Source organism: Haliotis cracherodii, unplaced genomic scaffold (genome assembly GCF_022045235.1).
Source record: "Haliotis cracherodii isolate W230 unplaced genomic scaffold, xgHalCrac1.p SCAF_7, whole genome shotgun sequence".
Lineage (NCBI taxonomy): Eukaryota > Metazoa > Mollusca > Gastropoda > Lepetellida > Haliotidae > Haliotis > Haliotis cracherodii.
In genome coordinates, this window is record NW_027266330.1 from 46,704,474 (window position 1) to 46,848,652 (window position 144,179).

The 144,179-nt window shown below is 40.5% G+C and overlaps 6 protein-coding genes and 1 pseudogene across 10 annotated transcripts; 5 read left to right on the forward strand and 2 right to left on the reverse strand.

The window, feature by feature from the left end:
* The first annotated feature begins 16,497 nt into the window (after nucleotides 1-16,497).
* LOC139448927 (putative nuclease HARBI1) lies at nucleotides 16,498-17,145 on the forward strand. The gene has a single exon (XM_071230439.1). It carries the CDS (start codon nucleotides 16,498-16,500, stop codon nucleotides 17,143-17,145), a length of 648 nt encoding a protein of 215 aa, XP_071086540.1.
* An 8,261-nt stretch (nucleotides 17,146-25,406) lies between these two features.
* On the reverse strand, nucleotides 25,407-41,462 carry LOC139448046 (mannose-P-dolichol utilization defect 1 protein-like). Its single transcript, XM_071229549.1, has 5 exons — nucleotides 41,346-41,462; nucleotides 37,884-37,949; nucleotides 34,131-34,263; nucleotides 28,607-28,811; nucleotides 25,407-26,722 (listed from the first exon to the last, which is right to left on the reverse strand). Exons 1-5 carry the CDS (start codon nucleotides 41,449-41,451, stop codon nucleotides 26,495-26,497), a joined length of 738 nt encoding a protein of 245 aa, XP_071085650.1. The 5' UTR covers nucleotides 41,452-41,462; the 3' UTR covers nucleotides 25,407-26,494.
* Nucleotides 41,463-41,506: 44 nt separating this feature from the next.
* On the forward strand, nucleotides 41,507-75,283 carry LOC139448375 (D-beta-hydroxybutyrate dehydrogenase-like). Of its 4 annotated transcripts, none has more exons than XM_071229917.1 (9): nucleotides 41,507-41,542; nucleotides 61,247-61,397; nucleotides 62,959-63,080; nucleotides 64,033-64,155; nucleotides 70,917-71,020; nucleotides 71,900-71,972; nucleotides 72,567-72,628; nucleotides 73,420-73,470; nucleotides 74,836-75,283. In XM_071229917.1, the coding sequence occupies exons 2-9, from the start codon at nucleotides 61,249-61,251 to the stop codon at nucleotides 74,926-74,928; spliced, it is 777 nt and encodes a 258-aa protein (XP_071086018.1). In that variant the 5' UTR covers nucleotides 41,507-41,542; nucleotides 61,247-61,248; the 3' UTR covers nucleotides 74,929-75,283. The 4 variants fall into 4 exon arrangements, with proteins under 4 accessions (XP_071086018.1, XP_071086020.1, XP_071086017.1 ...); XM_071229919.1 differs by lacking the exon at nucleotides 41,507-41,542 and adding an exon at nucleotides 53,451-53,499; XM_071229916.1 differs by lacking the exon at nucleotides 41,507-41,542 and adding an exon at nucleotides 58,427-58,540.
* On the reverse strand, nucleotides 65,166-70,457 carry LOC139447839 (nucleoside hydrolase-like). The gene is made up of 6 exons (XM_071229316.1): nucleotides 70,436-70,457; nucleotides 69,281-69,468; nucleotides 68,505-68,679; nucleotides 68,236-68,352; nucleotides 67,038-67,171; nucleotides 65,166-65,708 (listed from the first exon to the last, which is right to left on the reverse strand). The coding sequence occupies exons 1-6, from the start codon at nucleotides 70,455-70,457 to the stop codon at nucleotides 65,376-65,378; spliced, it is 969 nt and encodes a 322-aa protein (XP_071085417.1). The 3' UTR covers nucleotides 65,166-65,375.
* A 16,638-nt stretch (nucleotides 75,284-91,921) lies between the features above and the next one.
* Nucleotides 91,922-97,239, forward strand: LOC139448374 (uncharacterized). Of its 2 annotated transcripts, none has more exons than XM_071229914.1 (2): nucleotides 91,922-91,951; nucleotides 94,872-97,239. In XM_071229914.1, the coding sequence occupies exon 2, from the start codon at nucleotides 94,881-94,883 to the stop codon at nucleotides 96,390-96,392; it is 1,512 nt and encodes a 503-aa protein (XP_071086015.1). In that variant the 5' UTR covers nucleotides 91,922-91,951; nucleotides 94,872-94,880; the 3' UTR covers nucleotides 96,393-97,239. The 2 variants fall into 2 exon arrangements, with proteins under 2 accessions (XP_071086015.1, XP_071086014.1); XM_071229913.1 differs by lacking the exon at nucleotides 91,922-91,951 and adding an exon at nucleotides 92,040-92,054.
* Nucleotides 97,240-118,312: 21,073 nt separating this feature from the next.
* LOC139447315 (uncharacterized) lies at nucleotides 118,313-119,431 on the forward strand (annotated as a pseudogene).
* Nucleotides 119,432-128,117: 8,686 nt separating this feature from the next.
* On the forward strand, nucleotides 128,118-135,820 carry LOC139447834 (glycosyltransferase family 92 protein F13G3.3-like). Its single transcript, XM_071229312.1, has 2 exons — nucleotides 128,118-129,054; nucleotides 134,273-135,820. The coding sequence occupies exons 1-2, from the start codon at nucleotides 128,660-128,662 to the stop codon at nucleotides 135,186-135,188; spliced, it is 1,311 nt and encodes a 436-aa protein (XP_071085413.1). The 5' UTR covers nucleotides 128,118-128,659; the 3' UTR covers nucleotides 135,189-135,820.
* Nucleotides 135,821-144,179: the final 8,359 nt, after the last annotated feature.

Here is a 144,179-nt window from a genome sequence, read left to right on the forward strand (position 1 = left end):
GGACAGCACCCGCAACTCATTCTTACACTTCACCATGAATGCGGAAGGTTATACTTTCTCCACTACTCGGAACATTCGGACCAGCAAAATACACCCCTATATCTACTGACCACATTCTTCACAGAGAAAGTCCAGCATAGCATGGCTTTCTCAGAATGGAGCCCACATGACCACGGACAGTTGCAATGTGTAACCCATGTCCAGGCACCTTGGTCGTCTAGGTATAACCTACAATTGTAGAAGGACACGCTTACATTCTGTCAGTCACCGTGACTATAGAAACAATACGGAGTTAAAGTAGCACCGAGTTTACACCATAATATTGAAAAAATGATTCTGTCTGGAAAGATAATCTGCTTCGTCTAAGTGATGCGTCTCAACTGGACATAAATCATAAAAATAATAGTTCATACTAGTAAGAAGTGGCGCGTCACAACTGGATCTGAAACATACGAGCACAACTCGTTAAATTAAGTGTTACGTCACAACTGGAGCTGAAACCTCAGAGACCAACTTATTGTATGAAGAGGCGCATCACAACTGAAGCTGAAACATGAGAGACCAACTCATTGTATGAAGAGGCGCGTCACAACAGGAGCTGAAACATGAGAGACCAACTCATCATATGAAGTGGCGCGTTACAAGTGGAGCTGAAACTTGAAAGACCAACTCATTATATGAACAGACGCATCACATCTGGAGCTGAAACATCAGAGACAAACTTATCACATAAACTGGCACGTCACAACTGGAGCTGAAACATTAGAGATCACCTCATTATATCAAGTGGCGCAAATCAACCGGAGCTGAAACATAAGAGACCAACTCATTATCCCATGAAGTGGCTGTTCTCAAATGGTTCTGAAACATTGAAAGACCAACTCATTATACCAGGAAGTGGCTCTTCTCAAATGGGTCTGTAACATTGAAAGACTTAATCATCGTTAATTGAGGTGGTTCATTTCAGTATAGACTATAGTCTTGATTTGGTTTTCGAAATGATCCTTTGGTAGTCATATGCAAATCGTTATGAAAACTCTACAAAAGTTACTTGCCTGAACAGGTATGCACAACAGAGGTCCATAACACTTAATCTTTACATTGACTATTGTGGTAAACGGTTGGTTGGTTTGTTTGTTTGTTGTTTAACGCCGCACTCAGCAATATTCCAGCTACATGACGGCGGTCTGTAAATAATGGAGCCTGGACCACACAATCCAGTGATTAATATCATGAGCATCGATCCACGCAATTGAGTGTGGTAAACGGAGTCAATGGATTTGTTCATTTGAACCTGAAGCTTAGAGCTTTTTAATATCTATCAGTACATGTGCTCTAGACATCAGGCTTCCAGACGACCTCAGCTGACACTACAACTGCCTTTCTACGGTAACTGGGGTATCATTGGGTGTGGACAGCACCCGCAACTCATTCTTACACTTCACCATGAATGCGGAAGGTTATACTTTCTCCACTACTCGGAACATTCGGACCAGCAAAATACACCCCTATATCTACTGACCACATTCTTCACAGAGAAAGTCCAGCATAGCATGGCTTTCTCAGAATGGAGCCCACATGACCACGGACAGTTGCAATGTGTAACCCATGTCCAGGCACCTTGGTCGTCTAGGTATAACCTACAATTGTAGAAGGACACGCTTACATTCTGTCAGTCACCGTGACTATAGAAACAATACGGAGTTAAAGTAGCACCGAGTTTACACCATAATATTGAAAAAATGATTCTGTCTGGAAAGATAATCTGCTTCGTCTAAGTGATGCGTCTCAACTGGACATAAATCATAAAAATAATAGTTCATACTAGTAAGAAGTGGCGCGTCACAACTGGATCTGAAACATACGAGCACAACTCGTTAAATTAAGTGTTACGTCACAACTGGAGCTGAAACCTCAGAGACCAACTTATTGTATGAAGAGGCGCATCACAACTGAAGCTGAAACATGAGAGACCAACTCATTGTATGAAGAGGCGCGTCACAACAGGAGCTGAAACATGAGAGACCAACTCATCATATGAAGTGGTGCGTTACAACTGGAGCTGAAACATGAGACACCAACTCATTGTATGGAGAGGCGCGTCACAACAGGAGCTGAAACATGAGAGACCAACTCATCATATGAAGTGGTGCGTTACAACTGGAGCTGAAACATGAGACACCAACTCATTACATGAAGAGGCGCATCACAACTTGAACTACAACACAAAAGTCCGACTCATCATATGAAGTGGCGCTTTACAACTGGAGCTGAAACATAAGAGACCGACTCATCATATGAAGTGGCGCTTTACAACTGGTGCTGAAACATAAGAGACCAACTCATTATATAAAGTGGCGCATCACACCTGGAGCTGAAAGGTAAGAGACCAACTCATCACACGAAGAGGAGCATCACAACTGGAGCTACAACACAAAAGACCGACTCGTCATATGAAGTGGCGCGTTACAAGTGGAGCTGAAACTTGAAAGACCAACTCATTATATGAACAGACGCATCACATCTGGAGCTGAAACATCAGAGACAAACTTATCACATAAACTGGCACGTCACAACTGGAGCTGAAACATTAGAGATCACCTCATTATATCAAGTGGCGCAAATCAACCGGAGCTGAAACATAAGAGACCAACTCATTATCCCATGAAGTGGCTGTTCTCAAATGGTTCTGAAACATTGAAAGACCAACTCATTATACCAGGAAGTGGCTCTTCTCAAATGGGTCTGTAACATTGAAAGACTTAATCATCGTTAATTGAGGTGGTTCATTTCAGTATAGACTATAGTCTTGATTTGGTTTTCGAAATGATCCTTTGGTAGTCATATGCAAATCGTTATGAAAACTCTACAAAAGTTACTTGCCTGAACAGGTATGCACAACAGAGGTCCATAACACTTAATCTTTACATTGACTATTGTGGTAAACGGTTGGTTGGTTTGTTTGTTTGTTGTTTAACGCCGCACTCAGCAATATTCCAGCTACATGACGGCGGTCTGTAAATAATGGAGCCTGGACCACACAATCCAGTGATTAATATCATGAGCATCGATCCACGCAATTGAGTGTGGTAAACGGAGTCAATGGATTTGTTCATTTGAACCTGAAGCTTAGAGCTTTTTAATATCTATCAGTACATGTGCTCTAGACATCAGGCTTCCAGACGACCTCAGCTGACACTACAACTGCCTTTCTACGGTAACTGGGGTATCATTGGGTGTGGACAGCACCCGCAACTCATTCTTACACTTCACCATGAATGCGGAAGGTTATACTTTCTCCACTACTCGGAACATTCGGACCAGCAAAATACACCCCTATATCTACTGACCACATTCTTCACAGAGAAAGTCCAGCATAGCATGGCTTTCTCAGAATGGAGCCCACATGACCACGGACAGTTGCAATGTGTAACCCATGTCCAGGCACCTTGGTCGTCTAGGTATAACCTACAATTGTAGAAGGACACGCTTACATTCTGTCAGTCACCGTGACTATAGAAACAATACGGAGTTAAAGTAGCACCGAGTTTACACCATAATATTGAAAAAATGATTCTGTCTGGAAAGATAATCTGCTTCGTCTAAGTGATGCGTCTCAACTGGACATAAATCATAAAAATAATAGTTCATACTATTAGAAGTGGCGCGTCACAACTGGATCTGAAACATACGAGCACAACTCGTTAAATTAAGTGTTACGTCACAACTGGAGCTGAAACATCAGAGACCAACTTATTGTATGAAGAGGCGCATCACAACTGAAGCTGAAACATGAGACACCAACTCATTGTATGAAGAGGCGCGTCACAACAGGAGCTGAAACATGAGAGACCAACTCATCATATGAAGTGGTGCGTTACAACTGGAGCTGAAACATGAGACACCAACTCATTGTATGAAGAGGCACGTCACAACAGGAGCTGAAACATGAGAGACCAACTCATCATATGAAGTGGTGCGTTACAACTGGAGCTGAAACATGAGACACCAACTCATTACATGAAGAGGCGCATCACAACTTGAACTACAACACAAAAGTCCGACTCATCATATGAAGTGGCGCTTTACAACTGGAGCTGAAACATAATAGACCGACTCATCATATGAAGTGGCGCTTTACAACTGGTGCTGAAACATAAGAGACCAACTCATTATATAAAGTGGCGCATCACACCTGGAGCTGAAAGGTAAGAGACCAACTCATCACATGAAGAGGAGCATCACAACTGGAGCTACAACACAAAAGACCGACTCGTCATATGAAGTGGCGCGTTACAAGTGGAGCTGAAACTTGAAAGACCAACTCATTATATGAACAGACGCATCACATCTGGAGCTGAAACATCAGAGACAAACTTATCACATAAACTGGCACGTAACAACTGGAGCTGAAACATTAGAGATCACCTCATTATATCAAGTGGCGCAAATCAACCGGAGCTGAAACATAAGAGACCAACTCATTATCCCATGAAGTGGCTGTTCTCAAATGGTTCTGAAACATTGAAAGACCAACTCATTATACCAGGAAGTGGCTCTTCTCAAATGGGTCTGTAACATTGAAAGACTTAATCATCGTTAATTGAGGTGGTTCATTTCAGTATAGACTATAGTCTTGATTTGGTTTTCGAAATGATCCTTTGGTAGTCATATGCAAATCGTTATGAAAACTCTACAAAAGTTACTTGCCTGAACAGGTATGCACAACAGAGGTCCATAACACTTAATCTTTACATTGACTATTGTGGTAAACGGTTGGTTGGTTTGTTTGTTTGTTGTTTAACGCCGCACTCAGCAATATTCCAGCTACATGACGGCGGTCTGTAAATAATGGAGCCTGGACCACACAATCCAGTGATTAATATCATGAGCATCGATCCACGCAATTGAGTGTGGTAAACGGAGTCAATGGATTTGTTCATTTGAACCTGAAGCTTAGAGCTTTTTAATATCTATCAGTACATGTGCTCTAGACATCAGGCTTCCAGACGACCTCAGCTGACACTACAACTGCCTTTCTACGGTAACTGGGGTATCATTGGGTGTGGACAGCACCCGCAACTCATTCTTACACTTCACCATGAATGCGGAAGGTTATACTTTCTCCACTACTCGGAACATTCGGACCAGCAAAATACACCCCTATATCTACTGACCACATTCTTCACAGAGAAAGTCCAGCATAGCATGGCTTTCTCAGAATGGAGCCCACATGACCACGGACAGTTGCAATGTGTAACCCATGTCCAGGCACCTTGGTCGTCTAGGTATAACCTACAATTGTAGAAGGACACGCTTACATTCTGTCAGTCACCGTGACTATAGAAACAATACGGAGTTAAAGTAGCACCGAGTTTACACCATAATATTGAAAAAATGATTCTGTCTGGAAAGATAATCTGCTTCGTCTAAGTGATGCGTCTCAACTGGACATAAATCATAAAAATAATAGTTCATACTAGTAAGAAGTGGCGCGTCACAACTGGATCTGAAACATACGAGCACAACTCGTTAAATTAAGTGTTACGTCACAACTGGAGCTGAAACCTCAGAGACCAACTTATTGTATGAAGAGGCGCATCACAACTGAAGCTGAAACATGAGAGACCAACTCATTGTATGAAGAGGCGCGTCACAACAGGAGCTGAAACATGAGAGACCAACTCATCATATGAAGTGGTGCGTTACAACTGGAGCTGAAACATGAGACACCAACTCATTGTATGGAGAGGCGCGTCACAACAGGAGCTGAAACATGAGAGACCAACTCATCATATGAAGTGGTGCGTTACAACTGGAGCTGAAACATGAGACACCAACTCATTACATGAAGAGGCGCATCACAACTTGAACTACAACACAAAAGTCCGACTCATCATATGAAGTGGCGCTTTACAACTGGAGCTGAAACATAAGAGACCGACTCATCATATGAAGTGGCGCTTTACAACTGGTGCTGAAACATAAGAGACCAACTCATTATATAAAGTGGCACATCACACCTGGAGCTGAAAGGTAAGAGACCAACTCATCACATGAAGAGGAGCATCACAACTGGAGCTACAACACAAAAGACCGACTCGTCATATGAAGTGGCGCGTTACAAGTGGAGCTGAAACTTGAAAGACCAACTCATTATATGAACAGACGCATTACATCTGGAGCTGAAACATCAGAGACAAACTTATCACATAAACTGGCACGTCACAACTGGAGCTGAAACATTAGAGATCACCTCATTATATCAAGTGGCGCAAATCAACCGGAGCTGAAACATAAGAGACCAACTCATTATCCCATGAAGTGGCTGTTCTCAAATGGTTCTGAAACATTGAAAGACCAACTCATTATACCAGGAAGTGGCTCTTCTCAAATGGGTCTGTAACATTGAAAGACTTAATCATCGTTAATTGAGGTGGTTCATTTCAGTATAGACTATAGTCTTGATTTGGTTTTCGAAATGATCCTTTGGTAGTCATATGCAAATCGTTATGAAAACTCTACAAAAGTTACTTGCCTGAACAGGTATGCACAACAGAGGTCCATAACACTTAATCTTTACATTGACTATTGTGGTAAACGGTTGGTTGGTTTGTTTGTTTGTTGTTTAACGCCGCACTCAGCAATATTCCAGCTACATGACGGCGGTCTGTAAATAATGGAGCCTGGACCACACAATCCAGTGATTAATATCATGAGCATCGATCCACGCAATTGAGTGTGGTAAACGGAGTCAATGGATTTGTTCATTTGAACCTGAAGCTTAGAGCTTTTTAATATCTATCAGTACATGTGCTCTAGACATCAGACTTCCAGACGACCTCAGCTGACACTACAACTGCCTTTCTACGGTAACTGGGGTATCATTGGGTGTGGACAGCACCCGCAACTCATTCTTACACTTCACCATGAATGCGGAAGGTTATACTTTCTCCACTACTCGGAACATTCGGACCAGCAAAATACACCCCTATATCTACTGACCACATTCTTCACAGAGAAAGTCCAGCATAGCATGGCTTTCTCAGAATGGAGCCCACATGACCACGGACAGTTGCAATGTGTAACCCATGTCCAGGCACCTTGGTCGTCTAGGTATAACCTACAATTGTAGAAGGACACGCTTACATTCTGTCAGTCACCGTGACTATAGAAACAATACGGAGTTAAAGTAGCACCGAGTTTACACCATAATATTGAAAAAATGATTCTGTCTGGAAAGATAATCTGCTTCGTCTAAGTGATGCGTCTCAACTGGACATAAATCATAAAAATAATAGTTCATACTAGTAAGAAGTGGCGCGTCACAACTGGATCTGAAACATACGAGCACAACTCGTTAAATTAAGTGTTACGTCACAACTGGAGCTGAAACATCAGAGACCAACTTATTGTATGAAGAGGCGCATCACAACTGAAGCTGAAACATGAGACACCAACTCATTGTATGAAGAGGCGCGTCACAACAGGAGCTGAAACATGAGAGACCAACTCATCATATGAAGTGGTGCGTTACAACTGGAGCTGAAACATGAGACACCAACTCATTGTATGAAGAGGCGCGTCACAACAGGAGCTGAAACATGAGAGACCAACTCATCATATGAAGTGGTGCGTTACAACTGGAGCTGAAACATGAGACACCAACTCATTACATGAAGAGGCGCATCACAACTTGAACTACAACACAAAAGTTCGACTCATCATCTGAAGTGGCGCTTTACAACTGGAGCTGAAACATAAGAGACCGACTCATCATATGAAGTGGCGCTTTACAACTGGTGCTGAAACATAAGAGACCAACTCATTATATGAACAGACGCATCACATCTGGAGCTGAAACATCAGAGACAAACTTATCACATAAACTGGCACGTCACAACTGGAGCTGAAACATTAGAGATCACCTCATTATATCAAGTGGCGCAAATCAACCGGAGCTGAAACATAAGAGACCAACTCATTATCCCATGAAGTGGCTGTTCTCAAATGGTTCTGAAACATTGAAAGACCAACTCATTATACCAGGAAGTGGCTCTTCTCAAATGGGTCTGTAACATTGAAAGACTTAATCATCGTTAATTGAGGTGGTTCATTTCAGTATAGACTATAGTCTTGATTTGGTTTTCGAAATGATCCTTTGGTAGTCATATGCAAATCGTTATGAAAACTCTACAAAAGTTACTTGCCTGAACAGGTATGCACAACAGAGGTCCATAACACTTAATCTTTACATTGACTATTGTGGTAAACGGTTGGTTGGTTTGTTTGTTTGTTGTTTAACGCCGCACTCAGCAATATTCCAGCTACATGACGGCGGTCTGTAAATAATCGAGCCTGGACCACACAATCCAGTGATTAATATCATGAGCATCGATCCACGCAATTGAGTGTGGTAAACGGAGTCAATGGATTTGTTCATTTGAACCTGAAGCTTAGAGCTTTTTAATATCTATCAGTACATGTGCTCTAGACATCAGACTTCCAGACGACCTCAGCTGACACTACAACTGCCTTTCTACGGTAACTGGGGTATCATTGGGTGTGGACAGCACCCGCAACTCATTCTTACACTTCACCATGAATGCGGAAGGTTATACTTTCTCCACTACTCGGAACATTCGGACCAGCAAAATACACCCCTATATCTACTGACCACATTCTTCACAGAGAAAGTCCAGCACAGCATGGCTTTCTCAGAATGGAGCCCACATGACCACGGACAGTCGCAATGTGTAACCCATGTCCAGGCACCTTGGTCGTCTAGGTATAACCTACAATTGTAGAAGAACATGCTTACATTCTGTCAGTCACCGTGACTATAGAAACTATATGGAGTTAAAGTAGCACCGAGTTTTCACCGAAATATTGAAAAAATGATTCTGTCTGGAAAGGTAATCTGCTTCGTCTAAGTGATGCGTCTCAACTGGACATAAATCATAAAAATAACAGTTCATACTAGTAGGAAGTGGCGCGTCACAACTGGATCTGAAACATACGAGTACAACTCGTTAAATTAAGTGTTACGTCACAACTGGAGCTGAAACATCAGAGACCAACTCATTATATGAAGTGGCACGTCACAAATGGAGCTGAAACATTAGAGATCACCTCATTTTATGAAGAGGCGCATCACAACAGGAGCTGAAAGGTGAGAGACCAACTAATTATATGAAGTTGCGTGTCACAACTGGAGCTGAAACATTAGAGACCAACTCATATGAAGTGGTGTGTCAAGACTGGAGCTGAACCTGGACTCACTTGCACAAAGCAATCTTTAAAATTTAATCCAGGTTAATCCAGTAGAAATTTTGATTAGAGACCAACTCATTATATAAATTGGTGCATCGCAACTGCAGCTGAAACACTAGAGACAAACTCATTATATTAAGTGGCGCCTCACAACTGGAGCTGAAACATTAGGGATCAACTTATAATATGAAGTGGTGCGTCACAACAGGTGAAGAAACATATGAGTGAGTGAGTGAGTTGGGTTAAACGCAGCTTTTAACTCAGCAATATCCCAGCTATATGACGGCGGTCTGTAAATAATGGAGCCTGGATCCACTCAATTGGGATACGATGACATGCATCAACCAAGTCAGCGAGCCTGACCACCCGATCCGGTCAGTCGCCTCTTACGACAAGCATAGTCACCTTTTACGGCAAGCATGGGTTGCTGAAGACCTATTCTACCCCGGATCTTCATGGGTTCTTAAATTATAACAGCAATACCTTTTTTTTGCATTTGGGTTAACCGCTTATGGAAACGATGTGCTTGAAAAGTTCGATTTCGATTTGTTTTTCCTTTCATTGAAACTGTTATAAGGGCACTATGATTGGTTTGCTAAAAAAGTATTTTCCGCGAGTTATGGTACATGCTCTGATTGTACAAGATAATTGATAATCAATCATTATAAGATAATTGATAATCAATTATGTATGTATATACATCATCAAATACACATTATAAATCACTTCGTATAAATCAGGACGTATTTCCAACATTCGGCCATGGATATTAGATCCAATTAATATTAAATTTACAAATTATTGATGTAGACTGTACTCTCGATTAGCGTATGATAATCTATTGCAAGTCTTCAACTCTTATTTGCCATGGTTTCTGAAAAGTCAGCAGTGAGAAATGCTTTATTTTTTGACGTTACATACTTTAATTCTATTTGTGTAGACTAAATAGACGGTCGGTGATTTCCCACGGCTGTGATTTTGTCGTCTGGATAGGTACGCGTGATTTGATATCTGATCTAATGTGGTGGTTGTATAATGGATACACGTGGTTTCAGTTTCCAAATAATAATATTATCTCTTTGACAGAACTGAAAGTAGACTAGTACATCACGAATGGGAAGGTTACCACGGCGACCGACGAGTGAATGAGACCGTTTATCACAAGACTAACACTGTTAGACTATTTAGGGCCTTTTCTAACTTTGGTGTGTTGAATGTGCTTTTCATATCTGTTCAAAGGTTTGATATTCCAAGAAAATAATGTGGATTTAGTGGAGTAAGGGAATGAAATGTTTAACAGTGATAAAGCTGTCAAAATGGAACCAATATTAAACAACCTTTTTTTCTTTTTTTAGGTAATATATAGGTAAATTCGTCGATTTCTGAATGACAAAATGATTTCAGTGTAGACTAACTGTGATTTCGTTTTGATGTTTTAAATCGGTTTCATTTTGGTTTTTTTCACTGTGCATTATATAAATTATCAAATACTTCGATCAGTGACATACGTATTTAGAAATAATTACTTTGTTTTGCATACTTAGTAAGATATAGAATTTTGCAAAACAAATCTTGTCTAAGAGCACAACAAATACGTTTTTATGGTTCTTTTTTCACAATTTTAAATTGTGTGTTGCCTCCAAGCTGTAGTTTAGCTTGGCCAAAAGAAAAAAGGAAAGACATAATAACTGAAAACTATTAATATTAAAGATTGTCTTAGGTATATTTTTTAAGTTTACCAAGAATATATGTAATAAGTCCATTACTTTCATTCACCAACGATCATTATCTATTTCAAACTTTTCGTTTTGCAGAATGGGATGAAATGAAAACCTCTACTGGATATAAACTATAACGAATGTCTTTGAATGTGCATGTACATACCTTGGTGTAAAATACACTTCTAAAGTCGTATTTATAAAACAATAAGAAAGAAAAAGTTGTATATCAAGACTGGCCATACAAGCATATTTTGAGCAAATGTCTAAGTGGGGCAGCCAAGTTCGAAATACGTGCTGAGACGAGTTTTCTAGAGGTCATTGTGAAACGAATTTACAACACATTATAACACCCGAAGTATAATTAAGCGGTCTGTGATTGCAATATGCTTATATGACATACAGCGCCCAAGTTACGAGTGATCGAAAATAGGTTTGTTGAATAGATTTCAACCCATGAAAACGTTTCAACGATTTTGATTGAATCTACGCGTACTTACTCTTGGGTAGTAGTACGTTATAATCTTTTTGAATTATTCAGAAATAATAATGATATCAGATATTGGGCGATGTCAATTTGAGTATTGTTAGGGCTGCTAAGCTATTTTTCACACTTTGTCCTGTGAAAATGTCCCATGTCAATTACCCCGAAGTTGTTTTTATCACTAATGAAAGAGCGCGGACACGGAAACCTACATGGACGTAATCGGTATTTCTTCATGATATACATTCCAAACAGTCATTCGTATTGTAACATTCTCTTTGACAGTCTGCGTACGAACTAATCACGACCACTTCCTTCAATTTTGTTTTGATGTTAAAAACACTGACAATTTCATCGGGATTTTATATTGGTACTGACCAGTAATCGCCAGCCCCCCGTTATAGCGCACACGTGATCGCATCTCGTTTTACTTTTGCTCGTTTTCATAAGAAGGGAGAAATATTTATCCGTAAATGATGAATAAAATGGTAATTTGTTTGTTGTTTAACGCCGCACTCAGCAATATTCCAGCTATATGACGGCGGTCGGTAAATAATCCAGTCTGGACCAAACAATCCAGTGACTGACATCATAAAAATCGATTCACGCAATTGGGACACGATGCCATGCATCAACCAAGTCAGCGAGCCTGATAACCAGATAAAAAATACCATGAGACTCTACAGTATTGTGGTTCGCGCAGTAGCTGCGCCAAAAATGCATTATGCGCCGAATGCAGTGGGCTTTTAACAAATTGAACAGAAGTGCTGTGAGTAAGCAAGGAACTACGCGCTACGGGAATATGGTGTCGATTGCTACCCGAATGCGAACCGCGAACTGTGATAAAACAGCTAAGGCGCGCTGTACCTCATTATTTGAAGTAGGGTGCGTACCGGTTGATTGAACCGGTGGTAGGTTTGATACAAGTAAGTCTGGATTAATATTTACTGTTGCATCTACACCTGCTCCTAGCGACAACATGCCCGTACTGAGTAGCTCACAGTTGTTACTTGTTGAAGCTACTGCTTTATTTTCCCCCTCTGCCGTTGTGATTTTCTTGGCTGCAGGCTGCTGTCTAACTAACTTGTGAGCTAACGATGCTTTCCTTTTTTGGGTGGCATTACTAGATCTAGTACTGATCTACTACTAACTACTAGGCCTAATTGTTATGAAAGTATAATCACGTACCGTAGCAGTTACAAGATGGTGGGGTGAGTGTTTTTGAGATGAAGTAATATATATGACGTCACTTGAGAAACAAAACAAAGGCGATAACAAGCGATAGAATTTGTTTGACAACAAGGCCACGTGTATCGTTGTGGTTGTTGCGTATCATAAAGTGAAGGGTGTTAAATTATTACAGAGTCACAGAGTGTTAATAATAATATTATTATGATTGTAACTTAGTGTGACTATGTAAAGTTGAATGCGGGTGTGTGTATGAATGGATGAATGTGAACACATGATGTGCATAGGATACTTTGATATGATTGGAATTAAAACTAAGATTATAAGTGAAGGTAGATTTATCAGGCGGGCCAATAATACCATTTAGCTAAATATTGCTGAATAACATTATAGGAAGTGGCGCGTCACAACTGGAGCTAAAACATTTAAAGTAAAAGTCACAGTGACTACTAGTATATCAAATCTATATGGAGTTAAAGAAGCCCCGAGATGAACCATAATACAAAAACATTCGAAACTAACTTCTGAAGCGGCGCATCACAATCGGAGCTGAAACATTAGAGACCATAAATAGTTCTTTTATATGAAGTCATTATATGAAGCGGCGTGTCACAACATGAGCTACAACACTATAGAGACCAACTCATTATATTGAAGAAAATGATTCTGTCTGGAAACATAATCTGCTTCGTCATGCGTCTCAACAGGATATGAATCATTAAAAAAACATTGTCAATGTGTAAAATCTATTCCCGAACGTAGTTCGATGACGCGCTCACCTTGTCTGACAGCATTGTCAGTGGCCCTATCCTTTAAAAGTTTACAGTGATATTATTGTTTTAATGGTCTCGAGCATCTATATTTTGTGAATATATAACGGGTAAATGTACACTTAAATTTTAAAAAGACCAACATCAATTATTATTTTAAAATCGGTCCATTGAATGCAAAATTCAAAGATTATTGTGGTGAAAATTTCTGTTTTATTTTGATCAGTAATTATCATTCAATAAACATTTTCTGCGAAAATATATTGAAAAGTGAATTTTGGACAATGTTCAAAACATGTTCCTTCTTTACGACATTTTAAACCCAAAGAAGCATGGGAACCCACTTTTTACTTGATTTTTCAAATCGCCATTCTCGAAAATACGATACGAAAATATGTGCTTCACTTTTGCTCTCAAAATATTAAAAATTGCTATATTTAATGGAATCTATGTCCTTAATCACCTGTTTTTATAGAATGCAATTATTCAACAGTCAATATTTAATCACTTGTCAAATATTTGTCTTTAGGGAATATAGATAACCAAGGTGTTGTTTTGAAAACGAAACCAAACACAATTACTTTTGCTAGAAAAACATTAAATATACTCTTTATACAAATATACTACACGCATATTTGATCACATATATTTCCTTGTTAAATCAATAAGATTAGCTGCCCCTGAGTTATCAATAAGGTCACGGTCATTACTATAGAGCCTGCCGACACATTCCGTTTTAATCCTTCTCAAATTATCGAAAAGGTATGTTGTTTCACACTTCTTCAGCATGGACTTGGATAGAAATATATTGCAAGCCATCGACGCCATGTGTGGATCGCCGTCGCGATTAAGAACACTTCTAACGAGATATCGTCGATGCGTTCTTCGTGTATTTTCGAAGTGTCAGTTTAAATCACGCAGTTTAACAAAATGAAATGTCAATCTTTGACGTAAAGCAGATAATTTGTTTGAAAAATATCTATGGCAAAGTATGCCGCCATCTTGGATAAAGATAACATAAACTTACGACAGGTATGGGCCTATCCTAGATTTATGACAATCTTAGGATATCTTAGGGCTACGATAGTTTCGAAAATAGGCTACGATATCCTACGATTTCCTTACGATAACTTCACGATAATTTTAGGGCTACGATCGTTTCGCAAAAAAACTATCTCATTATTATTGAAGTAACGCGTCTTAGCTGGAGCTAAAAATATACTCATCTAAATGAAAATATGGGGTGCCTCAACTCATACCGACACATTAAGAGACCCATTGATGTCAATAACCATAAAATTGAAAACGAAAATGTCTGTATCTGCATAGTCTAAGAGATCTAGATGGATCTCAACTGGAGCTAATGGAGCTAAATCATTAAAAGTACAACCCATTTTAATAGGAAGTGGCGCGTCTTAAATGGAACTAATACATTAAAAGTTATTCATTATTGTATAAGTGGGATTACACAACTAAAGCTAAACCATACGAGACGATCTGATCATGAAAGGATTTCACGCATCTGAGCTGGAGCCAAAACATTAAAAGACGCACTCATTATGATTCACTCATTCACATTATTTCATGGTATAATAGTCCGTAGCAAGTACTATCAGCGACAGCAACATTCCGGCATCAACACCAGCACAACGTCCGACTCGCCAACAGCTTTCAACCTCCACCACTAAAGTCTCCATCTAAAGCCTCCGACCCTACCACAATCCAACAAAGTCCTGACCCCATTCTTCTTCAAATAAATAAAAGGGACAATACCCTCACCACATTCAATAGACATCTCTGCTAAAAGCAGAGTCGATTGTACGATCCTTACCATGTCATGAGCATGTGTTTGGTTGATGCATGGCATCGTATCCCAATTGCGTGGATCGATGCTTATGATATCAATCACTGGATTGTCTGGATTGACTCGATTACTTACAGACCGCCGTCATATGGCTGGAATATTGCTGAGTGCGGCGTTAAACAACAAACCAAACATAAAAAAAATTCTTGAGTAATCCCTAAAGGTAGCCCTGAACTGGAACCTCCCTCAACACATTACTTGTATTATCTGACCTCTTATCTACCCTCGCCAACTCTAAAGCTCTTAAACTTAGCAAGAGGATCCAAACATTAATATAAAATAGCATCTAATTTCAAAATTTCAAAATTTATATTCCAAATTGTAAATCTATGACACAATTTTTTTCTAACTCGACCCATTTAGGCAGAATAAGTTCAGAAATTCACAGAGCCATTGCAGATGTTAACTCGACGAAACACCACAGTGATCAATGTACAAACTTCAAAACAACCGATGACCTTGACAACTGATTTTTATATCACGATTAGTAACAAACTTCTGTTAACTCTAGATTTACTTTTCAGGCCACTTTATGCATGGACGGTATTCTCGGTTATTTCGAATTTCATTATAATATACAGCAAATATTTTAGATTAATCTTTGACAAAACAAAATTGCAAACAAACCAATTGCCATATATATTGAATCTAAATTCCTTTTTTTAATCTTTGTGTGTAGATGTCGGTAAATGTGTGCAGGGTTTAAGCAAAGTCTCACCTTGTGAGGATTTGTTGATAAAAATTTCGAAGGAAAAAGTGACCCCAAACCTCACCCCTCCCTGTTTAGACCCTGGTACTAAGTTTGCGGTGGCTTACAGCGAACCAAACAACTACCCTCGACGGAATAAGACTGCTGAATCGACAGAGTTAAACTCGTTTTTATTGTAATTAATACTAAGTTTTATTGGTATTAAACCAACAGTTTGCAGGTTTCACAAAGAAAACCGCATGTATTGATGTTACTGCACCTTTCATAGCGGAGCTGGGGCCGTATTTATGAAACAACCTAAGTCATAAATAAAACTTAAGTCAGTTAAAAAACTTAGTTTTCTTGTTTTTTTACTTAAGTTTAGTGGGAAAAGTTTAGTCATATTTAACAAAAGACTTAGACTTAAGTTTTGTCATTTTCTGACTTAACTATTAAGACTCACCTTCCTAGGCTTAAATTATGTATGTTTGTCTTAAGTCATGTAAAACAAAATGGCTGCTAGACGCAATTCAAGAATATTTAATGAGAGAAGAGATATACTACATTCATTAGATGACAATGAACTGATACAGCGCTACAGATTTGATAGGAACAGTATTGTTTATATTTGTGATATCCTTGAGCAGGAGTTAAGTCCTATAACACAGCGGGGTTGTGCCGTCTCCTGCGTTACGAAAGTGCTTGTCACTTTGCGTTATCTTGCCACTGGCAAATTTCAAATGTGTAATGGTGATGACCATGGTCTGAGCCAACCCACTATCTCTCGGGTGATTTTCCAAACGCTTGACTCCCTCACAAGTCACCGTATCCTTCGTAGATTTGTTACCTTTCCTGTACAACCCCAAGAAATAAGACGCCATCAACAGCGCTTCTATCAGACTGCCAATTTCCCAGGTATTGTTGGGGTAATTGATGGCACCCACATTCAGATTCAGGCCCCATCAGTTAATGAGAAAGAATTTGTCAACAGGCATAATTACCATAGTGTAAATACACAAATAGTGTTTGACAGCGACGATCGTATCATCGACATTGTTTCACGTTGGCCTGGCTCCACATACGACTCGCGCATTTTGACAACAAGTGGGTTATGTGGTGAATACCAACTTAAGTTTTTGACTTGGCTACGTAATTTTTAAGAAACTTAAGTTAGTCAAAACTAAGTTGTTTGATAAATACGGCCCCTGGACAAGATAAAGCTGCAATGAATGGCTAAAACGGTCTTTTCGCTGCAAATACTCTGTATGTATGCATTTGTTGTTGGCCAATGTGTGGGGGCGATGGACACAATTCTCCTTGAAAACAATTATCGAAAACAATAATTCGGTGTGTGTAAGTGTGCACGCACGGGTTCGAATCCCGACATGGGTACAATGTGTGAAGCCCATTTCTGGTGTCCCCCGCCGTGATATTGCTGGAATATTGCTAAAAGCGGCGTAAAAACCATTCATTCATCATCTAAAAAACCCTGATAAATAATATACCACTTGTTCGTACGGACTGAGTTTAGAAATGGTATAATAACACTGCATAATTGTGTTGAGCAAGCCGTTATGACGGCAACGAAACTGTTTTCTCTTATTTACATTACTGTTGTCGTATGGACAAATCATGTTAAAACGTTCGCTCCTGTGACGAAAATCCTGGTCTTGTACCCAAATTGGATAAAATGTGTGAAACCCATCCTTGTACATGCTGTATTCTTACATAAAACATATTCTTCATTCATTGACATTATGCGACAATAACCCCCAGATTGTTTAATTACATATTGCTGCACTTACCATGTCGTTTTGTTCAACGTCCTCTCCAGAGTGAAAACATACGGCAGGGCAGGAAATCAAGCTGAAAAAATGTTTCTTCGTGAAAAGTCTTCTTAATGCACATGACGTTTTAAACGCAGCGTTCAAAGTAGCGCGTGAATAATATAAACATGAGAAATTAATTTTAAACAGCTTGTTGAAATTAATTTAACATGCACCGGTGCATTTCATAAAGTAAGCGTCGTCTGCTTCGATCCATAGAGTTTGGATTACGCGCAGGAAAATCTCGTGCAACGGAAGTGTTTCCCGATTGGCTAAGCTCTTAACCATGACATCACATGACTATTCTGGTGAACACCTGCATGAAATATACAACACTTCCAACCTGATTTGACATTTGTTTATATAAATAATCTTAACCGGCAAAGTCATTGGCGGCGGTGTTTTTCTAGCGAGGTTAAAGTGTTGACTCGTCACACCAATTCCCCACATGGGTACACCACGCAGGGCCGATCGATTTTGACGCCCCTCTCCCTAATATGGCTTGGATTTGGCTCCAATTTTCGCAAATGATTTTGTAATAATAAATGGTAATTTTTAGCGGTATTCATCATACTAGAATGGAGATGTAATAACAGTGTACGGTCGACCATGAGTTGCCAAGCGCCTTTACATTTTAATGCATTTTAAACCATAATGATGATTATAAAAAAAATATCAAAGAATTATGAACAATATGTATAAAGTACCACACGAGCAAAAACGTACTTGTTTGTTTGGGTTTTTTTCATCTGATGGAAATTATTGAAATAATTGTTGTTAATATTTGATTATGATCAGCCTTGTGGTGGTTAAAGCGTTTGGTCGTCACACCGAATGCCCCGGTTCGATTCCCCACATGGATACAACCCCTGAATTGCCGTAAAAGGCGACTATGCTTGTCGGAAGAGGCGACTAACGGGATCAGGTGGTCAGGCTCGTAGACTTGGTTGATGCATGTCATCGTATCCCAATTGGGTGAACCCGTGAAGATCCGGGGTAGAATAGGTCTTCAGCAACAAATGCTTGCCGTAAAAGGCGATTAACGGGATTGGGTGGTCAGGCTCGCTGACTTGGTCGGTGCATGTCATCGAACCCAAATGAGTTGATCAAGGTTCATGATGTCAATCACTGGATTATCTTATCCAGACTATATACTAGTAATTTACAGACCGCCATAATATAGCTGGAATTATGCTGAGTGCGGTGACAAACAATCTCTATCACACACAGGGGCATGGATGGCCCAGTCTCATGCTGTCGGGCGCCGTGATATTGCTGGAATATTGCTAAAAGCGGCATAAAACCGAACTCACTCAGAAGATATGGCGAAAAGGGAAAAGGGGAAACAAGCTGGAGTTAATAATCAGCTTCATAATGATATATGCAAATATACTGCGACATGCACAAAGTTCTGTAGCTCATCTGTTTTTTTCTGGAATATGTTTAAAATAATAAAACTATTCATAAACAGTATTACCACGAAAATGGCAAACCTATTAACAGTTTGAATACAAACAAAAGAACATGCATATTCCAGAGAAACCCATGCATACTAGTATTACATATAAGCAAAAACTCTGAGGTCATGATGATGCATTAAAAATAAGTAATTAAGTAATCTTAATTAAGTAAAAGAATATAATGTCATGTTCTGTATGGTTTACATGGCAACGATGTTTAGAATCGGATCAGAATTCTGGTATCCAAATTTGATGAGACACCAGGGTTTTACCGGGGGCAAAATATTGCGCCCTATAAGCATAACAATTATGAATGGACGCAAATGATATCCATTGGACACACAGGGATATGGATGCTGGGATGATTAAATTGAAACTATAAGTTTGATGTGTATGATATTTCTGTATCAATGTTCGGACATTCCATGTCAGATTTATTTACTCAGTCATTAAATTCCGTTTCAAAGAAGAAAATCCCTTTCCGAAAGAAGGAAAAGGCCTCACATATAACTTGTGTTTTTGCTTTTGCTGTCGGTACAGTGGTCACTAAGCTGGTACACGAATATACTCCCGGGACCCCCAAAGCTCATTACCGGGTCCCCAGGCTAAATCCCTGTGACACCAGTGCTGGGATGATCAATCAAAGTCACTGTCTTCATGCAGTAAACGTTCATCGTGTGAGAGTATTGCTTCATATGGATGTCCGTTCCCGTGTTTTTTTTCAGGTGAACAATTAACTTGCCTTTGCGTGTGTTTGTTACGGGTGCTCCCGGTGGGGCAGGATTCTATCACCTTTCTAAAAAAATGGTATCATTACTATTTGATAGTGATTAATGAACACATGATCATGATATAGTCGGAATCGTACATCTGCTTTTGGCAGAGAAATCTTAGAACATGGAAATGGTTTTGTTGCTGTTATCTATTAGTGATACGTAAAGGCTAAAAGACGTTCACAGATAGATTGTTAGGTATGTTGGCCTTCTATTGAGACTTTATTGATTGCTGACTGATTGTTTGTCGTTTAAGCTGCATGATGGCGGCCTGTACATAATCGAGTCTGGACCAGACAATCCAGTGATCGATGTAGTGATCACGCCGTCGGAGTACGATGACACGCAATTAACCAAGTATTCGACTCTGACCACCCGATCCACTAAGTCGACTGTACTGTGTAAATAATATAGAAACTTTTCTCTTCGTAGACTTAAGTCACGAGACACCATGCCTACCCGTAACCTTCGTAAGTATCCGTCACCCATTCGACACTTTTCGTTCAGTTCTGTAACATCGTAGGCATGATTAGGTAAATTTGCACTTAGTTTCACAGTGTGGACGTAGCTCAGTCGGTTAGCTGTCGGGTTAACAATCCGAAGGTCGCAAATTCGCGTCCGACGGATTTTCACTAAAACTGGTTGCTTGTCTTTGAGATCGTTCTCATGAAAAGTTGTTGTACTGTATTCTTAAGGTGCTCCCTAAATGTAGTGTAAAAACCCTACGCACTCTAAATGCAGTGTAAAACCCTACTCACTCACTCATAAAAAAATGATTGCAGATTTCATAAATCTGAACTTATTGAAGATGCAAAAAACATCTTAATCTGAAACTGTTCGGAGCACCTTTAGAATACAGTACAGATTTATGAAATCTGCAATTAATGTTTTATATGAGTGAAGTGAGTAGGATTTTACGCAGCTTTTAGCAATATTCCAGCAATATAACAGCGGGGGGACACCAGAAATGGGCTTTACACATTGTACCCATGTGGGGAATCGAACTTGGGTCTTCAGTGTGATGATCAAACCCTTTAACCACAAGGCTACCCCACCACCCTATTTTATATGAACACTTGAAATAAAGTTTAGAAAAAATATATGATTTGCTTTCATCAATTTATTTTATTATGCGAAGTATCAATGCTCTGCTGAATTAGATGAGTTCTACTTAATTCGAATTGTCATCAGCAAAACAAGTCATCATTCTTCTCCAAAACTTCATCTAAAGTGACAAAATTCACCTTCATGCCCTTCTCCTCTAAAGACGCCACTATCACAGGTGATAACTCGATAGATAACTCTGCATGAAATCTATCATTTCTTCCCCATACAATCTTCCGCTTCGCCAGTCTGACATCAATATCATGATTAAAGAAGAAATCTGCTCCTAAAATACATTCAGGTTCTATGTCTGCCACCAAAAAAGAATGACCAACACCCCATCCTTACAATCTGACAATATGGCATTTTCATTACAAGGGGTACAACTTGTGATCTACACGAGGTGGCGCCAGGGTCGAGCCAAGGAAAGTGACCTTGTTGTGGCAAGAGTAGTAACTAGGCTTTGATATAGGGTAGAGGACACGATTGAGTGAGTGAGTGAGTATGGTTTTAGCAATATTCCATCAATATCACCTCGGGGGGACACCACAAATGGGTTTCACACATTGTACCCATGTGGGGAGTCGAACCCGGGTCCTCCGCGTGACGTAGTGGACGCAGTCGCCTCGTCAAGATGGGTAGCCTGAGTGGCTGAAAGTGTTCCTCAGGAAAAGACATGAGATTGATTTCTCGCATGGTATGATCATCTCTAATGTCCCTCCCCTCCTTGTTGTTGCTAAAAGCGTTGTAAAAGCCACACCCACTCACTCCTGCCAACAACCATTGTTTACCTAGGCCAGGGTTTGTTTTTTTAAATGTGTTGGTGTTAACATTCACAATTTGCATTTACAAGTCAGTGACTACAGTTCTTTCAAGGACTGACTGTCTCAACGGTCTAGAGGTAGAGTGTCTGCCCGGAGAGCGAAGGTTCTTAAGGTGACTTAAGTCTACGAAGAGAAAAGTTTCTATATTATTTACACAGTACAGTCGACTTAGTGGATCGGGTGGTCAGATCGAATACTTGGTTAATTGCGTGTCATCGTACTCCGACGGCGTGATCACTACATCGATCACTGGATTGTCTGGTCCAGACTCGATTATGTACAGGCCGCCATCATGCAGCTTAAACGACAAACAATCAGTCAGCAATCAATAAAGTCTCAACGGAAGGCCGACATCACCTAACAATCTATCTGTAAACGACTTTTAGCCTTTACGTATCACTAATAGATAAAGCGACAAAACCATTTCCATATTCTAAGAATTCTCTGCTAAAAGCAGATGTACGATTCCGACTATATCATGATCATGTGTTCATGAATCATTATCAAAGGTGGGGGGTTCAATTGCTGGCTCAGTCATACCTGGCCCCACAATCCACACAAACAGCAGTAATTAAGGAATAGTGAAACATTGCAGTAACTATCAAATATACGTACTGAAGATCAGACCCGCTCAGGACCTCCTCCAGTGGATAATAGCGTCTGCCCAGAGAGCATCAAGTCCCCGGCCGTGTCATACCAAAAGACGTTAAAAGATGGTACTTGTTGTTACCCTGTCTGCTCTGCATTAAAGGGCTAAAACAAGGACTTGTTGGCTTGGAGTGGCTATACTGTGTAGGGTATTCATTTTAAACTGCAGCATGGTAGTGGGCGAGCACTTTAAAATCAGCATGAGTCCAGACTAGTACTAGAATACCACGCAACCGCACACACGTACACACGAACACACTAAAAGGACACTATAAGGTATGACACATGATCTTGACCCTTCAGACCTTGACCACGATGATGCTGATCATTTTGATGATGACAAATTGGTTGTCACAATTTCACATTTCTAATGAATCAATAAGGTCAAAGTTTCTAAGATAACACACCACAAAACACCAACAAAATTTGAAGACTTTATTGAAATCAATCAAAACCTGAAAAAACATGTCATTTGTGAGAATCCTCGAGACAAGGAGACAACCCCCCTGGTCCTCTTTTTGAGGAAATTCAGCAAAACTTCCCCCTATTCCGTCTTTATACCTGGGTTAATATATTATCCCGTCATTTGGGGAAGTTTTAGTAATTTCATTATTAAAATCAAATCTTTTAATTTGACAGGACACCTCTCATCTAACAGACCCTTCATTTCTCTTAAAGAGAACTAGAAGAAAACGCTCTCCCACAATCTCACAGCAAGCAAATATGATTATGGCTCATGAGACATAATATTTACTGGTTGTATTCCAGATGGTTTGAGCTTGTATTCAAAGAGCAATATGTATTGCAGCTTCCTAAGACAAGGGAGTTAACTGACAATAAAAGTCCAGTTTCCATCCTTGCTGAACTAGGCAGGAATTATGGAGTTATATTTTGACTGGACTAATGAGTCTATGCATAGTCCAATCAAAAATGGTGTAACGAAATCGACACCCAGTTTGCAAACCGCTGTGCAGATTCAGGTAAACTGCAGGATTTGCAAAGCATGTGTACTGCCAACCGATATTTTCCAAATCTTTTCATCTTTTTAATCAAGGTGCTCACATGATTTGATGCACTTCGCAAAGAAAGACCCTTTTTATCAAAATATAGATTCTGATTATCGATCAGATCGTCTTGACTGGGCATCTCCATATTGTTTGAAGCAAATGCAAGTGATATGAGAGATGGAATCTGATTGGTCAATAGGAGAGACGTGACTCGCCGAACCTGGATTTTTACAGTCAGTTAACTCCTTCGCCTCGGGAAGATGAGAAGACATGTCTATTCAGAACAGTACCCTGATATAATGAAACTTATCTAGCCTGGGACATCTTCAAATTTCTCGCATGATACATTTCTTCTTGGAGCAAACTTCACTGCTCCAAGCAGAAAATAACAACAGAGTGCTACAATCAAACCCAGAAATCCCAGCCTAGATCAGCAAGGGTGTACTGTACTCATACAGTCTGTTAACTCCCTTGCCTGGGGAAGATGTATGTATTGATGAGTATTGTCATCATGAATGTGAATGGCTGCTGCAGTCTGCAATGTTCAAGACTTATCATGACAGCTTGCAAATAATCCAGTGTGGACCAGGCAAACCTCTTTTGGTAAGTTTAGGAATGTTAACATTTGATGTCACACAGCAACCGTAGTGTACACCTTTCTTAAGTACAAGTAGACTGCTTTGCCCGACTTGTTGCAAGTGGTGGCCTCCAACACTGGTGAGCCCAACTCCACCTGGGTGAGTAACCATTTAATATTCTGTCAGTGGGCTTCTCATATTCTAGTTTGCAAGAGGATATTTTTCGGTCAACTCTGCTTCTACAAGTATTTTTCTCTGTATGGAGAGAGTTACATTTCAGGTTTTTATTTTTTTCAACAATGCTTTTTCTTTTTGTAAAATCTGAGGCAAAACATTTTTTTCATAATAGCTTCTGGCCACACCCACAAGAACATTAAACAGTCAGTCAGTCATGGAGCAAGTCTCTCTCAATCAATAAAGAATATAAATACTGATGATTAATTGTCACTACACATCAGAGTACTGTACACACAGATGACAGAGTGAACACATAAGAATACTGATACAAAACAAACAGAACAGGGTTCAGTGGTCCCCTTGGCAGTTGTGAGCACTGCACACATGTACACGCTGATTACTGAACACTCTGAACAGGAAAACTTTGGACTAAATAAATGAATCCAAGGACAGAAATTCTCCTACTTGAGCAGAGGATTTTCGTTGTAAAAGATGAAGCTGATTTTAAGAGCAGAGGTAGAGTTACCCCTTCAAGAAGGAGATGGCTTGTCTCTTGCCATTCCAGCACATATTCCGATGACAAGTGAACATATTTACTCTTGTGATCAGTTCCATAATGAGGTCATCATTATTCTTTGGTGAGCGTAAAAATACATCAATACTTTTTCTGTTTTGGAGACACAGATCTTGTTACTGATTACAGACAATGATGATATATTTCACTAAACCATGGTCCTACAAATTTGGAGATGCTCCGGAATGATTCCTTGATAGCTCAATACCCTGTAAGTTAACCAGTTGCAAGAACTTAAAAGTGTCAAATCCATAATTTGGAAGTGCTGATATTCACAAAATTAAAAGCACAGATTATAAAATAAAGTATTCAAAACCATTACATATTGACCATGTTGACTAAACATCTGTTTCATGTTGATGTTTTTAGCAATGTATTACCCACAGACAATCTGATACCTGTTAAAGCTGATAGTAACACCAACATGGCCAGATTGGTTGGTTGGTTGGTTTGTTGTTTAACACCGCACTCAGCAATATTCCAGCTATATGACGGCGGTCTGTAAATAATCGAGTCTGGACCAGACAATCCTGTGATTGATATCATGAGCATCGATCCACGCATTTGGGATCAATGACATGCATCAACCAAGTCTAACATGGCCAGCACAACTCTCATCACAATGACCCAAGCCTACACTCAAAACAGCCAGCTCTACAGGAGTGTTGTGTCGGACAGCCATGACTACTGTTCAGTCAAATACCTCTATTAAACACCAGTGACATTAAATGTTCAGACAATAAAACATAACCATCATCCATCTTTTCCATGACTATGGTGCTGGCTCCCTGTTGAAAAGTTTCTCATATTAAGACCTGTTTAAGTGAGTGAGTTGGGTTAAACGCCGCTTTTAACATTATTCCAATTATATCGTGGCTGTCAGCTTAATGTGGGAGGAAAGCCCGAAGTGATGCAGGTCTCAGACGTTTACCACTTCGGTGAAACCCACGAGCATGGGTATGATGCTGACAAACCTTGAAACATAATCGGGGCGAACCGGGATTCGAACCCACAATCATCGGTTTCTGGCGTGCCCAAGGAACGCAACTCTGCACAGCGAATCGTGGCGCCTTAAGCAACTGGGCCACCGTGCTCCCGACCTGTTTAAAACTTCTTATAGTATAATAAAAATAGTTCTATAAAAATATGTAGACTGCTACTATAGAAATTAATATCAACATCATAAATTCACTGTGACCTAACAAAACTTAATGTTGGTATTTTGTAAGGCCAGGCCAATTTAGTTCTCGTGTTATAGAAAAAACACAAATCTAAAATAGAAATGACAAAAAAATTAATTAAACATGCTCTGACAAACTAGAAATATGTTTAAAACCACTTATTTTTTACGGCTTTCTTTCAAGTGTTATTCTTAAGGAAATTAACCTCATATCATCCTTGAAAATTTGTATATCTTTGTTATTTCTTCAGCCTTTTGACATCATCGTACTCATGCCCAAATATTACTTTCCTAAACTTAGAAAACAATGTGTTAAATTTCAGACAAAATACAACTCCTTGGATGTCTAGGACGTCCCCTACTGCATCTTCTGTTTGGGTTTAGCATTCCAGTAGTAGAGTATCTGTGCTAAGATGATCCCGTTAAATAGACTGGACACAACATAGGAGAAGATAACCAGGGCATCCCCTGTCTCTTGAATGGAGGTAAAGATGCGAGCCACCGCGCCCAGGAACAGCAAGGTGACTGTTACAAGCGACAACTGCCCCGTACTGCTGTTACGATAGTTCGCTGACGCTTGTATAATCTGCAACAAAGGTACACGTTATAAGTACACTGGATCTTGGACGTATGAGGCCATTGTAAAATGTTTGTTTGTTTGTTTAACGCCACACTCAGCAATATTCCAGTTACATGACGACAGTCTGTAAATAATCGAGTCTGGATCAGACAATACAGTGATTGATGTCATCAATCAAACCACGCAATTGGGATACAATGACATGCATTAAGCAAGTCAGCGAGCCTGGCCACCCGATCCCGTTTGTCGCCTCGTACGACAAACATGGGTTGCTGAAAACCTTTTCTAACCAGTATCTTCACTGGGCTCATTATAGAATGGCTGATTGTTGTGTAATTAGGAGATAAACATACTGTGTTTTCAATGTAGAGCTACGTTTCCTGTAGATTTAACCACGCTAAATTGAATTTGGAACCGAACGCGCAGCGTGAGGTTTTAAATGTTAAATTTAGCGCGGTTAAATCTACAGGTAACCTAGCACTACATTGAAAACACAGTATGTTTATCTCCATTCTACCATGACTAAATAAAACGCGAACTCTTTGGTGTTAGCAAATATACTGAGTGAAGCGGCATGGGTTGAGTCCAGTGTTTTGAGTGGGTTATCGATCTGAATTACGGAATCACCAAACAAAATATGGTGCTGTATATACTCAAGCAGTTTGTTTACACTGTAATACTTCACTCGAACATATGACAGGCATTGAAAGCATATAAGCACGGCAACTTGGTAAGCTAACATGAGGTGGGCATCCCTAAAGAAAACAAAGCAAGCTTTGCAAGGCTTTTGCTCTACATCGCACGTCACCATTATGACGGCATATTGCTCATTGTGACGCAAAAGATATGACGTCACAGTGATATAAAGAAAAGCACCACAATTCCAAGCTCTTTGTTGTCTATAAAACGTAAATACATTCCCTTTGTAGATTTCTGTCGTGTTTTCTGCACGAAATGTATTGCCACACATCCTTTGAATTTTGTAGTAACTGCATCTGTGCATTTTGTAACTTGTAATTGTAGATATAATTATTTAAATATGCCTACCGACAATGACTGAAAAAAGTACTATTCTGTGAATATCAGCTTCCGCGGTGATGCGGTCGTCAAACCAGCTGTTTCAATCAAAGGGGGTTAATTGTGATTTAATAGCCTCTGATTGGCCAATCAGAATCGAGTAAATTCCAAATTCATGGTAGAATGGTGGTTTTCCTGACCCATGTTTGCTTGTTTGCTTGTATGTTGCACAATACCACACTCAGACAATCCAAAATCTCATAAAAATCAGATCTTAATGCTCACTATCACCAATCAGAAATCGCTTATGAGATTACGAAAGTGAAAGTCTGAATGTGTTTTCTGATCATTCGACCTCAAAAAGGTTAAAAACAGGCATCTAAACAGGCAGGCAGGGAAATCTAAACAGGCAAGTAAAGGAATGTAAACAGGCAAGTAAAGAAATGTAAACAGGCAGACAGGGGAATGTAAACAGGCAAATAAAGGAATGTAAAAATGCAGACAGGGGAATATAAACAGGCAAGTAAAGGAATGTAAACAGGCAAGTAAAGGAATGTAAACAGGCAAGTAAAGGAATATAAACAGGCAAGTAAAGGAATGTAAACAGGCAAGTAAATAAATGAAAACAGGCAGGGGAATATAAACAGGCAAGTAAAGGAATGTAAACAGGCAAGTAAAGGAATGCAAACAGGCAAGTAAAGGAATGTAAATAGGCAAGTAAAGGAATGTAAACAGGCAAGTAAAGGAATGTAAACAGGCAGACAGGGGAATGTAAACAAGCAAGTAAAGCAATGGAATCCACATTTCTGTCAGTGATGTGTTTTTATCTTCCCCCAATATTACTATAAATAATGAACTGTTAACTATCATCACCTTGCTAATGGCAATAACAAGGGAGTTGCCAGCTTGCAGCATTGACAGTAACGACATTGGCGCCATGGGAGACAGGAGGAACATCATGCTGAAGGAGTACACCGTGACGTAGATGATCGCCATCGGTGTATTGCCGCTGTAGAATAGTACTAGCATGGCAATAAGCACCGTCTGGAACGCCAGGAACACCGCCTCCCCATAGGCACTGGAACAGATAGAACATCAGCATATGAGAATCAGCATGTCACATGTGATCGGGGGAGAGACACACTTTGTTTGATGTTTACAACTGCAATATTTGATCTAAACAATGCCAGCTTGTATCAAATGATTGATATTATGACCAACGTCCCATGCCATCAGGGTGCAATGGGACTGAATAAACCAGGCCATGCTGAGCATCCAACCCATTTAGTCACCTATTACCACAAGCAATTTGTACTTTTTAAAAAACAATTAAAAAAATCAAAGTTGTTGAGCCATTGAGTATACTTTACACTACCAAGCATGTGGACATTCAATCAGGTTGGTTGGTTGGTTTGATGTTTAAACGCCGCACTCAGCAATATTCCAGCTATATGACGCGGTCTGTAAATAATCGAGTCTGGACCAGACAATCCAGTGATTGATATCATGAGCATCAATCCACACAATTGGGATCAATGACATGTATCAACCAAGTCAGCGAGCCTGACCACCCGATCATGTTAGGCACCTCTTACGGCAAGCATCGTCGCCTTTTACGGCCAGCATGGGTTGCTGAAGACCTATTCTACCCCGGATCTTCACGGGTCACATTCAATCAGGAGTTACATAGAACAAGCATACTGGATCTTGGGCATGTATGGCCATTGTAGAATGGCTGATTGTCGTGTAATGGTGGCTTTCCTCACCCATGTTTGTTTGTTTGTATGTTGTTCAATACCACACTCAGCAATATTCCAGCCACATGGCCTGTAAATAATCCAGTCTGAGCCAGACAATATACAATCTCATTAAACCTACTGTGTTTTGTAATTTGATGTTGTCCCACTGCAGCTTAGACACCTCTTGTTTAAAATTTAATTATTAAATCCATTTTCAAAACACAGGAGGTATATTTCCTTTCTACCATGACGGCAAGTATGGTTTCAAACTGGTACTCTTTTTGAACGAGTATTTACACATGGGGACACTGGTCAGCAATCTTAGAACGTTCCAAATAGGGGTCGCAGGTAGTGATAAATGTAACAACTATTACTCAAGTTGAAGACTATTTACTTTGATTCTTCACTTATTCAAAATAATGGTTACAAAATACATAGTTTTCTAAAAAGAATTGATAACATAACCCTCCATAGAAATATATTTATTTTCATCGAAACCTGTTTGCACTGCTTGGACTCAACCATGTCGTTTCATGGAAATCAACGTGACACAACATTTCTTGGAAATCAACGTGACACAACATTTCTTGGAAATCAACGTGACACATCATTTCTTGGAAATCAAGGCAACAAGTCATCTTGTTGGAAATGAACATGACATGTCTCAGTGTTTAGGTGACAAGTGTAGAAATAGTGACAAAAATGCTGAATGAATATATCTTGTGAAGTTTACACAAATACGCAGCTTCTTTGGAGCTCAGTCAACATCTGACTTTTTGAAAGTGATGGAATGCAGCAACAGAAATTAGCTGCTGTGCTACACAGTCATTGTCTCTCTGTAGTTAAGAAACAAGAGTTTGCCACTAACGTGGCTATATCCCCCGCCCCTGTTGCAGAATTTATGACATACTTAATCTAAACAAAATATTGAACAGTTTTTGAGTTATGCTCCGGAAACAAACTCTACCCTCACAGAACATGTCCATCTTGTTGCCATGGAAACATAAAAAATAAAAATTTCTAAAATTTCTAAATAGCAAAAGGCACCAGTCCAGCATGTACTTGACAGACCTGCAAAGTTTGATGAAAAAACGGTTTCTGAGTTATGCTCCGGAAACGAAACGTGACGGATGGACGGACGGACGGACGGAGCCCGTTTCTATATCCTCCGCCAACTTTGTTGGACGGGGGATAATAAACAACTCAAGTCATGGTTTAACTACAATAAAACACGGCAGGGAGAATAAACCATGAGGGGTGCACCCCCCAGTGGTATATTCTCCCTGAAGTGTTTTATTGTACAATAAACAATGACCACGAGTCATTTATTTCTTATATGATAATCATGATAATGAGATATCAATATTACTCACTCTTTAAGGATGTTAGCAAAGAGAAGACGCTTCATAAAATATAACCTTTATTTAATTAATGATGACCCCCTTGAATAGAAATCACCCGCAGCAATGTCTAATGATGAATGATAAATTTGGTCTTTTTGAGCATATCCTCACAATTTTCACATCAATTATCTGTACCTTTTCTCCCAATACCGATTGTCATATATCTCCCTCTTATGGTAGCGATTGTTCAGCCATTGCTGTTTTCTACGTTACCAAGCTACATCTATGGGGAACAACTCACAAGACACTTCCTTCTAAAAAATAACTACTTCCAAATTATGATATCATCAAGTTGCGAGTTTGAATCTGCAGAATTGACATTGACACAATGATTTATCATAAAATAAACCACGCTTCATTCAAGTCATGTGATAGGTTTCATTTCAATGATTAATCACTTGCATATATCATGATAGATTTGCAACGCTTGCTAGATTTTGTATTTCGATGGCATGGAAACATCGTGAAGGTAGGGGAGATAGTGTTAGAACTGTGTGTTTCACATAATAATAATCTGTTGAGTTCAGCTAACAGTCAACTTCCGGAGGCAAGAGTGTTAACTGACTTTAAAAGTCCAGTTTCCACCCTTGCCGAACTAGGCTGGAATTCCTGGGCTCGATCGTAGCGCCACCAGTGGCTATTACCAGTTATGTCCCTTCTATGCCTCTCCTATGGACCAATCACATTCCACCTCTCGTATCAATTGCATTTGCTTCAAACAAAACTGCGTCGCCCAGTCAAGACGATCTGATCGATAATCAAGAGCTATATATTGTGATAAAACGGGTCTTACATCGTGAAGTGCATCAAATCACGTGAGCACCTTGATAAAAAACATGAAAAGATTTACAAAATATATGTTGACAACAAGTTAGCGTTGCACATGCTTTGCAAATACTGCGATCGATCGAAATCTGCATGACAGTTTACGTACCAGATTTTGATTTCGGAGCGCAAAATGTAACTCCATAATACCAGCCTAGTTCGGCAAGGGTGGAAACTGTACTTTTATAGTCAGTTAACTCTCTTGCCTCGGGAAGATGGCTAACAGTCAATTGACATCAACATGATCAAGAACATAAACATTACATTTTTAGACATGTCAGATATGGGTTTGATCTGTGTCGAGGTTGCATCTGTTTATTAGCAAAGAGCACAAGTATTCCTTGATGGGCTCACTTACTCTAAGAATCGAACCAGAGGCCAGACCACACACTTGAGAAGTTATTGGCTTTTGTGAAAATGTTGGTTGGTTAGTTGGTTGGTTTGTTGTTTAACGCCGCACTCAGCAGTATTCCAGCTATATGACGGCGGTCTGTAAATAATCGAGTCTGGACCAGACGATCCAGTGATTGATGTCATGAGCATCGATCCATGCAATTGGGATCGATGACATGCATCTAACAACGCGTGTGGGTCCGGCGTTGATTAATGAACAATTTGCATACTCATATATGCAAGGGACCGACATATGGTTCTCAGTAGGAAGTGACAACTTGGAGACGATGGCTTGTGGTATATACAGTTCTACATTATACATGTTGATATATACATACAAAACACACTGTGTGCCTGGTCAGCACATAGTGGTAGTGGTTGTTGTCTAGGTGCCCCGGAGCACCCAGCCTAACCCTAGCTAGGCTAAGGGTAAGACCTTTCTTTTTTCTTTTTCTCTGGACCAAGGCTTATATAGCCAAGGTCACCTGACATTTAGTAAATAATAAATATATATATAAACAGTAATTCATCAGTAGGATGGCAGACAGTCGATGTACACAAAGATGGGGATTAACAATTAGGATTAGCATCTTATAAATAACAGCAACTACCGGTAAGTGTTTCAAGGCATATAGATGTCATGGCTCCAGGGTAATGAGCCTTTGCAATTAAATGTTCTTCAGACAATGGGTGTTGTAAATCAGTCGCTATGACACATCAACCAAGTCAGCGAGCCTGAACACCCGATCCCGTTAGTCGCCTTTTACGACAAACATAGTCACCTTTTACAGCAAGCATGGGTTGCTGAAGACCTATTCTACCCCGGACCTTCACGGGTCTTGTGATAATGTAATGAATACTTCAAAAAGTGTTATTTCTGGTATGATTTGATGATTAAAAGTACATAACCTATCCAGAACATTCCTCAAAATGTGTGTTTTCTGGACTGTTCCGCTTTAATGAAAGGTAAACAGGTAACTATTGCTTGACTAACAGAAACCAGACTTGACTAATCCTGGTTGAAGCTGTCTGACAAATGGGATGTCTGACAATTGGGAGGTTACCCAGATATGGGGTGTTATTGAGTGTTCAACCATGACATTGAAGAATGTTTTATTCTGTTTGGTTAAAATGAGGTTTCAAATTTCCACCTCTAACTTAAGCCTTTTCACACATAAACCATGTGTATGAATACATCAACAGCCCACATATCATTCAATAACATAATGGCTGTCAGAATATTATCAGATGTTTTTGCAATGATTTTGACGTTTCGTTAGGAACCAACAGCCCAGACTGGATGTTTCAAAAGTGAAATATTCCATGCAACAAATACTCAATAATAACTGCAAATCTAAAAACAAATAACGCTTATTGACATCGTTGAAAACATTTTGGTGCTTTTCTGACTAAAACACCTGTGCAACATGATTCAATGTCATGTCAATGGAAAACGGAATATGTTTTCATGACAACAAAACTCGCTTCATAAGCAGAAAGCAGAGAAAGACCATCTTCAAAGGTTTTTTACAATAAATATTAATCAAACAAAATATTTTATGGATGTGCTATTCATTTCATCCAAACGCCAAACACCACAGGTTTTCTCAATGACAAAGTTATTTTTTACTAATCGGATTGTGGCACACAATCATTCAGCAGTCACTTGAACTGTCAATGCAATAAACTAATTCATGCAAATTTGGTCACACCGCCGGAACTACTTTTAGTTAGCTCCCTACAGCTCTCTCCATCCATGTGATGCCTACTTCCTACTATAGTGAGTGAGTGAGTATGGTTTTAAGCCACTTTTAGCATTATTCCAGCTATATCATGGTAGGGGACATCAGAAATGGGCTTCACACATTGTACCCACGCGGGAAATCAAAACCCGGGTCTTCGGCATGACAAGCAAACGCTTTAACCACTAGGCCACGCCAGTGGCACCCTACTATGTATAATGACTTATCCAAATGGAAATCAATGATTTACATGACGAGAAACCTATGCATGTATTCACTTGACCTCGTAATTTACCTGAATGGAAATTTCAGTGCATATCCGTATGCCCAGGTTGACGATATGGCGACTATCTCACATGTGATGGCATACAGGTTGATGCCCTCCCCACTCCGGGCGCCCAGAATCTTCACCACCTGAGGCACCTTGACTGAAAAAAATAAGATTTATTTTACACCTAGAATATTATGTTTTCTCTTACTTCTATCTTAAAGGCACCATTATTTCAATTATCTACAAACAAGTGATTCAAATATGACTAAGAATAATGGGTTGAACTGTGAAACATCTTCTTCTAGAGTGAGTGAGTGAGTGAGTGAGTGAGTGAGCCAGCCAGCCAGCCAGTCAGTCAGTCAGTTCTATCACAGCTTGGAATATGAGAAAACCCCAAAGTAGTTGTTGGTTTGTTGTTTAACGCCGCACTCAGCAATATTCCAGCTATATGACAGCGGTCTGTAAATAATTTTAAAGCATTGATCTACGCTTTTGGGATACGATAACATACATCAACCAAGTCAGCGAGACTGACCACCTGATCCCTTTAGTCGAATAGTCGCCTTTTACACACAAGTGTGTATTATACGTGAATAAATAAGTCTTGAGTACATTGATCAATCGGAAGGGATGCTAATTGGGCTTGTTCACTAGCCAATATATTAGCAAATATAGCCATGGGTGGTTATTACGTCAAATACGGTAATTTGGTAATGGTGATTTCATTGGGCGCATATTTAATTAATATTGCAGATGCTCCGCTTATCCAGGGATAAAACACTGTGTTCATTTCCACCATTGGCACAAAGGTTTGGGAAAAAAATATGTCAACCATATGAGTGAGTGAGTATGGTTTTACGCCACTTTTAGCAATATTCCAGTAATATCACGGCGGGGGACACCAGATATGGGTTTCACATATTGTACCCATGTCAGGAATCAAACCCTGGTCTTTGGCATGATGAGCGAACACTTTAACCACAAGGCTACCCGACCGCCCCTTCAACCATATGATTTGAAATAATGTGGTCTTTGAACTGAAACCAATGTGTGAGGGACAATGGAGGGATATTAAATTGGGTTAAAATGGGAATCACACATCAATGAATATTTCTGATGAATCATTCCGAGTCTGATATACAGTCAAACCCCTTTATCTTGAACCTAGTGGGATGGTATTGTTACTTCGAGATATTGGTCGAATCAAGACAAGGCATGAACATCCACACAGATCAAGAAACAGCGAGGCAGTCAGGACCCGAGAATAGGGTCGAGATATCGGTACATTCGAGATAGTGTTCAGCTTCAAAGGGGAACTTTCTCTAACTTTCCTTCAAAACAATTCAAAGTTTAAACACCAGAAAAAAATTAATGTACTCCACCAGTGATACAACTTCAAAGAATTTTGATGCAATGGTCGATGAAATTGTATCTGAAATTATTGTTTTATCAGGAATAATATATTCCAATATCGTGTTACCTTAGTTGCAGCTTTTACTATATATATTTAAAATCATAAGAACCACAAGTGTAGCATTTTGGTACTGGTGATTGCTGTTGCGGGATATTTTTACGTATGGAACAATTTGAGCAGTCACCCTTGGGATTTCCCGTGCTACAGGTATTTCGATTGCGAAAACGTTATGTTGACATATATTAGCCAAATTGCCACAAATATGACTTTTAACGAGTCAAAGTATGGCATATTAAAATACATGTATCCTTTCTCTAGCAACTAAAGTTCGTTTCAATGTGTCAAAAGCGGTAATCTGACCATGGTTGCTGTATCTCTTCACACACGATTTCACATAACTTATTGAAAACAATATTAAATGAAATTCTAAATAAAATTAATAAATCATATTACAAACACAAGACCACATATACAATGAACACGTTTTAATAACAAGATAGTATAATAATGGTATTGAATTGCCTACTTCAGTTCGGATTTGCCGACAGGTATTTTCGGCGTTATGTGCTTGCGGTGATCAGCTGATAATGTTTTTTGAGATGGGGGAAAAACATCTGTCGGTGTAAAACCTGAGCTTATTAAAAATGAGATTTGCGTTCCGTATCATGGCATATTGATAAATGGGCCCATGTTATCGTAAATCGTGTCGTGAGTCAAGTATCGCGATGCATCGGAATATCGTTTCACCCTTAGCATTTAGTCTGAAAATGAACCGACCTGAACCCTGAAAACAAAAATATAATCATGAAACCAATATATGTACAAAGCAGTGAGACAGTAGGACTGGGACGGGTATCTAGGTACTCAGTAGGGCTGGGACAGGTATCTAGGTACTCAGTAGGGCTGGGACGGGTAACTTGGGTACTCAGTAGGGCTGGGACGGGTAACTTGGGTTCTCAGTAGGGCTGGGACTGGTAACTTGGGTACTCAGTAGGGCTGGGACTGGTAACTTGGGTTCTCAGTAGGGCTGGGACTGGTAACTTGGGTACTCAGTAGGGCTGGGACTGGTAACTTGGGTTCTCAGTAGGGCTGGGACTGGTAACTTGGGTACTCAGTAGGGCTGGGACTGGTAACTTGGGTACTCAGTAGGGCTGGGACTGGTAACTTGGGTTCTCAGTAGGGCTGGGACGGGTAACTTGGGTACTCAGTAGGGCTAGGACTGGTAACTTGGGTTCTCAGTAGGGCTGGGACTGGTAACTTGGGTACTCAGTAGGGCTGGGACTGGTAACTTGGGTACTCAGTAGGGCTGGGACTGGTAACTTGGGTTCTCAGTAGGGCTGGGACTGGTAACTTGGGTACTCAGTAGGGCTGGGACTGGTAACTTGGGTACCCAGTAGGGCTGGGACTGGTAACTTGGGTACTCAGTAGGGCTGGGACTGGTAACTTGGGTACTCAGTAGGGCTGGGACTGGTAACTTGGGTACTCAGTAGGGCTGGGACAGGTAACTTGGGTTCTCAGTAGGGCTGGGACTGGTAACTTGGGTTCTCAGTAGGGCTGGGACTGGTACCTTGGGTACTCAGTAGGGCTGGGACGGGTAACTTGGGTACTCAGTAGGGCTGGGACTGGTAACTTGGGTACCCACAGGACTACCAAGACCTATGGTTAGTCACATGATATATTGTGTAGTTACCATAACAGTCAAACTCCATGGTTACACAAGTCACTAAATGTTCGCATTCCTTCTGACTTTTATATGTTTCAATACCGATACAGCTTCTGTCACCTCCATTCTATGCATGATCAGATCATTTTATGAATGTATCTACATAGTTTTTGCCAGGGCAAATCTCATTTGGATAATTTGTATCCAACTTGAGACCTACATTAGGGACACGGGTAGTGTCGGGTGATAGGGTAAATTCAGACTCGTCCCAGCCCTATTGCGTACATCGTTAAGACTATTGCCTAGCAATAAACTGATTGACTTGAGCAGGGAGGAATCGGTACAGCATGTGTGATCCTGAATTCCTGTTTGGCAGTGACAAGAGTGAGTTTATTTTGACGCCGCTTTCAACAGTATGTTTCGATTCAAACAAGGGACTCTCCATCTCCAATACACATTAGGCATCACATGTTTCGATTCAAACAAGGGACTCTCCATCTCCAATACACATTAGGCATCACATGTTTCGATTCAAACAAGGGACTCTCCATCTCCAATACACATTAGGCATCACATACACTCTGTATTATATTTGCTGTTGGTACTGTGGTCCCCCAGGGACCCCAATATTTAGAACAAAGTTTCCTCTGGGCCTAACAGACCAAGACGAATCCCTGTACATCCAAGTAGAATGTCTCACCTATTAATGATCCAACGATGATGGCAAACCCAAGACCTTTACTTATAACAATCTTCAAACAGGTTGCTGGAAAAGAGACAGAAAAGCATATCATGTTAGGAATTGATCAGAACCATTTGTTATATCAGATTTGCTTTGAAAAATTAACTTGGCAACCAATAATAATTTAACATGAATAATAATTACTGATTGAGAGAACATCTTAAATTGACATTCTAAAAGTATTTTTACTTATGTACTCCATATAATCATGGCTTGTCACCTAAATTGCCCTTGCCCCAATTGTTTTCGATCTTTAAGCGCTGTCAGGAAACGACTTTTCAACACAATTATTTTTTCACCGGATTCTTTCTGTTTACACCTTGATGTGCACATGGTCACATGACCAAAGAGATTAACCCTGTCGGCAATCTGAAAAGGCAAGTATGTCATCGGTGGGATGACTCCAGGCCCTGCTACATACTCCCCTGTCAACAGAAGGCACGTCCCAGGCTGCAGGGGGAGGTACTCAGTGATTATGACACAAAAAGCTGTGTATAGGTCAATCGCGTGGACCCCAGAAATGTAATAAGTCAGTGGCAAAGGTCAATAAGTAAAATCAACAAAAGTGGTGGATAAACCATAACAGCAAATCAATGCAATACCATTCGTGATGAATTCACATACGTCGGTGTAGGAACTTTCTGGTATTAGAATATTAATAAATACTGTCTGGTCTTGTCTAGTTTGCCTTGATAATCCACAGATATGGCAGAAACTATGTTTGTGGAGGGTCACACTAGGTATGGGTAGTAAGCACTAGACAGGAAGACATCACAAATGACTGTTGTGTTATGTATTAATCGGTGATAGAAACTAACAGTTTTAGTACACTAATCCTTATAATGATAACATATAGCAAAACCCTTAAAAAGAGCCAATGTCTAGTAGTCCTTTTGATACCTATTCTATTGGGGAGTTTGCCAAGGACTAAAGAAATAGTGCCAATTTCGAACACAGTATATTAATGCACCACAGTGATCATGAGAATAGACAAAATATGCAGCAATTAGATGCAAAAAACAGATTACCCCACTCGTCTCTGTCCGATACCATTTATCTTACAACTTGTTTCAAAACGTATCTATCCAACTTTCACCATCTTCCCGAGACAAGTGACAATAAAAGTCCAGTTTCCACCCTTGCCGAACTAGGCTGGTATTATGGAGTTACATTTTGGCTGTGCTAACGAGTCTATGCATAGTCCAATCAAAATCACCAATTGAAATCGAAATCCGGTTCGTAAACTGTCGTGCTGATTTCGATCGATTGCAGGATTTGCAAAGCATGTGCACCGCCAACTCGTTGTTAACAGATATTTTCCAAATCTTTTCATGATTTTAATCAAGGTGCTCACGTGATTTGATGTACTTTGCGATGTGAGACCCGTTTTACACAACATAGATCTTGATTATCGATCAGATCATCTTGACTGGGTGCTGCCATTCAGTTTGAATCAAATGCAAGTGATACGAGAGGTGGAATCTGATTGGTCAATGGGAGAGGTTTAGAAGGGACATAACTCATAATAACCACTGGTGGTGCTACAATCCAGCCCGGGAATTCCAGCCTAGTTCGGCAAGGGTGGAAACTGGACTTTTAAAGTCTGTTAACTCTCTTGCCTCGGGGAGATGACTTTCACTCGTCAGATACCTTTTGGAACAACTTGTTCTCTACGTATTTTGTATTGTTTGTTGTTTAAAGCCACACCCAGCAATATTCCAGCTATATGACGGCGGTCTGTATATAATCCCGTCAGAACCAGACAATCCAGTGATTGACATCACGAGCATCGATCCACACAATTGGAATACAATGACAGGCATCAACCAAGTCAGCGAGCCTGACAACCCGATCCCGTCAGTCGCCTCTTACGACAAGCACAGTCGCCTTTTACGGCAACCAAGGGTTGCTGAAGACCCATTCTACCCAGGATCTCCTAGGGCGTGTTCTCTATGTATCACACATGGAGGATATTATTATCTAAATCTTATGAACACTAATTCTGCTGAAGACCCATAGAATATCTTTGACACTTATTTTTTTTAATCAAGGAGCCAATGGCTTAGGCAAAGACTTATAGATCTATATGTCTTTGGCTTAGGATAGATTTGTGGGGTAACCTTCCCTAACCCTAGACTAACATCTAGTCTCTCAAATGAACACATTTTACAGGAACAGTTGTTAATATAGAATACTAAACGAGCTCCCGTGTAATACCAATTTTATGAAACGAGTGAATAGTTCTGGTATCTGACGAGCGAAAGCGAGTCAGATACCACAACTATTCACGAGTTTCATAAAATTGGTTTTACACGAGAGCGAGTTTAGTATTTTATTTATTACTTGTCATTTATAATGTTTTTAGAATTATACTGTTGAGTGTAAATAGGCTGACACCTACACGATCCTAATGGCATAATCCAATTGAGTTTAACAGAATAATACTTCAAACACGTCAAAAGTTGAAACGTATGAATTTAATATCATACAATGGTCCACCTTTAGGATTCAGGCGTTCGTCCCACAAACGTATCGTAGCACTAAGGCTATCACAACTCACATAATTTAACTTAGACCAACGACTGTCGTCATGCTACAGCATGATCGCCTTGTGGAACGGGGCCTTGCACCTCAAAGTTTACATTGACGTCACAATACCCGATGACGTAATTTGTGGAATTTTGTTGCACGATCCATCGGCGAAACAATGCCATGTGACGTCAGCCTAGCATCAAGGTTGCTGGGGTCATCGAGTGTGCATAAGCTCCTCCCAGTGATCTATCATCTCCACATATAATGTCGTTGAATACGCCAGGGGATGTTGAGAGCTTTCAATATTTGTTCATGAAACGTGTTCCGAGAGTACATAAGCACGCGTTTTGGTATTACACAATGTGTAATAAAGCTGTATGTTTATTAAACGGGTGATCTCTTCACGGGCAAGTAATAAAATTAGTTATAAAATATAACAAAAAGCAGCCAAGGGACTTTCTTCAACTTCAGATTCTATATTTCACCCATTCTGCCTCTCAGCCCCTTTACTATTTGACGAATCAAATACGATTAGTAATAACACCTGTTCTTTTGTGAGCGTATTGTGTCCTATAATCTGCTTGTATGTCTAGCAGAACAATTAACAAGGCTCAGAATAAGAAATAAGAAATATCCATGGCTTGATCTCAATTTCATTTGCAAAACGTACATCACAAAATGTGGTTTCATACGTGAAAAGTCTGACCGAGATATTTTCAAATTATATTTAAAGTAATAACATGGTTTCTAGTCATGAATAGCGTGCTATTTGCACTTTGAACATTCTGATTCAATGGGTGCTGATTGACACGTTGAAATGTGTTCCGTGGCGATCGACGCATTACACAGGGAAGATGTGACACCATTCGTTTAGGATGAGAAACGTACCATCGAAAAAGTCAAAGTCGATGAAGAATTTGTCGAAGCATGGCTGTGGTACAATAAGTTGAACCCAACTGACAAGAAACGTCGGAATGATGCTAGAGTTCACCATTTTCAAAGCAGACCACTATTCCGGAAATGAGCTGAGAGTTGTCCGCCCCTTCGAAAGAGTTAGCTTTTCTTACTTGACCTACTTTCAGCAGGTAGGTCCATTCAGATTTACATTTACATATTTTGCGATGTTAGGTACATGTGAACAATTCATAAATTTTGCCCATGTACACTGTCAGTATGTATTCACGGGTATTGGACATGGGAAGTAAAAGTGTGCTAAAGCGTGGAGTAGAACATCTGGTGTTTCTTCCACAGGCTAGGGATTATATACGTACGCTTCAAACAACACCATTTCTATTTATTGTTTGATTGGCATTACTTAGAAGTTGACGGATGACAAAGTAGACACAATTTATGGATAAAAACTTCTTCAATACTGTGAAGGCGACATTTCGGTATAGATCCTTATACCGTTGTCAAGCAAAACTGAATGAGGAACATTGTACAGAATATTATTGTAGGTGGAGGATTATCAGTAACAACAATTGCATACATGAGTGTAGACTAAAATCTAGTCTCTGAAATGAACATATCGTACATAAAAAAACAGTTGTTCAGTTATCTTAATAAAAAATATAATAAAAAGGAGCCCAGTGACTCTCTTCATTTTCAGATACTGCAGTGAGCTAGACTTGCCAAACATTATAGACTTGCATGGGCTGTATTTGATATATATTTGTATCAGGGTCTGTAAGACAGACTAACATGAGTGGGATAACATGCATAAGTGTTGACAACCGAAGGATAATACTGTCACCACACGATGGACAGAGAACACATAGGTAGAAGCCAATAGGGACATGAAGCCAAGTAAAGAGGATAAGTTTTGTGTAGGTGTAGTGATTATTGCTTAATGAGTTCATGTGAGACGGATGGGATGAAATAGCCTTTATCTCTGTTGATTGATGGCTTGTGGCGGCGAATGTGGACTGCTTCTGTTAGTTTTCTTTTAGAGAAATCATAAAGGTTCAATTAAAATGGGAACTTTTCAAATCCAGGGCATTTTTTTATATAATGAGACGACATGGTAATGGTAAATGTGCACTGAAAATAAAACAAGTTCTTATTTTACTCCTACATAGTAGTTTTCCATTTTAACCTTTATCTCATTATTTTTACACCCAGGATCTCTTCATTTATCAAGATAGTGCCATATATCCTCTCCCAAAAATACTGGCAGAAGATAACTGGGTCTTTTGGGTCATATGGTTTCTTGTTTTCGGGGGTACATATAATAATTTCTTTTAGCATCATATTCCTTTATGACATGGGACCACATCTTCCCGAGTCAGGGGAGTTAACGGACTTGAAAAGTCCAGGGGAAACTGGACTTTTAAAGTCAGTTAACTCCCTTGTTTCTCTCGGTAAACACCGACATTGTATTTGCAGTTCGAAAATAAAAGCCCGTAATCACGGTTATGTTACGTTATATTAAGTTTATATTACCTGTTTTTTTAATTCGATTGGTACAAGGGCATAATCGAAAAGGAAAATAAATTCACTAAACGTGAATCGTCGAGCACAAATAAATAAACTTAACAAAAAAGTGTTAGGGATCATGAATATTTTGTGGATATGTTTTAACATTGTGAGCTCAGTCTTACGATAAAAAATATCCCCCCAAAATATTCATGGTCCCTAACCTTTTTTGTTCAGTATACTTGATTCAACATGCAGCCATGTTTTCCTAATACGTTAAAAGACGATTAGATTTTCTAGTACCGCGATTTATGCAATCGACCGATATTTCATTTGAACCATCATTTGGAAAAAAACCCACAAAAAACACATTTTGTTTACACACTTCAAATCATAATTTCTTAGAAGCAAGACTTCAAAAAGTATACATTGTGTTCTTATAATGAGGCTCGAGGGGCAGAATTGGATGGAATCAGTAAGAAAATACAATGTCAATTAAGGGTTCGAATCCCAGGAATAGCTAATATTGAACAGTAAATGTTTATGCAGGCATGATAGGTTACTATTTGGGAGAATCACCACAAACTTTGGGAGACTCACCACAAACGTAACAGGTATTAATGGTTGCAAAGACCTATTTTAGGGGATACCTGTTTTTTTATAACGTTCGTAAAGTCATATTTCAGCGGTGGTGTAGACTGATATGAAAGTTTGTAAGACATAACACCAGAAGCCATGTAAACTTCGATGTCATCAAGCCCTTTTGAACCCGGAAATACGGGTCGCGCGGAGAAACATCACAAACTCCCAAAACATTATATGACGTGACAGGAGATTTCCGTATATGGTCATAATTGAAACCAGAAGATAGTTGATAGACTTGGAAGCAAAATTAGTAACTGAGGTGTCGCCGTCAATTTCTCTACAGTTACCTTGAACTTTGACTCACAATTTTTATCCCAAATAAATCTACAAAAAGTATATCTAGCCAATTAGATCTTAAGCATGTTAGCCGTGTTTTTGCGTCCACTTTGAGCTCATCATGGGAGATATCATTAAATTATTGTTTCTCAAGGACTTTTCACAACTTACTGCGGAGAAAGGGGGAATGTTATTTCTTTATTTTCTTTCTTTAGTAGGTAACAAATTCACAAAAAAAGTTAAGTTGATTCTAAAGGTACCTGTGACTCGAGGTACAAAAGTTAGAATCCGGTTTTAAAAAGAATTGAGTTGAAAAGCCGTTTCATGACAGTGCTTAAAGATAAAAAAAATTAGGGACAGGTCCATTTTAGAATGAGACGGGTCCGAGGTAATGACGACCTCGGTATGTAAATGGTATGTGTAAAAACTCGATATCCGGTGCAAAATCGAAATTTGAATAGAAAAGAAATATTTAACATTGTAAAGAAATACAAGGAGTCAAGGCAATTTCAGGCATTCCTGTCTATCGTCGTGAAATGACAAAAAAATGGTCTCATTAACATTCATATTATGTGAGGAATTTCGTTACTCGAAGTGAAAACGAAAAAGATAGATCAGAAAACCATAATCCCTTGCAAACAAAGCCTTACATTTGTAATGGATACGCGTATATCTTCTTGTGGAACATTCGTGACCAACTCGCCCGATTCCGGGCAAAGCCGAATGTGGACTCGCGCCCCTCTCGAAGCATTCGTGACCAACTCGTCCCATTCCGGACTAAGATGAATGTAGGTTACGGCAACATGTGAGTGGTGACGAATGCTTGTGGACGGGAAAGCACCGGCAACGGAAACACTTCGTTCGTTTCCGAGAAAAAGTGCCAATAAATGATGAATTGCAACTATTTCTGGAACGTAATGCTCGCGAGAAATGGCGGACATAGGGAGAAGGCGGCGAGCAGGCAAGATTTTTATTGTGTCAGATAAATAGAATAACTAACATATCTACAAAACTTTGACTGACAAGGATTGTATTACAAATCTTTATTCACGAGAATGTTAACTTTGATGAATGACATAAACGTTCATTTCTGTATTCCTGTACAAGGTGTAGATCTGGTGGCGATTGTAAGCTTTTCATTTCTAAATTCAACATGGGCCCGCGACCGGTGAAGATCCGGGGTAGAATAGGTCTTCAGCGACCCATACTTGCCGTAAAAGGAGACTAACAGGATCGGGCGGTCAGGCTCGTTGACTTGGTTGAAGCATGTCATCGATCCCAATTGCGTGGATCGATGCTCATAATGTCAATCACTGGATTGTTTGGTCCAGACTCGATTATTTACAGAACTCCGTCATATTGCTGGAATATTGCTGAGTGCGGCGTAAAACAACAAACAAACCAACCACGGGCCCGCAGCATGTTTATTGTGGGGATATGGCTTAGTGTAATCTGAAAGAAATCGTAAGACATACATACTACATACAGTGGGTGGGAATTGAAAAGAACAGTGGGATCGCTTGGAGACAAATCCCTTGTCAAACTACCTTCACACGTTTACCTTTATTGAAAACACAAGACCCGGCCGGCCAGAATGCATATTGGCAATAAATACCACAAATCGTTACTTGGACTTGCCTGTCACCAAATGAATCACATTAATAGGACAAATAATTTTAAATAGACATAGAACATTTGAAAATGTGGGCTTAAATTATTGTTGTTCACCGTTTTCTTCTGGATGCAGTTTTTGGAAAGGTGTCGTCGCTCGGTTAAGATTGTTTTTTCACAACTATGATCGACATGGCGTTCCGATGCTGATGGCTCTATGTCCTAAAATATTTCATTTTGTTCACATTTCTACGACTTTCTGGAGGGTACGGGTGGCCCAGTCGTCTAAGGCGCCGCAATTCGCTGTGCAGAGTTGCGTCACTTGGGCACGCCAGAAACCTATGATAGTGAGTTCGAATCCCGGTTCGCCCCGATTATGTTTCTAGGTTTGTCAGCACCATACCCGTGCTCGTGGGTTTCACCGAAGTGGTAAACGTCTGAGACCTGCATCAGGCTTTCCTCCCACATTAAGCTGACACGCCGTAATATAACTTGAATACTGTTAAACGCGGCGTTAAACACAACTCACTCACTCTACGACTTTCTAATCTAATAATGCAGCCTTATAACAAATACGTCGGTAATTATTTCCGATTTTCTTAATTTTACTCTGATAGACAGGGAAGCATGAATTTACGGCTGGTGGGTCACGAGAAACCAACAAAACATATTTTGAGAAGCCTAACAGCGTCGCCTACTGAAGAGATCTGTTCCAGTTTTTCATATGATCAACAAACACACGTGACCTGTCAACCAACCACCTGTACAGTCTAAGTATCTAGGTACAAATGTTATCTTGCTGTCTCGACAGATTCCATACATAACTAAATCGCCTCCGTGATGTAGTAGATAGAGCGTCTTCACGGAGACCAGAAGGTCGGTCGGTCGGTCGATGTCTTGTGCTCGTCGTTGAGAGGACAGAACAATGACTGGTCGGGTCGGATTCAGTATACTACGTCCGAGTGAGGTATCTATGTTAAACTGCGACATGGTATCTCAGTGGGCTAGCACTATAAAACCGGCCCCTTGCTAGTACACGCAGCCACACCCTCACACACATGCACGTCGCCATGTTAGTGAAATAATTTGGAACCAGACTTAAACCCCATTTCACTTGACCTCACATATATACTCTCCATAAAACAATTCATAAATATTAAACATATTTTCAAAAGTAAATATCATGGATGAAAGGTTGATTGATTGGTTTGTTGTTTAACGCCGCACTCAGCAATATTCCAACTATATGACGGATGTCTGTAAATAATCGAGTCTGGTGAGTAAGTGAGTGAGTGAGTTGGGTTTAACGCCGCTTTTAACAGTATTCCAGTTATATCGCGGCGTGTCAGCTTAATGTGGGAGGGAAGCCCGAAGTGATGCAGGTCTAAGACGTTTACCACTTCGGTGAAACCCACGAGCACGGGTATGGTGCTGACAAACCTAGAAACATAATCGGGGCGAACCAGGATTCGAACCCACAATCATAGGTTTCTGGCGTGCCCAAGGGACGCAACTCTGCACAACGAATCGCGGCGCCTTAGACGACTGGGCCACCCGTGCCCCCTAATCGAGTCTGGACCAGACAACCCAGTGATTAATATCATGAGCATCGATCCACGCAATTGGGATAAAGCCTAGTGATCAAAGCGTTCGCTCGTGACGCCGAAGACCCGGGTTCGATTCCCCACATTGGCACAATGTGTGAAGCCCATTTCTGGTCTCCCCGCCGTGATATTGCTGGAATATTGCTAAAAGCGGCGTACAACCAAATTCACTCACTTACTCTTGAAAACCACATGAGCGTTTCTTTTTCTGGGGGAGTATTATCACGACGTTCTAAGAGGACGAGAGCCTATAGCCTTGGAATACTAACAATCTAATCGTTTTAACGACTACAGCCACCGCCTGATATAACCAGTCAAAAACACGGATAAATTTTTAAACCTTTGTAGGTAAACTTACTCCGTAGCGGGTCGAGTCTTCAGCGATAACATTCGACTTCGGGATATATTGGTATTTGGTGAGGGATTGGAAATACATGCGTTGTTAATTTATTCAAATATGTATTTATGTTTCTGTTTGAAGTGGAAAATGTTGTATGAATGGTGCCTATATATGGACAATATCAAGCATTTATAAAGACGCACTTTGCAAGTCATGTCCGTAAGATATTGAGAGGCACCCATTTAAATTGTTGCAAGAAGCTGCAATGGCTATTGAAGACAAAATGGCTCGAGTTCACGAGGCAGCTGCTGGAGTGGTGCCTTTCGTGCACAGGAATTAAAAAAATCAACACATTGGGTAGGTTAGTGTCAATTGCCAAACGTATAAAAGTTTCAGTATTTCTCTGAGAAATATAAAAGCAAATGTTTTAAACCTTTAAACCGATTGTAAGAAGGGGTTTATAAGTGAACGTAAGAGGGTTCTCGTTCACGGCATGGATCTGAAAACCGTCTCTGTTGCTGTTGAATGATTTGCCCAATATCCTGTAAGGTGCTTATTATACTGTTCATTTGAAGCAATTATCTTGCATCAATCCGGACAAGTACAAGCGCGTGCACGCACGCACGCACACGTCGCTATATAAGTGCAATAATCTTGGACGGAACGTTAAACCCCATTTCATCTCACGTTTTTTTAAAACATGTATGCTACTGGTAAACTAAGAGTTTAAAACACGCGTGAACACCGCGTTTTGGGACAGAAGGCTTTCCGCGTGCAACGGAAGAATCTATTTACATCCCCGGGGTTGTCATCGACATCACGGATATTGCAGATCCTCGAATTCAAGTGTCACATGTCTGAAGTCTATTTCACATGTGATCAAATTAAAGCTCTTCCGGGTGTTGACATGCGTGTCCTTGGGCATGTGTACAGTTCCCATTGACCTGATTCAAACATGTCAATCTGGTATCTTAATACCTTTGTTGATGTGCCAGTTATAAGCTCGAGCAGACATATGGTCGTGTCAAGTATGTACATACAGAACTTTCTTCTTTCTGTTCTCCTATTGTTCAAAGAAGGTTCTAAGACATACGTGCGCATTACACTGAATAAAGTGCAAAACGTCATTCATTAAAATATTAACTATTAGTCTTGTTGTTTGTTTGTTGTTTAACGCCGCACGCACCAATATTCCAGTTATATGAGGGCGGTCTGTAAATAATCGAGTCTGGACCAGGCAATCCAGTGGATGACATCATGCATGTCATGAGCATCGATACACGCAATTAGAGCACGATGACATGCATCAACCAAGTCAGGGATCCTGACCACCCGATTCCGTTAGTCGCCTCTTAAGGCATGCATGGGTTGCTATTATAACCCTGTCTTCACGGGTCTAAGCCTGTGGTGAGAACATATTTAAGTGTTGATTCTATTGACGAAGGAAGGTTTTTTCCTCATCCTAAAGTATCCTCTATCCTGGTGATCAACCGACATGGTAGACACTTGGTTCTCATTTAGGCAACTGTGGGAAAACATCAAGGCTAAACGTCATGAACAGCCCAGAATGGCGTGTTGTTCCTCCAGGACAATGCATCTGTCCACAAGTCTTATGTGGCCATGGCTGCAATGCACAATTGTGTCTGTGCATTCATTGAATATTCCCCGTCAAATTTCTACTTCTTCCCAAACTGGAAGGCAGAACTGTCTGGAAAGCATTATGCAAATGATGATGACGTCATTTCTGACACCGTACATCACCAGGAGGTAGTGGCCTTCTGAACCAGTGAGATCCCGACATTCCAGCTTTGTTGGCAGATGTATGTACCTCGGTGGGGATTATATTGAATCGGCCAATTCCTTCAGTGCAGTCCATCAGTTAGGCTCAGACCACTTCAACCATCCCTCGTCGAAAACTGATATAAAAGTGTGAACGTATGAGAGGGTATGGTAACTCTCTCTTCACCTCAATTGAGAAGTAGCATTTAACATTAACAGTGCCATTTTGTGTATCGTGATGTATACAGTATAGAAACTGGTCAATGTTACATTTTAAATTACTTTTAACAAAGATTAAGAGATGGTAACTAACAAGAGTGTTATTCGAATGTTACTGAATCAAGTAAACTACATGTATGTCTTTATCCAGAATATACATCGCATCTGGCAGTTGAGTATAATTTATGAATGTACATTCGTGGTTCAGGAATACAGGCGACATTTATGTTTATTAAGAATTTGGGAACTATCATATTATAGATGTTGGGAGACGATGCGGTGTTTCTCGTTGTAATCGATTCTGTAAATTGTGTATGCTGTGAATAATTGAGTGAGTGAGTTTAAATTTAACGTCGCATCGGCATTATTTCAACCATATAGCGACGGGGGAATAACTGAAGACGAGTACCACTCTATATTGGTTAGCCCATATTTCACTGCCTCAAGATCAAAATGTGTACCAAAGTTGTTTTTTAAATAACTCTAGTGTGAGTAAATTCAATAGGGGGAGACTATTTTAATGAACTGTGCAAATTAACGGTTGTGTCAGGTCAGCATGGGGAACGTGTGGCCCTAGGGACATTTTTTACAACATTCAAGGCCTCAGTAAAGCTTTTAAAACGTTTTATGGTAGACATGTGGAGGACATTTCCAAAAGACGTCAGTGACAAAAATGATGTCCGATGCAATTCCCTATTTTGACTTGTACCATATGTTCCCATGTTTTTTTCAGGTAAACAATTAACTTTCCTTTGCATGTGTTTGTGACGGGTGTCACCGGTGGGCAGGATACGCTCACCTTGCGAACACCTGGTATCGTTACTATTTGACAGTGATTCATAAACACATGCTTAGGATATAGTCGGAATTCTATAATCGACTCTGCTTTATGCAGAGATTTCTAATGGATATGGAAGGAGTTTTGTCGCTTTATTTATTGAATAATAAGAATATAATATAACAAGCTTAATTTTACATATGGGCATTTCTTAATACAAGTAGCTCTTGTATTAAGAAATGTCCATAAATAAAATTAACATACCCATATATCACAGTAAAATTAACCCAGCTTAATATATGGCCTTTATAACAATATGTTGTCCAGTATTGAGGACAGTAGGGCGACACGTGCACGTTCCGTATGCTGACCTTTGTCATTTGGATCTATCGCGACGCGAGCCAATACCATGTCAAGTGGTCCAAGGATAAGCTCTTTCTCAGACAACGTGTTGTGAACAGTTGGGTGACCTTAAAGAGGGTCATATTAGAAATAGAAGCATACATTTGTGTGTATGTTGGTGGACGCCGCCACCCTCCGGGGTAGAACAGGTCTTCAGCAACCCATGCTTGCCATAAAAAGGTGATAATGATTGTCGTAAGAGGCGACTAACGGGATCGGGTGATCAGACTCGCTGACTTGGTTGATGCATGTTATCGAATCGCAATTGCGTGGATCGATGCTCATGATGTCAATCACTGGGTTGTCTGGTCAAGACTCGATTATACAGACCGACGTCTTATAGCTGGGATTTTGCGGCGTGCGGCGTTAAACAACAAACAAACAAACAAACTGTTAGTCATTTGTCTGTATGACCTGCATCACTTCGGGCTTTCCTTCAACTTGAAGACACGCCGCGCTATGAATGAATAACTGTTCCAAGCGCGTTGAACTCACTCACTCACTCACTCACTCCAGGGCGGACTCGTTCCAACACCACTTGATAATAATTTGAATGGTGTGACTATTCGTGATTGCTTGCCATCGTACGCTGACGGCCTGGTGCGTGTTCGTAATATCAACCTCTGGTTTGTCGGCAAAGACTCGATTACAATGCTGGGCTAATGTTGCCTGCTGCGTGTAACAGTAAACAAAACTACTCGTTTCCAGGCCTCGTTTGAACTTCTAGGCCAAGGTATTGCTATTGACGTCAATGGTTTGCGAACCGTGGTCAGTGGTATCTCCAGTATGAATTTAATATTATTGTGTAAGGATATATTTTGATTACTCGGCGAGTCTGAGGTACCCGGATGTCGGTGTTGATAGGTGGGACGTCGCCGAATACCTGCCATGACCTTCAGGCAACACAACATGTCCTCTTTTATTGGCTCAGTAAATTGTGTTATCACTTGGCATATCATGCCGCAACCTCTTCAGGTCAAGTCTTCTTTCACTTTATTTTCTATTTTCTAATTCATCGTTTTGGAATATTTTTTGTTTTGTGTCTGTTTATATTATTTTATTATATACTGAGTTTTCTGAAGTTGAGAAAAGAATTATTTTCATTGCAGTGAGCACAACACTTGATGAGAGTCCACTCTCATTAAAGTGAGATCTCAGTTCTCGCTTCCGCCAAACAAAGATCTCAGGAAATTCCATTACTTATATACTTCAGAGTGAAACACTGACTTTTCTGAAGTTTCGTAAAGTGATATTTTCATTGCAGTGAACATAACACGTGGTATTTCGCTGCAGTGAACATAACACTTGATATTTCGTTGCAGTGAACATAACGATTGCTATTTCGCTGCAGTGAACATAACACTTGATATTTTCATTGCAGCGAACATAACACTTCGTATTTCGCTGCAGTGAAAATAACACTTGATATTTCGTTGCAGTGAAAATAACGATTGCTATTTCGCTGCAGTGAACATAACACTTGGTATTTTCATTGCAGTGAACATAACACTTGTTATTTCGCTGCAATGAACATAACACTTGGTATTTCGCTGCAGTGAAAATAACACTTTGACGGAAGGATTGTCTTACAATAAATAGTTACCTACCCGCATTTTCTATCTATCGCTTCGGTGGGATAAAGCATTGGAACGCAACAGACATCTGTTAGACATTCCAGAATTTTCTTTTGTTTAATTATTGAAATGACATTTTTTCTAGAATGGAAATCGCCAGTTTGAAACTTGTGGAATAAAGCGCGTTAAAGCTGCCTTCTATTTGAATAATGTCGACTTCTTGTTTGTTATTTCATTGGGCGGTGAAAGTTAGCGAAAAGTTATTATGACGTGACGTGTAATGGGATGTCCTCAGATCTCTGTTTAGCGGAAGCAAGAACAAAGATCCTTCTTCCGTCCTTCGTTTGTTGTTTAACGCCGCACTCAGCAGTATTCAAGCTATGTGACGGCGGTCTGTAAATAATCGAGTCTGGACAAGACAGTCCAGTGATTGACACCATGAGCATCGATCCACGCAATTGAAATGAGCATCGAAACGACGAGCAAATCGCGCACCGAAATCGAAATCCGGTTCGTAAACTGTCGTGCAGATTTCGATCGATTGCAGGATTTGCAAAGCACGTGCACCGCCAACTCGTTGTCAACAGATATTATTCCAAATCTTTTCATGGTTTTAATCAAGGTGCTCATGTGATTTGATGCATTTTGCGATGTAAGACCCGTTTTATCACAATATAGATCTTGATTATCGATCAAATCGTCCTGACTGGGCGCCACCATTTTGTGTGAAGCAAACGCAAGTGATACGAAAGGTGGGATGTGATTGGTCCATAGGAGAGGCTCAGAAGGGACATAACTGGTAACAGCCACTGGTGGCGCTACGATCGAACCAAGTAATTCCAGCCTTGTTCGGCAAGGGTTGAAAATGGACTGTTAAAGTCAGTCAACTCTCTTGCCTCGGGAAGATGCGTTACGAGATGAGAGATACATCATATTTCACTAGACACGTGAAATATCCTATTTATTATATATACACAATATTATTTACATGTATTTATAATGAAACACATTTTCAAATAACTCTGCACACTCAAATATGGGATTATTTCTCAAGCCACATACGAACTAGTCAAAATCTAATTAACTAGTAACCATATGCCTTATTTTTTGTGTGAGTAACATAACTTTCTCTTGGGCCGTGTGAGGAAAATGAAGATGCCGTTGTTTATTTCATTTTTTTATTCGTCTTCGATTGGGTCGCTCATTCTACGTTTCAGTAAGTTAAAGTATTCCACAGTTTTGTTCGGTGTGGAACAAGACAAAGGTAAGAATATATTGTTCAAGTGGGTGTTAAAATAGAGATAAGATAAGATTTTTGGAATTTCGTGATATATGTGTCACACTGGCGCCAATTGCATGAGCGTTGCACTTCAAGATAATACCAAGTGCCGTGCAGAAGGTGAGTTTTAACAGGTTTGATTTAGACAGACTTGTTACAAAACATGTTTTCATCTATTATCCAGTTTCAGCAACATATAGTTCAAAAGGTTTTTCTTCGTGAATATTTTCCACCAGGGAATAGAAGTTTTGTCAAAGTTGTATGTAATTTATGATTAGAAATATAGTAGTTTGACTTCTGTAGTTGTATTGTAAATTCCGTAAAGAGGCATAAATAGATAGATAGAGTGAGTGAGTGAGTTGGGTTTAACGCCGCTTTTAACAGTATTCCAATTATATCACGGTTTGTCAACTTAATGTGGGAGGAAAGCCCGAAGTGATGCAGGTCTCAGACGTTTACCCCTTCGGTGAAGCCCACGTGCACGGGTATGGTTGGACGGTGGGGCGCAACTCCCTAGTCTATGAAGACAACAACTGTTGGATATACACGAGGATCACTGTCTCCGTGATTGAGTCAATAGGTTAAGACGAGAAGAGGAACGATCGACGATTCCACAAAAAGGATTGTCGATCCACTACCAAAAACAACACATGCCCAAAGCAGAGGTAAGTGGAATGGGGATCGGGACACCGATCCAGATGAAGACCGAAGTCTCGGATGCGAAAACCGTTTCGGATTTCCAGAAACACCCTTCCATTATTGCAGCCAAAGTACAATTACTCTGTAGAGCCATAGTAGAGGCAACAGTGCGAGTTTCGTGAGGGTTGGATGCGACCGGAGCAGGTTGAACAGCAAAGGTATAACATGGGAGAATAACCGAACGAATCCAAACCAAAATCGTGGTACGAGAAACTTCCATCACAGCTGTCGTAGAAAGCAGCATAAAAAATCTCTTCCACGAATGCGGAAGAGGTTTCGCCGCATCAAGGTAAATATAAAGCGCATATACGGGACACACGGATCCGCCTTCACGATCCTCAGGAAGCAGGATGAACGTCAAAGTTATTTGTTGTAAATAACCGATCAGGTTGTTCGGGAAGTTGATTTTTGACGATGAAATCCCATTGTAGACCCAGAAAAATCTTTCCCAGGCAAGTAGCCCAGCTGAGGACGCTAATCCAGGTCAGCAGTGTCATGAGAGTGCCCTCGCCACGGGGGAAAAGAGTCAATGTACTGTGGGTAGCATTCCCAGTCATGTGCAAGGTTTGCGTAGGCATTATATGAAGCATGGTTCCAGAAAAAGTCTCGTCGTTGATGATGATATTCATTAGAGCGAGACCGAACACGTATGTGATAGTCAGGATGACTACAAGAAGAAGAACGAACCAAGGGCAACGAAAGTCCAAGAGAGTCTGTATAAAAGTCATCCTCCGAACACATACGTGATACTGATCGCAGGTCCCCGGAGTAGCGTTCAGTGGAAGATTATCAATCTGAAGAGTTTCTCGAACCTTGGTTGAACGCCGATCCTTAGAGCTTTGTCGACCCTTACAGTTACGTCGCTCCCCTGAGATGCATCGATCCAAAGAGGTGCGCCGATCCTTAGAGGTTCATTGAAGCTTTGACGTTCGTCGAAACTCAGGCGTCTGATGTTACTCAGAGGAGTTTTGATTCTGAGATGTTCGTCGAGCTTTTGGGGTTCGATGAACCATCGAAGTATGTTGATCTGGGGAGGAGTCCCGATCCTTATAGGTATGTCGAGTCTGCGAACCCTTGACTGCCAGACCCGAACTTAAGAGCGCCGATCCTTAGACATTCGTGGATAAGAGTGGAGCGATCTAACTGTTGATGCCAGTAATTGATGTCAAATGCCGAGACTTCACAAGCTGACCCCCATCGGTGAATCAATGACCATAATGAGATTACTCTCGAGAGTGAGATACATGCAGTTCTTGATCGAGAGAAGAGACCAACGAATCTGTTTGGCGATCCTGCGATAACTGCTCTCCAGGATTCGTGGGACTCTTCTCTCCAACAGAGAGGCGAATCGTGGATCTGGAACATCTAGCAGGTACAGTCGGATCCACATTCGCTGAAAACACCTTCTGTACATCCGAGTCCGTAGGCTGGTTCGCCGAAGCTGACGAAGGTAGATTCTTCAAACTAGGCTGACTGGTGACGGAAACATCTTCTGTTAACACCATCATCGTCGACAGACAGGACTCTTTGCATTTCTCATTCTTCTTTCGATCGTAAGTGGACACTTGCTTAAACAAAGGTTTCCAGCTTCTAAAAAGAAATTCACCCGAACACACCCAGCATCACCATGGTCACCTCCCAACAATCTGGGTCATGCATGCTTTTCCTGCCGGTTGAACCACACGCGCTGGACACGTGGTCTCCCCAGCCAACTCACTCTCTTTCAAGAGATTAATAGGCTGGAGGAATTGTGATACGGGGAAGGACGGGTGGGAATATAGCGTGTGAGATAGGATAAAGATATAAATATACCATTTATTGTAAAATTTACAATAATTAATGTTTAAACTCATCCTATCTTAAACTATGCACATCTCGTTCTTCTTTCGATCCTAAGTGGAAACGTGCTTAAACAAATGTTTACAGCTTCTAAAGACACATTCCATCCGAACACATCACTTGTCACCTCCCAACAATCTCGGTCATGCACACTTTTCATGCCGTTCGACCTGCACGCGCTGAACACGTGGTTTCCACAACCAACTCATACTAAATATCAGATACATCATACTTTACTAAGTCAGAACAAACGTTACACCCATACCACAACACTCGAGGTTTAGCTTTGAAGGCAAAACAAGGTTAAGTGTAATTGCAGACATTGTTCGTTTACTTAGTATATTAACTTTTGACAAGAACTTAAGCACTCGTGATAAGAATCTGCTTATCGACCTCAACGTCCATAAATATGTTCTACATATTGACCCAGACACTGCAAGACAACAATTTGTTTTTCTCACTTTGATAATGAACCCGCGTGAATGAGATTATCTGCCCAAATGATTGCAACGTTAGAATATGCATGTGGCCGCTGGAACGAATATGTTTTTCTTGCTATTCCGACATTTAGCTAAAATTACGGGATTTAATCGTACCGCCATGGATGATTTGATGAACGGTAATTCCGTATTCGGTCTTTAGATAATAATGTCGCCGTTGGAAAGTAACATATGGACATCACTGACACAAAACCAAGCCAAAAAAATTCCTTCATATAGTCTTAAAAAAAGTAGGCGATACTTGGAAATAACATAAAATTTCCAAAATTGTAAGAGATATTATTATTTCTAGTAATATTTTTATGATATTAATAATCATTTGGGAACACATTGCAACCGTTAGAGAAGTATGGCAGTAGATGTTACAGCCGCCGACGATGTCGAGTGAGTGAGTGAGTATGGTGTTACGCCGCTTTTAGCAATATTCCAGCAATATCACGGCGAGGGACACCAGAAATGGGCTTCACACATTGTACCCATTTCGGGAATCGAACTCGGGTCTTCGGCGTGACGAGCAAACGCTTTAACCACTAGGCTACCCGACCACCCCCCAACGATGTTGAAGGACGATAGGGGTAAGATGGATATTTCAACGTTGACGTTTTAGGATCAGTATTGCGAAATACCGCCACAATTTGTCAAACATTCATTTACTCGATGAGGCATACTGTAGCAATGGCGATTTGAGGGAGCCGGCCCAAAGCCTCTTGCAGGCCTGGCCAAGTTTATCCAACGTGGTCGGCGGCCTATGACGTTGACGCACACGTCTGATTATCATGCACCAGATGTTGAATTGCAGAAAAGTCTGGGCTCTCTAATGGCCATAGCATTCTATGGATGTTGCACTGCCGGAGGTGAGCATTGACAATTCGTGTACGATGAGCACGTTGTCATCCTGTAAGACGAAACGCTAAGCCACATCCCTTGCAAACGGGACAACAAAGGATGTCAGTATGTTGTCCCGTTAGTACTGTTCAGGGACCCTTCCTTGCACAGTATGGAGTGGGGCTCGTCCAGTCATAGCGATGCCGACCCACAGATCCACCGCCAAATTTGTCATGAGGTCTCAGGTTGACATTGGTTTGACGTACTTTCGACGTCGTCGCCAGCCTCGACCAATCCTTTCAAGGAAGTTTTGGTTTTGGTTTGGTTTGTTGTTTAACGCCGCACTTAGCAATATTCCAGCTATATGGCGGCGGTCTGTAAATAATCGAGACTCATCTGAAAGCATGACACGTGACCAACGACGATTTCCAAAGTTCGACGTTGTGTACACAATTGACGTATGTTGGCAATATGACGATTTGCCGTCGAGCTTGGGGATGGGTTGGATGTAGACCATTTCTAATCGTCTGACCCGTACTTCTGCAGTCTGATGAAAATTTGCTGCATTTTGATTCGCCGTTTGAGCTCGATTTCGCTGAGCCTGGTTTCAGATCCACCGATCATGTAACCCTTGTCGTTGACCTTGGACGCCCTGAAGAAGGTCGATGGTGAACATTTTGCGTTTTTTGGTAATTGTCGAACAGTTTCATAGTCTGCTAATCACAGACTGTGAAACATTGAACGTAGTGGCCACTGCACGCTGACCTCTGCCAGTTTCCAGCATGCCAACAGTCACTAGACACTCCGCGCGTTGCAGACGCCGCATCGCTACTCAGACAATGAATGAAATCAAGTAAATCACAACTGCGTGATGGGCAGAATCAATAAGATATATAGAAATAATGGTCCACAACGATTAATCGACCTTCCTTGAAAGTTCAAAATCAGGAGTGACAACACACTACGCACGTGTGTGGCACTACTGCGTGAGGCAGTGCAAGCTATGGCATGTGTCTTGGTGTTAAGTTTTAAGGTGAAATGTCCCACGCATTCATTTTAGCTAGACAAAAGCTTAACAGGTTTTCGACGATCAAATAATTAATTTGGCCTGACCTCTCCGAATATCTTGAAAACCGACCCGGGCACTGTTGACAAACCAGAAAGGCAGCTCGGGCTCCAGCGCATCGGCAGGAACACGATGTTGAGTTAAAGTGTGTTTCGGATATGTGTGTCAATGTGTAATCCGCTCATCAGCGTAACTTACATGTGTAAAGCTGCACTTACCGAAGTACCTGCTGGTAAGTGGGAGAGAGGGGGGAGACGTATGTAGGACGCGACTAAGTGATTGATAACGCGGCGAGGAATGCTCTTGTGATATAACTACACAGTTAGCATCGTAAATCATTGTTATGTTTGTTTGTTTGTTTGTTTATTTGTTTGTTGTTTAACGCCGCACTCGGCAATATTCCAGCTATATGACAGCAGTCTGTAAATAATCAAGTCTGGACCAGACAATCCAGTGATTGACATCATGATCATAGATCCACGCAATTGGGATACGATGCCATGCATCAAACTAAGTAAGCGAACCTGTCCACCCTGTCCATTTCCCTCATGGGTCCAGTGTGCGAAGCCCATTTCTGACGTCCACCGCCGTGATACTGCAGGAATATTGCTAAAAGCGGTGTAAAACCATACCCACTCACTGCTGTGAAATTATCACCATATAAATCTCAGTCTTTCACACTTAAGTATATAATACATTTTAACATCATTATTGAAACAAATTGTTAATGCTGTGGTTTTACATAGCAAGAACACAGGTTCCCAGCGACCATGCTTGGAGAACGTGGCGACTAAATGGATCCGCGGTCGATGCAAAGCCAAACGGCAATGCACTGTCAACCATAAGAGAAAACGAACTCGTATTCAAAAATGTGTTTAAATATATACCAAGGCTTAGAACTCCATGTGATTAAGCCATAACTCACTCACTATATGCGTGAACTTACAAGTTCATGGCGTGAACATGGTGATTTGGCGTATGGACATGCACTTGTTTTGCGCGCTACTAAATGCAAAGACAAAATGTCTCGAAAGGATACTCACTGTTACAACATGATATGGTATAATTTGGAAATTTAGATTCCAGCTGAATATTATTCCTTTCAAAGTTGAAGCTTGAGTTTGAGTCCACAAGAACAAATGTTTGAGCTCACCTTTTCTGAAACGCGTAGATCGATGCTCATAATGTCAGTCACTGGATTGTCTGGTCCCGACTCGATTATTCACATACAGCCGTCACAACTGGAATAATTTGATGAGTGTTGCAGTAAACAACAAACAAACACTTGTTGACAGTGTGTATTCGATAGTGAAATATGGAAATGTTTTGCATGTAACTCCCGTATTGCCTTAGTTTCTTAACCAAAATGAACATACACGTGACTTGGTGCCACACCCGTGAAGATCCAGGTCAGAATAGGTCTTCAGCAGCCCTGCTTGTAAGAGTCGACTAACGGGATCTGGTGGTCAGGCTCGCTTACTTACTTGATGCATGGCATCATATCCCTATTGAGTAGAACGATGCTCATGATATCAATCACTGAATTGTCTGGTCCCGACTCCATTATTTACAGACCGCCGTCATATAGTTGGAATATTGCTGAGTGCGGCGTTAAACAACAACATAAAAAAAAAGCAAACAAAACACATAGTATGCTATCAACAAGTACCACTTTGCGGCAACTATATTTGAAACCAGGTCAAACTTAAGTGTGTTAATCTTATGTCGTGACTATGTATATATACGGTACCAATGTCACGTCACTACGTGCGTTTGACTATTTAAATTTGAGTGACCTGAGTCAACCGAGGTTATCAAATTTCTGGCAACCAGCGTGGACTAGATTCAAGCTGAGTTTTTGACCAAGCATAACTTAGGGCAATTTTCATTTAAATGTTTGTTTTGTTTTTATTTTGAGAATCAATCTATGAAACTAACTAACTTTTACGATGACGTCACCAGTAAGCTGCTGACCAGAGTGCCGCACCCCGGGGTTCAGTGGGTTGGGGCAACTTCGGTCAACTGAGGATGACGTCAATCAGTTAAGATGAACTGACACTGGTCAACTAAGGTTAACTGGGGTTATATTTGACACTGGTCAACGCGGGTGTTCCTTGGTCACGAACGTAAGCAACGATTAACCCAGCAACAGGACGGCGGGAGAGAGAGCAGATATGTACCCATGTTTGAACTTTTTTCGGAGAAACGAACAAACTATTTAACCACAAGGCCTGGTTGGGGACGGTTGTTTGTTGTCAAAGGTTGTCCTATCGTGAAAACGACGTGCAGGAATCTTGAAATTGAAAGGGTTAGTCAAGTTGTATCAGTTTTGTTCATATCGTTGCTGCAGACATGTACTCACGAAAAATGAATCGCCTTCAAATCCAGCTTTGGGCTTACTCGTTCTAAAAAGTTAAACAATGCTCTCCAAACGTCATAAACGGACCCGTTTTCCAACATTTTAAACAAACCACGTCACTGTCATGAGCAGCTGTTTGAAATTCCAAAGAGACGACTGGTAAAATTGTTAGACAATATGTATTTTCTGAATCTGATACACTTCGAATACTCGGTTACTTGAGGCCGCAGTACTTTAGCGGGAATATTGTTGCAATGTAAAACAACATTCAGTCATTGTTACAAGCATGGGGTACTTGGTACCAGTGCTCCCCGGAATACCAGATTCAGAGCTGGCTTGATAAAAGACACATACATGAAAATGGTATCAAGAGTTAGAATTGGTCTTCAAGCAACCCATTCGACTAACGGATTTGGGTGGTCAGGCCCACTGACTCGGTTAATGCATGTTATCGTGTCCCAAATGCGTAGATCGATGTTCTAATGTCAATCACAGGATTGTCAGGTTCAGGCATTATTATGAACAGACCGGCTTCATTTAGCCTCAATGTTCAAACAAACGAAACTTTCTCTTTTTCAGACATGGACGGAAAGGTTGCCTTGGTGACGGGATCAACAACGGGCATTGGTCTAGGAATAGCCAATCATCTTGCAGAGAAAGGCTGTTCGATCATTTTGACTGGTTTAGGCAGCCAAGAGCTCATCAATTCTATTCTTGAGGATTTCAAAAAGTGAGAATGTTGTTCACATCACTATATCATGGCTATGTATGTACAATTATGAGTCTTAAACTCAAAAACTAGTGGGCGATAGTATGAAGTAAAACATGGGAAACAAGGTCAGATAGGTCATCGTTGTAATCTTTTCAAAAACATCTTTGACGTAACCTGGTCAGGACATGCCCTCAATGTTCCTGAGGTAAGTGATGATATGTGGGAATACTCTTTGTAACCAAGGCATCAGCAGCGAATCTTGCAAACCCAAGCTCCTTCCCAGCGCGTGACACCTTCTTTACACTCTCGGTAACATCGCTGCCACCAGTGTGTGGGCGCGGCCATTCCAAGAATCTTGAAATTTGTCCTCTAACCCCAAATGTAGTAACGTTCATACTATCTTTGGGAATGCCATGATATTTCATTTTACAAAGGTTTTCGACTGACCATGTTTTCCAGATGAATTTACTTTGTTGTTTTAATAATCAGATTGGTTCGAGATTGCAGACTAACGGAAAATCAACCAACTTCTCCCTTACATTCTTACTATATCAATAACACGATAGTTTTAATGAAACAGAAATTCAAATTGACAAACGAAGAAAGTAATTTAGCAGCGATAAGTGTATTCGGCGTCAAGACAGTCGTCACTTGTTTGTAAACATAACGGTCATTCGGTTGCGAGTTCAACTCCAAGCATGGTTGTGGCCACATATTCACAGTAGGGAGTTTTCGCAGTATAGAGAGCTCCGCGAACGGGCTATCGTTGTGGGGAGCTTGTTGCAAACCTTGTGAAGGGAGCTAACCCTGCTTGTCTAATCAAAAGTGTAATTGGACCGGAGTGCCGATAAGGAATAGGGGCCGACCATTTGATTTTCTGGGGCTGGTATTTTGTATCGAGATTCGATTTTTTCAGGTACAGCTACAAAACAAGATAATTATTTTTAAGACTATGAGTCATTCGTCACCCCTCGCCTCTTTCCGTAACCCGCAAGAAGACTCGTCCCCTCTATCGAAGAATGTTATGTGCGAAAATACGACAAACCAATCAGAATGCGCGTATGATTTCAAGTCTCGTCAAAGAATCCCTCGGAAATAATTTTTGATTTTACATGTGTCTTGCATCTATAAATATACCCAAGACACAGTTAAATGTGTTCAATCATACTGTATAATTCCGCATGTCCCGATGTGCTTTAAATTGCATCTGAAATATATATAATATATGAGGAAATACATGTGAACCATTACGCAACGAGTTGACAATTGTTTTTGGCATGCCCGTTTGCGCTAAGACGGAACCCGGTCGCACAAATGGCCACGAGAGGGGCACGAGTCGCTACTCGGATTGTCCCGCACCCGAGTTGGTCACGAATAGACTATGAGTCTGAATTGTTTGGTAAAAAAATTGTGACAGGCAATTTTCCAACAGTATGAAGTAAAAAAAATTTCCAAATTGTATCGGGGACAATTTTCTTTTCGATAAAATACTCCCACTAGCTGACACGCCGTGATATGAGTAAAATACTGTTCAAAGCGGCGTTAAGCCCAACTCACTCACTCACTCTGCGTGTTCCAGATACAAAGGCCGAGTTGATTATGTTCCCGCTGACCTCATCGACCCTGTATCTATAGCAACATTCTGTGACAAGGTTTGCGATATACACCCCGACGGAGTTGATATCCTCGTCAACAACGCAGGTGAGCTAACGATGATACTAAAACTGCAGGTGAAATAACGATCAGGATAAAACATGACATCAAAACAGTGCAGGTGAGCTAACGATTATAATGATATCACGTGACATTTGAACAACGCAGTGGAGATAACAATCGCAATGATATCAGACAGCATTAGAATCGTTTTGGCTCGATCTCTTGTTGAAATCAGATCTGATTAATATTGTGAACGTTTGTTGTTTGATGGCACACTCAGAAATATTTAACGGTATATTATCCAGTTTGGGCCAGATAAACCAGTATTGCTGTCACGCCCATATTGGACACAATGATACACCTGATCCAGTTAGTCGCCTCAACAAGCATAGGTTGCTGGGCTGGTTGGTTGGTCTGTTGTTTTACGCCACACTCAGCATTATTCCAGCTATATGACGGCGGTCTGTAAATAATCGAGTCTTGATCAGACAATCCAGTGATTAATATCATGAGCATCGATCCACGCAATTGGGATCGATGACATGTATCAACCAAGTCAGCGAGCCTGAACACCCTATCCCGTTTGTCGCCTCTTACGACAAGAATAGTCACCTTTTACGGCCAGCATGGGTTGCTGAAGACCTATTCTACCCCGGATCTTCACGGGGACGATCCTAACGGGGATTATTGTGTGGGAAAGACGAATTGTCTTTTTGTTACTTCCAGGTCAGAATGTCTCAGTAATACTACATTGCTAAAAGCGGCGTAAAACCATACTCTCTCACTTCCCGCTCCTATTGGACAAAGCACCGGAAGGACCTGGGGTAAACTCCCACACTGCTTGTCGGTGTGGGAGTTGCTCATTATATCAACCAGTGGTTTGTCTAGCGCAGAATCAAATACTTATAGACCACCTTGATGCAGTGTCAACAGCTTTCACTCACTCATTCGCAATATCTTCGTATTAGTTCACGTCATCACCGTGGCTGTGCTACAGGTATTCAGTACGTCAGAGCTGTAGAAGACTACCCCTTGGAGAAGTGGAACGAGATGATCGCAATCACCATGACGGCGCCCTTCCTCCTCACTAAACACTTCCTCTCGCGGATGAAACAGAAAGGTGAGTGACGTCTCATGGTGTTAACATCACAAACTGTTCCTGAAAGGATTCGATCCCGGAACTTCAGCGTGACGAGCGAACGCTTCCTTTTCTTAGGGGCGGTTGGGTAGCCTAGTTGTTAAAGCGTTCACTCGTCACGCCGAAGACAGGTTGGATTCCCGACATAGGTACAATGTGTGAAGCCCATTTTCTGGTGTCCCCCGCCGTGATATGGCCGGAATATTTTAAAAAGCGTCGTAAAACCAAACTAACTCACTCACTCCTTTTTTCCTTGCTAGAAAGTCACAACAAGTTTGAACAACAAATTCGCTCTGGTTTTACATACACAAAAACAATAACTGTTGTTTGTCTACAAAAATAGTTTCAAAGGCCAAAAGTGTACGTCTTGTAGCAGTGGCCGAAAAATAATCCATCTCAAACAAACCCTCAAAGTTGCCTCTTAGGAGAATAATAAATTGATATTTGAAACACTATGGTTGAGTAAGAACCGGCGAACGGTTAGCCAAAAGGCTGCACAGAGTTGCGTCATTTCCCATGTCACGATCGTGATACACCTCTTATACACCACACCCGTGCTCCTGGTGCACACGAGGCTGTCGGGTAGCCTAATGGTTAAAGCGTTCGTTCGATTCCCGACATGGGTACAATGTATGAAGCCCATTTCTGGTGCCCACCGCCGTGATATTGCTGGAATATTGCTAAAAACGGCGTAAAACCAAACTCACTCACTCACACTTCCATGGCAAGGTTCACATGTCTGTTTCCGCCCATAGCATGACACGCCGTGTTATCACAACGTAAAGCGACGTAAGGATCCGACCATTTGGTATTTGGAGATACTCCACCAAAATATATGTCAACCAAACAGTTTGGTACAGCTTGCCCTCTCTGAAGCCAGAGAACAAAAGTCTAACAAATATTGAACTTTTAATGTAACCGGGTATTTCAAATCTGAAACATATTACTACTAATCTAATCGCAAAGAGTAATAAACAATTTGGTCTTTTTGTTTGTTGTTTAACGTCCCAATATTCCAACTATATGACGGCGGCCTGTAAAAATTAATTCTGGACCAGACAACCCAGTGACTGGCTTGGGCAGCGTCACCCACCGTTGGTGTACGATGACTCGCGATCAACCAAGTCACTGAACCTGACCACCCTATCCATTTCGTCGCTTCGTATGACCACAGTGGTTCCTGAGAGACACAGTCCCCAGTTTCACCCATTCAGAGCCTCTTCAAACATCCGTGCCACGGACTCGGTACATATTTTCGTTATGACGGTAACATTTGGAGTTTCGTCAGAATGTGACCTCCAATCGACAGCCATCTGCCCTCGCGTTACAGTGCCGCAAAGTTCTATCGTCGCATAAACCTTCTGCTTTTCCAAGATGGCCGCTTCGTTAATACAGGCTGCCATGGCGTTCAGATCGCACAGCCGGATGCCCTTCCGGATATTCCGGAAGTCGCGTTTCACCACCCAGAAACTAGTTACCTTCTCCACAAACCGGCTTTTTGGAGTCTCAACCTTCATCCATCTGTCATACGTGGCCTGCAGAAGAAATGTTGTCTTTACGAATGGTGGCTCGACCTCTAAATTATTGACATGGGCGCAATGATTTCGTTAATATGAACAATTCGGCAAGTTATTGAGGTGAGGTGAAATGTGTGTGTGTGTGTGTGTGCGTGCGTGCGTGCGTGCGTGCGTGCGTGCGTGCGTGCGTACGTTCGCGCGCGCGCACTAGTCCGGACTAATGCCGATTTTATTGTGCTAGCAAATTCAGATACCATGCTGCAGTTTAAGACGAATACCCCTACCAGACACAGTATATCGACCAGTCCTAATGCCAAGCGCCAGGCAGGATTACAACAAGTACCATTTCTAACGTCTTTTGACTGAGTTGATTAATAAAATAATTTAAGTTCAATACGGTCCCAATCCATCAATGTTTCTTCAAGCTGTTATCCCTAAATAGGAACCAGACAATACGGTCATGGACGAAAAGTCAAAACGCCATGAATTAATATGTTTGTACATATTGTACTATTGCCTTAGATTAAATATGGAAAACAAGCGGCATCCTCTGGGTCATGTGACCTTGATAACGCTTACCGATTGAAGAGGGGATGTCAAAATATAACATGTAGTAATATACAGGGAATATTTTGTTGAAACGTTCACCCCGAAAAACAGTCCAAGGTTGCAAGACTTGCTTGTGACCATTGACCCATTCTATGATCTGGATGGTTATCGAGGCCAAATACTTTTTAATGGCATACGTTTGATGGCGTGACGGGTCACTCAAAGGGCCTAGGTTTTTGTTGGAAATGAGTGAACACTTAGTTTTAGACAGTAAAATGGCGTGCTATCATGGGTTTCCAGCCTGTCTACCAAATATGCTTTGGAAACAATGCACACAAACACATATCAACATTTGATTCTGTGTTGAATTTGTATGCGCGCTTTGTCAGATGTACTGACAGTACAGCTTGTTTCCCTATGTTTTTCATTGTTCTCATATTCGTTTCCATCAGTATGTATACTCAGCCACTGTTTTCTTTTCTCTGAAATGAGGAGTGAGTGAGTTTGGTTTAACGCCGCTATTAACAGTATTCCAGTTATATCACGGCGTGTCAGCTTAATGTGGGAGAAAAGCCCGAAGTGATGCAGGTCTCAGACGTTTACCACTTCGGTGAAACCCACGAGCACGGGTATGGTGCTGACAAACCTAGAAACATATTCGGGGCAAACCGGGATTCGAACCCACGATCATAGGTTTCTGCACAGCGAATCGCGGCGCCTCCCCACCCATACGAACATCAAATTATCAGTCCTTCAGCATGCACTGCTGTGAACTGCTTCATGACCCAATGTACGCACCCAGGGAAGGTCCGCGTCCATGCAGGTCTCCCAGGGGACAACAGTGACGTCACGGAGGCCGTGCAGGCTGATGAAGGCCGCTTCCGGGTCAGAGTGGAAGTTGAACTCTCCGCTCATCGTGACGTTTCCTATACCTAGGGAAAGGTCATTGCACATATTTGTACTCTACGCTCATCGTGACGTTTCCTATATCTAGGGAAAGGTCATTGCACATATTTGTACTCTCCGCTCATTGTGATGTTTCCTATACCTAGGGAAAGGTCATTGTACATATTTGTACTCTACGCTCATCGTGACGTTCCCTATATCTAGGGAAAGGTCATTGTACATATTTGTACTCTACGCTCATTGTGACGTTTACTTTCCGACGATATTATCAGTGGATCATGTTTGGGAAGGGAGATCATTCTACTAATGACAATCTTACGCTGTCTCCGTTGCTTTCGTATTCGTTGTTTTCGTGTTGGCGACAGTCACGCTGCGCGTTGTAGTCAAAGTATTAATTTGCATCTAATCCAAAAAGTAAACAGTGTCCTTAAGCAATTTGAATTTGTTTTATTTTCATCTTTCCATTTGTAACTTGCAGAAAATTAAACACGGTTTTGTCGTTAAATTAAAAACTCGTGAAAATTAGTATTCCCAAAGTGCCCACTATATTTGTCTTAATAGTGAGTGAGTGAGTGAGTGAGTGAGTTGGTTTTAACGCCACTTTTAACAGTATTCCAGTTATATCACGTGTCAGCTTAATGTGGGAGGAAAGCCCGAAGTGATGCAGGTCTCAGACGTTTACAACTTCAGTGAAACCCACGAGCGCGTGTATGGTGCTGACAAAACCTAGAAACATAATTGGGGCGAACCAGGATTCAAACCCACCATCATAGGTTTCTGGCGTGCCCAAGGGACGCAACTCTGCACAGCGAATCGCGGCGCCTTAGACGACTGGGCCACCCGTGTTCCCTTAATAGAGATGGCTGCATGTGAGCCCATGTATGTGAGAAAGTCAGTGGTTGAAAACCAGTTGGTTTAGTGCTGATCACTTTTCTCCCGTCGTATAGGGTAATCGAAACCCGTGGGCCCACATTTGCAGGTCCCAAAGAATGGCTAACTTTGGGATGGCTAACTTAGTTCGTGGGTATATTTGGTAATTGGTACCGTTATAGTTATTTTGGTTTATTACGGGTTGTTTGGTTTTTATTACCTTTATAGTTACCCCCCATGACGAACACATCTTTAACCTTCTTGCCGAACTCCGGGTCCATCTTCAGCGCCATTGCTATGTTTGTAAGTGGTCCAAGAGGAACGAGAGTAATCTCCCCTGTTTATGAATATAGTAAATAGTGATTATTTTTTTACGTGACGACTTAAAACTAAAGCACAATGAAAATATGTTCATGTTACAATAACATATGTAGTGAGAGGGAGAATTATAGTTGGTATCAACCTTGCGTAAGATTCATGAACTTGTACCTGGAAACTTGTTAACCAGTCGTATAAGCGCATTTACGGCGTGTTCTGATTGGACGAGACTTGTATCGATCTCTTCATCCCAATCACAATCTCCCAATCCGTCGTTACCATGGAAACAAACTGGCTCGCGATTGTGAGATAAAATCGGGGATTCTGCTCCCCTGAAGACCGGAACCTGAATAGAAGTGAGATAATTGAAGTTTACGCCGCAGTAGTATTATTTCGCCCTTTAGTTATGGCAGGTCACGCACAGAATGAGGTTCATTGACTCATAAAAGGCATGAACCCAGGTCTTCAGCATTTTTTTGCTAATCGAGTCTGGACCAGACATACCACTGATTGAGATCATGAATAAATGGGATACGATGACATGCATAAACCAAGTCAGCACACCTGACAACCCAATTGCCTCTTACGACATGCATGGATTGCTGAAGACTTATTTTAATCCGGATCTTCGCGGGCCAAGAAAACGTCTAGGGTAGCCCACTGCCCCAATAGTAACGTCGCTTATGGCATTTTCTGGTAATGTAATGGCGAGGCGTATCAAGAATAGTATATATATATATTGTCTACTTCAAAGGGTTGCATAAATACCCATTATGTAATCGCAATAAATTGTGTTCGACAAAAGAGAATGCCTAACTCAAAAGAAGGCCATTATGTGTGTTTTGTTTTCGAAGTGAGACACTAAACGTACGTATTTTGAAAATACTTATAGATATACGCCAGCAAACATCCTTTTAAATACTTTTGTATTGGTCAAAATTACTTACATTAAGTCGATCACACACTTTGAGTACTCGAAATGTATTACGAAGGACCTTGTCTATGTGAATGTTCCCGCTGACACACGTGACCCCCAGCACTTCCACATCCGGGTGACTCATTGCCAGGATAATAGCAGCTGCGTCATCGATCCCAGTGTCAACGTCCAAAATTACTTTTCTTCCCATAGCTGAAACTGTCAATAACATGGAATGAGATTTTATGAAATTTACAGTTTTATTTTACTTTCCGTCGAGTATGCATATGTTATGAACACCAATCAGCGCCAAACCTCAGTCCCCTGTTGAATAGAAATGGATTCTACCGTTGCACGCGGAACGCCTACAGTTTTCAACGCAGCGTTTCCACGATTTGTCTAAAGTGTGTCAAGATGTAGGTCACAGGTCACGAATAGTTTGTCAATAAAATGGGCCAGAGTAAATGGGACAATGGGAGTTCACCGGGATCTACATTTTCCGTATTTTGCTTCAATTGACTAACAAGGGACGTCGTTGCAATATACAAATATGAGTACTTGCCTGTATATGAACTTTGAATTCTTCTTTGAGAAATTCACTTGCCTGAGATACAGTTTATCAGAAGTCCCTGTCGCAAGAAAGTGTTCTTTTGGCGCATGCGCAGTCTGTGCACCGGTGCGGGAAGGTCGAAGGTTGTTTCCGTTGCGTGTCAGTGAAGCATTTAAAAGGGAGGAGGACAGTTTGTTATCAACCACAGATTTATGAAGGAAGGAAGAACAGACGAATATTTAGCCTGTATATTGCAAATATAGTTAATGATATTTAGGTCCTCTTCCCCCTTTTTATGTTCTTAATGTACATAAGGTCATCTGTATCACAGATGCTTGTTACGCATAGATTAGCAGCTTCAAGTTGCATGTCACCACCAGCTTGAGTACTATACGAAAGAAAAACAACTTCCACTCATCACAAGCCAATACAGTTAACTACGTAACGAGATACAGATGGAAAACACAGGGAGCTGGCGCCTTCAGGTGCTCAAAATATCGATCATTAATTTGAATAAGTTTCGATTCCGAGCCAAACTCCCTGCTCAAAGCATGTACCGCTAAGTTATCGAATTTCATTTTTATTGAATCGTGTATACAAAAAAACATGCGTTAAAACACGCCGACTCGGACGCACATATCAGCCCGCCGATCGCCATATTTTCCGCGACACATAAGCCTTATGGTATTATGACTTTCATATACCTCTCAATCGAGCCACACACACACACACACACACACACACACACACACACACACACACACACACAAACTCACACACACACTCACACACACACATCCATATATCCTCCCACAAACACCTATGACACGCACATCCATATATCCACACACACACACACACATCCATCTCTCTCTCTCTCACACACACACATCCATATATCCTCCCACAAACACCTATGTATACTCAGACACGCACATCCATATATCCACACACACACACACACACATCCATATATCAACACACACACACACACACACACACACACCAATAAATCCAATCACAGAGTTGTCCACTCCACAAACCATCTATCCAGTCACCATACTGGCTGACGTTTATCTCTCGGCATCCCCGTGACGACGTATGACGTGTGTTACAGGCTGGGGTCGCATCATCAACATGTCGTCACAGATGGCGGTGATCAGTACCCAGGGCAAAGCTCCCTACTCCGCAGCCAAAGCCGGCCTTGTCGGCTTCACCAAGGTCAGTAGTCCACATATAAACCCCCAAATCAAGGTCAGGGTCAACAGACACCATCCCAATGTCAAGGCCGAACGGTAAATTTGTTCCAAGACGTGTTGAGATATATTTGTTGCGATGGCCTGTACTCGTGCAAGTATTCACGTCGTTTAGATCCGTTTCAGATTTTTTAACCTGAAAAAAGTTCAAGTGTAATACAATCCCCTGTGTTGCAGAAGCTTACACGCTCGTATGATATAATATTGCAGTTCTAAAAGGGCGCGACCCCTCCCCCCCCCCCCCCCCCCCCCCCCAATATATAAATAAATAAATAAAAAAATTATCAGGGCAAACGGGGACCCTCAACAGCGACTGGACCACCCGTGTCCCTTTGCTGAAAGAAAGCTAATGCATTATGCCAGATAAGAGTAAATATAATTCTTTCTGGCAGTCGATATACGCTGATTACTTCTTTTTAGAAATTTCTTAAATGAATGGATCAATCGCACATATATAAGTAGGGGCGTTTAGAATTAAGATTGTTTTTGTAAATGATTTCCTGAAATTAGATAATTAACCAAACCTGATTTTATCCTTTTTTCCAATGGAACTCAACCGTGAAGATTCGGTGTAGAATTGGTCTTCAGCAACCCATGCTTGCCGTAAAAGGCGACTATGCTTGTCGTAAGAGGCGACTAACGGGATCGGGTGGTCAGACTCGTGGACTTGGTTGATGCATGTCATCGATCCCAATTGCGTGGATCGATGCTCATGATGTCAATCACTGGATTGTCTGGTCATGACTTGCTTATTTACAGACTGCCGTCATATAGCTGAAATACTGCTGAGTGCGGCGTTAAACAACAAATAAACAAACACATGGAACTTACTCATTCTTTACAGGGCGTGGCGCTTGAGGCGGCTGAATACGGCGTGACGTGCAACGCCATATGCCCTGGGTTCGTTGACGCTCCAAGTACGTCCTAAATAACGGGATATCGGAAAATATGTTAAAGAATGCTATATTGTCATTTCTGTTCTTGAAGTTTCAGTTGACCCGGTAAGATTAATGTTATACATATTGCATTGTATGAGAGGCGACTGAAATAGTGATCGGATGAGTGACATGGCGTCATAGTGATCCTACTATCAATCACTGGTTTGTTTGTCACCATCCCCCGATGGGAACCGTGAGAGAATATATTCACAACACCCCATTGTTAGAAGTTGAGGGGTCTGAATTCAGTTTGATGGCCAGGCCGTGATTTGGCTAATTGTGTGTCATCGATGACGTAGATCGTTGCTCATGTTTTCAGCCTCTGGTTTTCTTCATCCAGGCTCGAACATTTAGAGATCGACATGATACAGCTGGAATAGTACTGAACCATTCATACACATTAAGCCGTGATGTCGCTGTGATTGTGCTGAATTTAAAACTTATTCATCGAGCTGATCCATAGCTTGTTGTTGGAAAACCTTCGTTTGATGATTTCATGTTCTGCGTTTGTCCCATGTGGCTCACACGTATGACGTATCTTATGACGTATCTCATGACGTATCTCATTTCCAGTGGCTATTCGGCAGATGGATGATTTGTCCAGAGAAAAGGGGATCAGTTTCCAGGCTGCGAGGGTGAAAACGTTTTCTTGAATATATACATCGAGCTTAACATTAAAGCACTAATATATGTTGTTATCCAGGGAATAAATTCATCATTTGATCACGTGATCTAACATATATATCCTAATTATTTTACAGCGGAGAACACGCTTTCTAGGATTGTGTGCTTTACAAATGGTTCATGAATCTTTACATTAATTTTGTATTTCTGTTGGTACCTAGATTGGGAAATATAAGTGAGTGAGTATGGTTTTACCACGCTTTGAGCAATGTTCCAACAATAACACGACAGGGGACACCAGAAATTGGCTTCACACATTGTACTCATGTGGGGAATCGAACCCGGGCCTTCGACGTGACGAGCCAACGCTTTAATCACTAGGCTATCCCACCACCAATGAGACATATAACGTTAGTGACATGAAAATCCAAGATAGCCGCCAAATTTCAAGATGGCCGCCTAATGTCACAATGTTTTCAACGTGTATTACCATGTTGGGCCTGCTTCTATCTCGTATATAATGAAGAACTAGTGAGAGTGCATATGTTTCCGATCACCTCCGCAGTGTAGTGGATAGAGCGTCAGCCCGGAGAGCGGAAGGTCGGTGGTTCGATCCCCTGGCAGCTTCATACAGAAAGACGTTAAAAGATGGCACTGAAAAGGAGGAATCAAATTATATCTTTACATCATTTTCGGATTACACTGCATTTTATTAAACACCCCAGGAATATCAAGTAGACGGCACTATAACTCTTGTGATTCTCATTCCACAATGTTTGACGACAGACCGTTTTCTTTGTAGGAACATTTCACCAACGCGCACCCAACTAAGAAAGCTGTTACTGTGGCCGAGGTATGCAACACTTTTATTACAAGTCCCGTCGAACGGGACTGCTTTTGAGATTTGTTTCCGATGGGTTTTTTCTAATGCCTACGCAAAGATTATTGACTTCAGAGACTATTCTTCCACGGGCTTCTTAGAAATGGCCCTGTAGTATTCGTTGGGCAAAAGTAATGAAAAGGTTCAAGGTCAAGGTCTCGAAAAAATGTTTCTGGTTACAATTTCTCAAAACATATTCATGCATGTATTATTGATTGATGCATGTACCTCCTCCAGGATTGGCTATATTTTTTGAAGGTTTTGGTTACGATGCGTCAAAGGTCAAGGTCAAAGTTCAGGTGTTTGTTATACTTGCTTATATCATTGTCAGCATGGAAAGCCCAATTAGTATTGACATTAGAGGATATCCTACAACAGGCTTATTTCATGTACTCAGAGAAGTATTTTGACACATGTGATGTGAAGGTCAAATATCAGGGTTACCAGATAGAAAAGCCTGTAAAATGTTTGCGGTTACACGTTCTCAATGTATTTATCAATGAACCTAGTATATATCCTCTTTAAGGTATGGGCCGTTCTATGGAAAGGTTTTGGTCAATAAGTCAGCGATGGAGGGCAGCAACCTTTTCAAAACATGGTTGTATTATGGTCAGTTGTATCTACAAGCTTGAAACGTTATGTTTTGATGTATGTTTCCATATCCCATGACATGAAATATTGGTCACTTGTCTATCAAAGGTCAAGGACATCTTTGAGGTTATTGTGAAACATGGTTGTGTCATTCATTGTAGTTACTGTTGCAATTTTACTTTTCAATTCTGAGTCTTTGATAATTGTTGGATCTAAAGAAGTTGTTTAGATTAAGGTCAAGGTCATTGAGATAATGTGTAGTATCTGGCATGTTCAGACTTGTTCTGTGGACCTGGAGGTGAAGGGGCTGCTTCTGTATTGGCAAGTGTCTGCAAACGCCTCCAGTTTTTTTTACAGATTCAACCGACAGATTCTACAATTGGAAAATAGAACATAAATATAAAACTGCGCCTCGGTTTGACATTTAAAAACTCATCATGCGCATTTCGTTCAAAAGTAAATTTTACCCAGTTAAATCTACAAGTCAATTAGCTATACATTGAAAACTCTGTATACCCGTATATCTTTCTCCTAATAAAACGTATGCCTGCCAAGCCAATGTTTGTGTGACCAAAAAATCAATTATTGTCGTCCCATATATATTGCATTGTGTATATTTTGCAGCTAGAAAGCATTTGGGGCTGATGTTAGGTCTTCCTGTAAACCTAATGTGCCATCAGCCTTGCAACGGTAGCCATGACCTTGACCTGACCCAGAACTGACTGGACAAGCGCATGTCTGTTTCAGGTATGCGGCCTTGTGGATTTCCTGTGCACATCGTCAGCAGACAACATGACAGCATCCGCCATCTTAATGGACGGCGGGAACGTTGCTCACTAGCACAATGTCTCGCGAGACAAGAAAAGTACAACTAGTCCAATAAAGTTAACAGATTCAATTGACAAATAACCTTAATTCACGTATCACTTTCTCGTGATTTAGGGTCACAAGTGACCCAGTCGTTTAAGGGATTGGTTATTCGATCACAGTCTCATCCAGATAATCCGAGGAAAAAGTCATTTTGTCTGAGATTATACACACCAGAAATGTCCTCTAGGTGACTTCAGACAAAATGCATTGTGGAATCCAAATAATAATGGTTGCCGCTTTCAAAGAAACGATGTACGTCTGGATGCATTCAGTTTCATCAATGATACGAGCGACACAAAGGACGAGGTATGAAATGGACTCTTTCTGATAGTGGCAAATGTGATTTGTTTCTTCAATAAATTTCTGAATATTTGATTCACATAAAATGAAAGATCTTGTCATTATTTGATTCATATCAACATTGAGTACATGGATATGCGAAAATGCACACAAGATAGTGGAGATGAGAAACAACGAAGGAAGTTAGTGATCAAGATAAAATGTTCTAAAATGATAGCTTTGGTGATAAAAAAAGGCCATGTGTTGGGCGCATTTGCTGACAAATGTGATTTTCCATACATGCTTTCAACTGGTTTCAGACTATTTGCATAATTGCAAATTTTCGGGAAATATAATTGACAGGGAAAACGGGAAGACTTATCATACAGTGAAAACACTTCATAAACTTCCAAGCAGGTTGCTGTCAGTAAGCAAACATCATGGTCTGTTTATGCAGCGAATAGTGTTGAAATGTTTTCTATTTCCTTCTATATATTTCATCAGCTGAAACTAGAATCGGGCGATATTTAATGCGTTTGTGGTGTTAGGGGCTGAATAAAACTTTCCAGCTGGTTAAAAAACCACGTCATGGATGGTGGACATTGAAGTCGTGTGATGCAGTATCGCATTTCCTCGCAGAAACCCCCAGAGGGTGTAGCGTGACGTCATAGATGGTGGACATTGAAGTCGTGTGATGCAGTATCGCATTATCTCGCAGAAACCCCCAGAGGGTGTAGCGTGACGTCAGAGATGGTGGACATTGAAGTCGTGTGATGCAGTATCGCATTTCCTCGCAGAAACCCCCAGAGGGTGTAGCGTGACGTCAGAGATGGTGGACATTGAAGTCGTGTGATGCAGTATCGCATTTCCTCGCAGAAACCCCCAGAGGGTGTAGCGTGACGTCATAGATGGTAGACATTGAAGTCGTGTGATGCAGTATCGCATTACCTCGCAGAAACCCCCAGAGGGTGTAGCGTGACGTCACATCTGGGACTACAACTACTTCTATTAAGCGCTTTGTGGTTATTTTGAAGCTTTATTTGTGGTTATTCCAAACGCCCAGACAGGCGATATTTATAAATTGTTTTACAGCAACCCAAAATTTAACAACTGTGGACTAAAATTTATATTGTTGATATGTTCCTGACGATTTTTTTTAAAGTGGAGAAATTAACAATGGGACCACAAGGCTCTGATATTAAATGCGACAAAACCTGTTCTATAGTCATAATATCAAAATGTGATTCAATAATACTACATCAAGTAAATAAAGCGACAAAGCTCTTTCCATATCCAATAGACACTACGATTCCGACTATATCATGAGCATGTGTTTGTGAGTCGCTATCAAATAGTGATGATACCAGGTGTTCGCAAGAAGGTGAGCGTATCCTTCCCCTCCGGGGGCACCCGTCACAAACACATGCAAAGGCAAGTCAATTGTTCACCTGTAAAAACACTGGAACATATGGTACAAGTCAAAATTTTGGAATTGCATCATATTTTCACTGATGCGTCAAATTTGTCTACCATGTCTACATGTCTACCATAAAACTTTTTTAAAACTTTACTGAGGCCTTGAATGTTGTAACCTTGATAAAAAAAACCTTCTTAGCAAGAGTCGTATGACTTTCTGTGAAATCTTGGTCGAAAAAGCATGCTCGTTTGAAATGTAAACTCCAAAAGCTGGAGCTGCAGGAATATTGCTCGACACAGGGAAAGTTGATAATTGGAAAGCTGAAGTCATCCCTCTTGTCAGACAGTCTTGTGGAGAGTGTTTTGTCACTCTGAATCTTTATGCATAGATCTAAATATGAAACAGACGAGGCGGTCTCACTGGTCTCCTTTATTTCTGATTTTATTTCTATTTCTGTTTGTTATTGAACATTGTCAGGTCATCGATATACCTGAAGTATAAGTTACCTTGTTTTGACTTTGCCAATTCAAGAAGAAATTCCGACTCATATGCATAAAGAAACAGATCCGCAAGAAGGGGGGCACAATTGGTGCCCATGGGGATGCCCCTTCTTGACTAAATGTCTGACCCCCAAGTTTTATGTAGATGTTATCAATGAGGAAGTCCAGCATTTCAAATATTTCTTTCTCAGTTAACTTCAGATGGCACTTGCGTTAAAGGCATGTGTTTACAAATCACTATCAAACAAGGTGGTAGCGAAGAGGTAACCTTGCCCTAAACAAATGCAAGGAAAAGTCAAGTGTCGTCTTTCCGGGGCAAGAATGTCCACTAGCCTACATCAAAGCCTAGCTTCCATCCTTGCCATTACCAGCTTACTTCTCTTGGCTCGATCGTGGCGCCATCTCGTGTAGTGTCTCCTGTGATGAAAAAGCGATGTCAAATCAGATCGCTGTTGTAGTTTATTCAAAACATAACATAGGCCATAGGTGAAGTACAGAGTGAGCAAGTATATTATAATGAAGACCTACTAACATAAGCATATTATATTTGTGGAATGTAGAGACGTCGCAATCCTAGATATTTATGACAAATGAATAAGTAGGTATATTCGTCATCTGTATATGGAAGCTTACAGACATTACATGTTCTCTCTAGCTTCACCAATATGCCTGCCAGTTTCTATTCGTAGTTTATTAGCACCCGATCTAAGGCGAGGTGAAATGGGGTTTAACGTCGCGTCCAAGATTATTGCACTTATATAGCGACGTGCATGCACGTGTGTGTGTTTGTGTGGCTGCTTGTACTAGTCCGGACTGATGCCGATTTATAATGCTAGCTCACTGAGATACCATGCCGCAGTTTAACATAAATACCCCACTCAGACACAGAAAACTGACTCCGAGCAGACCAGTCCTTGTTTTAGCCCCTTTATGCCGAGCGCCAGACAGGGTAACAACAAGTACCATCTTTTAACGTATTTTGGTATGACGCGGCCGGGGATCGAACCCCGGACCTTCCGCTCTCCGGGTGGACGCGAACCCATTGTAAACTGAGCAAGAGCACGTCTATGTTTCACATAGTTCACTATGAGTGATCAACAACAATATAATCAGCAGATGAAAGAAGAAATAGCTGTGCAAGCTCAGGATGAAGCTGAATTCCTGGTACGCCACGTGCTCCGATTTCATAAGCTGGTCGTAAACCCAATGGACGATCAAAACATGTTGAAAAATTATCATTAAATTTGCCACGTGCTTTAATACTTGTACAGAGAGCTTTGACTGAATTTAAAATGTTACTACTTACTCCTCTTAGCCATAAAATGCAGCAAAGACCGTCTCCGTGGTCCAGCGGTAGAGCGTCCGCCCGGAGAGCGGAAGGTCCTGGGTTCGATCCCCGGCCGCGTCATACCAAAAGACGTGAATAGGATGGTACTTGTTGTAAGGGGTTAAAAAAATTACCGTTCGGCTCGGAGTCAGTTTTCTGTGTCTCAGTGGAGTATTCATGTTAAACTGCGGCATAGTATCTCAGTGGGCTTGCACCATAATCGGCATCAGTCCGGACTAGCATACACGTCGCTATATAACTGCAATAATCTTGGACGCGACGTTAAACCCCATTTCACCTCATTTCACCTAAAATGCATTACAGTTTTGCACTATTTACGAAGTCAAAGGCTTTTGAAAGGTCTATGAGACATGCATTCAATTTACCTCTTTATGTAATAATAATAGCAATAGTAGACTGTAAGATAAAGGATCTAGTTTTGTAATTGCTGCATAAATCTCATCTCTTGTAATAGGAGAATCAAGTGTACTTGGGATGTCTTTGTCTATCTTGTCCTCGATATCATGATCAATAGAATGAAATCCATCATTACATGTTGTGGTATATGCATATACATGTATATTTGAAGTGTGTATACCACAAGTCCATGGCCATGTTTGGAATAGAATTGTTAGATGAAGAAAACCTCACATTCTGCTCCAGAACAATTTGGAGTTCGAGGTTTGAAAATATTTTATTTTTTACATATTCGTAGTAATTTCTTTTTTTAGTTTGTATAGTACAACTGTACTTGTTTCTGGCATGCAAATACTTGATTCATCATTCAAATGACAGAAACATCCCAACAATATCTTCGCCCGGAGAGCGTTAAAAGATGGTACATGTTGTTACCCTGCCTAGCGCTCGGCACTAAGGAGCTGATCGGCTCGGAATTAGTATACTGTGTCTGAGTGGGATAGTCATGTTAAATCATGGAATCGCAGTTGGCTAACACTATAAAATCGACATTCGTCAGGACTAGTACAAGCAGCCACACGCCCACGTGCATGCACGTCGCTATATTATATCTTGGACGCAACGTTCAACCCCATTTCACCTCCCCTCAGTCTGAGACCTGCAATACTTCGGGCTTTCCTCCCACAGTAAGCTGACACACCGTGATATAACTGGAATAATGTTAAAAGCGGCGTTGAACCCAACTCACTCACTCACTTCTCCTCACCCATACCAAAAAGAAGATTGTAAATTTTGTTTTCATACAAATTGTCGGTTGTGTATATCATACGCTGTGCAAATGAGAAATTGCATTTGTAAGAGATGTTGCTGCATTATTAACCCCAGAAAGAACTTTGTCTCAAAAGCTATGAAGCAATCCAGATATATCAGGTGAAAGAAGATTGTCCCTGAATTCACGGACCTTGTCCCTGTCCTACTTACATCTCAAGCTATTACCTCTCGCCAGGTGCATCCTGAGCTTCGTGACTGACATGTACATCAATCAAACAGGTAAAAGATCAGACTCTGACCTCGTAATGATATCGAACTCATGACACAACCTGAACAAGGAGTTTGAAGCCATCATGTAATCAGTGACGCTTATACCCACTGCTCAAACAAATGTCCAGTCACACACACCTGCATCTGAATCGCAACATCTTTTCATGATATTGAGACTATGTGTTAGTCGTCATGTCACGGTTATCATGTATATAGGAACAATTGTCGGAACCAACGTGACTTGGAATATCATTTAAAATGTAATCTCACTCTATACGTGATCATCTGGGTTAGAATAGGTCTTCAGCAACCCGTGCTGGTCGTAAGAGGCGACAATGCTTGCCGAAAGAGGCGACTATGCTTGTCGTAAGAGGTGACTAACGGGATCGGGTGGTCAGGCACGCATCATTGAGGCCGATGCTCAATCAGGGGACTGCCTGGTCCATAAACGATTATTCACAGACCGACGTCCTATAGCTGGAATATTGCTGAGTGCGGCGTTAAACAAGAAACAAACTGAACCGGTTCTTGAAGTGTGATCATGCCAGGTCTCAATGAGTCCTACAATGTGATGATTTGCTCGAATTGATAAAAAACAACAGTATCGCACAACTTAGAACACAGTCCATTGATATTCACAATAGGACACTGATACGAGACTCTGCCTGGGAGGGGCCACGCCCCTATCTGTTATTATTCTCACCATCCTTCTTATTACGGTGAGTTCGTGGTCGAAAGGTATGTTGGTATCGCTCTGTCTATCTGGCTGGCTAGCAGACGATTCTTCAACATTGACGATAAGCTTGCAGTTCTTATAGTAACCGAATGTTATTTTCACTTTTCAGTTTCTGTAACATTTCTGTATGTTTCTTTGTAAGGTCGTCAAAGATCCCATACTCAATGCTATCCAGTTTGTCTCAAGCTGACCACCCAGGGCTATTCATGGGACTGGGTGATCTTTAACCTGTACAGCTCAGGCGATCTGCCGCTACCATAGCGTCAGGTGTGAGGTGAGTCCTCTCCCCCGGCTGTGTCGTTGAGTATATCTAAGACAGACCTCTTACATAAAAGGGGTTCTTATTCGAATGCCTTTCACAAAGGCGACAAAACCTCTTTGGTGTCATGGGTCGTCGTGTTCGACAGAGACCACATCCACCAACCAAACGACAAGAACTGATCCAGGCCATTTAGGAAGAATGGCCATGTATTCCACGTGACGTCTTCAGACGACTGGCGCCGCAGAATTTTTGCGTGTCTTGCAGCAGGGAGTGGTCATACACGCTTTTAATGTGACGTGTCATTGAACTTGAGCGATTTTTAGATGTGTTTGCCCTTTGTCCATTACGTTAAAAGCTTTTGAAACCTGCAACATTACGAGGATGTACGAGGATGACGAAGAACATTAAAACTTGTGCTGCGAATTTCTTTGTTCTTTAGGCATTACACTCTGCGGTCAGGTTTTATTTTGATGCCATACCGTCCTTCTCCAATATCAAACTCAACCTATTGGGGACCAATCGATATTCTTCAGACTTTAGAATAATATAAGCTGTAGCAGGATCACCAGGGGTTCATGGGGTTTTATGCGTCCCGAGCCACGAGCCGGAGGCTGTACACCGAGTGATCATCCTGCTACAACGAATATATCTTACCGACATGTTCTAATCTGACATTGTAAAAATTATTCAAACAAATTTTAAAAAATGATAGAAAACAGCTGCTCTATGGCATGTGACTTCTAATGACTCGTAAAAAGCATGCGGCTGTTTGCATGGAAGCGGGGTATAGGGGATTTATTCTGCCTCTCAGAAATCCACGTGCCGCCTGATTTGCTCGTGGCGGGGTATAAGACATCTATTCAACCGCTGAGAAATTCATTCACCTCCAATGCGGGTTACACAGTTTTTTATAAAGACTACGTTGACCAGTCAGATATCATCATTCTGATATGGAGGTATGGTAAAAGAAATTGTCAGCCACAAAAATAAATTGTTGCATGAGGCTCCTTTTCACAACACATACACGCACACACACTATATGACGGGGGCCTGTAAATAATCTTGTCTGGATCATTGATATTGTTATGGTGGAAACCACTTCAATAATATTATGACACTCAAATAAACAACATCACCGAGCCTAACCCACGATACGACATTCATAGATTGGGGATATATTCTTACGCGGAACCCTTACGGAAACATCTTGATCATATCACACATGTTTTCATCCTATTCCATCGTCTGTTCCTTGGTCCTATTCCTTGGTCCTATTCCTTGGTCTCATTCCTTGGTCCGATTCCCTCTTCTGTTCCTTGGTCCTATTCATCGGTTCTATTCATTTGTCCAATTCTTTAGTCTGTTTGTTGGTCCTATTCCTTGGTCCTATTCTTAAGGGACCGCCTCCGTGGTCTAGTGGTAGAGCGTCCACCCGGAGACCGGAAGGTCCGGGGTTCGATCCCTGGCCGCGTCATACTAAAAGACATTAAAAGATGGTACCTGTTGTTACCCTGTCTGGCGCTCGGCATTTAGGGGCTAAAATAAAAGTATACTGTGTCTGAGTGGGGTAGTCATTTTAAACTGCAGCATGGTATCTCAGTCAGGTAGCACTATAAATCGGCATCAGTTCGGACTAGTACAAGCAGCCACACAAACACGGACACGTCGCTATATAAGTGCAATAATCTTGGACGCGACGTTAAACCCTATATCACCCTCGCCTCACCTATTCTTTAGTCCCATTCCCTGGTCCCATTCCTTGGTCTGTTAATTGGTCCTATTCCTTGGTCTGTTCATTGGTCCTATTCCCTGGTCCTATTCCTTAGTCTGTTCCTTGGTCCTATTCCTATGTCTGTTCTCTGGTCCTATTCCTTAGTCTGTTCCTTGGTCCTATTCCTATGTATTTTCTCTGGTCCTATTCCCTGGTCCTATTCCTGGTTCCTATTCCCTAGTACTATTATTGGTCCTATTACTTGGTATGTCCCTTGGTCCTATTCCTATGTCTGTTCTCTGGTCCTATTCCTTATTTTGTTCCTTGGTCCCATTCATTTGTCATATTCTTTGTCCTAATCCTTGGACTGTTCCTTGGTCCTATTCGCTAGGACTATTCTTGGTCCTATTCCTTTGTCCTAATCCCTATTCTATTCCCTGGTCCTGTCCCTTGGTCTGTTCATTGGTCCTGTTCCTTTATCCTTATCCTTAGTCTGTTCCTCTGTTATATTCATCGGTCCTATTCCTTGGTCCTATTCCTTAGTCCCATTCCTTGGACCTATTTCAAAATATCCGCTCACAAACCCGCTCACAGACACAACGTGAATGTAACGTTAGCCGGCTGACGGATCGTCACGATTGTCGACCTTTACGCACTGGCCTGGGTCACAAAGCGATGTTAGCTCAGCGACTATCGAAAGCCTATGTTAATTGAAAAGTATGGGAGTTTCCATCATCTAAGTGCTTAGGTTGCTTTGTGGAGCAGGCGCCGGGCATTTTTTATACAATTATTATTTTCTCACTGTAGTGAAACACACACACACGTGAATGGATAATCAGTAGGTCAGTGTTATCTTCAGACAACAAGCGAAACATGACCTCCTGGTCACGTGATGCGGACTGCAAATAAACCTTGGCTGGGTGAGCACGTGATGGGGTAGTTGTACCGTCACTACTTCCTTCTCGGGGACTGGGTTTTTCCACGTATGAAGCTTGTCTTGTCTTTGTTGGTAAGTGATGCTGAAGTTAAAAAAAAAAGTACTCACGGAAATGAAAAAAACTGTTTTTCTCAATTTAAAAATCGACACAAAGTGTTACGTAGCTGCAAATACGAAATAACAAAATTTGCTAGTTTGATCTCAGTGAACAATACCAAATGTACTTTACAGGAGGTAATTTGTCGGCACTTTCAACATTCAAAAATAAAACTAAGTCCAAATTGACATAGCAGAAACAGACTATAGGCATTATGCACCTGTTCTCACCTGTCGTCAAGGTGTCATAGGTCACCTTGATCTACTTACACATGGTTATGCCCTGTTTCACAATAGTCTGTTTTATTCACATTTTTACACACTTTTACGTGTAAAAAGGCATAAAAACATTTGATACGCTGTAGTTGTGCCACGGCCCAATTAGTACTAATTTAGTTGTTTGAATATTTACATATTTTGTATATTAACTGCAATAATTTAAGATCTGAGGTCGAAAAACAGTTATTTTTCATTTCCGTGAGTACTTTTAATACCACATAAGCGTTCTTCGGGTTCAAGCGCCGATAGTCACCGTAGGGAATATGGGTTAAACTTAGGTCCCCTACAACCTGGTATGCTGGCGACCAAATGGATGGGTGGTCAGGTTGGTGACTTGGGTCGTTGAGTAGAGTCATTGAATATGTAGGGGTGTCCAATTGTTCAGTATGTATTATTTCCTGGTAAAATACCACTTAGAGGGAGTAGTAAGTTAGGAATTGAACGCTGCTTTGATCAGCATTCCAGTTATATTGCTGCGTGTCGGCTTAATGTGGGAGGAAAGCCCGAAGTAATGCAGGTCTCAGACTTTTACCATCTTGGTGAAACCCACCTGCACGGGTATGGTGCTGACAAACCTAGAAACATAACCGCGAACCGAAATTCGAACCCACAATCATAGGTTTCTGGCGTGCCCAAGGGACGCAACTCTGCACAGCGATTTGCAACAAAATAGACGACCGAGCCACCGGCCCCCCAAATACCAAATAGAACAGTAGGATGACGTCATAATATATATGCATATCCCCTTAGATATATGCCCTCTGAAGCTCCCAGTGTGAAATGTAAATACAGCACGAACTATTGCAGAATCACCGAGCATATTCAGACATATGCAAGACTATGATTAAATCATTTGGTGAATAACCGGACCTGCTTCCCGTTAAAATGCATTCATCGTGCGCTGTCTACTTATGGCCTCCAAATGCATCTCTAAATTTCCATAAAGCTCTATCCGCGCTTGATTGTTCTAAATTCTGTTGATGTTAACTCTGCGCTCAGTAATATTCCAGCTCCATGAAGGTGGCCTGTAAATAATCGAGTTTGGGACCATACGATCAAGTGATTGATATCATGAGCAAGAAGGTTTGTACAGACTTGGAAAGGCCTTGAATTATAAGGTCCCTCTTGAAAAGCCATAATTTTTAGTGTTAAATTGGAAATGTAGTGGAACATTTGTGCTTTTTATACTGGTTTTAGGTCTGAGTAAGATATAGTATGCTGGGTTTATAAAACATATTGTCAGACTAAGGCTAATAACCCAACTAATAATAACAGTTCAAAGTCCATATCTGTAATAACCTTGAAGGATCCGTTGGGGTACTATGAAACACTGTCAACCGATGTCTCGAGCCTGACCACCCGAGCCTACCAAGGCCTGATCCTTTCATATTCTGGAATGAGATATTCATAGTCTGGTGTGAGATATTCATAGTCTGGTGTGAGATATTCATATTCTGGTATGAGATATACATATTCTGCTGTGAGATATTCATAGTCTGGTGTGAGATATTCATATTCTGGTATGAGATATACATATTCTGCTGTGAGATATTCATAGTCTGGTGTGAGATATTCATATTCTGGAATGAGATATACATATTCTGGTGTGAGATATTCATAGTCTGGTGTGAGATATTCATAGTCTGGTGTGAGATATTCATATTCTGGAATGAGATATACATATTCTGGTGTGAGATATTCATAGTCTGGTGTGAGATATTCATAGTCTGGTGTTAGATATTCATATTTTGGTATGAGATATACATATTCTGGTGTGAGATTTTCATAGTCTGATGTGCGTTATTCATATTCTGGTGTGAGATATTCATAGTCTGGTGTGAGATATTCATAGTCTGGTGTTAGATATTCATATTTTGGTATGAGATATACATATTTTGGTGTGAGATATTCATAGTCTGGTATGCGATATTCATATTCTGATATGAAATAATCAAGGCCCGATCCTTTCATATTCTGGTATGAGATATACCCATTCTGGTGTGAGATATTCACAGTCTGGTGTGAGATATTCATAGTCTGGTGTGAGATATTCATATTTTGGTATGAGATATACATATTCTGTTGTGAGATATTCATAGTCTGGTATGATACATTCATATTCTGGTATGAGGTATTCATATTCTGGTATAAAATATTCACATTCTGGTAGGAGATACACATATTCTAGTAGGAGATATTTGTATTCTAATATAAGATATTCATATTCTGGTATGTGATATTCGTATTCGGGTATGAGATATTCGTATTCGGGTATGAGACATTCATATTCTGGAATAAAACATTCATATTCTGGTTTGAGATATTCACATTCTGGTATGAGATATTTATATTCTGATATGAAATAATCAAGGTCCGACCCTTTCACATTCTGGTATGAGATATTCCTAGCCTGGTGTGAGATATCATAGCCTGGAGTGAGATATTCATATTCTGGTGTAAGATATTCATATTCTGGTATGAGATATTCATATTCTGGTATGAGATATTCATATTCTGATTTGAAATAATCAAGGCCCGATCCTTTCATATTCTGGTATGAGATATACATATTCTGGTGTGAGATATCATAGCCTGGTGTGATGACATTATCTGTCCCGGCAAGCCTGTTTGATTATTATCGCAATGTTCTAGTTCATATACTCGGTAGGTAGGTAATCTTCATAACAAACATCCGATATTTGTCACTTGATAGGAATCGGTGAAACGAAATTGTCCAATCCATTATTTTTCCAACTATACGTAATTGAGATTATTTTGTTGCCTTTTTTAAAAGAAAAAAAATGATCCTATACTCTTCAAAAAAAGAAACTTGACATAGATGTAAAGCCACTTTTTGCCAAATATCTAAAATAATTACATTAAATGAGAACCAAATAAGTCAAACCGAAAGATGATGTGTCTATAACTCGCGAAAACACATGCAAAGCACATAAACGTAGCGTTTGGGGGTCAATTTTACAGCTTTATCTCAACGCAACCGCCTGTAAAAAACGTGCAGCACAGGATCCTGCATTTAGGCATGCAAGCCCCCCTGCTGAATGGGTATAAAAATCCACATCAACGGCTGTTCATACACTCCTTATAACGGCAGTAAAGGCGCTGACAGAATGCCATGACTGAATGCAGCTCAACGGAACAACGCCATTGGGAGATTACAAGCTGGAGCAACTCAGCAAGAAGTGGCCAGGCACTTTGGCGTATCCAGACAGACAATCTCCGCACTGTGGACCCGATACAACAACACCAACAGAGTTGACGACAGACCAAGGGTGACAACCCAAGCACAAGATCGATGCATCCGGCTGCGACACCTCCGAGACCGCACTACCACAGCCACGTCTACAACCACACAGATCCCTGGGGTACGCAGAATATCAGATCAAACGGTACGCAACAGACTGATGGAGTCTGGACTTTTTGCACGAAGACCTGTTCGATGTCATGTAGTGACCCCACGTCATCTGGCGGACCGTCTGCTTTGGTGCCAACAGAGGGTTAGATGGGCACGTGTAAGGTGGAGAAATGTACTGTTTACTGACGAGTCCCGTTTCCTACTCACACGTGCGTTCGCAGAAGGAATCCATCGCCCCAAACACTTCCAGCGCTTCTTGATGCACTTCAGCATAAAAGGCAGCACATCCAACAGCGTGTTTTTTGACAACTTAATTGCATCTATGGGTCGTCGGTGTCAAGTGGGGATTGATGCACGTGGTGGGCACAACCGATACTTACATTTTCTGTACCCCTGTGACATTAACTGTATCGTGTACGTGTGTCTGTCTGACACGATAAATGTTTTGAACGTTGTGTACATTGATCTTCAAACAGTGTTTCAATTATGGTTTCTGTGTCCTATTTTGAAACAATCGCATTATATTACATTTTTTTTAAGAGTATATATAGCAAAAGATGAATAATATATAATAAGTGAAAAATATACTGTAAACACCTCAAAAAGATACTGGGGGTCAACCTATTTTCGCTGGGCTCTGATCGAATGAGCGACCGGTAGTTTGACACTCCGCGCAAATGTTGACGTGCACGGGAAAATCATGCAACGCCTGCTTGATGACACCGTGCCAATGGCACGAGGTGACGACCTTTGGCCACGAAACCTGGTCGTGGTGTTTATAACGATTAAACTAATGGATTATTATTTGTCTATGAAGCAATTATGCACTTTATTCAAACAACATTTGAATAAAAGAGTACCGTATTTCCCACAAGTATGGTGATACGTCGATACCACGTTCAATCGTGCCCCGACCGCCTCCGTGGTCAAGTGGTAGAGCGTCCACCCGGAGAGCGGAAGGTCCGGGGTTCGATCCCCGACCGTGTCATACCAAAAGACGTTAAAAGATGGTACTTGTTGTTACCCTGTCTGGCGCTCGGCATTAAGAGGCTAAAACAAGGACTGGTCGGCTCGGAGTCAGTATACTGTGTCTGAGTGAAGTATTCATGTTCAACTGCGGCATGGTATCTCAGTGAGCTAGCATTATAAATCGGCATCAGTCCGGACTAGTACAAGCAGCCACACAAACACACACACGTGCATGCACGTCGCTATATAAGTGCAATAATCTTGGACGCGACGTTAAACCCCATTTCACCTCACCTCACCTCACCTCAATCGTGCCCCCAAATTTCCAAACGAGTTGTTATGTTCAAGTCGCATAAAAATGTGAAAGTAATAATTGTTACGTTTTCTATATTGTGTAATACAAAGCGACGACTCGATACGCTTTAATATAGTATTAACGGTATGCTATCTCCTTGTGTCCAGCCAAACATCGGCAAGGTTAAAATGTATACCTAAATAATATCCGATTATGAGAATCTATGAGTCCACGGGAAGTTGAACGGGGCGTGATTCTCGTCATCACGTCACGTGTCATTATCATGACGATTGCATGTACAAATGTACACATGTACGGGGAGAGAATACTGGGTGGAGAACTAGTTTAACAATAAGTAATATCTTGGTTATATCACGGCGACCTGTAAACAACCGAGTCGCGGCCAGTCAAACTAGATTAGTGACAAACCTTTCCAGCAACAATCGGTACGTTGTCGTGCAGTGGGTGTCAAGGATTATGCTCTTTGAACTGGTTGACTAAAAGGACAAATAAACAGTGCAATTGTGACAACCTCGATACTTAAAATGCTTTTGGTTTTTTTCAAATCTATCACTGACATACATGGATGACGTGAGTGAGTGAATGAGTATGGTTTTATGCCGCATTTAGCAATATTCCAGCAATATCACGGCGGGGGACACCAGAAATGGGCTTCACACATAGTGCCCATGTCGGGAATCGAACCCAGGTCTTCGACGTGACTGGCGAACGCTTTAACCACTAGGCTACCCGACCGCCCACGGAGGACGTGAAGTTAGTCGTGTGTTTTTAAATATCTGGCATGGTGAGTGAGTGAGTTGGGTTTAACGCCGCTTTTAACAGTATTACAGTTATATCGCGGCGTGTCAGCTTAATGTGTGAGGAAAGCCCGAAGTGATGCAGGTCTCAGACGTGTACCACTTCGGTGAAACCCACGAGCACGGGTATGGTGCTGACAAACCTAGAAACATAATTGGGGTGAACCGGGATTCGAACCCACAATCATAGGTTTCTGGCGTGCCCAAGGGACGCAACTCTGCACAGCGAATCGCGGCGCCTTAGACGACTGGGCCACCCGTGCCCCCTCTGGCATAGAGATAGTATGATTCAATACATTCAAAGTAGGGTTCAAGAATGGTAACCCCTGGCGATTATGCTTGTGTGGTCAGCAACTAACGGGATCGGGTGGTCAGGCTCGCCGACTAGGTTGATGCATGTCATCGTTTCCCAATTTCGTAGATCGATGCCCTTGATATCAATCGTTAGATTGGATTATTTACAGTCCGGCGTCATATAGCTGCAATATTGCTGAGTGCGGCGTTAAACAAAAAACAAATCCTTGTTATAAAGTCTCCGTGGTCTAGTGGATAGAGCGCCTGCCGGGAGAGCGGAAGGTCCGGGATTCGATCCCCAACCGCTGTCTGATTTAAAGCCCAATTCTACATCTTCGATTGTCTACAAATCATAAACTATTTTTAAAACCTATAAATCCTTTCCCCTGTTATCACACACCTCAAAAATACCGACATTATACTTAATCGCGCGTTAATTTGAATAGATTTCAGCTCGAGAACGGAAATCGGTTTCCAAAACCCTAAACCGGTTTAATTGTCGCTCTGAAAACTGTTTTAAATAATTATAGTATGCTCAAACATGTTTCATATATTGTTAAATATTACTTTCAATAAATTACTCGATTGTGAATATATTAACTGTGTCTCGTCGCTGTATGGCTGAAAAAATGCCGATGCGGCGTTATATTTTAACTCACTCACTCACTCACTCTGTAATCTATTAAAATACGTCAGCGATAAGTTGTTGGAATATAGAATTTATTGTAAGATGGGAGTATACTGAACAACAAAAGTTCCTGTGACATTGAATAAGATTTAATGCAAAGTTATGTTTTTTACCAAATTTACTCACTTCAGAAAATGCATGATTTCATAAAAAAAAACATGAACATGCCAAAATGTCAATTTACAAATCAAAAGCGTGTGTGTCCACCTCTGGTTGCGATGCAAGCAACACATCTTCGTCTCAAGGAATGGACCAGGCGTCGCACAAAGTCCTGTGGGATATCTGTCCATATCTGCTGGAGCATGTTTCGAAGTTCCTGGAGTGTCTGTGGAACACGTGGTTGACGTCGAAGGAGCCGATCCATCTCATCCCACATGTGCTCGATTGGTGAGAGATCGGGAGCGAGCCGGCCAGGGGATGACATTTACGTTCTTTTGTTGAAGAGAATCCTGAACAAGTCAAGCAATATGAGGCCGGGCGTTGTCATGTTGAAAGGTAATGACTTGGCCATGACGACACAAAAACGGTAGAACAACAGGACCGATGATCTCATCGCGGTAGCGCTGTCCATTGAGATTTCCCTCTACCACTATCAAACGGGTCCTCTGTCTTGCTGTAATCCCACCCCATACCATAACGCTGCCGCCCCCGAACCGATCTTCTTCCATGACACAATGATTGACGTAACGTTCACCTCGACGTCGGTACACTCGAATCCGTCCATCGCTTTGGCTGAGGTGAAAACGAGACTCGTCAGTGAAAAGAACTTGTCCCCACTGCATGGCCGTCCAGCGTAGACGCAGTCTGCACCACTGTAGACGTGCTTGACGGTGGTTTCCTGTCAAAATGGGACGTCTGGCGGGTCTTCTGGCGACAATCCCTGCACATTTTAGGCGACGACGTACGGTTTGTGAAGATATTCGTCGAAGACCAGGGATGCAGTCACTGTTGCTGGCTGGAATCGATTTCGTAAATGTGTTGTTCGAATCCAGTTGTCTTGTCGATTATTAGTTACGCGTGGCCTGCGTCTCTTACTGCATTCGTCTGTTGACAACGTTGCCATAAACACCAAATGGTGTTTCTGTGGACGTTACATTGCCTTGCAACATCACGTTGACTCGATCCTGCTTCAAGCATACCAATGGCTCGCAGACGCTCATTTTCGGATAGGCGTGGCATTTCGTAATGTTGAATAATTGCGTAATTTTGTTGTTTTTCTGAGTGGTTGCTGTCAGCAATGCATATGGAATCCCGTTAACGCACATGTTTTTAAACCCATTCTTGGGTAGTGAAATGCATGGGGCTCGCATAAAAGTAAACTTTTGGATGGAATGCATGATTTTCTGTAGCAGTTGCGTTTTTTGTGACTTGATTCCATTCATGTACAACAATATTGAAAACCAAACTTTACTTGTTTGAAAAAATATTGGTGTCACAGGAACTTTTATTGTTGAGTATATTTAATAGTTGTTAATAGTCGACGACGCTGGGCTGTGTGGTCACATTACGTCGGTGAAACCTGATCAGATATCGTTTGTGATAAGCTACACTCAGGTGTGTTGGACAAATTATGAAACAGATTATAGTGGGCCTATTTAAACCAGCGTGCATTCTCTAAAGGGTATTTTGCGGGTGAGTTGGCGAACACAACAGTCAGGTAGGTAGTCCTTGCTGTTATAGCCGTGACGTTCCACTCGGGTCGATATTTGTCGTGGTGATCTCCGTGACAAATGCGTATGACCTTTCATGGATGAATTAAGGTATACACAATACAAATAAGCGTCGTCCCCAGCTGACGTTGCTGGTCTTATGTCGTCATAGTGTTGTTCTCATTTTGGGTGGTACTATATAAATCTTTTTGACATGTGATCTAAAAACGTGTTTCATTTTCGTTTAATTTCACTTTGAAATCTGTTTTTTTTAAGTAAAATATTATTTTATCCAAAGATAGGTAATTTCTGCAATGGAATAGGACGCAGAAATGTTTATAATTTCAAGGGGGTGTTTTTGCTGATGTTTGTAATTTTAATTCTTCGTCGGAGTCTGGGGGAAACGATCTGGGAATAAAAGTAAACGCCATAAATCTATGACGATAAGGGCTTGGAAAACTACCAGTTCGAACTCGCCAGCATTGTCTAATCTACATTCGGGACTTGTCAACCACAAGTTGTTGTCCCAAAACTGCATGACCGCCGGTCTGTTCCGGAATGACCCGACTTATTGGTACAGTTTGAGTGCTGGCGTTAAATCCACCTTATAAATAATTGTGTGTTTTTTATTTGGAATTGATTTTTTCCATACCTTATTCCTAGAAAATACAAAGAGGTTGGGCTAAAGTGAATGCTTTAATCTGATAACAGATGGCATCCGTTTTATGAAGGATAAGAAACTCATTAAGCTCTTTCGGAAAATGTTTCCTGAGGTTTTTATGCATTCGGAACACATTCTCTACATTCAGAGAAGCGTAGAAATAGTTTATATCACTTTTTAATACTTATTTGAAACAGGGACTGTTTCCTGCCTATGGAATATATATGGGCCTCAACAGCGCATAAATAACCTGAAGTGCAAAAGAAACTATATGTCTCAGTAGATTCTATAATATGTGTTTTAAATTCAAAATATCATAAATTATTGATATTATATTCCAAAACGAACTGGCGCTGAGTCAGCACTGATAAAATACTTCCACATGGTTCTATTTAAAAAAACAAGACGTGATTTAAAACTTTACAAAAGCGCATAATACCCAATTGCTGATGTGCGTATGAGACATATTATCTTTGAAAATCATAAAAAAATGCTTTCGGCATAAATTTTCTACATTTCAAACATGGTTGGGGTCGTATGGTTGCAAATTCATGTCCCACCCCAGACTTCATTGAAGCAATTTATTTACAGGTTACAGTTTAAGAAACTGTTGCAGGAATGAGTGTAGGTTAAATATACAGAATCAAATTTAACCACTAGGCTACCCGACCGGCCCGAATTTAGATTCAATATATTTTCATATAACATATGTTGTTTAGATTTTATGATATGCTTTAAATTTTGCCTTTTGGCACTCTCTCGTGGCATGGGTGAAAGAACTGTTTACTTCTCCCAAAATGCATGCTTCGCTAAAACTGTATGTTTTATGTGTTAACAAACCAATCTCAAATCAAATTCAAATTTTCAGTGACGTCATCATTCCTGTGATGGTGTCAGAAAAATGTAACAAGGAAATCCTCACTTTGTATACGCATCTGTGACGTCACTATTTTGTGCGTAAGAATATTATTCCACCATAATCTCAGGCTGTCGATAAAATTCACCCAAATCTATTAGGGCTTAGTGTTTTACCTTTGTATTTAATGAAATGATCTAAGTGCAGACATGTGACTGACATATGATGTAAGTTTGAAGTGAAATGAGAAGAGCGGCCCAGTAAACTACCCATAGTAAACACCAATCAACACTCACTCACCTTGCATTCCACAATGTCGGCAATGGAACTAAATATGTGTTAAAGGTTTTGAGACGGTCCCTTATGAAATGTCGCGGGCTCTTTACACTGTCAACAATGTACTATGTACTACCCGGGTATCTGCGGTCAAAAAGGAGGTTGAGGCTCATTGCTCTCTATATATATCACCGACAATAAATATGGGAACTAAAGATTTGAATGAAGCTATCGTTCAAGTGTACATTCACAATACCGTTGTGTTGCATCTGAACGCAACATCTAATCACTGTGAAATTTCACGTCATGCATAAACAGCGCATGATGCACGTGCACACAGTAGCATATAGGGGAAACCTGACCTGCTAATGCAGAGCTAAGCACGAGCAAAACATGGTTCACTCCGACGGGTACGTGTGTGTAGTTTTATGTAGGTATAAAACTCTCATTTATCTTTTGAGACGAACCCTATAGTGGTCTATGATTATTTATCTTAGGGATATGTAGGTCAGCAGTAGTGTATACGACGTGATTTGAAAGGTCGGACAACACAACTCAGTGTAGTAACTAAAGAGGTCACTTAAGATAGGTGAGTAGACAGGCTTAGGTACACAGACACACGGTATCATGCCGGAAAGGTGTGTGTGTGTGTATGTGTGTGTGTGTGTGTCTGTATGTATGTCTGTGTGTCTGTGGCTCTGTGTCTGTGGCTGTGTCTGTGTCTGTGTCTGTGTGTGGTGGGGTATTGGGTGCAAAAACAGAATAGATAAATTATGCATCACATCTTTACGGGTAAATTGGAAGGTTGAGTTGGTCTTATTGGCCCAGTTGCGTCCCTTACACATGCCAGGAGCTGCATATAGTGGATTCGAATCCCAGATTAACTCCGTATATGATTCTTGGTTTATCAACAATATATCCGTACCCATGGTTTCACTAATGAAGGAGACGCCCACGACTTGCCCAACTCATAGATCATCATTCATCGTCTGTACTCAATTGTCTGATGTAAGATCAACTGTTTTGTTTCAGGCAGGCAAGATGGCTATTCTGAAATGTCTGACGTCACTTCCTGTTCTACTCCTTGTGACATATTCCATCTCAGCAGCGTTTGACATCAACGACCCGAAGACAAACATAGACAGCCTTATCCGAGTCATTGGATCTTCTAACCCGGCTGACGTGGACGTCCTATACGGAAACGGAACAATATTTGGCCGACAACCTTCGCAAAAGCTGGAAAAACTCTTCTATTTTGAAGGCTACAATATCGGCCGGAAGGTCCACACCGGAAACGGCTACCTTTCGCTCACACGAGAAGTCTTCGTGTACAGACATATTGTAACAGGGGAGATAATCTACATCTGGCACAACGCATATTCTCAGAACAGCAACGAAATTTTCCACGTCCGTAACGACCCCGTGGACATGAACTTCACATACGGAGCTGAAGTAGTTCCAACGGTTCGATTCCCAGGACATGGGTTTGGGTTTACCTCTGACATCCTCCTGCAGTACCCGAACGAACTGGACCCGGCTCATTATAAAGAGTTCTCGGCAGGTCCCCTCTATCAAGCGGACGAACTGTTCCAGTACTTTTCCGACTACGACGTGTTGACCACAACTAACATCTCCTCCCTGAACATGACGGGTGCGTGGTTCAGGCGCGCCCAATACCTCCCCTGGATGCAGATGGGTGACACCCCCGGGCATTTATATTACCAGACAACCAACTGGAAGTGTCTCAATGGCCTCCAGGATCTATCCGAAGATCTTCTTCATTTCGTCCAGTCCAATTTCCCCCAGTTCCTTGAACCCCCAAGCGTATTTAATCCAATTCCGGAAACAACGTGGCATGTTATCAAACAAGTAATAGACAGTAGAAGAAAACAGGGCCTGCCTGATATAATTCTCCCCACGGTCAATATTTCAACCCACGTGACCCCCAAGGCCAACAGCCTTGACCCAAGAGTCGAACCTCTGTTCACAAAAGACAATACCGACGTCTTCTTCAATGGAAGTATCTATAGTGAAATTACAGGTAAACAGTCCATTGAATTGTTTAAGTTAACAGGTACTTTCAAGGCATCTGCGGTTGGGTTTGGACTTCCAGACATTTTCTTGAATGTCAGGGTATCGGGAGACTTCTGTGATCCCATAACGCTGAAGGAACTGAAATATTTCAAAAACCCGTTCACCAATGCCACCGTTCGCGTACCAAAGTTTGCAAGCGACAAAGAAATCATTTTTAACAAAGACAACGTCTTCTCGATGGCTGTACCTCACCTGGAGAAACTATCAGTGCAGGCCCAGACATCACACACAACTCATCTCCCCGGCAACGGCTGTGAAATCTGGGAGGTCGACATGCTTACGCTGTTCTTTAAAGACTGCGACCTCAAGAAACCGAACCCCTTCTTTTACGGGACATGGGTCCGGTTTACGAGCTGGTTAGACTGGATGGGCATGACAGGTATCGACGGGAACTTGGTGTGGAGAATGAGCATCAACAGGGTGACGCCTTCACCGGGTCATCCAGTTGGCAAAAAATAATAACTTCTATATATCACAGTCTATGTGATGTAATGTTATCTCATGTCAGGTTGACCCAACTTAAAGACATGTCGAGATGACCCAGCGCATACCCATTACAGGAACATGACAGAGACTCGCTTACTCTATGTATGTATCTACGCAAGGAAATATACAGGACATGCAAGGTCAACAAATTATACAGTATTCATTGAAATAGCTGCTATCATATTTTTCATAAGTTTTAATTAATTATTGTTTGAAATAAGTTTTTGATACACCCTGTACTTCGATGGGACTTAGTGATTCCGACATCGAAACCATGGTCTAATATTTGATATGTACTCAAGAGAAGAAAAGAATAACACGATTCGTTCAAGCTGTCATGGCATGAGGGGCGGTCGGGTAGCCTTGTGGTTAAAGCGTTCCCTCGCCACGCCGAAGACTCAGGTTCGATTCCCGACATGGGTACAATGTGTGAAGCCCATTTCTGGTGTCCCCCCGCCGTGATATTGTTGGAATATTGCTAAAAGCGGCGTAAAGCTATACTCACTCACTCACTCACTCACTCACTCACTCACTCACTGTCATGGCATGACAGATTAACTGTAGTGATATGTCAGGATCGGGTGATCTTTAACTTCTTTTGAGTAGCATATAAAGCGATATAGTTTTGCAGGTTCATATTACGTCATAGTTTCTCCAGAGGTCAAGGGCGACTATGATATCTTGCTCAACCGGGGAGGTGTGTATGTATTTTGTTGATATTGGCACTTCGCTTGTCTCGAGCTATGGATAACTCGATGTGTTTTCGATAGTCCCATTGAATTAAAACGCAGTAGTCTTTCGTTTCCTGTATCAAATATGAATGACGTTGTTTAAATATATGTTGTTGAAAACGTATTGCGTTCATATTAAAATCGTTGATCTAGTTTTCGAATCTTGCTTTCATATTGACGTGGTTAAAAATAGACCAAGGTATTTCGGGGCTGCAATTATATGCGCTACGAAGATCGCAAAACCCATGGTAACTATATAACAAAAATCGTCCGCGATACACATCACTATCGTCTTGAAAATATCCGGTCTGATGTCGCGGAGAAGGGATTCCCCTGTAATATAATGACGTCATTGGGAAGCCCCAATCTATTTCCGCCTTTGTCCCAGGAGAGCGACGATCTCAGTACAAGGATCGTAAGACACTTAATTTACGAATGGAGTAAGGACCGTAAACAGCGGCCCCGAAGAACGCACATACCATCGAACATCGGCCTCCGACGGCGCACAGGGGCTAGGTGAAGGGGGACCAGCTATTCGCTGTGCAGAGTTGCGTCCCTTGGGCATGCCAGAAACCTTTACCATGTGTTTGACCAAAGTGATAAACGTCTGAGACCTACTTCAGGCTTTCCTCCCACATCAAGCTGACACACCGTAATGTAACTGGAATACAAGGCGGCGTCACTCACTCACTCACTCACTCTCATGATACGCCAGTGCAACCAGGTAACGGTCACCAATATTTGTTACACAAGCCTCATTTCATATTCGAACGTACATCCATTGATGTGAGATGTAAGAGTACATTCATTGATGTAAGATGTATGCGTACATTCATTGATGTAAGATGTATGCGTACATTCATTGGTGTAAGATGTACGCGTACATTCATTGGTGTAAGATGTATGCGTACATTCATTTATGTAAGATGTATGCGTACATTCATTGATGTAAGATGTAGGCGTACATTCACTGATGTTAGATGTACGCGTACATTCATTGATGTGAGATGTATGCGTACATTCATTGGTGTAAGATGTATGCGTACATTCATTGGTGTAAGATGTATGCGTACATTCATTGATGTAAGATGAATGAGTACATTCATTGATCTAAGATGTACGCGTACATTCATTGGTGTAAGATGTAGGCGTGCATTCATTAGTGTAAGATGTATGCGTACATTCATTGATGATCCTGGGGAAAAAACATTCTAGTGTTCCCTGCGTATCGTAAGATAAGCTGAAAAGGGTATCGGGTGGTCACAACGGCTGCTAAGTATGACTGTTGTGTGTATTGGGGACCACATTCGGAAGACCACCTCTCGGTGGGATGGACAGTTTGTATGTCATCGTAATTTTGAAATACATTGCTGCACATACTCACTAAATGGGGTGAGTGAATGAGTGAGTATAGTTTTACGCCGCTTTTAGCAATATCACGGCGGGGGACACCAGAAATCACACATTGTGCCCATGTCGGGAATCGAACCCGGGTCTTCAGCGTGACGAGCTAACGCTTAAGCCACTAGGCTACCCGACCGCCCCCACTAAACGGACCTGGTTGTCGAGTTTGGTGACTTGGTTGATTGCGTGTCAAGTCAATGGTTTGTCTGGACCAGATTCGATATTTACAGGCCACCGTCAGAGTATTTCTGTGTGCAGCGTTCAACAAACACATCCAGTAACATGTCTCGTGTTATAAATTCTACTGCCATTCTAACCTGACCGCCCCTTTGTGGCGCACCCCATGTAATCATCAGCCATCATGCTTCCAGGTAACCATTCGAGCTATCCTCGATTAACCAATCTTTTTAAATCTCCATTCTCTTTGAAATAGCCTGATAGTATCCATTCGCCACCAAAGTTTCGTTTCGGAAGTGACGTTACCATCTTAATCTTACTGTTGCCCAAGAGTGGAGTTTGTTTGGACCCATATTATTAGACGTCATGTCTCGGAGGTCCATGGTTTTATCCCTCGGGTGAGGTTTAAATCTTATAAAAACCCGGTGGGAGGTGCTTTATAGACATAAGGAAACTTTTAAAACACCATTTATCAACAATTTCTTTATGTTTCAAACATACTTTATATGTACTTTAGGAAACGGCCGTAAAATATATCCTGCTGGCGTGCATGTACTTGAAAATACAAGCAACACAAACCCTCACCGTTGTCATAAGAAATCTCTGCCAAAAGCAATTAGATTACGATTCCGACTATATCATGAGCATGTGTTTATGAATCACTATCAAATAGTGATGATACCAGGTGTTCGCGAAAAGGTGAGCGTAATCTGCCCCTCCGGTGGCACCCGTCACAAACACATGCAAAGGCAAGTCATTTGTTCACCTGAATAAAACGGGAACATACGGTGTAAGTTATAATAGGGAACGGCATCGGACATCATTTTGTCAGTAATGCGTCAAATTTGGAAATGTCACCCAGATGTCTACCAGAAATCTTTTTGAAAGCTTTACTGAGGCCTTGAATGTTATAACCTTGATCAAACAACTAATCAGCAAGAGGCTAGTGACGCTTTTTGAAATCATGGTCGAAAGAGCATGCTCGATTGTACTTCAAGCGTTGTGACATGTAGACACTAAGGCCGAGCGCTGCTGGAATGATACTCAAAATGAAGGGAAAGTTGAAGTCATCCCTCTTGTCTTGTCATACAGTCTTGAGGAGAGTGTTTTGTCACTCTCAATAGATCTAAGTATGAAACAGACGAGGGGGTCTCACTGGTCTCCTGTATTTCTTGTTCGGGAGGGTAAATCAGTGGAAGGGAATTGGCTATTTGATTGTTATTGAACGATATCAGATCATCGATATAACCGAAGTTTAACTTGAACTTCTTGGCCAAATTACCTTGTTTTGCCTTTGCTATTCCGAGCTAACATTCCGACTCCTATGCATAAAGAACAGATCAGCAAGAAGGGGAACGCAGTTGGTGCCCATGGGGATGCCTACTTGTTGCCTGAATGTATTTTCCCCTGTTACATAGATGTTATCAATCAGCATTTCACATATTGTTTTCTCATGTAACCTCAGAGGACATTTGCTTTCATTGATGACAAATTGTCCTGAGCCTCTGAAGATAGATCTGTTACTGTATCTGTGGTCACCACGTTTTGTTACCAAAAACCATGGGTCAAGGAATGACGTTTTCCCTTGTGGGTTGGTGTTGTTTGTTGTGTAACGCCGCTCTCAGCAATATTCGGGATATGTGACGGCGGTCTGTAAATAATCAGGTCTGGACTAGACAATCTAGTGATTGACATCGTGAGCATCGATTCACGCATGCGCAGTTGGGATCGATGACATGCATCAACCAGGTCAGCGAGCCTGACCACCTGATCCCGTTAGTCGCCTCTTACAACAAGCATAGTCGTCCTTGTGGGAGAGGGGCGTAAAATGTTGAACAATCAAATCTTTTGACAGAATTGACGTTGGTTCTTTTCTGAGATTGTAAAAATTAAAGCAAATCTTTTTGTTTTTGAGAATCCACATTGTATTAATAAAACTAGTCTCAAATCCTTTTTTAATATATGGACAGTCCTTCTTTGGCGACAAATGTTAATCTTTGAGACAGGGATTTGGTGTAAGACCCAGACATATCTCTCTTTTTGTATGGATTTTATGGACCTTTGGAATACAGCACAAAAACGGAATGAAAATGTCTTCAGGTTTTACATACTGGCCTCATATGGGGCATTGCTTCACATATTACTCATAAGTCATTGAATCAAACAACTAATTTAGTGATGATTAGAAATCATAGGGACTTTGGCCAAGATTTAAATGTGTATCGAAAGGAAAGAAGTTATTTTAAGAAGTTATTTTCACATAAAAAGAGCATATATCTGAGTAAGCAAACAGATTTATTATCTTCTTCCTGTTCAGACCCTAAGCAATTTTGGAAGCTATTGAAGAATCAGAGACAAAAAGGTAGTTCATCTAACAACATCACCACTGGCACATGGTATAACTATTTTAAGAACTTACTTAATCCTACAGTTTATAATGTTTCATCTTTCCATAATCAAGAGCTTGAATTAGAATGTGACACTGGAGAAGATATACTATGTTTGGACTTAAACAAACCTATTCCAGAAGAAGAAGTTTATCACTGCATTAGAAGTCTGAAAAATAACAAAAACTCCTAGACCAGATGGGATTGCAAATGAATTTGTGAAGTCAACCAGAGACTATATGACTCCACTCTTTACAAAACTTTTTAATCACATGTTTTTTACTAACACATTCCCAGATCTTTGGGGTCAGAGCATTATATGTCCGCTTCATAAAAGTGGATCGGTGCAGGAGCCTTGAAACTATAGAGGCATATCTCTCATTGACTATTTTTGTAAGGTGTTAATAGCAGTGTTATAATTAAACAATAGACTCAAAGACTGGTGTGACTGTCACAACATGCTATCAGAAAAGCAAGCCGGCTTTAGATCTACATATTCAACAGCGGACCATATTTTCACTTTGCAAGCAATGATAACAAAATATCTTTTGAAGAAAGGGGGGAGATTTTACTGCATCTTCATAGATTTTAGTAAAGCGTTTGACTGTATAAATCATGATGTTCTTTTTCAAAGTCTTCATGATGTAGGGCTCAGAGGAAACTTCTTAAATTTTATTACATCTATGTACACCAAACTTTCTGCTTGTGTGAGGACAGATTCTGGTTTGTCGGATTATTTCAAATGCAGCACTGGTACCCGTCAAGGCTGTATAATGAGTCCTCAAATCTTTTTGATTTTCATTAACCAACTTGTGATAACATTGGAGGAAAAAAGTGGAAGAGGAATTTTTATAACTAGTGATATTCAAGATATATTCGCAGTGATGTATGCAGATGATGTGTCAGCTGTTTCAGACTCGACAAATCAACTTCAACAGAAAATTAATGTACTAGAAGATTTTTTGTAATTCAACAGGAATGAAGATAAATCTCAATAAGACTAAAATTATGGTGTTTAGGAATGGTGGCTCACTGAGAAAATGTGAGAAATGGTATTTTAAAGGTGAACAAATAGAAACAGTGAGTTGTTATAAATATCTGGGAACTTTCTTCACAACGAAACTTTCATGGACTAAAACACAGATATGTCTAGCCGCTCAAGCCACTAAAGCTTTATTCTCACTTCAACAATTTCAACAAAAGTTTGGATATATTCCTGTTGGAGAAGTTTTTAAAATTTTGACTCAATGATAACTCCCATTTTATGCTATGGATCTGAAGTATGGAGAATTAACTGCTGTAACACTATTGAGCAAGTGCATCACAGTTTTGCAAAAGATATTTGAAACTTTTTAAATATAGTAATAACAACATGGCTCTAGGAGAGTGTGGGAGAGTGCCGCTTCAATATCAGTATATGTCCAGAACAGTGAGTTACTGGTGCAGAGGGATCCATATGGAGCCTCATAGATTACCATATCAGTCCTATTGTATGCTCAAGTCACTTCATGACTCTGGTAAAACCACATGGGCATCACACATCAGGAATATCCTGTTTCAACATGGATTTGGTTTTATTTGGATAAATCAGGAATGCGATGATAGCAAATTACTCATAATGAAATTTAAACAGAGGATGATTGAATGACTTTCTCAAAACTGGCATCTCTCCATAGAGCTCTCATCTAAATGCAAATATTACTCACAGTACAAATCTCTCCTTAATGTAGAAAAATACTTATTATCATGTGAAATCTGTGCTTATTATAAAAGATTAATATGTATGTTCAGGTGTAAAAACTTTAAACTTGCAGTTGAAACTGGAAGACATTCTAAAATCCCATATGAAGAACGTGTGTGCGTTTAATGCCACTCCAAAGGTTTAACTCTAATTGAGGATCAGTATCATGTATTGTCAATCTGTGACAGATACCGAGCTGCAAGACGAGAATGCTTTGCTGAAAGTGAAATCAACTTTACCACAGTTTTTAAACTTATTTCAACAAACTCCACAAGAACTTTAAAACACATTGGTCTATTCCTACCTAAAGTTATAAATATACGTAACTCATCACGGTTCTAACGTATTCTTAAACTATTTGTCTTAACATGCCGCCATAGTATATAAGCATGTATCATCTACAAGCATCTAAAAGCATTATGAATTATCAGCGCCTGTTCACTCCAAGGAAATATAGCTTCATCGGTATCCCCACAACACCATGTACAGATACCATCCCCACAACACCATGTACAGATAACATCCCCACAACACCATGTACAGATAACATCCCCACACAATCATGTACAGATAACATCCCCACAACACCATGTACTGATACCATCCCCATAACACCATGTACAGATAACATACCCACAACACCATTTACAGATAACATCCCCACACAATCATGTACAGATAACATCCCCACAACACCATGTACACATACCATCCCCACAACACCATGTACAGATAACATCCCCACAACACCATGTACAGATAACATCCCCACAACACCATGTACAGATAACATCCCCACAACACCATGTACAGATAACATCCCCACAACACCATGTACAGATAACATCCCCACAACACCATGTACTGATACCATCCCCACAACACCATGTACAGATAACATCCCCACAACACCATGTACAGATAACATCCCCACAACACCATGTACAGATAACATCCCCACAACACCATGTACTGATACCATCCCCACAACACCATGTACAGATAACATCCCCACAACACCATGTACAGATAACATCCCCACAACACCATGTACACATACCATCCCCACAACACCATGTACAGATAACATCCCCACAACACCATGTACAGATAACATCCCCACAACACCATGTACTTATACCATCCCAACAACACCATGTACAGATAACATACCCACAACACCATGTACAGATGACATCCCCACAACACCATGTACAGATAACATCCCCACAACACCATGTACAGATAACATCCCCACAACACCATGTACAGATAACATCCCCACAACACCATGTACAGATGACATCCCCACACAATCATGTACAGATAACATCCCCACAACACCATGTACACATACCATCCCCACAACACCATGTACAGATAACATCCCCACAACACCATGTACAGATAACATCCCCACAACACCATGTACACATACCATCCCCACAACACCATGTACAGATAACATCCCCACAACACCATGTACAGATAACATCCCCACAACACCATGTACTTATACCATCCCAACAACACCATGTACAGATAACATCCCCACAACACCATGTACAGATAACATCCCCACAACACCATGTACTTATACCATCCCCACAACACCATGTACAGATAACATCCCCACAACACCATGTACAGATAACATACCCACAACACCATGTACAGATAACATCCCCACAACACCATGTACAGATGACATCCCCACAACACCATGTACAGATAACATCCCCACAACACCATGTACAGATAACATCCCCACAACACCATGTACAGAAAGCATCCCCACAACACCATGTACAGATAACATCCCCACAACACCATGTACTGATAACATCCCCACAACACCATGTACAGATAACATCCCCACAACACCATGTACAGATAACATCCCCACAACACTATGTACTGATACCATCCCCATAACACCATGTACAGATAACATCCCCACAACACCATGTACAGATAACATCCCCACACAATCATGTACAGATAACATCCCCACAACACCATGTACTGATAACATCCCCATAACACCATGTACAGATAATATCCCCACAACACCATGTACAGATACCATCCCCACAACACCATGTACAGATAATATCCCCATAACACCATGTACAGATAACATCCCCACAACACCATGTACAGATAACATCCCCACAACACCATGTACAGATAACATCCCCACAACACCATGTACACATACCATCCCCACAACACCATGTACAGATAACATCCCCACAACACCATGTACAGATAACATCCCCACAACACCATGTACAGATAACATCCCCACAACACCATGTACAGATGACATCCCCACACAATCATGTACTTATACCATCCCCACAACACCATGTACAGATAACATCCCCACAACACCATGTACAGATAACATCCCCACAACACCATGTACAGATAACATCCCCACAACACCATGTACAGATAACATCCCCACAACACCATGTACTGATAACATCCCCACAACATCATGTACAGAAAACATGCCCACAACATCATGTACAGATCCCATCCCCACAACATCATGTACAGATAACATACCCACAACACCATATACAGAAAGCATCCCCACAACACCATGTACAGATAACATCCCCACAACATCATGTACAGATAACATCCCCACAACACCATGTACACATACCATCCCCACAACACCATGTACAGATAACATCCCCACAACACCATGTACAGATAACATCCCCACAACACCATGTACAGATAACATCCCCACAACACCATGTACAGATAACATCCCCACAACACCATGTACAGATAACATCCCCACAACACCATGTACTGATACCATCCCCACAACACCATGTACAGATAACATCCCCACAACACCATGTACAGATAACATCCCCACAACACCATGTACAGATAACATCCCCACAACACCATGTACTGATACCATCCCCACAACACCATGTACAGATAACATCCCCACAACACCATGTACAGATAACATCCCCACAACACCATGTACACATACCATCCCCACAACACCATGTACAGATAACATCCCCACAACACCATGTACAGATAACATCCCCACAACACCATGTACTTATACCATCCCAACAACACCATGTACAGATAACATCCCCACAACACCATGTACAGATGACATCCCCACAACACCATGTACAGATAACATCCCCACAACACCATGTACAGATAACATCCCCACAACACCATGTACAGAAAGCATCCCCACAACACCATGTACAGATAACATCCCCACAACACCATGTACTGATAACATCCCCACAACACCATGTACAGATAACATCCCCACAACACCATGTACAGATAACATCCCCACAACACTATGTACTGATACCATCCCCATAACACCATGTACAGATAACATCCCCACAACACCATGTACAGATAACATCCCCACACAATCATGTACAGATAACATCCCCACAACACCATGTACTGATAACATCCCCATAACACCATGTACAGATAATATCCCCACAACACCATGTACAGATACCATCCCCACAACACCATGTACAGATAATATCCCCATAACACCATGTACAGATAACATCCCCACAACACCATGTACAGATAACATCCCCACAACACCATGTACAGATAACATCCCCACAACACCATGTACACATACCATCCCCACAACACCATGTACAGATAACATCCCCACAACACCATGTACAGATAACATCCCCACAACACCATGTACAGATAACATCCCCACAACACCATGTACAGATGACATCCCCACACAATCATGTACTTATACCATCCCCACAACACCATGTACAGATAACATCCCCACAACACCATGTACAGATAACATCCCCACAACACCATGTACAGATAACATCCCCACAACACCATGTACAGATAACATCCCCACAACACCATGTACTGATAACATCCCCACAACATCATGTACAGAAAACATGCCCACAACATCATGTACAGATCCCATCCCCACAACATCATGTACAGATAACATACCCACAACACCATATACAGAAAGCATCCCCACAACACCATGTACAGATAACATCCCCACAACATCATGTACAGATAACATCCCCACAACACCATGTACAGATAACATCCCATAAACATCATGTACAGATAACATCCCCACAACACCATGTACTGATACCATCCCCATAACACCATGTACAGATAACATCCCATAAACATCATGTACAGATAACATCCCAACAACACCATGTACAGATGACATCCCCACAACACCATGTACAGATAACATCCCCACAACATCATGTACAGATAACATCCCATAAACATCATGTACAGATAACATCCCCACAACACTATGTACAGAAAACAAGTACATATGTAAATCAAAACCAGTCGGTATGTTCCACGCCATGGCTAACCTCAACGATTGAAAATATATATCGATCTCAATTCTCAAGTTGGAAATCCACTGCCGAATGAAGCTCCAAAGGGTCGTACTACAAATACATGAAGAATCAACCTTTATTTGAGAAATTCATACTCCCTATATCCAAATTCAGAACTACTAATCATAGACCGCCAGTGTCCGCTCTGTGATTCAGTCCTTGTGGGAGATGAATTTATTATTTATTTCGCTGTGAATCTTTTCTCCAACAGCGCTATGAACTCTTAAAGAAGCAATATCTTAAGTTCCCAAACCTGTCCAAATTTAAGAAACTCTTAACAGTGTAAGAGATCTAAAAGGCATATTTTAATAACAATGTGTATAATACAATTGGTAAATTGTATTAGTATCAACGTATCCTATTTTCATTATTCTTGTTAAATATGCTGTATTTTGTATATATTAAAAATTGTATGTAATTCTATCTATTGAACCACCGTAGTTGTTTTTTCTGAGAATAAATGAGTTGAGTTGAGTTGAGCAAGGTAATTATTAACAGAAACCTCAAATTAATTATTTGAGGCAAATTTTAAAAAAACTGATACATGTTTTTGCATAAAATACACCAAAATTTTATAATAAATAGTATAAAGAAATGCAAGTAAAGAGGATTGTATGGGCGCTTCTATATTGATACAAGACGCGCTCGTAAAATGTAAGCACGGAAAATAATAAAGATGTGCAAGTATTTTTAGTTGTTTGTTTGTTGTTGTTTTTGTTTGATTGTTTGTTTGTTTGTTTGTTTAACGCCACACTATCCCACCTAAATGACGGGCGCCTGTAAATGATACTTGCAACCCCCGCGGGGATTCCGGGTTGGAATAGGTCCCCAACAACCCATGCTGGTCGGGAGAGGCGACACAATGGACGGGATGGTCAGGTGCGGTGACGTGGTTGATGCATGTCATCGTACCCCACCGTGTTGGTCATCGCTCATGATATCAATCACTGGATTGTCTGGACCAGACTCGAATATATCCAGGCCACTGACTGAGACATTAAAAAACAAACACTAACCGCTGCTCGTGGCCCTGAAGGAGCGGTAAATAAGCACCGCACATTACTGGGTTAACTGGACTATCCCATTCAACAGCTCGCGAAACAGCTAGCTCCGAAGACCGTGTATCATTCTGTAAACAGGAAGCTTCAGACCAATGTCTCTGCCCAATATCCGTATGCCAATAATAATAATAATAATAATAATAATAATAATTACTAAGCATTTCTTATGCGCTGGTATCCAGTTAAGAAAACTGCACAAGAGTTTTACTACAAGTAAGTGTTCCTGAAAAGGTAGGTCTTCAGTCTGCTCTGGAAGCTGCCCGGGTCTTGGGAACTTCTGATGCCAAGCGGTAGGCTGTTCCACAACATTGTAGCTGCTCGTGCAACGCTGGGGTCACTAAATCTGGTTGTTGGTGACGTGGGTATGCTCGGTAACTGTTGATCTGAACGCAGTACAGTACACCGTCATTATTTACCATGACTCATGCGATGTGGTTTGAAAGCAGCTTTTCACGTAGGTTTAAAAAGGTTTCCAGTTTGCTCCAAAAGTGTTTAACATATTCACATTCCCAATATACATGTATAAGGTTTTCGCCATTTAAGTCACGAAAGGAGCAAATATCATTATCAGCTAGTTTCATTCTTAATAATTCCTTTTTGGTGTAAATTATTCTGTGGATAAACTTAAACTGAAAGTCAATCAATTTAGTATCTTTAGTACATTTTTTGAAATTTGAATAAACTTCTTTCCATTGAATATCATTATCAAAAAGAGATTGCCATTTTCCATTTACTAAGGGTGGTTTTGTTATTGTAATTAGTCTATCATAAAAGTACCTAGATCCTTGAACGGGTATAAATATATCCCTCAATTGTGGACTAAGATTTAAGTCATATATTGGTATTTTGATATAATGTTTGACAGTGTCTCTCCATTCTTTAGGTATACCTTTTTTAACCTTGACACAAATACTAGGATCTCACTTACCAAATACTCAGTTATTTTTGGATTCGACAAAAATAAACTTTTTTCTTAATCATATTATAATATCCAGTAAAAGATATATATATATATATATATATATATATATATATATATCAAGTATTAAGGGTGAGAAACCAATTTTTGATAATTTTAGGAAAATACTAAAAGAGACAGCGATGATTGAAAAATTCATTGCCACCAAAAACAATGGTCTATTACAATTTGAACGAAAATGGGGAAAAATCCTACACAAATTAATATAATAATCATGCCCTGTACAACAAGGCTATAGATCAGCTAGGCCTCAAATAGCAATACTACCATAATTGTTTTAGTTATATCTGACTACTGATACAACTTTTCATGCTCTTCTTGAGGCATATCATGTGTGTGTGAGAGTGTGTGTGTGTGTGTGCGTGTGCGTGTGCGTGGATGTGTTTCAAATATGGATGCTATATTTATATCACAAGAAAAGTACATCTATGTAACGGATTTTCTCTACAATTGACTAAACCTACTGTGTAACCTGTGAACCTGATGTACAACTCTTCGAAAGGAATAAAAAATGTCAACAACAAAAATGTCAACAACAAAAAAGAAAAAAAAAGAAGCTTTTCACGTAACTGTTGCTGTCATCCATTATGTTCTCAATGTGACTTTGAAATACGCAACAAAAAAACACTCAGTCCTATGTCCCTGGTACGCGTCATTTCAAGTTTCTCGCCATTTACTAGCGTGGCTATACTATAATCGCCCATCGTTCAGCCAAATAATACCTGTGTTACAACTGACTACACTTAAGTTCAAATGGGCAATGTTGAGCTAACTGGGAACTAACAGTGCACTGACTGGCGATGTGTTCTGAACTAGTCAAGTAAGACGGGGCAATGGCTTTCAAACCTGGCACGGTTGCTAGTTTTGCCGTCAACCAACCGTGATAGATTTACATAGAAAAAACACCATATTCCGGTATGGCAATAATAGGTTATTTCAGGAGGAGGGGGGGGGGGGGGGGGGGGGGGGGACTGTTACATTGTGGAAGGTATGCGCCTTCATGTTCCTCGTGTCTATAGTCGTAATATCTAAAAGTACACAGAGACTGGAGTGAGTGTTGTGTTACAACAATTGGTTGTGATGACATTGATATCATTCATGCTTATGAATACCTGATTCTGCAAGTAGAGCTCTCGGAGTCCTGATATGCAAGACTAATTAGGCTGGTAACATGGATATAATGTTTTAACACTCTGCGTGAAAACCTAGTCCAACCAATCTTATCTTATGACTGCTATTGGAGGGACGAGACAGTTGAGTTGCATTAACTCTGTAAGTTTGTTCTCTGTGGTGGTTAAAAAACTCCCAATTTAGCAGTCAGAAGTGAGATGATTGGTTGTCTTATTTAACTAAACAGAGAATCGAAATTGTACGTTTTGGCGAAGGCTCCAGTCTGCATATGAAAACATTACTCTGAGATCTATAAGTAGATGGTCTGAACACCTCCGCAAATCTTTGAATGACTCTGTTGTTACATTGCTGAATACTCTAAATTACCTGTTCCTAATCTGTATAATATGTCTGGTTTAGATTGTCATTGTGTGAAAGCCTGGTTGGTCTCCCTTGACTATAATGATTGGTTAACTGGTCTACGGAATGCCCGGTGTCATGGCAACAAGCTTCGTACCTCCAGACACTTCGTCTGCAGAGCCGTATGTCAATACAATCATGAATAGGTCACAACGCTGTATTTTAAGTGACGTTCGCTGTGGTACTCTCCCTTTAGAAATCGGGATTATTAGGTTCAATCATCCGAAGACTCCTTACAAGACAGAGTGTGTTGGCTTTGTAACACGAATACTGTCGAGGATGAAACTCACTTTTTGACCAGCTGTAGTTTCTGTTGGATCTGTCATAGCGACTGATTTACTGCTACCATTGTCTGAAGTACATTTGACTCCAAGGGCAAATTACCCTGTAGCCATGTCTCCATAACTTAATTGTCATTACGTTTTAGGCGCTAAACCCCGTTATTAATCCTCACCAACATTTCATTGTAGATTGACTGACAGCCAACCTGAGCTACTTCTTAATCACTTCCTGTTAATTGCTGTTATTTATAGTATGAATTTATTGCCTTAATTGTTCATCCCCCCTCACCCCGTGTATGCCTGAGCTGGAAGGTCCGCTCATCGCTCTGTTTGTGTTGTCAGAGCAGGTATACCGCTCACTGTGTATTTGTTGCTTATTGTTTACAGACAGACAGACAGACAGACAGATTGTTTATTTGAGTCTCACCTCGCAGAAATAATTACATAAATACATATAAAAGGACATAAAAGTGACGTTAAGGGTCACACCCCTAGGCATGTATTCCAAATTTCAAAATCTCCAAAACTTATATAAGCAACCACTAAAACCCCCCTCTGGTTGCAACACCTTTATTTTCCCTTCAAAACCACGCTAAATGGCCCGACCGGGCCCGTGTGCGAAATACGCACGTTAAATCTCCAAACGTAAGTAAGTAAGTACGTTAAGGGTTACGAGAGACTTAAAAAGTATCACAGTATGTACATGTTAAACATATTGGTGCAAAAGGGGTATGAAAATAAACTACCCGTAACTAGCCATACGGGTTTTGGCTGTAAAATATACATAATATTTAAAAAGTACAATAAGTTTATCCGTATTGCATAACTCTAGAAAGTTGGGATAGCTAAAAACTCACCTTTTCGTATAAACTTTCACGCAAATCATCGTACACAGGGCAATCAAGTAATACATGACATTCATCTTCAATACTTTCCTTACACTGAAAACACACTCTTTCATTCACATTCATATTCGTATATCTGCCTGTTTCCAACTTCAGAGGAGCAGTACCTGATCTAAATTTGGAGAAGGCAGAGCGGTAAGAACGAGGCATATACATACATGTTTGTTTACATGTTGTTCATAAAGCGTTCCGGGACAGTGATGTCGCTTTTATCCGTTATTCCCCCAAGGGCTAATTCCCCGTCACCATGCGCGTTGACAGATCTTAGATGCGATCTGTGGAAGGCAGCTATCTTTTTCGAGCCCTCATTCGTAAACATGTCTCCCGCTGATCAGATTGTCATTCTCATGCGGAACGAGAGGTTTGTTAAACCCCTAGCTGCACTCAATAATGTTTTGACGTCGAAAATACACATGTATGCATACTTTTTAACCTGACTCTGTAACATATGTGCAAACAAATGGTTTTAACTTTCAATTTTAATAATGTTTTCATATGTCATACAGTAGAATACGTTTATAACGAACTGACGGATATAACGAACTTAAGTTTTGGTCCTGCCATATGCTGTATATGTATCTGTTGTATATACGCTTATAACCAACTGCGGTTATAACGAACTAAAATATGTGGTCCATTTGAGTTCGTTATAACCGTAGTTTACAGTTTTCCTATTGACCAGGTGTCCGTCATTTTATGTATACTGTTATATCAACGTAAGTATCATGTATTTACAAGCACGGGGCATCTTAATAAATTACTTTCTCTTCTTTATATCTAGGAGCATTTGAACATCGGTGTGTCGAACGCAAAGGGACCTAAGCAAAGGTTGAATCTATCGGATGTTCGACACATCCGAAACACTTTCCCAACACCCAAAGAATGATATGGTACTTGCTTTTATCATTTGGGAAAAGATTCGAAAACACTCAAGAAATTTTGGGAAATATATTTGTTTGTATAAAATCCCACTTGAAACTAAGAAGTGATAAGGCAATATTACCGTTCTGGGGTCGAAGAGTAAACCCCATAGTGAAAAACATACGGCAAGAGAAACACCCGAGATACAGCCTAGCTCGGACAATATCCCTCACTAAAGCCACAGGGGATATTAGCACATGAACTCATCTGAAGTCACAATTTTGATGACATTCAGCTACCACAAAGGGTTACACTTGAACTTTAAAAACTCCCCAAGTTGCACTGCTTTAACATCAGAAGTCATTGAAAAGGAAAAGCCAAGAGATACAATAGCGAAGGTCAAACTAACTCTATATCTGAAAGATAGTCAGCTACTCGATCATGGATTAACAGAGCAGCCTAGGAAATTCTGTCAATTTCTACAAATAAAAAATCTAACCATATCAATATGAAAATAGGAATCTTATCAATACAAAAACGGCATTTTGATGGCTACAGGTACAGAGCGAATAAAAAGAGAGAAGACAAGACCTTCTGGAAGTGTGTCCAGTCACTTTGTACTACCTATCTTATGACAGTAGACAACTTACTACACAGAGCTGAAATGCGGCAGTTACATATTTTGACTATTTCTTGTATTTTACCATTTAAGTATAATTCATGTACATAATTAATTGCAGTTGTAGTCATTTTATTTTATTGCTCAGCCTACTTTAAACACTAAACTATCAGTCACAGCACTCTTACTAAGCATGCTTACTGCATGGTTTGTTTGTGAATGTCACACCCTGTGAACTAATACAATAGCCCCAGCCCTCTCCCTACTCAAGCCTTTTGTATATATGGCCAGCTTGGGTACTCAGCCATGCTGTGTGCTGGACACCTATGGACTGTGGTCACTCCACATATACCTCTCCACCCGAAACCGACGAGGACCTCGATATATACGCCCAAGAAGCTAACACTATCCAAACCCAACCACAAATAACTAGCCTCCGCGGGATTAAATCAAACAGAAACGGGAAAACCACCCCCACACCTATTGTAATAATAAAGTTAAAAAAAAAAACTTAACACCCTGAAGCCCCCAAACATATCACTTTCGGCGCCAACCATAACTTAGAGGTCAAACCATACATCAAGCAAGTAAAGCAATGTTCTAATTGCCTACAATATAATCACACCGCTAACCAATGTACTTTCAAAAAAACTAAATGCAAAAACTGTGCCCAAACGGGCTGCCCAGGCATATGCACACCCTGGTGCATCCATTGCAAATCCATAAAACACTCATCACTCTCCAACCAATGCCCCCACAGACTATCACTCACCCAACAGGCCAACAAACATATAGACATAAACACGGCCAAAATCCAAACCAAAAAACCCACACCGCAAGCATACAAACCACTACTACCAACACCACCCCCAAACAACAACACTCACGCACGCAAAACAGTATACCCAGGCTCCGTATGGGACCAAAATCAGCAAGACGCATACATCGCAAACGAAACAAACACCCCACACATCCCACAAACCCACTCTCCCCGCCTCTCTCCCCACAATTACCACATCTACACCCACAAGCAAAACCCAACGCTCAACGACCACCACACAACCAGCACCAACACAAGCCATCACAGCCACAAGGGCAACAACATCCCAAAACCTACAGGCACCCCCCGAACATCCAGTCAACAGGGAAACTACAGAAACCACTCAGACTCTCACACCCAAACCCAGCATGCAACCCACCACCGAAGAGAGTGACCAAACTAAAGACAACTTAACCGAAGAGGACGAGTACACATCCTCAGAGAAAATAAACGATCTAACCTTGTCAGCCCCCAAAACCAAAAGCTATAGAAAAAAACTCACCCAAAACGTAGCAAGCAAAAAACTAAACAACTTAGTCCTCCTACTAGCTTACATGTTAAAGCAGTCTAATCCAGAAGCCAGCTCCAAAGCCTTCTTTGGTGTAGCACATAAACTAAAACTCGTAACCACCCCTTTCGACCGTTTCAGCAGCAACCTTAATGACCTACTAAACTTAACCACCAAGTCCAAAACCTAGTTAAAACTGCTAAAACCAAAAACTGGAAAAAATTCTGTGAGGAGCTAAACCACCACACCGACGCTAGGAAGGTGTGGCGCAAAATTCACGCCATCAGAGGCATCAAACGGCACCAAAAAAAAACCCCAATATAAACAACTCAACTAACCCCACCAAAAAGGCCAACAACCTAGCCAAACACTTCTCTAAAGTTAGTAGCAACAGTAACTTCAGTAAGATATTCAAAGATAAACTATAAAAAGAAACCAAATTCTCCAAAGAAAACAGACAAGACAACCTAGAAATAAACCAACTTTACACCATAGAAGAACTAAATCACGTACTAAAAAAAAACAGAAAAAAAGGAACAGCCCCTGGCCTAGGCCTCACCTCTTACCAAATAATCAAACACTTACCTACCAAACTACTCCAAACTTTACTTAAACTATACAACCTAGTCTACCTAAACGGACAGGTCCCATCCTCATGGAAGGAAGCTCTAGTAATCCCAATACCTAAACCAAATAAACCAGCAGATCAGGCTAACTCCTATAGGCTAACTCCTAAGCGGCTTCACTCCTGGCCGATCAACTCTCGATAACCTCGCCCGACTAGAACAGGATATAAAAACAGGACAGCTAAACAAGCAATACACCATAGGCATATTCCTCGACTTCTCTAAAACTTTCGATAAGGTATGGCACCACGGACTAATACAAAAACTTTAAAAAATAGGACTAAAAGGCCAAATAATAAACTTCATCCAAGATTTCCTAAACAATCGCAAAATAACCGTGGGTATAGACCATACGCTATAGGACCAGTGTCCCCTAGAAAATGGCACTCCCCAGGGCAGCATCCTCAGCCCTACCCTCTTCAATCTAATGATAAACGATCTATTCGAGGGCTTATCCCCTAAAGAAACTTAGCGCGGCATCGTCCCCAGGTGTGATATCAACCCAGGCCCACACACCTGGTAGGTTTACATGTCGTTTACATGTTGTCGTTTACATGTCATTATCTAGTGTATGCATTTGATCATATATCAAGACAGAATACGTTTCTAATTAACATGTACATAAATATATTCTACCCAGTGCATTTACAACAATACTATGTACTGTATCTCATCACAATAGTATGCATATGAATTGTATGTATATATCTGTGTTTATGATATGTGTATATTGTTTTATATGTGCTATATTGTATACTTGATTGTTTCAGGGTGGTTTTCTTTTAAAATCACATTCACAATTTCTGCTAATAAATATTGGCCATTGACGAACACCGCAGTGTCTGTGGTCTGTGGGCATCGGACCCAGTCCTGCTACAGAAACACCATGACCTAAACCACCTGTTCCTTTTGTATTTAAGGCCAAGGTGGTTAATCGATTTGTTTTATTATAAAGACAGAGACAAGAACTCCCATTCCCAAGATACTTGAAGACGAAATACCCAACTTCAGGAAAAACCACGACGTGGAGGGGTCCTCACATCCCACGCCCTCAAGACAACCCAGTACCTCAACGCCACAAGCCCGAACCGAGTGCAGATCGACTTGGAAGATCAGTGGACCCCCATTGAGGCAGGAGAGCGGTTCCTTCACGGGGTAGAATGCCAAGATGTCACCAAGCTCTTTATGCCTGACACGAACAGTGAAGGTTTATTAGACTCACAGACACTGTACGAGGATGGAACGTTCTAACCTGCAAACGAGTAGATTGAGCAGCTGTGTACTAACCACGTGATGGTCAACGAAAGTGCAGAGCTCGTCGCCAAAAACTTATGATATGATGACCACTTTGGTAAAACTCACGAGCACGGGTATGGTACTGACAATACCAAGAAACTTAATCGCAGGGAATCTTGGATACGAACCATGGATCATAGGTTTCTGGAATGCCTTAGAGACACAACTATGCACAGGGCAGGGAATTGCGGCGCAATAAACGACTGTGTTATTCGGTATGCTTTTGTACTGTACTGAAGACAATTTTTTTTGGCACTTTTGATAAATATAGCATTTAACACAGAAATCATATAATTGAAATACCGAATAACTACTGATCGACCTACCTGGGGTTTGAACTATTTCATTGATAATATATTCTATCTGCAATTTCAATTTCGAAATGAATAGATTGGTCCAACGAGCGTGTATAAGCAACACTGTCGATGACACGTGACAGTTTTATCAGCTTTGGTCCTAACAGGCTCACAATGTATTTTACATCCAGTCGAAGCGTACAGTAAAGCTGGAATTTTCTAGCAGGGTCTGGTGACTACATATTGGATTCTCATGTAAGGACTGGCAACTTTTTTAACAGACTGACCATTATTATTCTGACTATCTAGTTGGAGGGGCGGTTAGGTAGCCTTGTGGTTAATGCGTTCACATGGGTACAATGTGTGAAGCCCATTTCTGGTGTCCCCCGCCGCGACATTGCTGGAATATTGCTAAAAATGATGTAAAACCAACTCACTCACTCACTCACTCACTCACACACTCACTCTGGTTGGAATAATCTGAATTTTATACACTGCAAAAACACGTTCACATTTCGATACACATCTAAAAGATTCACAAACGTTAGAAACAGAAATACAGGAACATTAGTAGATAGAAAGTAATACCTTCCGGACAAAAGCATTCCTGTGGAGCGTAGAGTACCAACAAAAGCATTCCTGTGGAGCATAGAATTTCCAACAAATTCCTGTGGAGCATGGAATTTCCAACAAAAGCATTCCTGTGGAGCATAGAATTTCCAACAAAAGCATCCCTGTTACCTTCCGGACAAAAGCATTCCTGTGGAGCGTGGAATTTCCAACAAAAGCATTCCTGTGGAGCATGGAATTTCCAACAAAAGCATTCCTGTGGAGCGTCGAATTTCCAACAAAAGCATTCCTGTGGAGCGTTGAATTTCCATCAAAAGCATTCCTGTGGAGCAGCATTCCTATGGAGTAAAGAAACAAACAAAAGCATTCTTGTGAAGCATACCAGAGGCCAGTCAATACCTTTCACACAATAGAAGTTAACAATAACATTCCAGAATCAACGTTTCAACCACTCATAGAATGTATGGTGCGATGAATACTCAGTAACCAATGAAACGCTAAAGGAAGTCAAAGTACACTAATGAAATTCAACTTTATAGAAGTTAAGCAGTGTTTAACTGTTGAAGCTTTCATTCGAGCTTAAACAGAGATCTCGTCAACAAGACGAAATCTTCACGCCAGTATACATCTTGAATCTGATCATGGGAACCCGAACAACTGACAAGTATGTATTTTTTTACACCAGATCTTCAGTGTTTAGTCAACATTTTTCTACTGAGATTGTTATCGAAGGAATAGCATTTAACTGTGCTGAGCAGTATTACATGTATAAAAAAGCTTGTATGTTCAGAGATTGGGAAACTGCCAATAAGATTTTAAAGTGTGTTTCTGCCGCCAAACAAAAACGTTTAGGTAGAAGTGTGAGATGTTTTAACCAACGCCAATGGGATGCCAATTGGTGTTCCATTGTGGTGTATGCAGCATTTTCAGCTAAATTCACTCAGTTTTTTTTTTCTGAAGAAACAACTGTTAGACACTTTTCCCAAGATCTTGGTAGAAGCGAGTCTGTATGATCGTGTGTGGGGTGTGGGTCTATCACTGCATGACCCTTATATTCTTAATCCATCTAAATGGAAAGGCAGTAATAGACTTGGAATAATGAACACAGAGCCAAGTGAAAACTGATGACTTTAAATGTGTTACAGTGATTTAACTTGCTATTTTGAACAGAGGCAAGAAAACTACATTCTACTCGTGGAAGCAGGTCATGCGGATGCCACACACGATCGCCTGAGTGGTTTCAAGATAGGGAAGAATGCGCGAAAGATGCAAAGAGAAAATTTAAAGATGATGCAAGACAACAAAGAGAGTCATTATCAAGAAGATGAAAACCTTACCACTCAACACTGATGAAGTGGATATGACTACAAAACTGAAACAAGCAGAGGATCTTCTCACGTTGAGTTACTCTTTAGAAGTGAGTAAAACGATCAGCCAGCTCGTGTGAAATGTGTATTCCTTGTCTGTTAAATGAAGAAGGTGATCCAATCTTTTTGGGAGAACATTCTTGTCGCATGACGGAGCAGGAGCAGGTGGATAAATACTTCAACGCAGCACTTGAGGATGCGGACAATGAACTGGTAATAGGAAAATGGATGAAACTTGTGACTGATGATCCACATTTTGGCACAATGCCTGCTTTCCATTTAGTACCTTACCTTTGTAAGGACTATCGTGACAAAACATTCAAATCACCCGAATGGGTGAATGGTTTGAAGCAATGCGTTGTAAAAATGTTGAAGTTGCAAAAACGCTTGTAGACTGTTTCCATGTCATATTATTCTATCAGTACCAAATGAAATGTGTGTGTGTGTGTACTTTAGCAATGTCCATACTATGAATAAAACATAAATTATGCTTACATCTTTGTTTGTCTTCTTTTGATAGTTATCAAATGGTTGTTCTTAAATAGGTGTCTGTTGTCAGAGCTTCTCTCATTTCAACATGAAGCCACAACAGAGAAAGGTGGTAACAAATAAACAGGAGAAGATGTTAGAAAGTTACTATTTTAACCTGCTTGAACCGGGAGCTTTTCATGGTCCTGAGAAACTTCATAGTGTTCTGAAATTAGCTCGTGAGCCAGATCTCAGACTGAGGACTGTGAAACGTTTTCTGAACAAACAGGACGCCTACAGTTTACACAAGCCACCCAAACAGAGATTCAAAAGGCTGAGAGTTCGGGTGAATTCTATAAATGAAATGTTTGATGTAGATTTGACCGACATGACTCGTTACAGCAAGGAGAATAATGGCGTGCGTTATTTACTGGTGGCTATTAACATTCATCGGAACTAACGTTATTGACCTCATTCGTTTTACTGTGATGAATCGTGGTGCTGTTCCTACAGGCTACCATGACTTTCTCAAACTTTTAAAAATGCTCCATGTACCAAAGCGGCTTTTGTATAAGCCAGATGCAAAGAAAAAGAACGACAAAAGAAAGAAGGCAAAATCATCTTTATATCTAAAACAACAAGCACAACACGGTGTGCCCGGTGCTAACACTACTGCAAAATTAAGAAAACTAGAGTCTTTCTAACTGTACATGCACATTGAATTCATGACATGTATTCTATGTAACTTTCTGATTGTAAAGCAATAAAATAATGCTAACACATGTGTCTTTAATTATTACTATCTTCCATGTTCATGAGGACTCTGAGCTGCATCTCATGTCTTTCTTTTCTGTCATTGCAGAAGAAAGGCCTATGCATATAATCAGAATCATTGTAACGCACAGTGTGCTGGTCCTGAAACTCTAGCCAAAGGCTTACCCTCTGTTGCTTGGCTTTTTCCAAGATGGTATGAAGGGGTAGCTTATTCACTGCTCTATCAAAGTATTGAGTAATACACTCGTCACTGTTCATCATGAGACACTGGTGATGTACTTGCGATGGATGATTAACTTCACATCCATAACAATTATCACAACATAACTTCCGAACAAGTCTCTGGAGTTCATTGAGATAGTGAGTCTCCAAGACGCCTACAAAAAGTCGTTTGTTTCGACGCATCTGTAAGCGATTGGTTATTTGTCTCCTGTTGATGTGAATTTCACGCACAGTCACTGAATAGTTGGGTGTTTGACGATTCTCGACTTGTTGGAACATTCTTTTTGCACGCTGTAAACCTGCCTGCATGGCATCCTCATGGCTTCTTCGGAAGCTTCTGCCTTCATAATACACTATGTCATTGCTGCCGTTTCGTCTTAACTGGTAAATGAATCCGGTGGTACTCATGTTGCTGCAATCATAAAGATAATTAAATGAGTGAAACACTTTAAGTGTGATGATAACAGCAATTATTACTATTGATATTAGAATTATTATTGTTAAATTAAAATGGATAACATTCAGCAAAAAAAAAGAAAAAAAAAAAAAAAAGGAGGGTACCTGTATCAATCACCCATATGTGAAATGTGGAACTTGAACAGCATTACCACATACTCTTAGACTGGTGAATACCCATAGGGTAAACTATGTATACCATCCTCTAGTACATAACGTTTATCATCTAAGGGGGATAATGTTATTTAGCTCAATCACTCAGTGTATAAAGTGTTATTGTGAGAGCGAATGAGTGAATAGGAACAATAAAAAGGTTTCCTCTCCAGGAGGCTGTCTTTTTATTTCTTATGGGTTAATTGCTTGGCAATGACAGATTTCTTTATTCCTTTAGCTGTCTTTTGGTTTCATACAGTGTTCACATCTGACTGTATCAAAAAGGAACACATTTTGCTTTTCAACCCTACAAACTCTAAAATGATCTTTCCTGCAGCTTCATCCTTCATCTTTCCTGTGACTTTTTTGTGTTCATTCGAATACAATCCTTTAGGATCATTATGATCATAATTGGAAGTATCAAACAAATGCAAATATGCATAAATATGTAGGGATCAAGCAAAGACTCGTGTGGTGGGGCATGAATGTGCAAAAAGAGTGTCTGTCATGAGCAAGTCCATTCGTTCTGGTCCACATTGCCGTTGCATGACGTCATAATAGAAAGAAAGGATTTGAAATTTGGCTAAATCCAAAATACTGAAACCAACAGTGAAAGGTTGATCTAAAAGGACAGACACTTGCTCCATTTCCATGGACACAACATCTTCTGAAAACACTTTCACCTGCTTGAAATTGTATTAGCTACATAACTGCGTAATTGCTGCCTTTGGGTCACTAAGTACACAGATTTCCGCTTGCGTTTATTCATACAGAACCTGCCAAACACACCATTATTCATAAGCTTATATCGGTCCTTGTCACAGGCATTAGTTGCGTGTTTGCGTCTTTCCAAATTTAACTGAACATGGGGTTTAAACCAGGGACCTTGCTTGAACTTTAACACCCTATGAATGTGTTGGAGGACTAGCCTATGTCTCAAATACAGTTGCAAAGTTTTGAAATGAACCACATAGTTCAAGCGATCTTTTAAAGTAGCAAACAATTTCTTGCCTGAGGGTTTTTGACACTGGGGGTTATAGAACTGGCTGAGTAACTCTTTGTGATAAGGTGAAAAGTCCTCAAAGGGAATGTTGTCATGGGTAGGAGCCATGGGGAAAGCAGCATGAAGTTTGTGTAAATGTTTAGGATAGTGCAAGTCCACTTCCAAAATGTAACCCGTATCCTCTTGGGTATCTATTGTAACCCAATCAATAGTTTCATAATCTTGTGCTGACATGAACTGATAGTTGCCAATAGGTAGGGGTTCCAGCATAACTCCAGAATAAAGACTGTTAAAAGTCCATGTACAGAAGCACTGAGGCTTCTTTTTCTGGGTTATAATTAAACATGTATTCATTGTTGCTTTCGGCAAATTTCTTAACGATGACGGACACGCCACCCCGAATGGAATTTTCCACAAAATTGTAACTATCTACATCAGTGAATAGATCAAGCTTGACCCCAGTGACTTTCAGTGCTGCATCAATACAAAACCCAGGCATGGAATAGTAGTGACAGATGTCAAGTCCATAATCTACTAAACATCCAGTTCTGAATGTTTCGACAATATCAGCCAACAACAGTGTGTCTACAACCACATACAACCGTGTAAAGTCAGACATCGTATTGCATGCGAATGTATGCCACAATTCATGGGAAAAGGCATAGTCTTCATCAGTAATGCCTTCATCACTCAAGGAACTGTAGAAGGATTCTTTAGGAGGCAACTGTGTGTCATTTAATTTTTCCCATGAATCCATGTACTCATAAGGAAAAGGAAGCTTTCGGGTCATTATACCAACATGCTGTGGGAACTGCTCTCTCAAGAAAACAAATGTGTCTAATCCTTTAATTCATCTGATTCTTAGTCAGAGCATCTAAAGAGCTTTGCAAAAATTTGCAAGAATCTAGGAAGACCAGATCATTGTCCACAGTAAAAGACAGAAACTGTTCAGAATTATGGGGTATGATCTGAATACTTCTCTCTCCAAATTCACGGGCTGCTTCAAGAATAAGATGAATATCGTAACGCTCTGAATTGTGCAACATCAGATACACTTTCTTTTGCAACTGGAAATTTAGGTTACACTTGTTGTGTAATACTTGTCTAAAAGAACCGCTGAGATGGTCATGATCTAACACCCTGTCTTTCCCTAACTCTTTTCCACATAATCCACACTGTGTTTGCTATGGTTGCCCTATCCAGATGAGATAATTGCATGGGAACAACATTGGCAAAGATCTCCTCATTTCATCATATTCTCTTAAAATGTCTTGTATAAAGTGTTCTGCTGCATCTGAACCTACATAGGTTTGAACAGATTTCGAATACCGCTCCTCCGTACAAACAACTTTGTAAGCATAGGCACAAGGAACATGTCTGTTCAAACGCGAAGCATGATTTTCGACTGGCAACAGCAAACTTTCAAAATCGGCCACTATAAGATATTTAGCTCTTTCTGTTTTAGCTTCGGATCGTAAACCAAACTGATAGACTGCTTTCTCGGGTTTAGGCATATTGACACGTTGGGCCTTAACAAAACGATACCCCTTGTGCTTATTCAACCTTTCTTGCGAGCTGTATGTCCACTAACATTTTCTACAAATATGATACTGGTTACTACGTTTTTTCTCAGGTTTTTTTACAAAAAAATTCAACTTAGTGATCAAACAAAAATGGGTGTCTGCTTTCGTTTCTACATCCGTAAGTTCATGACCCTCTAAGCCTAAGAATCCTTCGAAATCTTTGGGCTCGTTCTCTTGTGAAAGCATCAACAAATCAATTTGTCTGTCTGGTTCTATGTTGGAAACGTTGCTTATGTAAAGTGGATAGAGAGTTTTATCTTCGAAGCCATACACATTGATACTCAACTGATTGACTTGTTCAAATAATTTGTTTGAGTGTCATCGGAAAAGTAAACCCATCCAAATTCAATCTGTCCACAAAAGGTTGATAATACTTCACTCGTGTTGGATGATGCGGAGCGGGAAACAGTTTGGCTAAAATGCTATAGACAAGGGATGTATGTACCGCCTTTAAAAGGCTTAAATTTAACGATGATCACTTTCAACATTGCAATGTCTACCACGTTTAAATTAGAATGCTCACCCTGATAATTATCTAGTGAACGCAATATCTTGTGCATGGCTTCAAGGTATTGATCAGCAAAATTGGTTACTAGTGTAGCTATGACCATTGTGCTTCGAAAGTAGGCCTCATGAATATTAGCTGTTTCATCTTCAGTGGGTTTAACCATTCTGATGTGAAGGCACAATCCCCATTTCGCTGACTGTTTCTCTCTGAGTTCTGCCTTGATCACATCAATAATGACAGCTTGTTGATTCACCATAAAATGTAAAGCATCTGTAACACCCTGCCCTTTAAACTCATACTCTCTCACATCTCCCCCTAAAGAGTTGCTGGTACATGGGCGAGCATGATCAGAAGTGTCACCAACAGGTTCAGGATTGGAAGGAGTACCCGGTGGGGAGGGAATGGGGGGCAAAGAAGGGTTGGATGGTTGTGCAGATACTGTAGCCGTTTTTTTCCTACTTAACTTGCCTTTGCTACCACCCCCCATATCATGTCCTGTTCTATTCTAATGCAGTCGCAATGCTTTTGAAGTTGGAAACATTGTCTGACAAGTCTGACAGGATACATCATTTTGTAAAATCTCGTTTATGAAGTAAGGATCGGGATAAGAAGGAGAAACATCAGGGGAGGGGATGGGCGGTGGTGGGGGGTAGGAGGAAGGAATGGGAGGTGGTGATGAGGTGTAAGGAGGTATGGATACTGTAGCCATGTTTTTCCTACATAGCTTGCTTTTGCTGCAGCTCCCCATATCATGTCCTGTTCTAGTCTCATGCAACTGCAATGCTTTTGAATTTGGGAAAACACCATGACAAATCTGACAAGAAAAATCACATTGTGAAGTCATGTTTAGGCAATGTGGTAAGTGTGATTGAAAAGCAAGTTCATGGGTAAAGTGTTGAAAGCACAGTGAACATTGGCAAACCAAAGGATTGTCTACTTTTTGATAGCTTTTCACATGATGTTTTAAACTATCTTTTCTGGAAAAATATTTTCGACAATACTGACATGAAAATTGCCCCCAACTTTCCCACATATTTGTTGATGCCTTGTTAAATTTCTTTTATAACCCAAACAAGTGTGACAATTTTCACAGTAGGAGTCTCTACTCGTGGTGTACATAGTCATAGTAGGTATTCACCAACTAAGTGTGTATGTGTTGGTAGTTACCTGAAAACAAACAAAACGAACATCAACTAAGCATTAGACTAAAATGATTACTAACAGTTTTAAGTATTATGTCGTGATATTAAGTTTTAAATAATACGTCAAGTGTATAAGTTTTAAATAATTTTACAAATGTATAAGTGTAAGTATGCAGTAAAAGTGGAGTACTTGCTCTTTTGCTGAAGATTCCTATCCTAAGGATGCACGTTAATGGTTAACGTTTCCGGTACACTTTTGGTTGATGTTGCCTTGGCAATTCGTTAGATCGTTAGATTTGAAAACGTGTAATTGTCAACCTCAGCTACTGCGGCACATGAAGGCACTATTAAATATTTTTTCACAATTTTGCATAATGCTTAAAAGCTCAAAATAATATGTATATAGTTTGTGTTAGAGCACGTTACCCACAACAATGTTCATATTTATAGATAGTTAGATAAACCTTTGACGAGAAAAAACAAATAAGGTAACATGAATATCGCTTGTTTGGGGCTCTATATTTCCAATTATACCCATCAGCATGTATTAACAATGTGCAAGCGATTGATAAATACTAGTTTAGGACCCAACACAATTATGAAGAGCCGTGTACCATGCATTGTAAATGTCAACTCGCCACGGAGCTTGGCGCACGTCCAAAAGCGGCAGAGAACGCATTCCTCGTGCATCACGCAAGGTCGACTCACAAGTATAAATACGGACAACAAAGAGTTCTGGTTTATTTTTCAAATATTTTCAACTACAAAATATTTTGTCAAAGTTTAAAAGTAGGGATGAGTTTTAAGTAGGGGAATATCCTCGTAACTCTCCATTCCTTAAAAATAATGGGCCTCGGCCCCTGCGGGGCCTCTGCGTCATTATTTTTAAGGAATGGAGAGTTACTCGGACATTCCCCTCTACGGAAATGGTGAAAAATATAAAGTGGATGGACTTCTTATTCCAAAACTATACATTTTGGAGCTCTATAGAAATATAAGTTCAAACTTAAGTGTAAACAGCTGCACACAATGATCATAAGTGGTTTGGATGCTATTCAAAAACAGTTTCAGATTGCTTCAAGACAGATGAAACAAGCATGTGTGTGAAAGGGTAGTACTAAGAACTGCTGAATCACCTTGACCGAGTGAGTACACAAGCTATACAATATTTTTGAGAAAATGTTTACCATGGGATGGTACTGAAAACGTGACACTTTAAAAGCACAGATGTTCCTTTATGAAAGACTACATAAAAGGGATACACTTGAAAGAGCTCTATAGAGAGTGTGTTACTAAAACTCGATATTGATTAAAAATGAGCGAGTAACAAGTGGTGGCTTTGTGGATTCGTTCTTGTTAAGTCAATAGGGCTGCTGTCTGGTCAAACAGGGGAGTATCTAGAAAACGTACTTGTTAAATATCGTATACCATCACTCACAAGCAAAGTATAGTGAGTCAGAAGTAAATGTATACACCATTTGTATGCGGGGTGTAACAGTTGATACCATTTGAAAAGAACAAGGCAACAATATGAAGCAGTTTTTCCCGTGAGAAAGTGACAACATGCTGAATCACCTTACTTGCGGAGTGAGTATAAATATAACGTGTTAGTGGTTCATTTCGGGAGAAGACACTTTACACGAAAATGTCTGACAATCACAACCACACTACGTTTGAGTGGGCTGCTGGCCATTGGCTGTCCATCAACTTGTTCCGCGATGATGCTTGGGTGCATCTTTCAAACTACAACAGCAAAAAGGAGAGGAAAACCATTTCCTTGAAAAGCAGTGTATTTAGAAACCTGATTGAAGATCGCGAACAAATTCTATCTGCTTTGGAGGACTATTTTAAGTGCTTTGGCTATTATTATTATTATTATTATTATTATTATTAATTTACCCTTCCTTTTCAGCCATCGTGGGGTACAATGCTCAGTGAGACGAGAAAGGAAAAGACTGCTTCGGCGTAGATTGCATCGCGGGTATTATCGACACATACGCGAGCATCTCACTGTGTTTTCTAAAATAAAAGCATATTTTTAATCAGAATGTGTGTATGTTTTATGTTTCAATTCCCAGTTATTCGCTCTCTTGGTCTATTAATGTGATATGAGATCACGAGGGCAGGCCGCTCGCTTCACCCGAGGTTTGACCGTTGTTTTTCCGGCAAAGTTTACTACATGATGATATATAAGAAGAAATTAAATCTGGCCGTGTACAATTGATGGAATAAATATGATTAAACCAAATATGAACTGAGCGAATGGTTAATTCAAACGGAATATATGGAGGAATGATTAATGAAACAGTGTTGTACAGTCATAAGGTAAGTTCACCTATTTTCATTATTACTATTACATCAATTAGTTATATGTCATAAAGCAGAAAACATACGAATTACATATCTGCAGATGGGTATAATGTATACTTTCTACTCAAGTTCTAACATAATGGCGAAAACAAGTAACAGCGATATTATCTAGTTGGTGATCGTCTAAAAGCAATATTTAACCCTTAGTGTTACGTTAGCACACTGAAACAGATAATAGGTTAAAGAGTGATAGAAATGTTAATAGATAAAGGTTAATGAATACTGCTATGAACAATAACATAATATTTTAACACTTAGTGAAACGTGAATGAAGTAGAGAAAAATGTTTATAAATGAATTGACATCGGTGAAAGGGTTAACAGGTTCAGCGGCTAAAACCCACTCACGAATAGATTCACTCTTGCGTGTAAAGAGTGGGTGAGAGAGAGCTACCCCTAGTCAGAGACCATATACCGAGTGACATGCGGACAGTGTGTGATCAAGTACTATGCTCAACACTACATTTTAATAAGCATAATCGCATTGGGGGCGAGGAGCATACGACAGAACGCTATGCAAGTCTCCAGTCACTATGAGCATGTTATTGTACTGTTGAAAACGGGAACGGTAGAGTAGTCAACTGTGTCATCCTTTCTGCATTCTGTTAGGCTTCAGGGGACACCGTCGCAGGTGAGTCTTCAACACGACAGCACTGAGATACAGGAATAGTGGTATTTATCTCAAAGGATTTATTCGATATCCTAACGAGTCCATTACGTCAACTGAATTCCACCGGATTTCGAATTCAAGAGAAACCAGAGGATTGTATATTTTACGTACACAGAAGCCGTGGTTTCGTTGTAAGCTTGATATTTTCAGTCCATGTAAACAGTGTTGAACTGGATATATACTGACTCTTATGCAGATGTTTGAGGTTTGTTCAAACACTTTCCACGGTCGATCTTCTCATCTACATTTGAATTTTTACGACTTTTAATAGTTATGAATTGTTCACGATCGCTGAAGCGACGTTTGCCCCGAATGAAGAGCATTTGCAGGAAGAAAATAATTTGGCCTTTATTATGTGCCCTGTGTGTTATTGTACTTGTGTGGACGACGGAAGATTTGGTGTTGCCGTTTCAAAGATTTCAGTCTTTTGGGCCGGTCCTAAATCACAAGTGGACATCGGTCAAGGGTTCGGCGGATCTCCATGTCTTCAGCGCTTATTTCACTGGGCGTGACAACTTGGTGAGAATCGTCAGCTTGGGCCCGACCGTGAGCACGGCTCGTGTGACATGTTCCTATTACTTTCTGGATGACGTCACAGACAAGGTGGAGACTAGGGATGAGGGTGTGGCAGGATCCATTCATCAAATGAGAGATCATCATGGGATGAAGTAAGTATCATCATCATCAACATCATTATGATATTATTATTATTTCATGTTTACTGAAATCATAGTATTGATTATAATGTAAGATTTGCCCGGACTCAAAATACCCCGTCCTATACGAATACTAATTGAGAAGAGACTCGAGTACTTTACATTAAAATAGGGGTAGCGCAAAAAGGTATGGCTGAATCATTCAATGTATCAACATTAAATAGTTACCTTAATTTCTATTCTGGGTAAGAAATACACTCAAAGATCAGGGCGTCAGTGGTGAATGTTCTTCAATCTAACATGATATCCCACTTATAATAGTCTTACAGACCCACCCTGACTATAAATAGCCCGAAGCTGGTGGTGTTTAAGTTTCAAACATCGGCAGACAACGTAAACACAACGTAGTGTCGAGAAACACCTTTTGACAATAGTACGCAAACTAGATATCAGCTTCAATGACAAATATTGGATTCAACAAATGGCTCCATATCTATAAGTTTTATGCAATTTTATCATAAAAGATCCAATCGTGTTTGAGTATCTGCACCAACCAAAGTGGACGGAGCTTATTTAGAGTTGCACTTTAAATAGCAAAACACGTGGTTATGTGAACACGTCACAGCAAGATAGCACAGTTTCGGTAAATGTAACATTATCGTTATACGAAACTAACGTTGCATTTGTATTAGTGACAAGATTCTTTCAGTTCAATTACGAAATGACGTACATATCTGTTTAGGTTTTGGTGCTTGCGTTAAACTTTATAATATCACACAATATTCTGATTACCTGTTTGAAAACATCAAATAACAAACATTTTGTCTGGAGATTCAACTACAGTTTTAGAACAAATTTAATTTGAAACACCAGAAGTTGCGCCAATATGTCTTACTTTGACAACAATATGTGAATATGTCACGTGTATCAACATAACAAAGCACATAACAAACTAATAAAAAGTTTAATGAAAAAACGAGATGTTTTGACCTTATTAGCTAAATAATGTACTTACGATAAAAGAAACATTCAATACACATATTCCAAGATACAGTGAACTACAGCGATGACGAACTGAAATAGACCACTAATTGTGGTTCGTTATCGCAATACCCGTCAGTTCGTTACAAGCGTGTTCCTTATAAACGTATTTTAGTGTAAGTTTAATTACGGATTTCCTTTTGTTTCACATAATTTTCACACACAAGACTTGACAAAACATAAGTAATTTGAGTGTTTTCTTTTCATCAACAAACAAAAACTTATGATCAAATGAACAAAATGATAACATTATGAAGACAATATCGGACTGCATGCCACTCGACGTGAAGTGCCTCAAGTCAACAATTACTGGAGATTGTGTGCCAGGAAATGTGACTTATTCTTTTTAACTTGCGGGATTTCATTTTGGAGGCACACGAACTACTTTTTTAAGTTGTTAGATTAAGAACGCTGCGCTGTGTCACAAATGGTTGAAACAAGCAGTGGGAACAAACATCCTCGCCTACATCTGGCTCAACAATGAAGTCTGGCTGTGACACTGATCTACGAATCCCAAGAATCGGAACTGAATTGGTCCAAGTTTCTGTTGCACCTGCAAGGACGCGCAGAGAGGCGCATCAAGTTAGATGCTGTTAAAATATTAGAGATTTCGAATACTTCAGGTTTTGTGTTAAGTTAACGACACACATTTAGACGTTGTTAGCTTCTACAGATATTTAGTGATTGTTTCACCCCCAAATTATCATGGAGTAAAACCTTCAGCTGTTTCACATCATTATACAAACAAATTTGGATATTTATCATATGAATATATATTCGACAATGTGATAGTCCTAATATTGTGTTATGGTGCTGAAATATGGTGAACTTCATTAACCACAAGAAGTTATACAGATTTCATTCTGCAAAAGATTCTTCACATCCAATAAGAATACTCCTAATAACTACTATCAACAATATAAATCACTTCTTAATGTTGAATCATATCTAACAACAAACATACCTCAATATATTAAGTGGCATTTGTCAAAATTTAGATGTTATAATCTTAGATATTTTAAGATTGGAAGGCACCATAATAGTCCTGATGATGAGAGATACTGGGAATTTTTTCTGAAGAAAACTAAGAATTTTGTAGAAGATGAGTAGCAGGTGATGATAATTTATCAAGACTACTTTCATCGAAGAATATCCACCAACTGAAAATATTATCCACCTCATGAAATCAACTGATAAACTATATTAATAACGATGGAATATATTTAACTGAAACTTATGCAACGAGAAACGAGAAAATACTGATTTAATATGTTTTTTAAATACACTTTTATCGTTCATAACCCAAAGTGGCACATTGCATATTACATATAACCATGATTGTGTTGTATTGGACGCATGTATTGGGTTGAGTCTCAGATAAATACCTACTGTCTATCTGTCAGTCCGTCTGCCTGTCGGTACGTCACATAATTCCTCTTGACAGTGTGACAGGAGACTACCGTTCAACCACAAGAACATCTATGTTAATATATTCGTCGATTTTGCACAACAAAAGCCAAAATACAGCAAAATAAATGACGCATTTATCAAAGTTATCTGATATCAAGTGTTTTCTCCAACAGACGTGCTAGGTTGGTTTTGTTTGGAATGAATATGTTTAAAGCAGTTCTGCTGTGGATTGATTAGCATCACTGCTGAAAATCAAATGACGAATTTTTCGTATACATGTTAACTATTGAAATGGTTAATATTTTCAGCTAAATAAATATGGATACATACTATACAATTCGGGTTCGATGAACATTCCCTAATAACGTGACTGCGAAAGCTCTTGTCATAAAGCCGCAACGCCTGACTGGTTCAATCATGCTATACGCTGTATTATGTACACCTGCAAAAACAACGAATAGAATAGGACCAAGCTCTGATCCCTGCGGGACTCCAGCATTTACATGTATGAGCTTGGAAAGCATTAATTTTGTTTAACAAAAGCCTTTTGAGATCTTTCGCTATGTAGCTTGACAACCATTGATTCACATACAAATGCATATAAAAATCATTTCGCGTCATACATTTTTTAATTCACACAGTCGTCGTCTGTATATAAAACGTTAAAACTGTGTGCAATCACCCTCGTATTCCGACGTATTCTGCTGTGGGAGGAAAACTCAAAGTGACAGTACAGAACTTTATTACTTTCAAGGCTAATAATTATGTACATTACATGTTGAGGATTTACAGAAGATTTGGCGACTAGAATATTTATCCATCACTATTTTACAATATTTGGCTAGTTTCTCTATTAAGATTGACTTTTACATTTAAAAAGCTGGATAAGTTTATACATTAATGTTAAGAATAGTTGTCTGATGGAATTATAATATTAACATTTAAATATAAAATAATTTCGTGAGCAATGTCCTGACTATTACATGAAGTGCTTTTCCTATCCTCTAAGGTGTATTGACCCATCTTCCACTCTCGATAGGTAAATAATGACAAGATGTTGCAATCACTAACAAAGACATGTGCTGGTTTGGTCTTTTTTGTTGGGTTTGGGAGATGGGATTTTTGTTTGATTTGTCGTTTGTTTTTTGTTTTGTTTTGTTTTGGGTTGGGTTTTGGGGGATTTTGTTTGTTGTTTTTGCTTTTTTTTGCTTTTTTTTTTGCTATTATTTTATTTGCTTTTTGCTTGCTTTTTGCTTCTTCTTTTTTTTTTTGGGGGGGGGGGGGGCGTAAATTAACTACATTATGTTTCCAATACAGTGTCATCCTTCATGCATTATTAGAATCTCGCTCTGCTCAGATTTGAAATATCAGAGTTATATTTTTTGCTCAAGCCAACTTCAGTCCAGATGTAAATATTACCAGTTATGGTTAGAATATTTTCGTGGGTTCGAATCCTAAAATCGAGATGATATTGCTTCTTGAATTTTGTGTTTCATCAAAAGAGTACGACCTGCATCACACCGGTCCTTCCTCCCATATCACGCCGTATAATAACTGGATACTGTCCATACTGTTCAAAGTAACGACAAACCCCACTAACTCACTCATTCAAACCGTCTACACCATTGAAGAAACCATATTCGTAGCTCTGTCGAGATAAATAAAACAACACCAAAAACAGACAAATCAAGTGATTAAGCGAATGTAGTGTTGTGCCGCGTTTAGCAATATTGAACAATATCTCGATGTGGGACATCATAAATTGGTTTCACACATTCTACCCATGTGGGCCATCGTGCCTTGCAAGAGAGGATCGAACATTATAATCACTACCAAAAACATTTATTGAGATTTCAAAGGTAACGTGACATGCACGTCCAAGGCCACACCCAAAAGGTTTGTGTAAATCAGGAGGCCCTCTGCCAAATATCTAAGGTCTGTAGTTCTCTCTTACATCCATCTTGCATTCAGTGAAACAAGTCAACACAAATCTTTGATGTTAACATTCATTGTTTGTTTATTGTTTAACGCCGCACTCAGCAATATTCCAGCAAAATGACGACGGTCTGGAAATAATCGAGTCTGGATCAGACAATCCAGTGATTGACATCATGAGCATAGGTCAACGCGAGTGGGATACGATGACATGCATCAACCAAGTTAGCGAACCTGACCACCCTATCCCGTGTGTCGCCTCTTACGAACAAGCATGGGCTGCTGAAGGCCTATTCTACCCCGGATCTTCACGGGTGGATGCTAACATTCTTTATCTACGGTCAGATCCCCAAAGAGGACCCGAGAAAGCCCCTTAGCGGTCATATGATGAAAGGCATTTACTATTGGCTTTAAATCTGGAACTTTCTGCCTACGTATTCGTTTTCCTCAAGGTATTTGCATAATCTGACAAAAAGGTTGACAGAAGTGTCTGAACGCTTTTTACGATTCTCGTGTAGGTAGTTTTCTTTCGCTTTAGAAGGCAATGTTATCTTATTACAAAATTCAACCATCCGTTGCATGCGTATCCAACCCTATTGAATAATACTGCTCATGTTATCGTGTGAAAGTATAAATCTAAATCATTTGGTGACATTTTTTCAACAAAAATATGTATTTAATCATGTTTGGCTACCAGCGCAGCGCCCTTTTTCCTAAAGAGATGTGCAAAAAAGGCCACCCTTAACCAAAAGGCTGTATTTGCGCTTTTATTACAATGGAGATTTAATACACTGGATAATCCGGGACCTTCTGACCTGATCAATGTTGTCAATTCTTATTTCAGATTCAACAACCTTGAAATAACCTGTCCTTTGAAGAAGGGGAGTTATCCACATTTTGTTGGGCTTTCTGGAACAAGAACATCGCCAAGGAATTACTTGAAGATCAACTACCCACCTACAAAAAGTTTCAAAGCAGAATTCACCGTCTGCATACCTGCGTTACACTCAAATTTCAGCGGGATGACAGAAGTCGTGCAAACTCTGGAATTTGACCAGATGTTGGGAGCACGGGACTTCACAATCTATTACACTTCTGCTGCACCGGAAGTAGATGCTGTTCTGCGCATGTACAGAGACAGAGGGGTCGTGAAAGTAGTTCCGTGGTATCCACCGGATGTTGATGTACATTATCATGCGCAGATTGCTTCAGTTCGAGATTGTTTCTACAGGAACATGCATACGTCCGACTACATTGTGTTCAAGGACCTTGATGAGATCTTATTACCATACAAACACCGAACGTGGCAGCAACTCTTGGACTACATCATGGAACGCCACCCACAGGCAGGGGCATTCGTTTTCCGGAATTCTTTCTTGCACAAACTCGGCCCAGACATCACTGATGGCATGGGGAATGTCGATATTCAAATTTCAAAAACATTCGGCCTCTACACGCTCCTGAAACGGCAGCGTCAAACAGTGATTTGGAAATATAACATGCGTGCTAAATTCATTGTTAACCCCATGAGGGTACATAATGTTGAAATACACGAGGTGAAAGATTTAATGAAAGGATATAGTCGTGAAGTGGTGAATGAATCACTGGGTCTACTTTTTCACTATAAACAATTTGTTGATGCAAAAATCAAGACAGTGAAGGATTCGGCGGCACTTCGATATCGTGAAGAACTGATAAACAGAGTCAAGAAGATATATCACATTTTGAATACACAGTATCAAAGAAGCACATTTACATAATTGAGGCTTCTCCGTTAGAAAGTTAATGTTTCTTCCGACTATATGTCAAAACCAGGGTACTTAATTACGACTTTGAAAAGGCAATGCACAGAACTAATGCGAGTGAAAGTATTATTGTTGCCGGTTACATTTGACACTTGTTTCCATATAAACTGTATAGTGTGATCTCAGGCGATACGATTCGCCATGCAGAGTTCCGTCCCTTGATAGCTACTTTGTCCGCCTCCAGCAATAATCCACCTATATGGCGACGGTCTACAATTATAATGATTGGATTCCATCGGGATTGTGTGCTATTATGTTTAAAAGATATGCATATATTTATATTTAGTGATACACGCCTTTGGTAAATATTTAATTCTAATTGCATAAAAAACAGCACATACAAGTACAAAATGATATTCGTCCTCTATACCTCGGAGACATAAGGGGCAGTTTATCATTCATACTTAAATTTGTTTGTCACCTATCTTCCTTATTTCTCAACCGCAAGAGTCCCTCTAAAGTCTTAATACCGTATTTTTTGTTTATTTTTTGTTTGACGCCGCACTCAGCAATATTCCAGCTATATGACGGCGATCGTAATTGCATAAACATACGTTTCTGGTTCTGAGAAACTTTTAAATTCGCTATAAAAATTCCATATGTTAACCAAAGATTGAGCCATCTGACCTAGCGTTACCGGCTGGTTCTAGTCCTGTCGTAAATTTTTTCCATCACATCCCAGACATGTTCTATATGGGGGCGAAGTTTGGAGAAACAGCTGGCCATTGCAGTACAGAAATGCTATGCTGCCTCAAAAAAATTCGGGCGGGTATTATCTTTGCTGCAACGTGACAATACACCACAGCATTCGCACAGAGGGTAGAACGTGATCTCGAAGGATGCCCTCCCGGTTGCATACGTCGTTCAAATTGCCTTTAACAATGATGAGTTGAAATCTCCTGAGAGTCATCTGTGGACAGTATACTGTCCCAGTCTTGTCTTCGGAACCTCAGATGCTGTCTACATCACGCTAGGCCTGCTTGACGGTGACGTGGAAGCCATATTGGGCGTATCGCATAACGTCAGGGGCGGAAGTTATGCTCCCTCAATCGTATCTTTACGGTTCTGACAATAATTGGTTTCAACCAAGGAACTGTCCAGCTGTTTCGATTCCGATATTGTGATTCGATGCCTGGCAGGTCGTTTTGAGCCATTCCTACCTGCAGCATACCCGCATCGCGTCGATTTACAGCAAGCCCTTGCTCTGCATAAGCATTCTTTATGGTTAGACAATGGTGTTTTTATGAGCATTGATGGTGTCCGACTGAACAAGGTGAAATGGGGTTTTACGTCGCGTCCAAGTTTATCGCACTTATATACCGACATGCATGCACGTGTGAGTGTGGCTGCTTATACTAGTCCAGACTTATGCCGATTTATAGTGCTAGCTCACTGAGATACCATGCCGCAGTTTAACATGAATACCCCACTCAGACACAGTATACTGACTCCGAGTAGACCAGTCCTTGTTTTAGCCCCTTAAGGCCGAGCGCCAGACAGGGTAACACCAAGTACCATCTTTTGACGTCTTTTGGTATGACGCGGTCGGGTTTCGAACCCCGGACCTTAAACACTCTGGGCGGACGCTCTGCCTCTAGACTACGGCGGTCCTGCTGTACAAGACACTGACAGATGGTCAATACAAAATGGCGAACGCACACGTCAACACCAGCTTTATCTTTCATTCTCGTGGTGGACGACGCTCGATACAGTCCGGCTACAAGCATGGAATTAAAACTACCAAATGTGACAGTATTCACTGGAAGTGTTGTCACACAGGCTGCCCACCAACAGCCAACACAACCCACGACATTGAGGCAACCACAAACATTCTTTAAACGCTTTGTATTAAATCACACCCTTTCATATATTAGCTCACAACTGACACTATGTGTGAATATGGTGATGCCGTCTCTCACCTTTTGTAACAAATGTCACATTTGGGATAACGCTTTCTGAGTCTAGTACAGATTCTCGTACTCGTTGAGTCCCGTCCGAGATTCGAACCCACACTTGCCAGAGTGAGGCACCTAATTGCCAGCACTCAAAGTCAGCAATCTAACCCACTCAGCCACCGAGGCTTCCACAAAAATTAAAATCCAACAATGGCAGACTAGATCACGTCCTTTAAGTACCCCTCTGACAAGTCTCTCCCCTTGTTCGTGAGTCGCAGTGATGCTCTGTATTATATATTTTCTATCACGGTTTATGTACAATAAGAAATGTCCATTGTATCCATTGCATTGCACCACAATTTGCAAATAATAATTGAAAAATATATGCATAAATAAATATTTATATTTAACAACGTTACCAATCCAGATCAACTTTAAATAGTGACGTTGTTGCTTTAAGTGTTGAAGAGGTCGCCTTCTGTCTCAGCAATTTCGGCTGACCTGTCCCTCTTTGAAACTCATATGTATGAGTAGGGTACACACATCTATTGCGAGTTTTGATCAAATTTCTGTTTTTGTATTGATGAGATTGCTGCTTTCGTATAGGGGCGGTCGGGTAGCCTAGTGGATAAAGCGTTCGCTCGTCACGCCGAAGACCCGGGTTCGATTCCCGACATGGGTACAATGTGTGGAGACCATTTCTGGTGTCTCACCCGCCGTGATATTGCTGGAATATTGCTAAAAGCGGCGTAAAACCATACTCACTCACTCACTCACTGTTTTCATATATTGATAAGATTTCATATTTTATCTTTCAGCTCTCTGTTTATATACGTTCGAGTAGCTGTCCATCTGTAAGAAATAGAGTTACTTCGGCCGTCGCTATTGCATCTCTTGGCTTTAGGAGATCTACAATAGATAGCGGATCTTGTTTTAACGGAGGCGGGCTTTGGCCATCTTCCCGGGGCAAGAGAGTTAACTGACTTTAAAAGTCCAGTTTCCACCCTTGCCGAACTAGGCTGGAATTCTAGCGCCACATCGTAGCGCCACCAGTGGCTATTACGAGTTATGTCTTTTCTATGCCTCTCCTATTGACCAATCAGATTCAACCTCTCGTATCACTTGCATTTGCTTCAAACAAAACGGTGGCGCCCAGTCAAGATGATCTGGTCGATAATCAAGATCTATATTGTAATAAAACGAGTCTTACATCGCGAAGTGCATCAAATCACGTGAGCACCTTGATTAAAAACATGAAAAGATTTAGAAAATATCTGTTGACAACGAGTTAGCGGTGCACATGCTTTGGAAATCCTGCAGTCGACCGAAATCTGCATGACACTTTACAAACCGATTTCGATTTTGGTGCGCGATTTTGATTGGACTATGCATAGACTCGTTAGTCCAGCCAAAATCTAACTCCATAATACCAGCCTAGTTCGGCAAGGATGGAAACTGGACTTCTATAGTCAGTTAACTCACTTGCCTCGGGAAGATGGGCTTGGGCGTGGTCTTGACATTCCTGTAACAAATGCGCAATGGATTCAGCCTGATTGCAAGATGGGCAAACCTTGTGGTAGTGCTTTCTGTGACCGAGTCTGAGGTCCGAGATGGCTACTTCAACTGTCCTTTCATTTCAGTATGAGTATGGCTTTGGGTGGATTTTGGGTTGAATTTTGTAAAGCCATCTGTAGATCTAACTTGCGTCCATCTGCTCTTACCATCCTTGGGCTATAGAGGGTCTGACATTTCATTGTATCTCTAGCTGCTGATGGCTTGTGGAGCACTTTGCGAGTCTGATCAGATGACCGCCTTTGCTTCCGGTAGTTCCGGTATGGGTTTGGGTGCATGATGAATTGCCTCCAATTCAGCCGTGAATACATCAGACCGACTGTACTTAGGGTTTGGAGCTGTGGATATGGATTTCGTAACCCGCAGTGTTGTTGATTAGATTCTTGGACCCATCAGAATATATATGACCCAGCTGTCCCAGGTAGTTTTAGTGGTAGATACTGATCGTAGTTGGGTTGGGTTGGGTTTTCTTTTTTAGTGACTTCTGATGTTAAAGCAGTGTCAACTTTGGGATTGTTTAAAGTCCAGGGAGGAGTAAACCTTATAAGTGACTTTCTGGAGGCTGAATGTCATCACAATTGTGACTTCGGATGGGTTCATGTACTAATATCCCAGATGGCTTAAGTGAGGGATTTTCCGAGCTAGGGGCTTTATCTCAGGTGTATTTGCCTTGACATATATATTTCACCAAATGGTTTGATGTTCGTCCCTATAATTATGATATTGCTCTCTTCTTAATTTCAATGTTCTGTTTCTATTGGTTGTTTTTAGTATACCTGTTGCAGCACCTGTGGTTAGCATATGGACTTTGTATTGTATTCTGTAGAGGCGGCTGAAGACATTTTTTATTTTTAAATATTTTTATTTCAATTCAGTGGACATATATCTGTAACATAGGTACATAAGTTATATTAGCGTAGCACTTTATGGGATCATAAAACATGATCAAGATATGGGTAATATACATATATTTGATTGACTGATATGTTATAACAAGTAGGCTGATAATTCTTTCCATTTTCCGTCAAATTTATGAATACAACTGTTTTTTTCATTGCAATATTTTTTTCTTCTATTTTACATATATCTTTCAGTATTTTTATGAAGAAAGGAAAGCATATTGGAGTTGTTTTAATGCTTGACTGTTGATTTTTCCTTTTGGCAAGAAGGACTATATAGTTGAAAAGAGAGTTTTGTTGCAGCAAAATAATTTATCTAGACTGGTAATATGAATATCATACGCAATTTTCGAGATTCAATTTCTAACCAAAATTCTTTTACAGAAACACATTCTAGATATACATGGTATAATTTTACAGATTCAGGGACAAAAAGAGCATACATCATCATCTATTAACTTCATTTCAATAATTCGTTTTTGGTATATATAGCTCTATTTATGAATCTGTGTGGGAAATCTATTAATTAAACATCACTGGTACACCTTTTACAGTGAGTAAAAATATTATTCCATAATATGCTTTGATTAAGTTCATTTGCCTATTTATCATACGTCAGAGTAAAGTTATCATAAAACATTCTTGAGCCCTTTGTTCTTATCAACAAGTATATGTTATTTATGTATAAATTACCCCTGGAACAAAATTTGCCATTTATTACTTTTTTCCATGATTTAGGGATATTTAGCATTACTCTGTTGTAATCAAGTAAAGTACCTTTAATTTGAAATTTGTCTTGCAATGTGTTGTTGCTACATAATTTTTTTAAACTATGAATACCCTTATCAAACCAATGTTTTAAAACGAAATTATATTTTAATTGGTTATTGAACCATATTGGCTCTGATAAAATATCTTTAATACTTTGTTTGTAAAGCAACTGATGCTGAGTGAAAGGCCTCACGGCCATAGTCTATTTTTTATCTGATAAGTGATTATTCCCTATTTTATTTGATAGCGACCTGTCTTGCAGGAAGCCGTCTATGAAGTTTGCCATGTTCCCTTCTACTCCATTTTGTGCTAGTTTTGTGAGGAGTCCATCATGACATACCATGTCGAAGGCTTTGCCTTTTCGTAACCATGGCTTCCATAGCTTTGCACATGTTTGAGGTGAGTGATATCGGTCGATAGGAGTTTGGTAGGACTTCGCCTTTCCCTTGCTTTAGAAGCGGGATAGCTGCAGCGTGTTTCCATGCTTTTTTTAACCTCTCCTTTGGACCATATTGTGTTGTACAACTGATTGAGTAAGCTTTTGGGTGGATCAGATAGGTTTTTCAATATTTCGTATGACCAAATGCAGTGCCTTTTCTATGTTGTATTTGCATCATCAAACTCTGTTAAAGTAAATGGATGTTGATTTAAAAAAATGTTACGACTCGGTGCACAGGAACCAACTTTTATATCTTCTTCAAAATGTTGGAATATTTGGGAAGATGTGACACAGTATTAAGAGTTTGTAATTAGTAATTAGATCTTACTTTGAGACAAATGAAGGATTTGATTGTCTTGTGGGACCGAGACAAGGGCGTGTCATAAGTCCAATTCTGTTTGCTCTATCTATAAATGAAATAGCTACACAAGTTGTTGGTTCATGTGATAGGGGTGTTCAGTTATTAGCAGATTTATTGGAGTTATTTCCATCACTCTTTGCCGACGATGTGGTTCTTATTTCAGACAGTGTGTATGGCACAAGTATTGCAAGTCTTGGTCATTTTCTGTTAATTTGTCAAAAGCAAAAATAGTTGTATTCAGGGGTGGAAGATTGCAGGAGTTGACAGATGGACATAAGGTGACTGTAATGCCGATATTGTTAACAATATAATTATCTTGGTATTATAATAGTACTCATGAATCAGTTAGTCTTTACCAAAGTTGTTAATACGTTGCAATAATTGCCAAGTGAGCATTATTTGAAGTGCTGAGGACTACGTATTGTTATGACCAATTTTCATACAACGTTTACTTTATGAGTTTTGATTCTCAAATAATGCCACTTTTACATTACGGTTCGGAAATGTAGGGATACCTAAGACAGGAGTGCACAGAGGCATTTATAACTTGCCCGTGAAGAGATTCCCTGTTTAATAAACATACGGCTGTATTGCACATTGTGTAATACCAAAGCGCGTGCTTATGTACTGCGGAAACAAGTTCCACTAACAACCATTGAAAGCTCTCAACGTCTCTTGGCTTATACAACGACATTGCATGAGGGAATGATAAACCACGGGGAGGAGCTTATGCACACTCAATTACCCCAGCAACCCCGTTGCTAGGCTGACGTCACATGGAATTGTTTCGCCGATGGATCTTGCAACAAAATTCCACAAATAACGTCATAGAGTATTGTAAACTTTCTGGTTCCGTTCCACAAGGCGATCGTATTGTAGCGCAACGACAGTAGTTAGTTTTTGTCAACTTATGTGAGTTACGATAACCTTAGCGCTACGCCTGAATTCTAAAGGTGGGCCGTTGTATGGTATTACATTAATTTGTGTCAACGTTTGACGTGTTTGAAGTATTAGTCTGGTAAACTCAAACTCGCTTTTGCTCGTCAAATACCCGAACTATTCATTCGTTTTATAACATTGGTATTACACGAGAGATTGTTTAGTATTCTATATGTCCAAGTTTTCTGTGGAACAAGTACGATATGCCGGTGTAATTAAACGTCATAGCTAATGTGCCCTATTTGCTGAATAATGAGTTTCGTTTTGTAATGATTTGTCCAGTTTATAGTGAGTGAGTTGGGTTTAACGCCGCTTTTAACAGTATTCCAATTATATGACGGCGTGTCAGCTAAATGTGGGAGAAAAGCCCTAATTGATGCAGGTCTCGGACGTTCACCACTTCGGTGAAACCCACGAGCACGGGTATGGTGCTGACAAACCTAGAAACATAATCGGGGCGAACCGGGATTCAAACCCACAATCATTGGTTTCTGGCGTGCCCAAGGGACGCAACTCTGCACAGCGAATCGCGGCCACCCGTTCTCATGTCCAGTTCATAAAGGTCTAAGGGAACAGTATCTACGTGTATATAAGTATATAACACAATGTTCTTTACAGTCATTTGTAAAGTCTATACTTTGTAAGTAATAATTACTAGTATTTGTCCAGAAAACCATAAATTAACTAAAAGCCCAAAGGGAACAACACCTGTCTAAACAAGATGTTTGAAAAAATAATGGCATAATATACAGCGTGCTGTCCTCCGTGAAAGGGTTATATATATCCTAAACATGTTCCATCGGGACCTTTCCTCGCTGTTATACTAATACTATATTATTCTTGTATATTGGCCATTGGCCTCAGGCACAGAAATATAATAAAGATCTGCTACCGCACTGGCACTTCGTGCGAATAGGCCGAGGTCATGCGAATGAGTGGGGTTCCCAATGTGGCAGTCGCTATTGTTCAGATATAGAAATCATTCAGCCGTGATAATCCCCTATACACCTCGTCGTCTAATCTTTAGAGCTGCACTATGTCTGGGTTGTCCAGCTATGCTACAGTGTAATGGTGTCTATGGTTCAGTGTAATATTGTAGCACTACCTTATGTTGTCCCCACCTAATCACACATATGGCCATTAATAGTCTCTCCCAAATAGATTGTACAGATCAGTTCGGTATCCTCCCGTTAGTTACCCGTCCCGTTTGCCACACACCTTAAAACAACATAGGTCATGGCTGTGGGCACAGACTAGTCTACCCTGTGTTACCTAAGTATTAGAATGGAATGATCCAAGAAAATTAGAAAAGTAATCTTGTCCTTTATGTACTTTTATAAAGTTATATACAATGACCTACGGTTATAACGAACTCGAAGGGACCACTAATTTTGATTTATTATAACCGTAGTTCGTTATAAGCATATGTACAACATATATACAGCAAATGAACGGGACCAAGAAATAGTTCGTTATATCCGTCAGTTCGTTATAACCGTAGTTCGTTATAAGCATATGTACAACATATATACAGCAAATGAACAGGACCAAGAAATAGTTCGTTATTTCCGTCAGTTCGTTATAACCGTAGTTCGTTATAAGCATATGTACAACATATATACAGCAAATGAACGGGGCCAAGAAATAGTTCGTAATATCCGTCAGTTCGTTATAACCGTAGTTCGTTATAAGCATATGTACAACATATATACAGCAAATGAATGGGACCAAGAAATAGTTCGTTATATCCGTCAGTACGTTGTAAGCGTGTTCGTTTTAAACGTAGTTTACTGTACATAAGATACTGTAGAAAAGTGAACTTGTAGTTTATTCATGTGAAGTATATGCGCAAAAATATATATATATGTGTGTGTGTGTGTGTGTGTGTGTGTGTGTGTGTGTGTGTGTGTGTGTGTTATAAATAGATAAACATTCTTTATTATCAATGGAAGTGGAATTGATTGGTTGATTAATTGAACTGAATGTCTCTGAATAGTCTTTGTTTACTCCAACCCTGTCTCCAGTGTTGACAAGTCTGTCAAGTGAGGGGCGGTCGGGTAGCCTAGTGGT

What these genes read in the sequence shown, in the direction of transcription:
- LOC139448046 (XM_071229549.1), bottom strand. Translation starts at nt 41,451, where the DNA reads ATGGTGAACTCTAGCATCATTCCGACGTTTCTTGTCAGTTGGGTTCAA. An exon ending in GCACTGAAATTTCCATTCAG is followed by an intron (nt 28,812 to 34,130) that starts GTAAATTACGAG and finishes TATCTGTTCCAG; the next exon opens with TGCCTATGGGGAGGCGGTGT. An exon ending in TTGTTATTGCCATTAGCAAG is followed by an intron (nt 26,723 to 28,606) that starts GTGATGATAGTT and finishes CCTTTGTTGCAG; the next exon opens with ATTATACAAGCGTCAGCGAA.
- LOC139448927 (XM_071230439.1), top strand. Translation starts at nt 16,498, where the DNA reads ATGGCTGCTAGACGCAATTCAAGAATATTTAATGAGAGAAGAGATATA.
- LOC139448374 (XM_071229914.1), top strand. Translation starts at nt 94,881, where the DNA reads ATGGCTATTCTGAAATGTCTGACGTCACTTCCTGTTCTACTCCTTGTG.
- LOC139447834 (XM_071229312.1), top strand. Translation starts at nt 128,660, where the DNA reads ATGAATTGTTCACGATCGCTGAAGCGACGTTTGCCCCGAATGAAGAGC. An exon ending in AGAGATCATCATGGGATGAA is followed by an intron (nt 129,055 to 134,272) that starts GTAAGTATCATC and finishes TTCTTATTTCAG; the next exon opens with ATTCAACAACCTTGAAATAA.
- LOC139448375 (XM_071229916.1), top strand. Translation starts at nt 58,477, where the DNA reads ATGTGTAATCCGCTCATCAGCGTAACTTACATGTGTAAAGCTGCACTT. An exon ending in ACTTACCGAAGTACCTGCTG is followed by an intron (nt 58,541 to 61,246) that starts GTAAGTGGGAGA and finishes TCTCTTTTTCAG; the next exon opens with ACATGGACGGAAAGGTTGCC. An exon ending in TGGGTTCGTTGACGCTCCAA is followed by an intron (nt 71,973 to 72,566) that starts GTACGTCCTAAA and finishes TCTCATTTCCAG; the next exon opens with TGGCTATTCGGCAGATGGAT.
- LOC139447839 (XM_071229316.1), bottom strand. Translation starts at nt 70,457, where the DNA reads ATGGCGATCGGCGGGCTGATAT. An exon ending in AAGTGTGTGATCGACTTAAT is followed by an intron (nt 68,680 to 69,280) that starts GTAAGTAATTTT and finishes ACTTCTATTCAG; the next exon opens with GTTCCGGTCTTCAGGGGAGC. An exon ending in CATGGGGGGTAACTATAAAG is followed by an intron (nt 67,172 to 68,235) that starts GTAATAAAAACC and finishes ACCTTTCCCTAG; the next exon opens with GTATAGGAAACGTCACGATG.